General features: G+C 42.9%; 3 protein-coding genes and 1 long non-coding RNA gene across 5 annotated transcripts; 3 read left to right on the top strand and 1 right to left on the bottom strand.

Moving 5' to 3' along the window:
- Positions 1 to 26,449: 26,449 nt before the first annotated feature.
- CNGB3 (cyclic nucleotide gated channel subunit beta 3) lies at positions 26,450 to 90,962 on the top strand. The gene is made up of 18 exons (XM_088675676.1): positions 26,450 to 26,563; positions 32,865 to 32,961; positions 45,985 to 46,096; positions 61,086 to 61,237; positions 64,034 to 64,240; positions 65,331 to 65,539; positions 69,130 to 69,180; positions 70,368 to 70,454; positions 72,300 to 72,364; positions 72,994 to 73,116; positions 76,404 to 76,545; positions 80,204 to 80,363; positions 80,704 to 80,801; positions 81,975 to 82,058; positions 84,494 to 84,612; positions 86,338 to 86,484; positions 88,159 to 88,330; positions 90,561 to 90,962. Exons 1-18 carry the CDS (start codon positions 26,450 to 26,452, stop codon positions 90,960 to 90,962), a joined length of 2,541 nt encoding a protein of 846 aa, XP_088531802.1.
- Positions 90,963 to 93,126: 2,164 nt separating this feature from the next.
- CPNE3 (copine 3) lies at positions 93,127 to 120,848 on the bottom strand. 2 transcript variants are annotated; one of them, XM_060277718.2, is made up of 17 exons: positions 120,530 to 120,822; positions 120,299 to 120,387; positions 114,836 to 114,975; positions 114,481 to 114,660; positions 113,124 to 113,198; positions 112,385 to 112,456; positions 110,477 to 110,560; positions 110,124 to 110,213; positions 106,991 to 107,089; positions 104,414 to 104,500; positions 103,902 to 103,961; positions 102,769 to 102,902; positions 101,996 to 102,050; positions 101,846 to 101,897; positions 98,903 to 99,036; positions 97,982 to 98,218; positions 93,127 to 95,883 (listed from the first exon to the last, which is right to left on the bottom strand). In XM_060277718.2, exons 3-17 carry the CDS (start codon positions 114,965 to 114,967, stop codon positions 95,761 to 95,763), a joined length of 1,614 nt encoding a protein of 537 aa, XP_060133701.1. In that variant the 5' UTR covers positions 114,968 to 114,975; positions 120,299 to 120,387; positions 120,530 to 120,822; the 3' UTR covers positions 93,127 to 95,760. The 2 variants fall into 2 exon arrangements, with proteins under 2 accessions (XP_060133701.1, XP_034980440.1); XM_035124549.3 differs by lacking the exon at positions 120,299 to 120,387 and having other exon boundaries at positions 120,530 to 120,848.
- LOC148684871 (uncharacterized) lies at positions 115,353 to 117,112 on the top strand. The gene is made up of 2 exons (XR_015951536.1): positions 115,353 to 115,485; positions 116,669 to 117,112. It is a non-coding gene; the product is annotated as an uncharacterized LOC148684871 (long non-coding RNA).
- RMDN1 (regulator of microtubule dynamics 1) lies at positions 120,688 to 140,505 on the top strand. Its single transcript, XM_060277719.2, has 10 exons — positions 120,688 to 121,076; positions 122,353 to 122,470; positions 124,837 to 124,924; positions 127,012 to 127,171; positions 128,965 to 129,054; positions 133,345 to 133,400; positions 135,835 to 135,922; positions 136,494 to 136,524; positions 137,094 to 137,227; positions 139,213 to 140,505. Exons 1-10 carry the CDS (start codon positions 120,945 to 120,947, stop codon positions 139,249 to 139,251), a joined length of 936 nt encoding a protein of 311 aa, XP_060133702.1. The 5' UTR covers positions 120,688 to 120,944; the 3' UTR covers positions 139,252 to 140,505.
- The last annotated feature ends 3,674 nt before the right edge of the window (positions 140,506 to 144,179 follow it).

Here is a 144,179-nt window from a genome sequence, read left to right as displayed (position 1 = left end):
CTTCACTTTCCTGCCTCTCCCACTCCCCCGCCCCGGGAACCTCCCCCTGCCACCAGAAGACCCCAGAGTGAGGAAAAGAGAAGGGCAGTCCTTTGTATCTAGCCTCTCCCCCCTCCCCTACACCCTAAAGTCCCCCCTGCCACCAGAGACTCCAGGGTGAATGAGACAAACAGGGGCCAGAGGCTTTTCTACTAATCCAACAATTCCTATTTACTCTAATCCAATTTATACCTTATATTCTATTTCAAAACACAAAACACAAAATATTTTCTCCGTCAGCCTATAACTCTTCCAAATATCTCCATATTTTCCAAAATTTAATTTCAATTACACAATAGAATTCATCCCCTTCTGTTTCATCTAACCAGAGAAGCTGTATAAGTGACCAATCCCACCCCTAAAGTATTCATGCGTACACATTTGCCTGACCCCCTTTTCAAAGGCAACGAATGAGCACAGCGTAGAGGTTGCAAGCCGTCCACATTGTAATGCTAGATAACATAAGTAAAGAAAAGGCAGCTTAGATGTCAATACTTCTCACCATGCAAATAGGAAACACCCATTACCACAAAGAATTATGGGCATAACTGAAGACTAGGCAAATCCTACCACTTTGCTTGTTGTTGTAAAGTTGCTGAACAATGCATTTTATTGAATTATTCTTCATGTAAATTTGGGAGTCTTTCCTCTTATCTGTTCTTCTTTTCTTCTTTTTAACAAGGCGGCAGTAGCGGCATTCCTGCCAGCACAAAGCAAAATCACTGCTGAGTACGGTTCATTTTAATACTATCTTAGAAAGTCATGTTCTGTAGAAATACAGCATCGACTCAATCCCCATGCCTACAGGACCTGCGTGTCTTTGGTTTCTTATCTGGTAATTCGCTTACATTACTGGGAAAATATAAATGATTTGTCTTCACTGTCTCTCTGAAACTCCTTTATTTCTTCTCTCGAAGACTCTGCCCTTTAATTAGTGTATCACCATAGTTCATTTCGGTAGGTTTAGTTCCGGTATGAAATCAGGAGGCTGGTCTTCTAAGCACTTTGTCACAGCAGGAGTCTTCAGGTTTTAACAGCACACATATTGTAAAATTACAGGGTGTTAAAGAAAACACTCTAAAATGCTTGGTAGAGAGGAGAGAGGAGGCCATTTTATGTCAACAATCACTACTGCCTTTCACACAAACCATTTGTGAAGAATTACCAGCACACAGGGACTTTGAGGGAATCAATTTATCATGTGGCAACTGTGAGGTGAGGAAACATGTCTTCTCTAAGTACCTCCATGAGGTGACCATTCAAGTTCTTGAAAAATGTTTATATATGCCATAGCTTGTGGCATTACCATATTTCAGGGGTCGCCAATGTGGTGCCCACCTGACACTGTTGGACTCTGGGTGCTGCTGGACTCCAGTTCCCATCATCATTTACCATTGACCATGCTGGCTGGGGATGATGGGAGTTAGAGTCCAACAACATCTGGAGAACACCTGGCTGGGGAAAACTGGGCTATAGAATCTGAGAAAATGGGAGGGAACGAGAGAAACTGAAGTGCTTCATATCCCTGGCTAAGGTATTAATGAATGAATTGATGTAATAAAAAGTGTTAAGAAATATTGGAAAGTCTACCTATAAAACTAATCCAAGTTTCTGCATTACAGTGGTACCTCGGTTTTATGAACACAATTGGTTCCAGAAGTCTGTTCATAAACTGAAGCGTTCATAAACTGAAGCGAACTTTCCCATTGAAAGTAATGGAAAGTGGATTAATCTGTTCCAGACGGTCTGTGGTGTACTTAAACTGAAGCGTTCATAAACTGAAGCGAACTTTCCCATTGAAAGTAATGGAAAGTGGATTAATCCGTTCCAGACGGGTCCGCGGAGTACTCAACCTGAAGCGTACTTAACCCAAAGCATGGGTGCAATTGGTTCCGGAAGTCTGTTCATAAACTGAAGTGTTCATAAACTTGAAGCGAACTTTCCCATTGAAAGTAATGGAAAGTGAATTAATCCATTCCAGATGGGTTCGCGGCGTTCGTAAACCGAAAATTCGTAAACCGAGGTGTTCATAAACCGAGGTTCCACTGTATTAGTATGCTTAGAAAATACTGTATTTGTAGTCAGTCATAAAAGTTTGCAAGTGATTAATTGTGACACTAACGTATTTTACACATCCTTTTTAAAAAGAACACTGTAGTTGATAATATTGCTGCCCTTCCACTATCCTGCCTTCTACCTCTTCCATCTTGAACCATTCTAATCAAACTTGGGTATGTTCATAAATCTGCACAAAAATCAGTTGGCAAGCTGGCTGTTTTGTTCTTTCAAGTAGAGAACTCCCCACACACATCAGAAATCTGGGAGAGCAGTAAAACTGGCCTAACCTACTAGCCAGATGACAGCATAAAGAATAAATAGCAAAAAGTCTGATTCCAGTTCTGCCCCTCAAGTTTTCTTCTGAGTCCAATAGTTACACCTCCTCCTCCCAAAACAGAATCCTTTCAGAAGCCCAAACCTGAAAGAATTCTGAAGGGAATAGTTTTAGAAGAACATGGCACCCAGTTTCTCTACCCATTCCTTTGAGGGGGGGGTGAACATTCAAAGAGAGAGAGAGAGAGGCAGGGGAGAGCAGTTTGTTGCTATAAGCATAAAGATCACAATTTCTCTTCTCTACTTTCATTTTCCTGAATACAGTACATTTTTTCAAAGCTTTTGAGAACATTTGGAGGTGTGCACTGAGGAACATTAAAACGTAACAACTCTTTTTCTCTAAAATCCCACCCGGAAGATCCTTTCTCTGATAGCACCTAGCATCTGCCACACTTCCTCACACTGAGGGGTTTGAGTTAATTAGTAATGCCACTTAAGAAATGAGCAGATTCTCTGCTCTGCCTTAAAGTTCACATTAATTTTTCCTCTCAGAATGTATGCTCTGTGGAATTATGAACTGTACAGTCATTGGTGGGAATTTAAACTGCCTTAGATTTCCATCCGTCCAAGCTGTTTATATCCTGTGGATATTACCCTTTCCTCATTAAAACAAAAACTTTAATTAAGGATGAGGAAGAACTGGTGTTTAGATACCAACTGAGGATCATGCCTCACTACTGAAAGGTAAGGTAGAAAGAAATGGAAGTGGGTCATAAGAAACAGGAAGGCTTGCTTTCACAAAAGGTCAGTTCAGGTGCAATATTTCCGGACCAGGGATGAGCATCAGATTTGAGTCTGCCCTACCCCCCCCCCCCCGCTGCCATTAATATCTCCAGCCACACCAAGATTGCAAAAGTGCATATATTTGGGGAAATTGTGGGTAAAAAGGAATATATTAGTGAAAATAACATACAAAAGACATTATATTAGGGGAAAGTGCTTGCAAAATTGTGTAAATTGGTCAAAACTGGATGATTTTTTTAAAGGAAAGATTTGCACTAAATTGCTGAAGATTTTTTGTGAGGAATTGTGTTTTTAAAAAACAAAGCCCTTTGCGAATTTCTGCAGAAATACAGGGAACTAGATTTAAGATTGGAAAAATAAGAACTGGAGAAAATCAATACAGTATAGGCAGATCCTTCCATCTCTACCAAGAATGAAGCTTAAGGATAATTCTGTTGGTGTTCCTGTTACCCTTTAAATAGCAATATGGATTTCAGCAACTAATTTTGGCTAGTGGCAGGTTTCTCTGAGCTCGCTCCTAGTTTCTGCTCTTCTGCTATCTTTTATGGAACAGCACCAACCCTACAGGCAGACATTGATAAGGGCAGCCCTCCTATCCTGGCCAGGCTTAGCCAAGTTGGCTCAGTCAATGGTTCACTACTGGAGACATCGGGTTCACTATAAGGCATAGGAGGAGCCTTGGGTAGACTTATGTTGATTGGTTTGCCTCTCCTGTTTATGACATTTTACCGAAGGAGAGGTGGACAATGAAAAAGGATGGGAAAGCAAAAGCAGTTAGATGGTGAGTTTTGATAAAATGCATGACTAGTAGAAAAGTTAAATTTATTGCTTGGGTTTCTCCCTGGCCACTGTGTTTTTTTATGTTATCAAATGAAGACAGCTGCAAACAGTGATGCATGGAGATGGCTGTGAATGAATGAAGAAAAGCTTTCCCAAGCTTTATTTTAAGGGGAAAATGGAAATGTTTCCTAGGAAGATAGATGTGCAATGTATTCTCATCACCTAATGGCTTATGACTTGAGAGCATGTCAACTTCCATGACTCCCCCATTTATAAAGTGGGTGCCCGGCCTCTGAATGCACTCTGTACCCCCAAACGGGTCAAAGACAGGCAGGGCATTTGGGGGAGGGGGTAGTTTGGCCACACCAAGTCCCACGTCTTCCACACCAGGCATTGGACCTCTTGTCCCTTTCCCTCCATCTTCAAAAACTTGTTCAAGTTGTTGTTTTTACTTTGTATACAAGGCAGCTGGTGATACTCCAAAGACCCATCTGTGGCGATTAGTAAGGGTTAAATTTTGTGGCAGTTAGAACCAAAAGGGGCGGGCTCAGCCACGGTATAAAAACCCCTCCCTGTGGGCAGTAGGGGGAAGTGTTTTAGAGTTATTGGAGAGGAGAGTTGGTGGCGGATAGTCAGAGCTAAGTGTCAGGAGTGAGAGCTGGGTCTGGGAGTCTGAGGTGTAGCATTGGTGGTAGTTAGCAGACAGGATAACCAGTTATTTTGAGACTTGTTGTTATTATTAATTAGTTGATTTTAGAGGTATTAGGCCAGTAACATCTAGCGGTAATAGGCCGGTATAGGTCATCTATTATAAGTTTATTGAACACCGTTTAATATCAGAAACCACAAGCATTTGTACACAATAAAGCAACTTGTTTATTCTCATTATTCTCATCTGTAGTAAATAAAACACGCAGGTACGGTGGTACCTCGGTTTATGAACACAATTGGTTCCGGAAGTCTGTTCATAAACTGAAGCGTTCATAAACTGAAGCAAACTTTCCCATTGAAAGTAATGGAAAGTGAATTAATCCATTCCAGATGGGTCTGCAGTGTTCGTAAACCGAAAATTCGTAAACCGAGGTGTTCATAAACCGAGGTTCCACTGTACCAGTTAGCAGTCTGGTGGGTTGCAGCTGGGGTACCATTTGTCATTGGTGCAGTACTCATAGACCGTGAAACATCCGGGGGTGCTGCACAGGTCTGCAGGGACCGTGATACCATCTTCCACCTAAAATTGGCACGTGCAAATGTTACGCAAATTTGTGTCACCAGCAGGTTCTTTGGGGCTGCTCATGCTCCTATGCTGCTGTGCTAATATTGGCAGCTGACACAGGTGAGCACCAGAGACAGAAGCTGCTTCCCAGAAGTCTGGGATCTAAAAGCCTGGATGTAAATGCATGTTCTCTGAGGATAGAGAGGGACTTGTGAGTGTGTGTGTGTAGAAACTGGCCTGTTGCACAAAGGTAAAATGTACATTCACTGCCCTAGCTCTGCCTCGTATTGGCATGTGGTCTCTGGAAAGGTGCCCAGAAAAGGATGCAGCTGTCAAACTAACACCTCCCTAACTGTCTTATAGGATGGTTACAGGTAGGTAGCCGTGTTGGTCTGGATCGAAGTAAAATAAAAAAATTCCTTCAGTAGCACCTTAAAGACCAACTAAGTTTTTATTTTGGTATGAGCTTTCGTGTGCATGCACACTTCTTCAGATACAGTGAAATGGAAGTTTCCAGGCACTTATGTAGAGAAGGGGTGGGGAGGGGTGGTGATGGGGAGGGGGGATCACTCAGAAGGGTGGTGGAAATGGGTGATTGACTGACTGATAGCTGTTGATGACCGCAAACGACTGCAAATGGTTTTGCATGAAAAAGCAAGGGTTGAGATGGCTGAAGATCGCTTATCATGTATAATGAGATAAGAACCCGATATCTCTGTTCAAACCAGGTCCCTCCATGGTTTTGAGCTTGGTGATAAGTTGCAATTCAGCAACTTCTCTTTCCAGTCTATTTCTGAAATTCTTTTGTAGTAAGACAGCTACTTTGAGATCTTGTATAGAATGTCCTGGGAGATTGAAGTGTTCTCCTACTGGTTTTTCTGTCTTCTGGTTCCTGATGTCAGATTTATGTCCATTTATCCTTTGGCGTAGGGTTTGGCCTGTTTGTCCAATATAGAGAGCTGAAGGGCACTGTTGGCATTTGATGGCATACACAATGTTAGAGGATGAGCAATTAAATAGTCCTGAGATGGTATGTTGGATGTTGTTGGGGCCAGTAATGGTGTTGTCTGGGTGTATGTGGCAGCAAAGTTGGCATCTGGGTTTATTGCAGGCTCTGGTACCAGTGTCCATGTTAAGTCTGGTGGTTGTATTATTGTGGGTGAGGAGTTGTTTAAGATTGGGTGGCTGTCTGTAGGCAATGAAAGGTCTTCCTCCCAGAGCTTGAGAAAGGGAGCGGTCATTGTCCAGGAGAGGCTGTAGATCTCTGATGATGCGTTGTACTGTTTTAGCTTGGGAGCTGTATGTGATGACTAGTGGTGTTCTGTTATTTTCTTTTTTGGGTCTGTCTTGCAGCAGGTTCTCTCTAGGTATCTGTCTGGCTCTGTTGATCTGTTGTTTAACTTCATCAGGTGGATATTTTAGTTCTAAAAAGGTTTGCTGTAGATCTCTTAGGTGAGATTCTCTGTCTGTAGAGTTGGAACAGATGCGGTTGTAACGTAAGGCCTGGCTGTATACGATGGATTGTTTGGTATGTTTGGGATGGTAGCTAGAAGCATGTAGATATGTTTGTCGGTCAGTTGGTTTTCTGTATAAGGTGGTGTCTATACGTCCATCCTGTATTTTTATAGTAGTGTCCAAAAAATGTATTTCTTGCATAGATTGGTTCATTGTTAGGTTGATGGTGGGGTGAAAGTCATTGAATGTCTGGTGGAAGGTTTCCAGGGTCTGTTGTCCATGTGTCCAGATAATAAAAATATCGTCAATGTATCGCAGGTACAGGAGAGGTTTGAGTGGGTAGGAGTTAAGGAAACGTTGTTCTAAATCTGCCATGAAGATGTTGGCATACTGTGGGGCCATGCGGGTGCCCATGGCTGTGCCGCTGATCTGGAGGAACAGGTCATCACCAAATTTGAAGTGGTTGTGGGTAAGGACAAAGTGGCAGAGTTTGGTAGCAAAGTCCGCTGTGGTTTTATCTGAAATGGTGTTCCTTATGGCTTGTAAACCATCATTGTGTGGGATGTTGGTATATAGAGATTCCACATCCATAGTGGCTAGTATAGTATTGTTAGGAAGATTGTTCAAATATTGTATTTTCCTCAGAAAATCTGTGGTGTCACGTACGTAGCTGGGAGCACTGATAGCATATGGTTTCAGAACAGAGTCCATATAGCCGGAAACACCCACTGTAATGGTGCCAATACCTGAGATGATGGGGCGTCCTGGGTTTCCTGGTTTGTGTATTTTGGGTAGAAGATAGAAAGTTCCTGGCCGAGGTTCCGCTGGTGTGTTTGTGAGGATCTGTTCTTGGATGTGTAGGGGTAGCTCCTTAATAATCTTGTTCAGTTCTTTTTTGTATGCTTGTGTGGGGTCTGAGTCCAATTTCATGTACTGCCTTTTACATGAAATTGGACTCAGACCCCACACAAGCATACAAAAAAGAACTGAACAAGATTATTAAGGAGCTACCCCTACACATCCAAGAACAGATCCTCACAAACACACCAGCGGAACCTCGGCCAGGAACTTTCTATCTTCTACCCAAAATACACAAACCAGGAAACCCAGGACGCCCCATCATCTCAGGTATTGGCACCATTACAGTGGGTGTTTCCGGCTATATGGACTCTGTTCTGAAACCATATGCTATCAGTGCTCCCAGCTACGTACGTGACACCACAGATTTTCTGAGGAAAATACAATATTTGAACAATCTTCCTAACAATACTATACTAGCCACTATGGATGTGGAATCTCTATATACCAACATCCCACACAATGATGGTTTACAAGCCATAAGGAACACCATTTCAGATAAAACCACAGCGGACTTTGCTACCAAACTCTGCCACTTTGTCCTTACCCACAACCACTTCAAATTTGGTGATGACCTGTTCCTCCAGATCAGCGGCACAGCCATGGGCACCCGCATGGCCCCACAGTATGCCAACATCTTCATGGCAGATTTAGAACAACGTTTCCTTAACTCCTACCCACTCAAACCTCTCCTGTACCTGCGATACATTGACGATATTTTTATTATCTGGACACATGGACAACAGACCCTGGAAACCTTCCACCAGACATTCAATGACTTTCACCCCACCATCAACCTAACAATGAACCAATCTATGCAAGAAATACATTTTTTGGACACTACTATAAAAATACAGGATGGACGTATAGACACCACCTTATACAGAAAACCAACTGACCGACAAACATATCTACATGCTTCTAGCTACCATCCCAAACATACCAAACAATCCATCGTATACAGCCAGGCCTTACGTTACAACCGCATCTGTTCCAACTCTACAGACAGAGAATCTCACCTAAGAGATCTACAGCAAACCTTTTTAGAACTAAAATATCCACCTGATGAAGTTAAACAACAGATCAACAGAGCCAGACAGATACCTAGAGAGAACCTGCTGCAAGACAGACCCAAAAAAGAAAATAACAGAACACCACTAGTCATCACATACAGCTCCCAAGCTAAAACAGTACAACGCATCATCAGAGATCTACAGCCTCTCCTGGACAATGACCGCTCCCTTTCTCAAGCTCTGGGAGGAAGACCTTTCATTGCCTACAGACAGCCACCCAATCTTAAACAACTCCTCACCCACAATAATACAACCACCAGACTTAACATGGACACTGGTACCAGAGCCTGCAATAAACCCAGATGCCAACTTTGCTGCCACATACACCCAGACAACACCATTACTGGCCCCAACAACATCCAACATACCATCTCAGGACTATTTAATTGCTCATCCTCTAACATTGTGTATGCCATCAAATGCCAACAGTGCCCTTCAGCTCTCTATATTGGACAAACAGGCCAAACCCTACGCCAAAGGATAAATGGACATAAATCTGACATCAGGAACCAGAAGACAGAAAAACCAGTAGGAGAACACTTCAATCTCCCAGGACATTCTATACAAGATCTCAAAGTAGCTGTCTTACTACAAAAGAATTTCAGAAATAGACTGGAAAGAGAAGTTGCTGAATTGCAACTTATCACCAAGCTCAAAACCATGGAGGGACCTGGTTTGAACAGAGATATCGGGTTCTTATCTCATTATACATGATAAGCGATCTTCAGCCATCTCAACCCTTGCTTTTTCATGCAAAACCATTTGCAGTCGTTTGCGGTCATCAACAGCTATCAGTCAGTCAATCACCCATTTCCACCACCCTTCTGAGTGATCCCCCCTCCCCATCACCACCCCTCCCCACCCCTTCTCTACATAAGTGCCTGGAAACTTCCATTTCACTGTATCTGAAGAAGTGTGCATGCACACGAAAGCTCATACCAAAATAAAAACTTAGTTGGTCTTTAAGGTGCTACTGAAGGAATTTTTTTATTTGTCTTATAGGATATCTACTTCATGTCATCATCCATCTATTCAGTGCTTTTTCTCCTTAAAAAAATAAAATAAAAAATATTTATGGGTACTCTCATTTTCCTACTCATGTTGAAATACTGCCCCTCAATGAGGCCAAATGTAGATTCACAAAATGTTTAGGGGTATGCATACCCCTGCGTCCCCCCAGAAAAAAGCACTGCATCTATTCAAACACTGACATATTTGGAGAGAAAGCTCTCCTGAATTATTTTGGGAAGAGGCCCAGATTTGTGTCTTCTCCCCTCCTTATTTATTTCTTTACTTTGTTTATATCTCATCTTTCTCCCAGTGCAGGACCCCAAGGCAGCTCAAAGCATGAATTAAAAGGGATACACCTAAAATCGATACACACACACACACACATCCAAATAAATATCCCTATCAAAGACACTGTTGAGAACACTAAAAACCACTTAAAAGCCCAGCAACAAAAAGAGAAAGAGGAAATGATCGACACCCTCAGACAGTGCAGGGTAGTTGGTAGTAGCTAGTTAGTAGCCAAAGATCTGCCTGAACAACAACAACAAAATGTATTTGCCTGCCAGTGAAAGGGCAGAAGGGGCAGTTTAGCCTCCCATGGTAGGGAGTTCCACAATCTGGGAGCAGCCACCAAGAAGGTCCTCTCTCATGCCCTCACCAAGCATGTCTGGGAGGATGGTGGGACCTGCTAGATCCACACCACATTTTGTTACTTCTCACGGCCACTCCAAGCCATTCTCCAATACCCTGTCTAGACATTTCACAAGTTGCCTAGCAACTGTAGGACACACTCCCAAAGGCTGCCTTTCTGTGCAGATGCTTGTTTGTTCTTATTTCACTGCATAACTCACGCTAAATGATTCCTGCAGGAAATGCTTAGGACTGACTCGTTGCTTCCTGGAGAATGTACATTCCTCGTTCGTAGCACTGGTGCAATGATGGACCTGCTTAGGTCAGAAGGGTTTCCTTTCTGACAGATAGATGACCACCTAGTACTGCTTTTTTATGTATATGTGATTTCATATCATCTTATTTTGTCTTGAGTTTTTAATTTTTGTAATTGGTGTCTTTGTCTTGATACTGGTCATTGACCGTAATAAAATGACTTGACTCACTGGTGCAATGGGAAAGGAAATTACTGCAAATCCCATTTTGTTCCTTCCCAAGTACTCAGAGCCCTCCGACCACTTTTGCTGAAGTAATATGTTGTGCATTATAACAGAAAGGGAAAAAGGAAGAGAAGAGGAGTGATGGTACCCAGGAAAGGCTGAAGTAGGAGGTGTAGCAGCAGCAACAGCTTCTCCTACTATATTCTGAAGCAAGGGTAAGGGAATGGTGACCCTTCAAATTTTGTTGCATCCCAACTCCCATCAGCCCCTGCCACCACAGCCAGTGGTCAGGGATGATGGGAGTTGTAGTCCAACAAAACCCAGAGGGCTGCAGGTTCCCCACCCTTGTTCTTCAGGCAACCTGGCAACTAATGCACCAAACAGCTCTTTTTCTTCACCAGCAATGGCAGCATTGCTTCAACTGAAGAACTGGAATACTAGCGACATAAATGGAATATATGCTATACTTTCAACTATAATTCCTATGGGAAGACATTAGCAACTTAACAACCAGTTCGAGGTACATTGTGGTGTTATATTGTTTACCCCAACTCAACCAGGTCAGTGTGAGGATGGGAGCTGGAAAATGGGATATATGTATAATAAATGAATAATTTTTTACCAACACATAGTATTTAAACTTTTCCAAGTGTTCTGCTACAGCCTATTTTCAAATAAATTAGCATATACTTTCAGTGCTTCAGATCTTAAAAGTTGATTTTAATTGCTTTCAGATCAAATCTCTGTAACTTTAGCAATCCGAAGAGAAGTGAAGGTGCTACAAGAGGGGGTGGGAACAATTTACAAATATAATGAGAAAAAAACCTTAGATTTACCTGTGACTGTAATTATGAACCTGTTCTGCAAAATAAGGACACTTCTTGAAGTAATTTGTTTTCTTTGCTTGATTACATACTCTTCTTATGCATGCTCTATTCCCTGGGCTTAAATCTGGGTTTAAATTTTACTTACTTGAGAATTCCCAGAGTGAATGAGGACTCTGTAGTCCTCTAGATGTTGCTGGACTACAACTAGAGATGGAGGGAAAAATTCAATTCAGTTTGTGTTAAAATCCCAGATTGTCAAATCTACACTTTCAGAAATATGCAAACTGAAACACCTATCCTTCAAAATTCACATTCATCTGAATTTTGCAATATAGTTCTTGAAACGTTTACAAAAATCTGTATATTGGGGAAAGTATGCATAAAAGGGAAGAATATTCGTGAAAATAACATATAAAATTGCTGTATATTAAGGGGGAATGCTGGCAATAAATGTGTACATGTCCACTGAATTTTCATTTTTTTCTAAATCACAAATTGCTGCAAAATGAGAACTGCATTTAAGATTGGAAAAATGAAAAACCAAGAGAACCACAATTGATAGATGCTCCCCTCCCTAACTACAATGCCCATCATCCACAATTATTCACTGTGCTTGCTGTGGCTGCTGGGAGTTGGAGTCCAGAAACATCTGGAGGCCACCTTTTCCCCATTGCTGCCTTAACACATGTACACAATCCATTTACTCTGCATCCAGTGAACTCCCGTTGCTGGTTTGGAAAGTCCATAAGTTTCCTGTATCTATCCTGTTGCTTCTTTGACCTGAATTAAGAGAAAGAATGACCTAGCTGCATTTAAAGCTGGGAATATGTCGACTGCAAGGAGGGGAAAGCATCACCATAGCAGCAATTCCCTGCAGTATTCCTCTCAGTGGAAGAAACAGGTGCTTGGAATGCAGAAAATTGAGATGCAGTGGAGAGAAGGCCAGGTAACACATAGAGATGCTTGATCTTTGCAAATCCCTTTTTGATTTTATTAATGTGTGGATTGTAGCTTCCCTATCCAACATATTTCACATTTCTTCAAAATTTGTGATGGAATTCTTAGAAACTGAAACATATGAAAACACATATCTATGCTTGCAATCCTATACACACTTACCTGAGAGTAAACTCTATTGAAAACAGTGAGACTTGGGAAGGGGAAATGAAAGCTTGCAAGCAAACATGGAACTCTTCATTGCCTCTGGGAATCCTGGGATTGAGTGTTTTAATTCTTTCTGGACTGTGCTGGGCAAGTTTGTTTCCAAACCCTCCCCATTTCAAAATTCTGCACCTATCATCTTTACTGCTTATTTAAAAACACGCCCCATTCCCTGCCTTACAATTTGGTCTGCAAGGCAAATCTAGCAGAAAGCAGGAAACCAACCGCAGTTCGTATTTCAGCCCTGTCCGTATGAAGATTATCTTGTGGAGTAATCCTACCCTAAAGGTTAATGAGCGTGCACTGCAGAGGAATAAATGGTTGGGGAAAAGGACAAAATAAGCCCTCAGCTAATTAACTTAAGAGGAAAAAATGTATATGATTTTGCACTGGAGGCACCTGGCAACAATATCAGGTCTTGGAAGCAATTTATGGGCTGGAGGCATATTGTGTTTCAGGAAGCCCTCCAATTGTTTATGAATTGCACGAATTCTCCAAAGTCTATAGACCTCCTGCTTATCTGTACTCACACCTTGCCACTCAATTGAAAATTTAATATTCCCATATTATCAGGCTGACACTCTACTGAAAATGTTTGTTACATATAACTAAGTTTCTCAGAATATTTTTTTATTGTTTTGCCTTCCATTTAGGAAAATTTCCATTACAAAAAACGTAAGGAGCAGCCCAATTTCCATAGTTTAAAGGTGAGATTTTACAATAACAGCACCCTCCAAGGTTTCTTTTTACAAGTAACCTATTAACATGTTTAACACTGTCTCTGTACTTCAGGGAGAGAGGGAGGGGTTGAGAATAATGTTGTTGTTCAAAGTTCTGTTATATCTGAAAATAAATAAACTATGTAAAAAACATGGTTAATCAATATCATGGAGTTTGTTCAATTCTCATGCAACACAATGTCATGTCCTTCCAATTCTGTTATTTCCTCCCTATCTAATTTGATCCAATCCCGGATCCATATTAGGGATGCAGCTTCATAATACAATTTTAAGTCTGGAAGTGAGAATCTGCCTCTTTCCTTCACATCTGTTAATATCTTATTTTTTATCCTTGGCTTTTTCCCATTCCAGACAAATCTTGAAATCTCTCTTTGCCATTCTTTGAAGCATGTATTCCCTGTTATTACTGGAATGGTTTGGAAGAGAAATAACATCCTTGGAAGTAAATTCATTTTTATAGTTGCAGTTCTTCCCAATAAAGAGAGATTCATCGTATTCCATATTTCCAAATTTCTTTTAAATTCATACCATTTTTTTCATAATTATCTTTTAAAATGTTTATATTTTTTGCTGTTATCCATACACTCAAATACTTTACTTTTTATGTACTTCTATCCCTGTCATTTCTATTATTTCTTTCCTTTCAGATTCTTTAAGATTTTTTAGTAACAATTTACTTTTACTTTTATTTAATTTAAATCCTGCCACTCGACCAAACTCTTGTATTATATCCATTACTTTTGGAAGAGAATTTTTTTGGCTCTTCCACGGTTATTACCAAATCATCTGCAAATGCTTTCAGTTTGTTTTCATTTTTCTTTACTTTTATTCCTGACACTTCTCTATCTTCTCTTACCCTTCTAGTCAAAACTTCCAGTACCAGAATGAACAACAGCGGTGACAATGGGCATCCTTGTCTTGTTCCTTTTTTAATATTACATTTATCTGTTATCACCCGATTTACAATTATTTTTGCATTCTGTTCTGAGTAGACAGCTTGTATCCCCCTATTAAAATTTGGTCCAAATCCCATTTCTTCCATCACTTTACTCATGAAACTCCAAGAAACATTGTCAAATGCTTTTTCTGCATCTATAAACATCAATGCTGCTTTTTTCTCATTTCTCACATCCTGGTATTCTATGATATTCAATACATTTCTAATATTGTCTTTAATTTGTCCACCTGGAAGGAATCCAGATTGGTCACAATGAATAAAATCTTTTAATATTTTCTTCAATCTGTTTGCCAAAACAAATGCAAACAATTTGTAATCGTTATTTAATAATGATAGGTAAAGGTAAAGGCGCCCCTGACCATCAGGTCCAGTCATGTCTGGCTCTGAGGTTGTGGCGCTCATCTCGCTCTATAGGCCGAGGGAGCCGGCGTTTGTCCACAGACAGCTTCCAGGTCATGTGGCCAGCATGACAAAGCTGCTTCTGGCGAACCAGAGCAGCACACGGAAATGCCGTTTACCTTCCTGCCGGAGCGGTCCCTATTTATCTACTTGCACTTTGATGTGCTTTCGAACTGCTATGTGGGCAGGAGCTGGGACCAAGCAACGGGAGCTCACCCCGTTGCAGGGATTCGAACCGCCAACCTTCTGATCAGCAAGCCCTGGACTCTGTGATATAGACCTATAATTTTTTTACCAATGTTACATCTGAATCTTGTTTTGGTATCAAAGTTATATAGGCCTCTTTCCATGTTTCTGGGATCTCCCCTGTTTTTAGGGCCTCATTCATAATATTTTTCAAAGGGTTCACAAGCTAAAGATTTTCTTAAATCTGAGCAACAGAACTTTGCATCGCAAAACCGTATTTCAGGCGTTATTTAACTTGTCAACAAAGGAAATTAGGTATATCATATAAAGAGTGTTGATTAAAGTTGGTGATTGTGACTAGTTCATTCTCTTCCAAGCCAAAGAAAAAAAGTTAAAGGTGGAGAATAATTTAAAGCTCTTGCAGACAAATCAGTAGTATGTTTACTCATTGATGTTGGCGTGTTTAGGATTGCAGCCTTGATTTTCATTTGCTCCAGCATATAACTCCTAACGCACCACTTGAGGAGAAAGACTGGAAAGGAATCCTCTGCAACCACACTGAGCTGCAGATGTGTCAGACCCTGCTAGACTCAAGCACTGACAGTAATCGCTGGTGCAGAGACATCTATTGTGTGCAAAACTAGCTAAGCTTGACCTGTCTGTGTCAAGCTGACATCTGATAAGTTGATGTGACCAGGGAGTGGTGGCACTCACTAAAACAGCACAGTGCAGGAGAAGGAAATGTATGGTTCTGTGGGTTAACTGGCACAAATGGTCAGAGCTAGTATAGGTACTGTTATTTACAGCCAGCGAAAACTGATGTGGTAGGTACCATAAGCCACAAGAGTGAAGGAGGCAATTCAGCATGCCTTGTTTCTGTGAAAATCTGATGAATGCAAGCCATGACAAGAAAGAGTTCACAGGCTTCCTCTGCTTTCTGTAAGAGGAGAAAACCTGGGCAAGGGATGGTATTTCATGCAGGAGGCCTGAACCACTTGTGATCAGTCATGCCAATTTCAGCCCTTAGGAAGCTGCCTTACACGAGGGCACAGGATTTGGCTATCTAACCTGGTTGTATCTACTCAACCTGGTGTCCCCCAGATGATGTATGCAGTGGAGAGATCCAGTTCACTGCATCTAATTTTGCCTGCTTTTGTTGACATTAGAATGAACCTCTGGAGAAAACTCCTCAGGAGAATATTTGATGAAAAAAAGGCCTGCATTTCTGAAAACAAATGGGCCAATTTTACTAGTTGTGTTACTATATCACAATGAAAGATCATCTAGAATATGTTTAACGTGCTGCATGCTTACAAGAACCATCGTTCTGCATTAAGTATAGGGACTTTCACAGTGACAGCCATCCACAGAAATAAACTGAAAAATTAAAAGTAGCTGGGATTCAGCATCAGTATGTTCACAACCCCACACCCTTCCAAATCCAAATGTACATGCAACAGATCAGATTCATATAGTTGTGTGTTACAAAGTACAGCTAAATGTTTACCCCCCCAAAAAAAAATATATAAAAGAAAATAGCTTATCTCCAGCTTTTTACAACCTTGGAACAACCACTGTGCTGGAGAGTATGCATGCACATCTTTTCTCTTCTATGATAAAACTTGATTTTGTTCATGAACTGCTTGATCAGGAATTTAGTAATGTTCCTGATTAACGAGTTTATGGGACAAAAAGCAAGTTTTTTAATATCACAAGCAGCAAAGGCAATTATGTAGCACTCAGCGCTGCTGCCAAGTCTAGCCTGCACCAGAAGGCAAAGGCATCTTTCCAGCTTTTGCAACCCTAGCTGAGATTTTATACACTAAATAAACCTTTCCCTCTACATTGATAAAATTCGCTTTGTTTCAGAAACAGCTTGAAGCCTGGAAGATTGTGGAGAGAAAAAATTGTTCTGGAAGTAAATCATTTTTTAATCTATGACGAATAGAAATTATTCAGTTATCCCTTCCCTGTACAGATAGGGCAATGTGATATTTTGAATCAATTACTGTACAAATATATACTGCTATTATATTATTGTATTCCAGGTATTATTGTATTATTGTATTCTCTTCATGAGAAGAGAAGACTCCCTGGAAAAGACCCTGATGTTGGGAAAGATGGAGGGCACTAGGAGAAGGGGACGACAGAGGACGAGATGGTTGGGTAGTGTTCTCGAAGCTACCAAGATGAGTTTGACCAAACTGCGGGGGGCAGTGCAAGACAGGAGTGCCTGGCGTGCTCTGGTCCATGGGGTCACGAAGAGTCGGACACGACTAAACGACTAAACAACAACAACATTCCAGGCCCTCTTCCCTGGTCAAAAGAATGCTCAGGATAGCTTGTACTGGGTCAGTTTCCTGAAGAAGGGTGGGAGAGAGGGCTACACAAAGCACAGCACCTTTGCAACAATCTGTGTATTAAAATATACAGCTGAATAGGTATGTAAGTAGGGTTATATATCAACATCAAGCCGAGTTCTCATTTGCCACCCAGCCTCCCAGCACAGAGAGCCCAAACTGGCTTCCCAAACCTCTCAACAACCACTGATTTCAGAGATAATAAACCTTTAGACGTCCTCCCCCTTTTGTATATAGAAGTGAATTCCGAAAGATTGTCGAAACAAAATAAAGTGAATTCCAAAAGATTGTCGAAACCAAATAAAATTCCTTCCAGTAGCACCTTAAAGACCAATTAAGTTTGTCATAGGTATGAGCTTTCGTGTGCATGCACACTTCTTCAGATACACTGAAACAGATGTTGCATGCACACGAAAGCTCATACCAATGACAAACTTAATTGGTCTCTAAGGTGCTACTGGAAGGAATTCTTTTGTTTTGTTTTGACTACGGCAGACCAACACGGCTACCTACCTGTATCCAAAAGATTGTGTTTATCATGTATATATCTCATCAGTGGCTGACATTGGATGCCAGTGTCAGAGTCAGTGAAGGAAGGCAGCTGCTGCCATCACAACTGTGCTGCTACTACAGCATGTGACTTCCCCTCCGTGCTAGTGAGATTACCAGCTTTTTAATTATACAGGCACCCCTTGATTTGTGCAGGGGTTGCATTCCGGGTCATCGCGCACTTCCATGAAATCGTGCGCAATTGAAACAGCTTGCCAAAGCCTCCAAACACCCCACCCCACCCTCTGCCCCATCCTTTTACTCGTGCCTTTATGATGTATCCAGATCACTTCCAGTTACAGCGCCATATGCACGTGTGCAATTGGACACATATGGGTCACACCTAAAACAGGGGGTTGCCTGTACGTACCAGAAAGTAACATGATGCACTTGTAGCTGTCCCTGGGAAAACACCATAGCTCAACAGCAGAGTACATGCTATGCATTCAAAGGTTCCAGCATCCAGCCAATTGGAAGGATTCCATGTGCATGGTTGGAAGGACCCTGACCTGAGACCTTTGAGAGCCACAGCCAGTCAGGGTCATAGCTGTCAACCCTCCCATTTTGCGGGGAAACTCCCTTATTCCAAGCCATGGCTGTCAACTTTCCCTTTTTTTGCTGGAAATTCCCTTATTCCAGCACCGTTTCCCACTGCTATCCTGGATTGTGTGGCAATGTCCCTCCTTCCCATGTAATAAAGACTCATGATGCAGTGATTAAGATTTAATTGGGTGGTTAAGGCCACAACTTTATTAATTATGCATGTTGAGCGGAATTGGCTTAGGCGTTGGAACCTAACAGATTATATCCGACTCCAACCCGTGTGTTGGAGTCCGTGAGAAGTTAACCACCAGAAAGGAGCCCCGTGATGTAGATCTACTAGAATTCCTCCTGTGGCCACCGAAGGGGCGTGCCCTACGGCCCAAGCAACTCCAGGCTCAGGACCAAGCCTCGTCCCCGGAATCCTTTAACGGAATTACTTCTCCAAATTTGGGCAGTTGATGACGTAACCTGCCCCTCCTCCATCTAATTGTTATGCAAATTTCCAACGCCTAACCGCCTAACCTAAGTTGTGACGACATGCTACGAGGTAGGCGAAAAACCCATAATGGCTAGCCCAGTATGGGAAAAGTCCTACCAGGCCCCTGACTAACCAGGCAACCAACTCACGTCCATGGCAGCATCCCTTTACCTCTTATTAAGGGGTGAGCGGGTGGGTGAATTGTTCGCTCCGGCGAACAGGGAAGAAAGGGGCTGCTTTCCCGCCTGCGGAGCGCTTTAAAGTTGGTGGCCCCGCCCTGACCGTCCTCATTGGCCGGCCGGGGGTGACGCAGGCGGGAACCTACCATCGTGTAGGGGCTGAGCTCGCAGCCCCTACGCAATGGTACAGTCGGGCAGCCCACAACCCCACCTCCGTCGCAGGCGCGGAAGTGGCTTTGTTAGATATACCGTAGACTGTCCCCGGGACAGGTGAGACTGCTGATCCCTTATTTTCAAATCCGAAAGTTGACAGCTATGGTCGGGGTGCTGAGCTAGAGGGAGCAAAAAATATGACTCGATTTCTTCAGACAGTTCCCTCTGACTCCAGTATCGCACTTGAACTTTGTACCCCATCACAACCTCTTTGCTTTCTCTCGCAGAACTCAATGGGTCCCATTCTTCCGCCTTTAATGCTATAACCCTTAAAGCACTTTTATGCATCCACTTTCCTATGGAACACATGAGCACATAACTGCACGCAAGATTACAACTTTACAACAGCATTGACTACATCAGTTCCAGGTGTTTTTTGAAGCCGTTTTCTGCTGCCCATATGAGAGTGGTTTCATTCTTACCCAATGCTGCTGGAACGGTTAACAACATAAATCAATGCCACTAGGAAGTGTTCAGATTAATGACATGTAAAGGCTGCAGCTGAAATTCGGCCTCTTTACAAATCCCTGCAGAAGGATAGGTTTGTTTTCAAGCATCCATCTCTTAAGTGCACAGCATAGAGCTAGCTAAACCGCTTTTGAGTGGATTTGGATGAAGTTCATAGTAAGGTCCCATTTCTAAGAGTTTTATAAATGACAGGTAGAGGCTGTAATTGTGCTACAGACATGAGAATTATAGGTTATTGAGTATGGTGCAGCATGATTATCAGCAACCTTTTTTGTTCATTGGCCTCCAGAACGATCCAACAATGGATGAACATTTATTAGACCTCTAAAGTTCCAAATAGAAGCCAGATGTTAACATGTATTTTATTTTTATTTGGATTACAGTTATCCTAGGCACTATAACCAAAACACTGGCCAGTAATAGCTCCTCACAGTGGCCAATGTGTGCAAAGTTTATATACTGTGATCAGAACTGTTCTGAAAAGCAACACATCCTGCAAATCTAGAACATTCAGTGTTTAATCAGCTTCCTAAAGGTCTAGATTCCCCCCTTCCCTATTTCTTTCTTTTCCATCTCCAGCCAGCCATGTGGCACAAAGTATCTGAAGAGAGAAGCCAGTTTGTTCTTAAAATCAAAAGTGTAGTGATTACACTTCTACAAAGCCATATACTCAATCAGGTATAGAAATTCAGCATACTAAAATCACATACTAAAATGTGATAGGGAACACACACACACACACAGGTAAAGGACCCTTGGACGGTTAAGTCCAGTCAAAGGCGACTTTGGGGTTGCGGCGCTCATCTCGCTTTCAGGCTGAGGGAGCCAGCGTTTGTCCACAGACAGCTTTCTGGATCATGTGGCCAGCATGACTAAACTGCTTCTGGCACAACGGAACACCATGACAGAAACCAGAGTGCACAGAAACACAATTTATCTTCCCGCCGCAGCAGTACCTATTTATCTACTTGCACTGGTGTGTTTTCAAACTGCTAGGTTAGCAGGAGCTGGGACAGAGCAACGGGAGCTCACTCTGTTGCAGGGATTCGAACCGCCGACCTTCTGATTGGCAAGCCCAAGAGGCTCAGTGGTTTAGACCACAGCGCCCCTCGCACCCCTTGGTAACACATATCGTAGCTTTCTAATCCTCATAGTGCTGTGCTAATGATATTCAACTTACGATATTTTGTGGTGTTGGGGCAGTGGTTCAAACTTTTCTATCAGTCTGTGCCACCCTTTTTGTTTCCTGAGCCAATGGAAAATCCACACAACCCAACTGGCATGTTGTGATTGTGGATTATTTAAATCTAGTATGTCCATTATGTATCTCTTGCATGCTGATGAGTGTGCGACTGCTTCAGCACATACTCCCAACTTGCAGTTCAAAACAAATTCATTACATCACTTGGATGTACATCCAAAGGAATTTAGCATTTTTTGGATCCCTGGGGAACTTAACAAACCTGCTTCACCTTGAACTGGGTATGGAGTATGCAGCTGAATGGGGCACATCTGTGGGAAGCTTGAAGAAGTATCAGCCACCTTGGGCCTGCCCATAAAAAGCAAGTCTAGAGAGAGAGACTAGAGTGATGCCTGCTGTTTCCAGGATCTCTTCTCATTGTGAGATCTTTGTGGGTGAACTGAGAGTTTGTTTGGACCCTGGGTGAGAACCCTGAGGCTGAAAGGGAGGGAGTGTCAGTGTCCTGAACCACTGGCCTACCTGGTGGCAAGTCAGTATGTCAAGTCCCCAGTCCATGGTCAGTCCACATGTCCAAAGTCCAAACTGAAGCACAGTCCCACAGAGATCCTGGAGCATCCAAGCTGAAGGCCACCAACATGGGCAGTTGAGCAGACACAGCACCTCAGGTGTGCTTCCCTTTTATACTTTGCCTGCTGGTTGCAGCATCTGGCCTTGACGAGGCAGGTGACCCTCACCTGCTCCAAGCCTACTCCAGCTGAGGAATCACACACTCCCTCCCAGAGTTAGCAAGCCTCAGCTGACCAGCTAGTGAGCTGGGCTGCGAGCCCTTGCCTGCCTCAGACTCCTAGAGCAGGCAGAGGCAAAATCAGCCCTCCCGATGTTTTGGGACTACAACTCCCATCATCCCTGACCACTGTTCCTGTTGGCTAGGGATGGTGGGAGTTGTAGTCCCAAAACATCTGGAGGGCTGAGTTTGCCTGTGCCTGTCCTAGAGCACCTGCCTGCTGCTCCTTATGCCTCAGAGCCTTCCATGTTTGTGGAGACGGTTCCTCTGGCTCTGGTGATGGTGATGGTGCTGCTCCAGTTTCTGTGCACTGACTCTGCAGTAATCCCTTGTCATCCTCTGTCACCCTGTGAATACTTCCTACACCGACCTCTCCTTCCCCATTCTCAGCTTGCCCCGGTGTGTCCCAGCCCTGGCTACACCCCTCACCAGAACCCGCTTCCTCCTCTCTCCTGTCCTGCCAGCTCATGACAGTCAGAAGGAAAATGAACGGGTACCGATTTTGATATATTAGTAACTTTGTATTTATGTAACATTTTCCTATGTAACTCTGTACTTTTGTCATATTTTAAGTTTTCTGTTGTTGCTTAAGTTTTTTTGTACACCGCTTAGAGAAATTTTACATATATTAAGTTGTACTGAAATTAAATAATCAAATCAATAACTTGGGGCTCAGTGTAGAGCAGAAAGCCCCAACATCTGCAGCTAGGGCTGTGAGAGACCCCTGCCTGAAATCCTGGAAAATTGCTGCTTGTCTTCCATCCAACTTGAAACCTTGCTTGTGCTGCTTAGCCTGGCTATTGTGCTAGTAGTTTTGTTACTGCACCACCAGGGACAGCTGGCAATACTGAGATAGATGGACTGATGATCTGACTTGGTACAGTCAAACCTTGGTTGTCGAACATAATCCGTTCCAAAAGCCCGTGCAGCTTCCAAAATGTTCAACAACCAAGATGCAGCTTCCAATTGGCTGCAAGAGCTTCCTGCACTCGAGCGGAAGCCACTTTGGATGTTCAGCTTCCGAAAAAACGTTTGAAAACTGGAGCATTTGCTTACGGGTTTTCGGAGTTCAGGAGCCAAAACGTTCCAAAACAGAGCCATAGGGGAACCGAGCTTTTACTGTATAAGGCACCTTTCTGTTCATAATGATCTGATAAATAGTTGTTCATTCATGAACCAAGTGCATGATTAAGCAGTCGGAATTCAGAGCAGTGCAAATTTTAAAGGATGGCTGTGCTCCAGTTTCAGTAGGCTTGCCTTTAAATGTGAACTGAACATTGTTGTGTTTTGTTTTGTTTTGTTTTTGTGCCTTTTTTGTTGTATTGTGAAAAACTCTAATAAAACTTATTATAAAAAAAAAGAATATCCCATCCCCATCCCTACTGACTTCAGCACTTGAAACGAGACACTGCGGGCCCACTCTGGGAGGCAAAGGGTAGGCTGCATGGGATGCAAAGTGCTGTCCTTCAACATCTCCCAGCTGTTCTCCAACTCCCCATATCTGCCGCCTGAGGTGGCTTAGCCTAATGCTATCACTTGCTGCATCTGTGGAAATGGTCTTAATAAGGGACAGAAAGATGGGGAATGGATAAGAAGAACTCTTCAGCCCCACTTCTCCACATTCCCTTTCATCACCGAGGCTGTTGCTCATAGTTGTGAATGGTCCATGCAGACCAGCTTCTCTGTTTGGGGACTGAGGGTGTGAGGTGAATCTGGTGGGAAGGGGCGGGGATTCCGTCACTCGCCTCCTCCTGTGCCTGTCAGACTTGAAGAGCTTTTAGCTAGTAGTAAATATTGGTCAGAGCCAGCATCGCTAAGAAGCTAATTAGATACAGACCATCCGCCTTTCTTCCTGCAACATTAATCTTCTTACTTAACAGCAGGTCATGATGTTCAATTAACTGAAGTGCTTTTAGTGTGTTCACTAGATGAGAAATATAACTAAATAGCTATTGTACATAAAAGACAACCAAATAGTGAGGCAGGTTAATCACCTCTACAAAGAGATTGGCTGGAAAGTATGAGCGAAGAGGTGAGGGAGTAAGAAGTTCCATTTGTACGAGTCTATCAGGTTCATCATGACCTGATTACTGTTTATGAAATGGTAACTTAGAGGGTTTTTCAAAACATTTATTTCATTAGTCATAGCCTAAACCAATATAACATTCATTAGTCACAGATGTCAGCAGTTATTAACAAGTTCCCGAAGGCATTTCCCCGTTAATATCTATTACGTTTATTTTTCATGCATTTTAATTTTACATTATGCATTCTACATTTTTTAAAAAAAACAAGCACAAAGTATTATAATGGAAGAAAGCTGGAACTTTAGTGGCAACAGAGAGGTGTTTCCTAATAACTTCATTTGAGCCCACTGAAACTCCGCACAGAGAGTGCCTCTTTTGCAACACAGTTGAATTCTGTTATGTTGCAGAGGTAAAGGCAAAGGGACCCCTGACCATTAGGTCCAATAATGTGAGATGGGGTTGCGGCACTCATCTCGCATTATTGGCCAAGGGAGCTGGTGTACAGCTTCCAGGTCATGTGGCCAGCATGACAAAGCCGCTTCTGGCGAACCAGAGCAGCACACGGAAACACCGTTTACCTCCCTGCTGTAGCGGTACCTATTTATCTACAGTACTTGCACTTTGACGTGCTTTTGAACTGCTATGTTGGCAGGAGCTGGGACCGAGCAATGGGAGCTCACCCCGTCGTGGGGATTCGAACTGCTGATCATCTGATCGGCAAGCCCTAGGCTCTGTGGTTTAACCCACAGCGCCACCAGCGTCCCAGTTGTTGCAGAGGTAATATTACATAAAAATCAAGCCAATGTGTTGCATGGTAAAGTGATTACATGAGTTCTTCATAAAAAGAATGCATTACATTTATATTATATGTAGTTTCCATATTAAAAAACAAGATATGATGAATTTTGCAACATAATTAGATCTTCGGTATGAGCTCTATGTAAGAACTCCCTGCCGTGTTTCAGCAAGAGAACAGAAATTTAAACAAATGCACAATCTGTTTTCATTGCATATAATTCTTCTTCTTTATTGTTGGAAAATCTAAAATTATCCTGTGATCCTATGAAATGAGAATTCAGAAAGAAGAACATTGCAGATCAGATTATATATTTAATCTAATGAAAATGCTGTTTACTACTATGGATCGCAGTGTTCCATATGCTAAGACCAATGTGAAATGGCTGTGCAGCTCACTGAGGGAATTCTCTGCTCTTTTGAAGGAAGCAAGAAGGAACAGTAATCAATACTGAAAACAAGAAAAAGGAAAGGAAAGAAATATATCCTGCTAAACAAGGAATCCATGTTCCTGAAAAGGTATTTATCTAAAAGACTCTTTCACTTATCCAGTTATTTCTTTTCCAGCCATAGCAGCTCTAATATATAGAGAGAGGAAATCTTAGGAAGAATTGTCGTAATACTGAATCAGTCCTGTCTGTCTAACCCACCACAGCTTTCTCTGACCAGGAAAGAGAGGTCTCTCTGCCGCATGGCTAGTGTTTGGGGGAAGCACTGAGGAGTCACCTCCCTGACACTGCAGCCCACCTGGGTGACACGGGGGTGGGGCAGGGCATTGACAGCGTCAGGGCTATGTGGGTGCACATGAAGCAAAACACTGGAGTTGGTCCACTAGTGCATCTGTGCAGCCTCAACCTTGCTTCTGCTCTACCCTGCACCAGTGCTATTCAGGTAAGGGCTTCTCCGCACTTCCACTTGTCAAATATAATCATATAACTGTAGAGTTGGAAGGGACCCTGAGGATCATCAGGTCCAACTCCCCACAATGCAGGAAGTTGCTGCACCCTTGGGGTTATCAGCAACATGCTCTGCAAACTCTTGACATGCCTCTCTGCTAAAGCCAGGCTTGCATGCCAAAAGGCTTAATGGCGATGAGCCGTCTCAGTTGGGGCATTAATGGAGGGATTATTGTCTGTGCCAGGAAAGCATGGGTCCTAGCAGTTTTCCCTTTGCCCCACTCCTTTCCCAGGGAAAACCCGCTTTGCAGTGCTAAATCAGAGCAAACATCAGTTGGGAGCAAACCCGAATTGCTGTTTGCTCTGATTGAGTGCCAAAGAGCAGTTTTCCATGGGGGGGGGGAGCAGAAATCTAGATTATTAGTAGGTTATCTCTTATGGCTCACCATGTTCACATTGAAGTATTTTACTTCCCCCTCTTTAATCTGAAATACTGAAGCCATAAATCTGCAGTGGGAATGTTATTTTCCCCCTTGTTTTGAGATTAATATATCAGGATTGCAATAAGGAAGAATTAAATCTTGAGTACCCAGCTGAGAGCCAGCTTATTGGTCAATCGACCTTTCCATTTCCCATGTAACCTCTTAAGGTCCTCTTAAGACTGAGACTTTGCCTGAAATGGAAATTTGCAGTAGTTATACCCCAGCCAGTAGACACAAGAAATAATTGGCCGTTCTATTCATTTGCTGATATTTGAAATCTGACTTCTCAAAGCACATTTAAAGCATAAAATTACCAGTAATTTCATGCTGCAATCTAGAAAGGAAGAAATGGCAAGGAAACCAGTCACAAGAACAGCCTGTCTTTGCAAGAGGTTACTATGTATTAAGCAGAGCTAAGCCCTGATTAAACCTCTAATTGGCTTGAATAGTAATGGCAAAGCAAGCCAACTGCCTTTAGCTCTTAGCTGTAGGAGACCAGAGGTTTCAGAACTACTTTGTGGGCAAAAATGTTTAGTTCACTGAAAGCAAAATTCACCAAAGTGCTTCCAGGTCCAGCAGAGAAAAACATGCAAGATGTTCCAGACCCTCCGAAACCATCGCCTCAGCCACCACCTCAACAGGTAGGCCTTCATAACTGATCCTATTTACTGAAATGATCTCTGTGTCTAAATATTATTGACTTGACCGAATGCAGGAACAGCAACCTTTTTTTAAAAAAAAATGCTTATTTATACTAAAACATGGGTGCTTCTGCTCAGTGATAGCCAAAGTTTGATGTGATTTTTAGTTTCTGTTTTCTTCTTCTTCCATATGACATTTTTCAGAGCAATTTCAAAGCCACAAAAGGCCCCATAGTGGCCTTCAGCCCAAATATTGCAAGCAGCTGCAATCCTTATTTAGAAGTAAAGATACAAGTAAAGATGGAGGTGGTATGATGACCCAACCAGGGTCATGCCAGTTATAATGGGGGATGAGGGGAATTTAAAGCACAGCACGAGTGAGGAAGAGGAAGATGTTAGAATCTTCCAACCTCAACCCACATTTTTCTCCCCAGCCATTTCTCTTCCTTAACGGTTTACTTCCTGTCAGAGAACCCAATGAACCGAGGGAATGCTGGAGAGAAGCAATAGAGAAGCGCACTGTGAAGATCTGTCACAAATTGCTTGGGTACAGCAGCTTTTGCTGTGATTTTCCTTTTGAAGGAGCCTCAATTCAGAACACAGGCCATATTTTCCTGGCTGCGCTACAGTCCCTTCCATTATTTGCAGGGAGGCAGAAGCAGCCCTGAGAGAAGTTTCCCCAACCCCATTGGACTAGGATTTGGAAGGACCCCAGGGCATCTTGAGAAAGGGCCAGCTTCAGAGCTCTTGGACCTGTCACTCCCAAAAACACTGGTGCCTTGGAGAAGAGGCTATTGAGACACACCAATTGGGAAGCACCAATTGTACTTCAAGGGCAGATTTGGGAGTTGGGACTGCCTGATCCTTTATCTGCTATAGAAACTCAATAAACCGTTGAGTGGTTGCTCTTGGCTTGTTTGGTCAACATTTGGAGCTGGATTGAACTTATTCCTCCCTGGAGATCCTGGATGCCCACATTTTTAACGTGCCCCTTCCTCAGGAAGGTTCAGCACCCCCATTTCACAGGGAATAGGAAGCAAGCCATTTCTGGCCCTTATGGCTGCCGCCACGATTGTGTCAGATGTTCCCAATTTATTGATAAGGCAACTAAGTACAACTTGTAGACACACAGAAACATATGGGTAAAGTGTGTGTGTGTGTGTGACACATAAGGATGTTGTGTCTCATTTGTCTGTAAGACTCACAAAGTTCAATTGAGCTGACTCTTACTGTATTTTATCTGAGCTTAATGGAGATCGTATGGGCAACTTCCATTTTGTCTTTTCTGTAAACTGACATAATTTGCCTCTATTCTCACCAAGTCAAAACTTTATGCCCTTAAAAGGTGTATAAAGAAGCGTATTCAGCCTGGTGAGACTTCTCTCAAAATATTATGGCTGTCACTGTAACCGTAGCACCTGGCAAAATCCCTCCTGCTTTGCATGCAGCTATTAGAATGCTTCCAAATATTACTATAGTGCTGCTTAAAAGAAAAGGTTCTACCTGGGTGGGTTTCAAGGGATTACAATAACTTCTGGACCCACTTTCTGCATGAGTCAGCCATGTTGCTAGGCAACTACTGAAACCAGCACAACATCACCTTGCTTGCTGTCAGTCCCTGCATGGGTCTCTACCTCTCGTGACCCAAGTGGGATGCTAAATCCAGATATTACCATAACCACGTGGTGCTGAAAGAATGGAGGATATTACTGGCAGCACCACACTGGTGTGATTCGGTCAGAGGTACAAAAGGCTTCACTAGGCCTGATCCTGGCAGCAGAATTTGATGCATCTCTATGTTTACATTTTAAAAGTTTATGTGGAGGCCTTCTTTCTGATTGTTTTTAAATTAATATTTAAATTAACATTTAAATTTAATTAATTAATTAATATTGGACTAGTATAAAAGGATCATTCTTGCTCATGTTAGTTAAGACACACTTATAAATCACTTAATGTTCTTTAAATAATAACTTATGACAGTAAGTAATTGTTTGGGCTTGCTGTAAATCTGCATAAACACACAACTTTACAGATCAAACCAGCAATAAAGTAGTTTGATTAACCATATCACCAGGCTGTGGCTAAGTAAAACATTAAAAAAAATCCACATACAAATTATTTTCAGTTAGCTCTGAGCCATTCATCTTAATTGCTTCTTTGTGAACAAAGGGAACTCTCCTTCTGTTGGATGAAGTGATTTAATTAAGACTGTGATCCTGAGCGCACTTTATGAGTAGGGTAATTTCCACAGAAAACAACGGTACTTACTTCCAAACAAATGTGCTTAGGAGCAGAATGTAAATATATGTGAAAGCCTGTGACTAATGAAGGGACCTTGGTTACCTCTTACAAATAAGACGTACCCAGTAAGCTTACATGAGGACTGAAATGCATGATGGGGCATGTACATTTTTTTTTATTTATTTTATAAGCCACCCTATAAATGAAATTCTCTGGGCAGCTTACAAGAATTTAAACAAACAAAATGACAATTATAAAAAAAAACCCACAGTACAATCCACACAACACCATTATAAAAATCACAAATTGCTTAAAGACAGAGGAGAGAGGAAAAGAAGCTTTGCAGCAACAAATAAATTTAAAATGGAAGATGTATGAATAAAGTCCACTGAGTTAAAATGATATAAAATCATAACTTCATTGGGAGGCTCAGATAAACCCCCCCCCCCCCAAAAAACCCACCTGTACTTTCCTAGTACCAGAAATATATTAAAGAAGGGGAGCTTTTTGGGGAGGGTACTCCACAGCTGAGGCGCTACTACACTATACATTTAAAACAATATCATACCACTTTAAACAAGCTTGGCTTCCCCCCCAAGAAATCTGGTAACCACAGATTCTTAAGGGTGCAATTCCTAGAGTGGCCTCATGGGTGGGCCAGCCCTGTGTAGACATATTTTAGGGTGTATGATATGCCCTTGTGGATTTGAATAGCTTAACTACTGTATAAACAATCATTCTGCCCTTATTGAACATTACACGTGAATAAGTGTACAGCTCAGCTATTGTGTTCACAGGTTACACAGACTGTACACTTGTTGAATGTAACATGTGAACACTCCTTGCGTGAGGCGGTGTGAGCCAGTGTGTCTGTTGGCTGGCGGTTGGACTGATCTTGAAGGATTCCTGATTTTGGAGAGGCTTATTAAGCATGCTCAGCATGACCCCACACCTTCGACATGGTTAAGACTTTTATAATGTATGAAGGAAGATAAAGACACTGTAAAAATTACGTTGGAAATCAAAGAAATGGGGCCCAGTGCTCTCTTTCCACTTGCTGCTCAAACATGGGCCTCATCTAGCCATCTGAGGTACACAAAGAGACATATTGTTTGAGGTTTGACAGATGCACTATAGCTGATTATCCAAACTCTAGGCCCACAGGATTATAATGTAATAAATAGCTGTACATCTGTTTTGCACCTGAAATAGGAGATACGGTATAATCAAGACCTCAGGGTAAGCTAGACCTAGTTTGTGTGGGAAGGTTTAGCTAGCAGGATAATTTTGTGATTTTATTCATACGCCTCGGTGTGTCCTAGTTTTAGCTCTCCCTTCATCTTCCCTCCACCTCAAAACATTTCACACTATACTTGTAGCTGCAGCCTTCCAAATTGCAACTGTCATTTATCTAGAATGAGTAGAACTGATGATATTCAGGTAATTTTCGGCTATTTAATTTGTCCTTATTTTTCAGAGTCAGCCTTACTTTTGCTTTCCGAGTTGCCCTTTCTTGGGGTTGCAAGCTTCTTCTTCTTCCTTCTTTCTTTTTACTGGTGTTGCTCATGTGTCTTTCACGTTAGGCAAGCATACAAACCCTTGTCATCTGTTATTTATAAGGCTTTTAGCCCTGAGCCTATCATTGAGTTTTCTTTCTGCAACAGCTGTGTGTTGGATGTGGTTGTCTGCAGAGAAATTCATACAAACAAGCATTGTGTGGAAGTTTCTCATGCTTAAGGTGTGCTCTGTTTGCCCTTAAAAAAGTGTCTTTGTTACCATCCTTTGTGTAAAGAGCACATCTTACACATGTTTGAATTTCTTTGCAGACAAGCACACCCAATACACAGTTGTGGCAAGAAGACCTCATGGCAAAGCCAGGACTAAAAAGGTGGTCATTTTCTGCTGTCATTGTGGATAAGCCCAGTGCATTTTTGGTAACAATACTCCCTGGAGTACTGCCGCCTTTTGTTTTGCTGCCATCAGTAGCCATCTTGTGCTTGCACCTAGCGGTACTTTTATCAAGGCAAGAGTTTGTTTTTATGGGGTGTGTGGCACTGTGATCTAAACCACTGAGCCTCTTGTTCTTGCCAATCAGAAGGTTGGCGGTTCGAATCCTCGCAACAGGGTGAGCTCCTGTTGCTCTGTCCCAGCTCCTGCCCACCTAGCAGTTCGAAAGCATGTCAGTTGCGGTGGGAAGGTAAACAGCGTTTCTGTGCGCTCTGGTTTCCATCACAGTTTTCCGTTGTGCCAGAAGCGGTTCAGTCATGCTGGCCACATGACCTGGAAAGCTGTCTGTGGACAAACGCCGGCTCCCTTGGTTCTGAAAGCAAGATGAGCGCCGCAACCCCAAAGTCGCCTTTGACTGGACTTAACCGTCCAAGGGTCCTTTACCTTTATCTTATACCTCTATGGGGAAAGCACTGAAGTTGCTCTTCATGCAAGTATTCATTTTTGAACTGTGCGGATGTATTTAAATGTATTTATTTATCTGGAAAAATGTAATACATAATAATGGTTACAGGAAGGAACCAGCTGAAGCTTTTCTGACAGCTGAGAAAAATGTCACCATTCCACCTGTGGTTTAAAACCCTACTCAGGAACGATCCAAAATCATGGGTGTGGCGGCAGAGTCCAGTAGGCTCTTCCTCTTCAACCCAATGCATGGATGGAATCAAGGCTGGTGGGGATGCAATGGTGGGAGTGAGGCCAGCAGGTATGTCCTCAGTCACTCGCCCCACATTTTGTCAACTGCATGGTTTTAAATGTCTTAATAGACTTCAGGGGTGTATGGGATGTTAGGGGAGGGGTAGTACACTGGTGGGGGACAGGTGGTGCTCCTTCTGGGGGTGTTTGTCCACCTTTGGTCCCCACCTTGCACTCAGCTCTCACCTGTGGCTCCTAGAAGCCGTCAGCTTTTGATAGTGGCCACACCACAGGCAAGGGCTTCAACTGACCAGGCATTAAACCTGGTGAGGGTAACCAATGGGTCTCAAACCCTTGGTCAGTTAGGGACTTCCCCTGCATGAGAAGACTGGTTCTGGCAGATTAAGCAGATGAGGCCAGTAGTGAGTTCAATGGTCAAGAATCACAGAGTGCTTATCCAGCTGTTTGACTTTACCCCCAGAGGCATTATACTCCCTTGTCTCTAGAGACAGGTGGATGCCAGCAATAGGAGTCAAGCCCCGTCTATCGCTTTCAAATTTCAAAGTTGTGGATTGAGATAGCAGTCTCTGATAATGTTGCACTCTGGGGTCCTTTCTTGAGTTCCATATTTCACTTAGCCATTACTCTCTGGGAAGATAGAGGCTACATTTTTCGCAGGTCAGAACTTTTGTCCCTCCAGCCCCAGATTATCTATTCCTCTGACTGGCAGTGGCTCTCCAGGGTATTAGGCAGAAGCCTTTCACATCACCTGCTACCTGGTCCTTTTAACTGGACATGCTACAGATTAAATTTAAGACCTTCTGCAGAAAAAGAGTGTGCTCTGCTGCTGAGCACCGTCTCCTTCCCTAGAGCTGGCTTCTATGAATATTCACATTTGATTCCTAAATCTGCCTTCCAGGCCTTGGGAGTTCCCCTTCCACCCAGGTTAAGCCACAGTAGATGGACCTTTGATCTGTTCCAAGAAGGCTTTTCTTAGGTTCTTAGTGACTGGCTCCAACACATCTGGGAGTAAGAAGATGGGCTTTCAGGTCCTAAGGTGTGATCTCCTGGCACACTTGAACACTGATGTATCACTTTCCAGAAATTAAGGTCTGCAAATGGTGCAAGCGATAATTTTCTTTTTCATTTCCTGGAAAACTTGCAAAGCCATTTAAGTGAGTCACCTTCATTTGGACCAGAACAGGTTCCCACTACAATCGGAAATTCTGAGTATGCTTCAGCAGTGTAGCCTTGAATAAACAACAAAGAAGTATTTAACAACTTATAAGCAGCATCTTTACATACTTTCTAGTAACTGAGGGTACAGCAAAAGTATGTATCTATGTACCTAAATGCAAGAAACATGTTGCAGACTGTAGACACACTTTAAGTATTTCTTCTGCTCTCCCTAAAGGAGGAAGATAAGAAAGAAAAAGAAGAAAGTAAAAACACGAATGATGCTCTGAAAAAAAATACAGAAAACACTGCAGAGCCAGACCCTAAACAACAAGGTCAGTAATATCTAATCCATCTATCTAAGACAAACCTTATAATATATTGAGCAATAGCAAGGTGTCATTCATTACCTTTTTACATTCATAAGCATTTGGAAGTCGCCCTGCAAAAACTATTTGGCTAACATTAAATGCAATTCTGTCATTGTTCTGGCCTCATCCACACAAACACCAGATGAGGCTGTAAACCAGTGTCTGGGTTGTTCCACTTCAGCTCTTATTCAGCTTCTAAAAATATAATGCTTTTGGTGAGCAGAACACAAACTTTATCTTCTTTCCTTGTTTACTGCCTTTATTCAATGTGTGGCATGAAAATCTTCCTGGGTGCATTGCTACTGCCTGCTCCAGCATACTTTTTGCTCAAAGTGTTGAGCACCAAGGACGATGCCAAAAATGCTTTATTTAGAACAAATCCAAACCATCATTAGGCTTGAGAAAAGCCCACCAGAAATCTACCTGCAAGACCTGGACTGGAAGTACTCCAGACCCTGAACTGGTACACATGTAAAACATGGACTGGACTGCCCAGCATTACTTTGAGCACTATGGCCGCCTGTCACCATTTCCAGGGGTAGACTGTGGTCTTTCAAATTTCAGTGGTACCCTGTGTGAGACCAAAATTTGTTTTCCCCCACACCTCTCCCCTTCCATTCTGCTCAGCTCACTACATCACAGCTGCAACAACCAGTGGCACCCCGAAGCCTGGGCGCCCAGTGTGTCAGAACTGGTTGTGGTACCCTAAATCTACCTCTGCTGTTTTTGATGGATTCCCCCACCACGTAAATTTTGTCCTGGCCATCAATATGGTTCAGGGTCCTAGAGTGAACCACTGACACAGTTGCTCCCTTTCCTGCAATGGAGTTCATGAAAAGGCCAGGCATTGGAGGAAAGCAGAAAAATCAGGAGAAGGTGGGGTCAAGTCAGGTATGGCTGCCAACTTTTGTTACTAGCTTGTGCCTTTAAGCAGCTTTACATGCAGATTATTGTCTGTGCTGATGCTTGTCTCCATACCTTGAAAACCCTGCTGGATCAGACCAATGGTCCATCTAGTCCTGCATCCTCTTCTCATGGTGGCCAAACAGATACCTATGAGATGCCTGAAAGCAGAACCTGAGCACAACAGCACTCTGCACACCTGCAATTCCAAGCAACTTCTAACAGTGGAAGCAGAACACAGCCATCATGACTAGCAGGAGGATGTCATCTCAGGTATTGGCACCATTACAGTGGGTGTTTCCGGCTATATGGACTCTGTTCTGAAACCATATGCTATCAGTGCTCCCAGCTACGTACGTGACACCACAGATTTTCTGAGGAAAATACAATATTTGAACAATCTTCCTAACAATACTATACTAGCCACTATGGATGTGGAATCTCTATATACCAACATCCCACACAATGATGGTTTACAAGCCATAAGGAACACCATTTCAGATAAAACCACAGCGGACTTTGCTACCAAACTCTGCCACTTTGTCCTTACCCACAACCACTTCAAATTTGGTGATGACCTGTTCCTCCAGATCAGCGGCACAGCCATGGGCACCCGCATGGCCCCACAGTATGCCAACATCTTCATGGCAGATTTAGAACAACGTTTCCTTAACTCCTACCCACTCAAACCTCTCCTGTACCTGCGATACATTGACGATATTTTTATTATCTGGACACATGGACAACAGACCCTGGAAACCTTCCACCAGACATTCAATGACTTTCACCCCACCATCAACCTAACAATGAACCAATCTATGCAAGAAATACATTTTTTGGACACTACTATAAAAATACAGGATGGACATATAGACACCACCTTATACAGAAAACCAACTGACCGACAAACATATCTACATGCTTCTAGCTACCATCCCAAACATACCAAACAATCCATCGTATACAGCCAGGCCTTATGTTACAACCGCATCTGTTCCAACTCTACAGACAGAGAATCTCACCTAAGAGATCTACAGCAAACCTTTTTAGAACTAAAATATCCACCTGATGAAGTTAAACAACAGATCAACAGAGCCAGACAGATACCTAGAGAGAACCTGCTGCAAGACAGACCCAAAAAAGAAAATAACAGAACACCACTAGTCATCACATACAGCTCCCAAGCTAAAACAGTACAACGCATCATCAGAGATCTACAGCCTCTCCTGGACAATGACAGCTCCCTTTCTCAAGCTCTGGGAGGAAGACCTTTCATTGCCTACAGACAGCCACCCAATCTTAAACAACTCCTCACCCACAATAATACAACCACCAGACTTAACATGGACACTGGTACCAGAGCCTGCAATAAACCCAGATGCCAACTTTGCTGCCACATACACCCAGACAACACCATTACTGGCCCCAACAACATCCAACATACCATCTCAGGACTATTTAATTGCTCATCTTCTAACATTGTGTATGCCATCAAATGCCAACAGTGCCCTTCAGCTCTCTATATTGGACAAACAGGCCAAACCCTACGCCAAAGGATAAATGGACATAAATCTGACATCAGGAACCAGAAGACAGAAAAACCAGTAGGAGAACACTTCAATCTCCCAGGACATTCTATACAAGATCTCAAAGTAGCTGTCTTACTACAAAAGAATTTCAGAAATAGACTGGAAAGAGAAGTTGCTGAATTGCAACTTATCACCAAGCTCAAAACCATGGAGGGACCTGGTTTGAACAGAGATATCGGATTCTTATCTCATTATACATGATAAGCGATCTTCAGCCATCTCAACCCTTGCTTTTTCATGCAAAACCATTTGCAGTCGTTTGCGGTCATCAACAGCTATCAGTCAGTCAATCACCCATTTCCACCACCCTTCTGAGTGATCCCCCCTCCCCCTCCCCACCCCTCCCCACCCCTTCTCTACATAAGTGCCTGGAAACTTCCATTTCACTGTATCTGAAGAAGTGTGCATGCACACGAAAGCTCATACCAAAATAAAAACTTAGTTGGTCTTTAAGGTGCTACTGAAGGAATTTTTTTTATTTTATCATGACTAGCAGTCATTGATAGATTAACCTTTTGGTTCCTGTGTAGAGCATTGCTTTAAAGGTTATAGGAACAGACTGGGCTTTTTATTATTATTCTAGTTTGTTGGCAGCCTAAGAATAGGTGGTTAACCCAAGGGAAGGATCAGAGAGTAACCAGCCATCAAGCAGAATCATTAACCATTGGATGAGAGGAAGTCCAAATTTACAGCGGGTGGTGCTGTGGTCTAAACCACTGAGCCCTAGGGCTTGCCAATCGGAAGGTCGGCGGTTCGACTCCCCGCAACGGGGTGAGCTCCCGTTGCTCTGTCCCAGCTCCTGCCAACCTAGCAGTTCGAAAGCACATCAAAGTGCAAGCAGATAAATAGGTACCCCTCTGGCGGGAAGGTAAACGGTGTTTTCCGTGCACTGCTCTGGTTTCAGTGTTCCGTTGCGCCAGAAGCGGCTTAGTCATGCTGGCCACATGACCTGGAAAAACTGTCTGCAGACAAACGTTGGCTCCCTCGGCTCAGAGTTGTTCGGGACTGGACTTAAGTGTCAGGAGTCCTTTACCTTTACCTTTAGGCTCATCAAACCCCCATAACTTTGGAGTCTCGTTGAGACAGGCAGCTACCAGATCTACTGGTAGACTTCTGAGTGATCTGCAGGATATCAGCAAGGAATTTTGACTCCCACTTGTTTAACAATAGCAAAATGGCAGTCCCCTGCCACCCTAGATTATGCTGCTGAAATGAAGGAAGTTTGGGGGTAACCAAAAGTGAATTTTTGTGTGGAAGGACTGTGAGCTCCATTCAGTACTAGTATTCAAAACAAATTCTCTAATACTAAGTATGAGCTTTCAGCACAAGGCTCCAGCTGATGAATTTTGGTGTTCTAGTAATAGCAATAGTAGTAGCAGTAGATTCTAAAAGTTTGAAGTCCGCCCAGCGATGGCTTACAAAAATGCCTAATTACTGGGCCAATTTCAGGGGCCCAAGGCACCGCCTCATCCCATTTAACTGCCTGCTAAGGACACTTTATAATTACACCCATTAAATTTCAGTTCACTCTTGACCTTAGCAATTCTTTAGTGGCAGAAGTTTCGTTCCCTCTGGGGTCCTATGAAACCAATAGTGCAGCAGTGCACTCCAATATAGGTTTTCAAAAAAAAAAAATTGCAGTAGACCCACAGCTGAATTCCAATAGATCTTAATATTACTGAATGGTATTTATTTAAATGTTGGCCTCATTACACAGAGTGCACATGAGCTTTGGGAAGCAGCAGCACTCCAAACAAACACTCCTTTTTATTACACACAGGCCAGCCTTGAAGCTATTATATGATTTTATGTTTGCTGTCTACCTGCAGTCAAAAGTGTCCAGGACTGGAATTCCCAGCAGTACCATGACTTAAAAGAAACTCTGCATGGTTGCTCATTGCTTTAGTGACATGTGACACTAGACACATTGTATTAGTCCCTTTTCCCCCAGGAAACTTTCATAAAACTATTTGAGCCATTCATTTTGCTACAGTTTTCTTGTAAACAAAATGCTTGTATAAGCCATCAATTATTCCTTGTATGAGTAATCAATTATGAGACAAAATATGGAATTAACTAACTGTGGCAATGGATGATCAATTGCATAATGTATCCTGGATGCTGTGTCCCTCTTCAGAAGCACTGCATAACATCTTGCCAATAAAATGATACATATCCAAAAGCAATCTTTTGCTTTTTTGAAAGCTGATTTAATTTTTGTAGGTGTCTTTTATAAAAAGGAGGAGGAAATAGTTATGAAATATGTTCTTATGCAATGCATATTTTCTCAGATATGTTTTCTTATCACTTTACAATCAGTGGGGGTGCATAGGCAATTTGATACACAGAGCACAATTTTGTACACAAAAGGGACTAATGAGCAATCTCATTTTTTCCATTAAATACATGACTTGAATACTTGAAACAAATGAAATTAAATCATCAGTGTCTTACGGGATTCAGTCTGGTACTGAAAAGAAGTAGTAGTAGTATAAATAAAATTTGTTGAGGAACCCAGTTCATAATTAAATTTACTCACAAAATAAGCCTGCCTAAAATGTAAGTAACTAACTTTGTTTTTGACTTTCTACTGGGTTCTATTCCAAGTGTATATGCTATGGCTAAATATGGGTTTGGGTGGGACTGAGAAGAAATTGTTTAGCAGGTGTAAGCTGGCATGGTCCTAGACCAGGAATACTCACATGGAGAGTCATCCTACAACAGCAGCCCCAAGAAGGAGACAGAGCCACTCCCTAGTCCTTCCTATGTGGATCTGCTGGCACCTACATCTCATCTGCTGAACCCCCTGAAGATACCTCTGCCACCACATTCCAGTAACTGGACCACCAACACCTTGGGGAATCAAGAAGGACCTTTTTCTCCAAGGCAGTCCCAACAGCTCAAAACACCACTGCTTGGAAAGAGTGCAGGAGCAGACACTGGCCCATTGACCCACCAGATGAAGTGCTGTGTGGGTGAAGCCACTAACTTGACCACCTAGACCAGACCATGAAGTTCTGCCAGTTGCTCAAACATACTGATGAAATAATTTTCTGCCTCAACTGGAGGGATGCTGTGATCCCAGACAAATTCCTTGGCCCCTGTCCAAGGTCCTGACCTCTCCCTGCTTTGCCTTACCTGCTGTTATGGGAACCCAGGGCTGCTGATTTGCACCCTATTGGGTCATCATCCCCCCTTAGTGGTGAACGTAAGCATGGGTCAAGACAGTAGCCATGAAGTAAATATACTTGTATGTGTTCTAGGTTGGAAGTGGGTAACACAGAAGAGCTAATACAGTGGTGCCTCGCTTAACGAATGCCCTGCTTAACGAAATTTCCGCTTAACGAAAGGATTTTTCGAGCAGAGGTTGTCTCGCTTGACAAATGCGTTTTACGAAAAATTCGTCTAGCGAATAGCGGTTTCCCATAGGAATGCATTGAAATTCAATTAATGTGTTCCTATGGGCAAAAAAAAAAAATTCAAGGCATTCCTATGGGATTCGCTAGACGAATTTTTCGCCATAAGAAAAGACCCGTGGAACGAATTAATTTCGTCTAGCGAGGCACCACTGTACGTTTAGCAGAAGATTATAATTTTATAAAGTCTGAGACACACAGCAGTAAATGTTTTATAGAGTGTGCAATCGTACTGGTGCAGTCAGTTGAAAACTCTTCTTGATTCCAGCATTTATTTCAGTCCAGGACAGCTGTCAGGAAAGAAGACAGTTGAGAAATTTGGGGAACAAACAGTCAAGAGAATAGAAATCTGGCGCTTAGCACTTGTCTGTACTGATTATTTAGATGCACTTAGCCTGTGTTTCTACCAATTACGTAATTACTTGTCAGAGAGTTATGAGCCTCATGGCAGGAACCGAGCCTACTCAGCTCAACAGAAAATAGAAAGTCAGAGTTAAGCAGAAAGCAAACGATCAAGAATTGGGATATCCAGAATAAGAGAATTGCTGGCAACAAACCCTATGTGGTAGAGTTCCAATATTTTAAACACACCAATCTGCATGTGTTCTAAAAATGCGGCAGAGATCTATGAGAAGCATATGCTGCCACTACCCACTACTACCGCCTCCCCTGTTCTCCCCTGGTTTGTGATTCAAGGCATATTGGGAAATGCTTATAGGAACAGATGGGAATCTAAAGGCAAGTGCAAATTATTACCTGGCTGCTGGCACCTACTTCAGGAACACCTGGTCCAGTCCTGTATTGCTGTAGTTTTCTCCTTGTATTCTCCTGCATGTAGGTCTTTAAAGTGTTTGTCAGGGTCAAATTCACCAGTTCGCTTTTATTTACACTGGTGATTTGCGCAATTGAGTTATTAATTATTATTAAAAGGCAGGACCCTCCTCCAAACAGCTTACAAAAGAAAATATATATGTGGTTGTACTTGCTTTTCAGACGCACTGTGTGCTATATTTGGCACCCCAAACAAATACCTCAAAATTGGCTCACAATTTTTTGTAGCAATTCACAGTTGACCGGGTCCAGCTGTACATACCTATATACATAAATTGGATCCAGCTTATATACATCTGTATTGGATCCAGACTGTGAATAGTCAATATGGACCGCTATCAGGCAACCATTTTTGTTCCACCACCATAACCATGAACACACCAAGCAAGCATAAAAGCCGTCAGTGCGGATTGGGTGGTTAAGGGAGACTAGAGAGCCCAGACCACAGTCTGCACAGAGGCCTATAGCTGCAAGTATGTACCAAAATGTCATAGAACTATAGAATTGTAGAGTTGGAAGGTACACCAGGGGTCATCTGTTCCAACCCCCTGCAATGTTAGGGTTGCCATATTTTAAAGAGCAAAAAGGAGGACACATATGCCGACTTCTACTTTTAACTATGGGTCTCTATGATGACTCTACCCATGAAAAAAAGAGGACGTGTCCTGGAAAAAGATGACATATGGCAACCCTATGTGCACAGGGTCACTTAGAGACCTGTAAGCATCTAGAACAAGACAAAGCCTGCAACATATTCCTGGAAGCAAATAAAAAAAATCCACTGTGAAATCTGCTTTGCAGGGTACCAAGAGCATGGGAAAAGTCAACATAATTGACATTGCTACCATGTGGTTGTAAAATTCAAAGATACTTTGACTGCGGCAGAGTGGTTTCCACCCAGCTTTGTGTGTGTTTGTGTGTGTGTGTGAGAGAGAGAGAGACAGAGAGAGAGACAGAGAGAGAGACAGAGAGAGTGAGACAGAGAGAGAGACAGAGAGACAGAGAGAGAGAGAGAAGACTGAAGCAAAGAAGTCTCAAAAAATATGGAAGTTGAAGGATTTTAGAGATGGCAGATAGTCTAATGAATGCTCAGCAGAGCGAGTATTTCAGCGTTACAGCTCAGAGAGCAATGTCAGTCAATGAAAAGAGTCCTTTGAGTATCAACTTTAATTCCTCACCACCTTGTCCTGGACACTCATCACTTACTCCCCATTCTTTCAACCAGCCACTATGCAGACTTCTAGTCTCAGAGAAACATATACATTGTCATTAAATATTAGTCAGAGCTTGGCTTGATTTGATAAACTTGCTTCCTGATAAATCTTCTTTAGCTTCGAAAGGCTAAAATGTGGGAAGCTAATCCTCATTTCTAATTGTTGACATGGAAATTCTGTTCTATATGTATATGTGATTTCCCCTGCTGTCCATAAATCTTCTTTGGTCTTTCTAACCCATGAAAGGGAATATTAGATTACAATCCAAACAGCAGCAGATGGAAGGAGAAAAGGATGGATCCTGCATCCTCTCCTGCTTTCAGCACCTATGAGAGCAATACAGCTGCATTTGTATTCTATCATCCTCCACAAACAGCCAGAGACTGAAGGAAAGCAGAAAGCGTAGAAGACACCATTCTCATAGTAATAGGTAGCTCCTTGTCTCCTCCTTCTCCCATAAGAGCAATGACTGTGAAGTCAGACTTAATAAACCAGAAATGAGGAACATAATATTTACAGTCACATGCTTCTCCAAGCACAGGCTCACAGTCTTTTCTTCTAACTTCCAAACAACTGTATTTTCCTCTCTTTCCAGAGGTCAGCCTTCTGTATCTCAGTTAGGCCATGCCTTACAGCTCCTATGACAGATTTCCACTTTTACCTTCTCCTGCACCTTTGCTCTCTTTCAAGCAGAGAAGAAGTACTCCAACACTCTATTCAACTTAGCAGTGTTCACAGTGGATTCTAAAACATAGTCATCTTGCTTCACACAAAATGGAGTCTCTCCTTTGCTAGCTACATCTCTGGTGACCAATGTTAGCCAATCATATGAGAACTACTAGAGCACTCTATAATTCAGTTACCAACCAATCAACTTTAAAGACAAAGCAGTGCATAGAAGCACTTACAATTTCAGTGAATTAAATTACTATATTTAACAAGCAGCAACTAGAAATATAATGTGATTTTTAATGGATGACAGATTTCCTCCTCCCTCGGGCCCTCCAAGTGCCCCTGTTTTTCAGGGACATCTCTAATTTAGAGAAGACGTCCCGGTTTCTGATTTGATCCTGAAATGTCCCACTTTTCCTTAGGATGTCCCTTTTTTCATTGGAGAAATGTTGGAGGGTATGGAGTTATCCGACCACTGAGCCGCCCTGTATAGGGAAGTTTTAAAAAATGTTTAATGTTTTATATATGTTGGAAGCTGCCCAGAGTGGCTGGGGCAACCCCGTAGGATATGTGGGGTATAAATAGTAATTATGGAATGGGACGTCCTTATTTTCATCAGAGAAATGTTGGAGGGTATGCTCCCTGCTTCAAATAACACTAGGTGCATACTTAATATATTGATACTTTGCACTGAATACACTTAGCTGATTCTCTTTATTGTTTCCATAATACTCAAGAATCTTCTAAAGACAATTCAATCTGATTTAATCACCATTTTCTCCATTTGCTGTGAAAGAACACAATAAAATATTCCTTAATACATTTCATCAGCATTAATGTCAGCAATTAACATTAGAACTGATTGGTAAAATGTAGAGGTTTGGTAGTTTCAGATTGCTTGAATTCCTAAACAGAAGTATGTGTAATGTTGAGATATAGGAACAAATTTATACCTTCTAGATTTATTTATTTTTTAAATTATTGCTACAATTATATCCTGTCTTTTTTCCAAGGGACCCAGAGGAACATTTTTTGCTTCACAACCCACCTATGAAGTAGGCTAGGCTGTGACAGAATAGACTTGGCAAAGAGGAGCTTCATACCTGGACCATTTTCCACGTTGAAATCTGGCACTCTACTCACTGTACCACACCCCCTTCATAGGAGCCCACAGGAATTATTCTAAGAACTTTGCCACAAACAAAGCATATTGTACCCAAACTGGCCCACACATAGTGACATTGACTAGCATCCAAGTGCCTCTAAAGCTATAATCCTCCACCCACTTTTCCAGAAATGATTAAGAACGTAATGGGACTTCCTTCCAAGCAAAGGGTGCATTAGATTATGTGGTTCTGACAGTTTCATTGAGTTTGAGGAGGGGTTTCTCAGGCTGCATTGCGAATAATTGTGGGAAGTGCTGAGAAGCCTTTCATATGCTCCTTTAGATATCATTCAATCGTTGGAATTCAAGGTTGTAAACCAATATTGACTTGTTACTTATGGACTATGTTTTCCCCCCAAGAGTTTTTTTTGTTTCAAACAACTGTTTTGACTTGGCAAGCAAACTCTTTAGGTGTGAATAATAGTAATTGTCATCAAGGCTTTTTGACTGACAGTGACAAACTCTTGGCACTTCTTAAGAATATGCCAATGTGAGGGATTCCCCCCGTTTCCCACCCCTCACTGCTTTAACAACAGAGGTCCTCCCTGTGCTTCTATACAAACGGGAGTAAACCTCCAGTGTCCAAATTGGACTTGTCTCCAGGGTACCTCAGGGCTCTGCGTTCGAAACCTATTGCCACCAGTGGGGTCTCCCTCCCATGGATCCCTACTGCTACAATTTGCCTCTCCCTTAGCCAACTACTGTATGTGGCTCCCTTGGCTTCACTAACCAGCCCTTTGTATGACAGGAGAAAAAGCAAACAGTTTCCTCTTCCACAGGAAAGCTTTGTTCTCGCCTCTTAGTCACACCTCTGAAGGTACTGAGACACTGCCCGAGTCCACAAACGTTTAGGCCAGTGATGGCGAACCTATGACACACGAGCCCTCACTGCTGGCACGCGCCCCATCGGCCCATTCGTGCTGTTGTTGTCCCCCCCCCATTTGTTCTCCCACTCCTCCTACAGCTTGTCTCCGCTAGAGCTTGTCTCCGCTGTTAAAACCCGAATCTCTTTTTGTTGTTGTTGTTGTTGTTGTTGTTGTTGTTGTTGTTGTTGTTGTTGTTGCTGCTGCTGCTGGTAGCCAGAGATTGGTTTTTTAGCCCTTTCTGTGCTGGTTTTTTTGGCGCTTTGGCAGACTATGTCGGTGCTGCGTGTTAGTTCCAGAGAAGGTATTATTCGTCATTTATTTCTGTCCTCTTTCCCCCCCCCCAAAAAAAGTGCCGCAGCTTTGGGGCATCCCCCCAAAAAAGCAAAGCAACTTTTGCACCCCCCCAAAAAAACCTCCAAAACTTTGATCAGCAGCTCCCCCAAAAAAGCTCAACAACTCTGGGCACTTTGTGATAAATAAGGGGTTTTTGGTTTGGTTAAATAATTAGTTTTTGGTTTATTAAATACAGTTATATATTGCAATTATACATTTTTGTTATTTAAACTATAAATATCGCGAAATTGTGGGTTTTTTCTCGAAGTGACACACCACCCGAGTTATGCTCGGTTTTTTGGTGTATTTTGACACACCAAGCTCAAAAGGTTGCCCATCACTGGTTTAGGCACATTTAACTTTATTATTTAACTTGAAAACATGGATTTCTCTGGTTCTTAAAAGTGCATATCTTCTTTTCATATGATACAGACTTGTTAATACATCTCCTGCATCTTGATAATAACGGTTATAACCTTTCTTCCCATCCACCCGAACCTAACCTCCTGCTCCCTCTCTAACCCTCCACTCCCCCAACTGCCAACCCCCAACTGCCTTTCAACGGTTGTTCCCCCTCCATTCAGATTGCCGTCTAGCCCCGCCTCCCAGGGAACACCTGCCTATCATGGGAGTGATACGTTAACCCATGATGAACCGGAATCATCATCAGGCACTATTCCGCCACATTCCGCTTTAGGCAAAGTATCACAATGGTATCACAATGACAATGGTACCTAAATATTTTTAAAAATTAAAGTTAAAATACCAATGAAAATTAATTATAGAAATTAATCATCTCAATATAGCTAAATGTCATCTTAAAAGACACTTTCTCAGTGACTCATTTACACACACCCTCAAATTTGCATTTCATACCTATATTAACAACTGTTTTGTTTAAGGCTGCTCTACATGCTTTTTGTGGAAACACAAATCCAAGAAAAGCAATGAAATGCAACAGCAATTATTAGTGTGACAATAATCATTTCTTATAAACATCACTCTGTCAGTATGACTAAGTCATGATATACCTGTGGGTGATATTCTCAATTTCACCATCTCCTATGAACATTCATTTGGAAAGCGGGGGGACCTCTCCAGGCTCTTTGAGCCCACAATTTCCAATCTTATCTCTCCAATCTTTTAAACCAAAAGTATTTGAAAATTCAAAAGTTCCAGAACTAGCCCAACACCAGGTTTCTGGGAGAAATGTCATTTCATTTTCAAAAAAAGAAAAGAAAAGTGAATAATAAATACACCAGAATGAGTTCAACTTTTTAAATAAAAATAAGAGTTGGTGCAGTTGAAGGGCCACATCCTATTGGTTTTCCAGTTATGCCTGTAATTAAAGTAGCTAGAATGTTTAATTAGGACCAAATATAGCCAGGTTCAAATTCCTAGTCAGTCATCAGCTTCACCACACATTTAAGGTACATGACTTCTCCCAAAGAATCCTTGGAACTGAAGCTTATCCCCCCAGAGCTGCCATTCCCAGCACCCTTAACAGATTGTGATCAGGTGGCCTGCTCAATCTGAAGTCCAGATGGGCAATTTTTAGGCCCCTGCTCACTATATTGCTTGCTCTCCACCTTCTGGTCACTCATTATCTTTAAACCTGGCTTGGGATTTGATTGTTTCCAACAGAGGGTTCCTTCCAAGAGAGCACTGCCCTTTACAGTCAAACCTCCATTTACGTAACCCTCTGGTTTTGTAAACTTTGGGATGCATGCATGGCAAACCTGGAAGTACTTTACCAGGTTTCGCCCCGCGCTCATGCACAGAAGTGGTCCTCAGGTTGCGGAAACCTCGGGATCCGACCGGAACTCCGGAACGGATCCCGTCTGCAACCAGAGGTACCACTGTATTAGCATTCTAGCCTAGCCTAATAAATGCTAGGATATAAGCTCTAAACCTATACACTCACTGTGCTTTCACAATGAGCAAATTGCAGGCACTTCATACATCTATAAATTGTATTTATCAACCATCTGGTTTTAGATGCAGCAGGGCCTCCAGAAAAAGAACCCGAGCTCCCTCCAGCTGACAAACCTGCTGAGGCAACACAACAGGAAGAGGCACAGCTGGTCAAGGAGAAAGAAGAGACAGCCACGTGAGTAACAATCCTAAGAAACTGGTAGTTGCCATTCATAATAAATCACTGGCGCTAACAATATGCAAAGATGTGAGGATCAGGCCATGCAGCTCCACAAACAAGGATTCGCTAGAACTGATTCCCAGAAGAAATGACAGCATGTGCTAAACATTCTGAGGATAATGGATATATTTTAAGCCTATACTTATTTTTGTGCGGGCGTGCCATTAAAAAAAAGGAAGTACCATAAGATCACTGTTGGTTTAGTCATTTGAGAAAGAGGCTGTCCATGAACTATGTGATTAATTCTTGCAGAAATGAGGGTCTTGCTGCTTTTGCTCCTCTTGTTTCCCAGTGAATGCATTGCCGGAGCCATTCTGCTTTGCAAAAACTAGGGGGACTGGTTGGGTCCTTTGCAAGGCCAGCACTACCATTAGGTCTTTGTCTTGCCATGTGATCAACCTGTGCCACACGGTGGGCATTCTACATTGAGAAGTTTATAATATATCTGTACAGTCACAGTAACAGAGACAAAATATACAACCCACTACTACCGTAGTTTTTCACCAGATTCATTGGTTCATCTTGGGCAGTGCAATGAAGATGTCATAAGCAGTAAGCACAGTCCTTTCCAACCACAGCAGGGATGGGAAACCAGTGGCCCTCCAGATGTTTTGGGACAACAATTCCCTTCATCCCTGCCCATTGGTCATGGTGAGAATGATGGGAGTTAGTCCAACAACATCCAATGAGCCACAGGTTCCCCATCCCTGGTCTACAGCAGATTTCTTTGTCCAATAAAAGTGCCTTTCTGTGATATTTATTCTGTGAAAACAGAATGATGGAATAGATGAATGTTTAGTCTGATCTAGCAGGATTCTCCCTTATTCTCTTACAATGGTGTCCACCTGAGAGGAGCTCTGGAGCCCGAAGTGAGTACTGTGTCCAATTCTGGGGACCACAATTTAAGAAGGATGTTGAGCAGCTGGAATGTGTGCAGAGGAGGGTGACCAAGATGATCAAGGGTCTGGAAACAGTCTTACAATGAGTGCTTGAAGGAGCTGGGTATGTTTAGCCTGGAAAAGAGGAGACATGATAGCCACCTTCAAATATCTTAAAGGCTGTCACATGGAAGAAGGAGTATGCCTGTTTTCTCCTGCTCTGGAGGGTAGGACTCAAACCAGTGGCTTCAAGTTATGAGAAAGGAGATTCCGACTAAACGTGTGTGTTTTTTTGGGGGGGGGGCTTTCTGACAGTAAGAGCTGTTCGGCCGTGGGACAGACTCCCATGAGAGGTGGAAGACTCTCTTTGATTGAAGGTTGTTGTTTTTAACAGAGCTTGGATGGCCATCTGTCATGTCTGCTTTAGCTGAGATGCCTGCATTGTAGGGGGTTGGACTAGATGACCCTTGGGTCCCTTCCAACTCTATGATTCTATGAGTTCTGGCTGGGGGGGAAAGCCCTGGTTGTACTCTATGCCAGTTATATGTACCTAGGCTTAGTTATAAAAGATGGGTTTGGACCAGGGAGTTGCTACATTTATATCCCACCTCTTTGCCTGGCATGATAGCAGGCCTCCAAGGTGGCTGTCAGCAAGCAAGTATACACAATGTGGTGGTTGTTTTTTAAGTCACTGTCAAATGAATGGAAGTTTGAGAGCGGATGGGTGATTTGAAAAGTCTGCTCTCCAGGCCTCAGATGCTGTTGTTGCTTCTGCTCCTGCTGCCACAAATCCAATAGCTACCCAAATGTGTTTTGGTTCCCTGCTCACCATTCATAATGCATCACTTTCCAGAAGGTCCATTATGGAGAGATTTGCTCTTTTTTCGTTTTCTAGTGTATCACCTCTGGATGGAGAAGCCAATTTGTTATCCTGTCAAATGACTCACTTAGCTTCTGACAGACAGGGTGCTCACCCCAGAATATTCCTCACAGTCCATTAGCAAGAGAAATTACCCATTTTGGGGGGCTTTCCATCTCAGTACTTTCTCATGTTTAAATATACAAAATACATTGTGATTGATATTAGCAATGGTAGAGAGGCATAGCCCCCGTTTGTCTGGCCACATCTAACTGTCATGTCTAAAAGCAGTGGGCATATATGAATGGCTGATGATGCCGAATAACTGAATGATGATCGAGCAGCAGAAATCCTTTAATGCCAGCTTGCTAATGATTTGAATCAGGATTCACTTTGAGTCTCGCCTGTCTATCAGTATGTTGTTCCTCATCTCTGCTTCTTCCTTTAATAACAGTGCAATGGCTATTCCGATTAGTAGCTTTGCAGGACAGTAATAATTTTGTCTTTGGCATCCTGCGTGTGATGAGATGAGGGTGTCATATATGGAATCTCTTCAGAGTAGGAACAGTAAGATCAGCATATCTATATATACAGGAATGCGAATCCTTAATAACAGGGGATCAAGAAAAATATAACCATCTCTATTGTAACGGTTTTCAAGATTGCTCTGAGGTTACAGCCCTATATTGGGCATGTTCACTGACAAATGTTTAAGCTTTTGGGAAATAAATAAATAAGTGAAATGCACGTAAACATGGTGTAGAATTCCATCATTGGTGGGGGAGGAAACCCCTGTCATTTTGCTTGTTTCCTTGCTTAATTCAGGAAAACAAACCCTTCACTTATTAATAATTTAATTTGATGATTCATTCACTTTTCCTGATATGAATTCATACTAGCACATAAGGAATAGAAAAATACAAGCAAGCAAACATCGATAGATTCCAATGTTGAGCTACAAAACTCAGAGCTGACATTCTCATTTAACGACAATTGGTGTAGACTTATTGATTGTGGCCATCTGTGCAATGGGTCTTCTGCTACTTTATCTGTATGTTGTAAATATCTGAAGTGAAACGGCAAGAGAACTCAGATTTACAACTCAGAGTGCTGTTTTCTCTTTAATGCATGCAGAAAGTAGACCACAGAAGTGTTGTGGAGCAGAAATGCGGTTGGTTCTTTATTGTAAATAAATAATATTGTAAACCCAAATCCCCTTGTTGGGAAAATAAAGATGTTTGCAGACATCTATATTTATTTGGAATGTCCCCTTTATAATATCTTTATACTTTATTATTGTTATTGTATTTATATCCTGTTCTTCCTCAAAGAAGTTCAGGATGGCACACAGAGTCCCCCAGAACCCATTTTACCCTTCCAATAACCCTGTGAGGCAGTGTAGGCTGAAAGAGGCTGTGTCTTGAGGTCACCCAGAAAATGTATGGATGCATAGAAGAAACTCAGAATTGATCAGCTAGGTAGGAACATGGAAACACGGGAAGCTGCATTGCATCGAGACAGACTATTGGCCCATTTAGCCCACTGCTGTCTACACTGACCATAGCTGCCAAGTCTCTCGTTTTTCACGGGAAACCCCCGTATTTTAAACCATTTCCCGCTAGCAGCCCGGATTGGGAAAAATCCCGTAAATCCCCCGGATTTCCTACCTGTGGGAGGCTCCATTTTGGGCCCTGGCGCCACCCGATTTCCGGTGCCCAGACATGGGTAGCGCGGCACCGGAAGTCGCTTCTATGCATGTCCGGACATGCGTAGAAGCGACTGCCGGTGCCGCACCACTGCTGATCCCGCATTTTTCAGCGGGAGACTTGGCAGCTATGACACTGACTGACAGCAGCTCTCAAGGTTTCAGACAGGGGTTATTCCTATCCCTACCTTGGAGATGTCAGGTGTTGAACCTGGGACCGTTTGCATGTAAAGCAGAGTCCTCACTACTGAGCGAAAAACCCGCCCCGCCCCCGCAATGAAGCACATAAATAGCCTATTAAAATAAGTTCCTTGTCTTTGCTACACATGTAGATTTTGTACAGTGAATATAGAAAAAAGTCAGACAGAGACCTGTCGCTGTCCTCGAATCATTGTCCTCCTGTATTTCCCCTGTGTTTCTTCTGTCTTTTCTCAGGCTGCAGAAAGTCTGACCTTTTCCCTCTCTTTTTTTAAGAAGAACAGAGAATTGCTACAATCTCTGCCTGTATTGACAGCCATGCTGCTGCTCTTCCATCTTTCTAAAATGTCAGGATTTCGTGGGCAGCTCGGCACACTTTTTTCAACAAACTTAAAATGCCAGCCTCCCCGCTCCTCTCCCCTGCCCTCGCACACAAACACACTGAATCCAGATTTACCTACTGCAGGAAAAATCCCTTTAAGTCAGAGCAATGAAAACCTGTTGGCAGCAACCCATTTGCGCTATCTGGATGACTTGCTTAACCCCTATCTGGGAGCACCCTTTACAGGCAATTCCACTTGCAGGAGAAGCAATGATATATATCCCTAGGAGCTGCCTGTGTGTATATACGTGTGAGAAGTGTGGACCATGGATCACACAGGCAACCAGCAGGCCATAATACATAGCCTGCTGGTGGGCAGCACGCAGCTCACACCTTTCAAGGGTCCCCATTTTCCAGAAGCCGTCCCAGTTTCTGATTTGGTCCCAGAATGCCCTGCTTTTCCTTAAAAAGGTAAAGGGACCCCTGACCATTAGGTCCAGTCGTGACCGACTCTGGGGTTGCGCGCTCATCTCGCATTATTGGCCGAGGGAGCCGGCGTATAGCTTCCAGGTCATGTGGCCAGCATGACAAAGCCGCTTCTGGCAAACCAGAGCAGCACATGGAAACGCCGTTTACCTTCCCGCTATAGTGGTTCCTATTTATCTACTTGCATTTTGATGTGCTTTCGAACTGCTAGGTTGGCAGGAGCTGGGACCAAGCAACGGGAGCTCACCCTGTCACAGGGATTCGAACCGCCGACCTTCTAATCAGCAAGCCCTAGGCTCAGTGGTTTAGTCCACAGCGCCACCTGGGCTTTTCCTTAGGATGTCCCTATTTCCATTGGAGATATGTTGGAGATTATGTTAGGATGCCCCTGTATTCATTGGAGGGTATGGAGTTATGCGACCCCCGAGCCAAGGAGATAAGTAACTATACAACCTTTAGAAGACATCGGAAGGTCGCCCTGTATAGGGACTTTTTTAAAGTTTAATGTTTTATCGTGCTTTTATATATGTTGGAAGCTGCCCAAAGTGGCTGGGGCAACCCAGTCAGATGAGTGGGGCATAAATATTATTATTAGTATTAGTATTATATAGGACGTCCCTAGTTTCATTGGAGACCATGGCAAGTTGGTGGTCTAACTACTTTAGCGAACAACCAACGCTGAAGGCAAATACATCATAGATAAGGAACAATGGCAGTTATTTTGGGATAGGAGCCATTAGTCCAGGCATCCCCAAACTTTGGCCCTCCAGATGTTTTGGGCTACAATTCCCATCTTCCCCGACCACTGGTCCTGTTAGCTAGGGATCATGGGAGTTGTAGGCCAAAACATCTGGAGGGCCGCAGTTTGGGGATGCCTGCATTAGTCCTTTGCTGTCCACTATCGAAATATGCTGAAATCAGAGTAGGAGGAGGAGATAGTTTTTGAATCTGTTTCAAAGTATACAAAGCATGGGAGAGGAAGAAAGTCGCCACATCAGTGAGGTAATTTAAAAATCCATCTGCGGGATTAGCTAGAGTGATGGCATAGCCAGCTATTACCTCAGCAAGGAAGGGGTTGAACAGCCTACACAAGCTGACCATATGTCCTGACTTATTCAATCACAGAGGAATTATATAGCATAAATGGAACAGGCATAAAAACTTTACATGCCTCATTACTTCTCTTTTTCAGCTGTGTGCTGTCTCTTATTAACACAGCCTTTGGCCCGAGAGCTTTCAAATTCCACAATTGGTGGACATTTTTTATTTTTTTGGTAATGTTCATTTCTTCATGGAAAAAAATAGTATTTGTCTTTACGGAGTTACACCCTTAACGAGATAGAGGATTTCAGATTCTTCACCCCACACAGATTTTCTGTATATCTGAGCCAAAATTAGTATCACCCATGCAAGCCAAATTTCCAAGTGAAGAGGTAAGAGAATTTGGGGGCAGTCTTGAAAATGTTAAACCTTCAGTATTCCACAATTTTTCATATTACAGGAATCAGGGTTTTTGGATGCTTTTTTATTTCCTTTTTTCCAAAACAACAACAACAACATTTTAGGTCATCATATTTTTTAAATACATAGGGCATAGATAAAATTATAATAACAACCAACTCTTTTCAGCCCATAACCCTACAATTTGGTTTAAGATTTTTTGTCTGGAAGCTGCCGTTATCTCTCTTTGAATTATTAGGACCTTCCAAGCATGTGAAGCAATAAACTGCCTCTACTAATTATTCCTGAAAGGCTCATTAAAGGTGTTTCAGACTGAACAAGGTTAATCATCCATTAATAGAAAAAAAAACCATGTGACATAGCTCCTCTGGATTTCTGTTAAATAAAAGTTTAATTGATTGGGTATATGTTCTTCACACTTTCTCATACCTTGTTCATGTCACAAAACTAGTAATTAAAATAAAATATTATTCAGAGTTTAATTGGATACCTGAGTTGCAGAAGTGTATGCATTGCATAGCCATGGAGTTGCTTTCATTCCTTAGCTCTATAATGAAGATTAAAAGATTCTCAACCTGTTGTGACAGCCTAACTAAGACAACCAGGAAGAAAATCTCCATGACAAACCTTTTGGTGCAGCAGAAGAAATATCTGGCTGAATACATGCATTCAGCGGACTTGAACTATGGCTAAAAGCTGGCAGAGTCCATTCAATAGTCTTGTGGCACCTTAAAGACTATCACACTAAATTTATTTGTGGCATATGCTTTCATAGTCACACACTTTGTCTGGTGTGTGAAGCAATTGATCACCTAAATTAATAATAATAATAATAATAATAATAATAATAATAATAATGATAATAATAATAATTTATTTATAGCCCGTCCATCTGGCTGGGTCTCCCCAGCCACTTTGGGCGGCTCCCAACAGAATATTAAAAAACACGATAAAACATCAAACATTTAAAACTTCCCTAAACAGGGCTGCCTTCAGGTCTCTTCTAAAAGTCAGATAGTTGTTTATTTCCTTGACATCTGATGGGAGGGTGTTCCCACAGGGCGGGCGCCACCACCGAGAAGGCCCTCTGCCTGGTTCCCTGTAACCTCACTTCTCGCAATGAGGGAACCGCCAGAAGACCCTTGGAGCTGGACCTCAGCGTCTGGGCAGAACGATGGGGGTGAATAGTAGGTAGGTATAAATTCCAAAAGACAAGCAGACAGATGGGTTCTTCCCCCTGCCCTCCAAAAAGCAGGTCAAAGAGCTAAACAATGGAACTGATAGCAGCTGTTCTGCATTTCTGTGCAATTACTACATAATCATACTCATACATCATTCACTCCACTCAGGCACGCAAGAAGCGCCAGAGTTGAAGAACACATCCTAGTCAGGCAAAAACCATACCGTCCGACTTTTTCAGACCCATGCTCCCGAGAAAGTCATAGGACCCACACCTTGCTCTCACTCCCCAAAGAGCACTTTTTCAAGGGGCAAGAGCACAGCGTGAGAGCATGCAAGATCACAGCACCCAAAATGGCCTCCGTGATCTCACATGAAAAAACGGGGTGTCCTGTTTTCCCAGGGCACTTGGCAGGTATGCAAAAACATGTAAGGGTGATGCAGAGCTGGTGCGGGGTGTGGCTTTGGAAAAGTCCTGAAGCCCTGCTAGAGAGGCTTGGGGGTGTCACATTAAGGCCCCCATGCCTGATCAACTGTGTCTTGGCCACCCATGTCCAGTACTGTATTATTACTTCTTATGTGCTATGTAGTAAATAGCAATATTGGCTTAAGGACAGTTTTGATCAAGAAAGCAGTGTGGAAGGAAGAAAGGGTTTGCTTCTCTGTAGATATTAATGGTATATGCATCTGATGAAAGGGGATGTGATGCTGCTACACCCCTTATACCACAATCAGTTTGTTCAGATTTAAAAAGCACTGCCAGACTCTGTTGTTTGGGGCAACTGACCGAGTCTCAGGAATGTATGAGTCTCAGGAATGTATACCTGATACTATATTTGGATAGTGCTCGTATCCTGCCTGTACTTTTTCCCACAAGGCACCAGGTGTCTCAAACCTGGAACTCTAGCAGTGGAACCCAGTCATCTTGTTCTACTTGTTCAGCTTGCTAGTGGAAGGACCGTCTAACCTCATCTCTGCTGCTCTGTGGCATCACCACCACAGAGGAATGAGAGGTGGCTGTGCTACTGTTAGCATAGCAGGGATCAGCTGACACAAGGTGCTGATAGGCTTCCACCTGGTTCTATGAAACTGCTGTCTTTGCTCATCCAACCACCTGCCCTGTCTCTAACCTCTTTGAGTTAATGGACAATCTGTGATCAGAGCTTGAAGGATGTGGCTCACCAGCAACTTCATAAACCTTCTGGGTTTCCCACCACCTGTTTGCCAAAAAGAGGGGAGCAAGACAACCATAATACATGGCTGAAGTGCTGAATTCATCTTGGTGGTCACAAGTTGTACAGACCTGTATTAGGAGACTCCTATTGATTTAGACAATGGCTTGGAAATAATGTGAAGATCTAAATGGTGATGTATAGTCTGCTTTAGCATGCCTGCAATCTACTTATGCTCAAGAGTATCTATGATGTTGTTTAGGCTCATAATCGGAGCTACTAAACCAGCAATTAATTATGCTATTAATCACTGTGCTTGCATTAATTATAGCTCAGAGGAATTGCCTGGTAAAATGAAAGTCACATCCATCTAAATTCAGCCTACCTGCTGGAGCATGAAACAAGTTTCAAGATACCATATTAATTTTGTGATGCTTCAAAAAGGGAGGGAGAGAGAAAGGAAAAATGAACATGCTACCACCACTTTGTGGGCCTGTATTCAAACAAACTATAGGGATGTTCACATACATGCTCTAAGTGTGGATGGGGGAAGCGGCAGAGGAAGAGGAGTGTGGGGGGAGCGCACCACCCCCGGCAGCACGATCCCAGTGGGGTGTGTGTCATCGCGGCTGCCCCCCGCCTGCGCAGGGTGCCACGCCCCCAGGCCGCATGCCACGGCACTTTGGGAGGTGTGCCACACCCCCGGAATGTGCGCCAGCCCCGCCCCCTTGGGGCTGGGGCTTGCATGTGTCCCCTGTTCATCACCCACACTTTGAGCATTCAGACAAACTCCTGAACACACCTTTTGTCTCACTACCATCTGGATCCATCCTAGTGCAAATACTTCCGGCCTTATTCCACAAGCATACAGAGAGTACTCACATTGGTTCTATGATGTAGCTCAAGGTGGCATTCCTAGTGTCCCCAGATAGTATTACATGCAGGCATTGCTCACAGCCATATTTGATACAGTTTCTATACCCTCTGTTTCCATTTAGCACTGTGTTCTGGAACCCATTAATTTGTTCTCCAAAGTACTCCCCACTTCCTACTTTGAAAAGTTTGTTCACACTCTGGTTCAACCTGCAAACTCAGACTGCTCAGAGTTGAAGTCTTGTAGCAGAAACCCGGATTCGCCACTTTTTTCTCAAGATATATAATTAAAAGAAACTTCTAATACTTCTGCTTTTGGGTTGTCTACTTTAATGGATAGGGACACGGGTGGCACTGTGGGTTAAACCACAGAGCCTAGGGCTTGCCGATCAGAAGGTCGGAGGTTTGAATCCCCATGACGGGGTGAGCTCCCGATGCTTGGTCCCTGCTCCAGCCAACCTAGCAGTTTGAAAGCACATCAAAGTGCAAGTAGATAAATAGGTGCCGCTACAGCGGGAAGGTAAACTGCATTTCTGTGTGCTGCTCTGGTTCACCAGAAGTGGCTTTGTCATGCTGGCCACATGACCTGGAAGCTGTACGCCGGCTCCCTTGACCAATAATGCGAGATGAGCGCCGCAACCCCAGAGTCGGTCACATCTGGACCTAATGGTCAGGGGTCCCTTTACCTTTTCTTCAGTGGATATAGTAAGACATGGTGCCTGACAAGTGTAGGAAAGATGTACAATGCTCAACCTCCTTTATAATCACTAGCAAGGACTTCACCAAAGACCGCCGTAATCAAGCAGAGATATAAGGGATCAGGATGTGCTTTAGCTGTCCTGGACCTAAGTCATCAAAAGCCTTGTAAATTAATACAAGAACATTGAAACTGGCCCAGCAGTGTAAACATGCATTTCTGAGTTTTGTTCACAAGCTGCTCCCCACACAAGGTGCACATCATTTTGCCTAGTGCCAGAAGATGCTAACACGTGCATCTTATTAGGAGATGACAAAAGAAGGGAGGGATAGGCAATGGAAAGACACAGAAGTGCGAGAGTAGAGGTCAGTAACCCAATAAACATGGGATGATGTAACTATACACATGTATAGAATAACATTACCATCATCCTTCCCCGGCCTGGCCGAGACTGAGAAACCTTTTCTGCCAAATAGTGACAGAGTTTATGTTATGAACTGCACGCCCGAGCTAAAACTGGTTGAGCCCAGAAATCTCACATTTCTTTTGGAAGGATTATGGATTAGAGAAAAAATATTACACAAATGTACGTTATTGCGATACACTCATCCTGATCCATGACTCATTAAGGAGGCCCTTTGGCATTCAATATTGGATAGCCTCAATTTATTACAAATCAACAATCAAAACGGAAAATATGATGTTTGTTTACACTTGAACAACAGCCAGAAAATCCATCATGATATACTGCCTTAATGAGAATACGATTCCTTCACTTTGAGAAAAGGAAGGGGGAAGTGGACACACCATTTTAGACTCGCAGTTCTCAAAATGTGAGTCAGGAGGGACTGTTCTTACTAAGCCTGCTGACCCCCAATTGTGTTTTCGGAGCCCATTAGTGTGATTCAAGGGACCTGCTACTGTGCCCCAAGAGAGTAATTATACTGTGCCCCAAGAGAGTAATTATTTAAATAAATGAAGGTGCTTAGAAACGTACGAATTCATAACAAAAAATATATTTTCCAAATGCCATATTGCAAGGAAATAAAATCATATTTTGAAATAAAATCAGCATTGCCAGCTCTTGAAATAAAAAATTCTGGTACATGGCTGGGGTCAGATATTTGGTCTCCAGAGCAAGTCTAGGAGGGAGTGGATCCAAAGGGGAGAGCTTACCATTTTAGGTGTTACTTCTCCTAAAATGTACAGAATACTAGGGAAATGCTGAAGGGAAGAAATAGTTTAGCGGCAGGGATGGCTTTTCTCCTTGTTTTCTCAGCAGCAGGCCTGAAAGCAAACAAACAGGACCATCCCAGCTGGCATTCCTAAAGGAAGTCCTATTGGATGTCAATAGGGCTCATATCCAACTAAAAATGGCAATGTTCGGGCTGCCAACTTCAGTGCCTTTGGATCAGAATAGAAATGTGTGCAAAAGGTTAATGTTTCCCATTTAAACTTTGTTAATTAAGTCATTAGTCTTATATAATTGTTTCATTAAACCATATAATTAATAACTGCATCTTTTAGGAGCAGGAGCTTCAGGCAAGTCGCATGACTCGGCCATCGGTAACACCAGGCTAGGAAGTACACAGAGACTCAGCTTATCCACGGCACAAAGGGCAGAGAAGCCAGCTTGTTGTCCTGCTATTTCAATATAAAAGAAAGACAAGGAAAATAATGAGGAAAGAAAACAGTAATTAAACTCTTTTCTGTCAAGCTCATTAGTTAAGGGGTAGATTAAGAGGAAACTCATCAATAATTCCCCGATCACATTGTACAGGAACCAGTAAAAGAGACAAAAGCTATAACGATGCTTTTAAGTAATATTGCAAGGACCTTTGATGGGAAGAACTTGTTTGTGAGTAAGCATTACGGAAGAAACCTGGCACAGGGAAGGGCATTGCTACAGTACAATATTGCACTTTTTTATTCAGCTTCCCACTGACTACTGAAAAACCTAACAGAACAATCCCAACTACAGCCAGCCAGCAGAAGTTACCCCTGTTCCCAACTCTGATCAGAAGGAATTTGACTTATATACCAGCCTTTTTGGCATCTGGGTTCTGCTGGGTCATGTGAAGCTGAAAGGGGTTTGTAATACCTGTAGATCTCTCCTTACCTTGACCCAGCTACTCCCCAGAATGCCCCTTTTTTGGATTGAACACCCACTTAGACAGGGAAGGGCAAGTGTAACCATACATGGAAGCCCAAGATCCATCAAATCCAAGCTCTCTCATCCAGGCAGGTCTTGGGTTTGGATTATGTGGTTAGTGTGGAAGGAGCTCAAGATCTATTCTGCATCTTCTGAAGATGTAGGTGAGAGAGAGGAAGGTTGAATGTTTTCCCCTTCTGGAAATTTGTGGGCGGGAAGATGTGCATTCTGTAGGCGTTATGGGCAGCACTCCCTCCCCCCCCCCCCGCTTAAAACATGTTTAGGGGTACTCTCATTTTGACTCAAGAAAATCACCATTTTATAGTTCAAATTGGGAAAAACAAATACAGTAAATTGACAAAAGTACAAAGATTCACAAATTGTTTAGGGGTATGTATACCCCTGCGTCCTCCCAGAAAAAAAGCACTGGTTATGGGCATCTTTCCCCTTCAGACAAGACCCATAAAAGCAAGTAGAGAAATGGCCAGGTAAACAATTATCTGCATAAGCTTTGGGAAGGACAATCTGGTAGAGAAGATTAAGCCTTGTGCCCTTCCATAGCTTTCATGTAATAATGAACACAGTCACCTTTAGTTCAACATTTATGGTAGGGAAGTATATATTTTCCTAAGAATTTCAAACGCCAGAATAGCATTTATTCCCCAGCTGATCTCTCAAACTCTTTTACTCCTTTTTGAGTTTGGTTCTGTGGACCCTAGAGATTTTCTATTCTAAATATTTAGTTACTCATCCAAACTAACGCCAATCTATCATGTGTTTATGAATCCACCCATTTTCACATTACGTGTATTTTCTGTCTTCTCTTAAAACTACATTAACATGCTTTACAAATATTTAAATTAAACACAGGCTGCCTTTCACAGCTGAGTCTCAGCCCTGTTTTGCAGTTGCCCCAGTGGAATTCCTTTCACATCATTAGAGAATGGGGGTTAGGAAGAGGTGCAGCTTCAGTGCAAGCTGAGCACAAACTCATATATCCAGTCAATCTGAATATTCCATATAACTCTGAAGTCAGTTTCACAGAGAAAGGATTGGGTTTTTTGGTGTTTTCTTTTACAGAAGGGTTGTGTTTCTCCTCATCCAAGACACACCCCTAACAATCATGGTAGTGCCAGAACTGGACTATCAAACCAGCACCTCTCAGTTATGGGAAAAGTTAAGCTTATGTGTTTATTTGTGAAAGAGGGGTGTGTGTGTGTGTGTGTGTGCGTGCATGCGTGCGTGTGCGTGTGTGCAAGCACACACATTTCCTCCTCTCCAACCTGTCTCTTTTACACATCAGGCCAATTGTTGTGGACACAGAAGGGTCAAAGTGAATTGTGTGGTAGGGTGGGAGGCAAACATTTTCATCATATGCGAAATAAATACAGTAGAATAAATATCTGAAATAAATACAGTAGAGAGGTACTGATTCTCTAACTGCAAAGACCACCAGGGTTCTTCTAACTCTGCCCTGGGAGACCTGCTCCCACCCCACCTCCCACTCTAAATGTCAGCTCTCCACTCACCATAGTATTGTTTCCTGAGTCCTAAGACTGTTCTACAAGTTGTTGGCTACCTTTGCAGATTAAAGTTGTGCATTACGCCAATCTTAATTCCGTGCTGCACATTCCTGGATCCAAATTCATCCCTTTACCTTGCCTCCTCTCAGTTGCTCCAGGTACTTGCTTCCATTTCCATCTCACTTAACACTCGTTCATACAATCCACTGTACACAGGTACAAGCCGTCTCTACACAGGTAAAAATAGCTGTGTGAAATAGATTACACATGTAGTTTTATACAGTTTATTTATTGTGCACACAGGTACACAAGACGGTGTGCTTGTTTGTTTGGCTTTAAAAAAATTAATCAAAATTAACATTTAACGCTCAACATGAAACACTACCAGCCCTTCCACTGACACATGAAGAAGGGGTGAAAAGAATAAATAAGCAGGAGGGGGAAATGGGGCAGCTGGACAGGGGTGGGAAGAGTTATCTGTACATTAAAAGCATATGTAGATGTCATGAATAGTTCCATATAAAGTCATATTTGGCAGAGACAATGCTCAAATAGGAACAATTGTTCATATATGTCATAAACAGTCCACCAAACAGCTGCGAAATCCTCAGTGTTCTGTGTTTCAACTTAATAATTTCAAGTGGTGGGCGAGCTTTTCCAGAATAGCAATGTAGACACTTGTACACTTGTTGAATGTTTAGTTACAGAGTCAGGAAGGGAGATTAAATATACTCGGAGTCGAGAGTGAATTTCATGCTCTTTATTCAGCTCGTAGTCATCAAGGAGAAGAAGAGAAGAATGGCCCTTTTCCCAAAACCATCAGCTTATATACATTATTTACACAATGTGCCTTGTGTGATTGGCTACTTCAGGGCTACACCTGTGGGCCAATCAGTTTGTGGATTGACTTCTGCCAGCAGCCTGATTGGCTGCTCCTGCAGGCCAATCAGGTTGCGGATTCACTTCCACCTGGAGTTGGATTGGGTGGCTCCTGCGGACCAATCAGACTGCTGATTCTGGATCCTATTGTTCTATGATTCAGCTCAGTACATAACAAGAGAAAAGCAGTGAAAGTTTAGGAGCGGGGCTGTCTGATCATAGCTGCAATGGGCTCCTTTTACTATTAAAAGCAAGGCATGCACAGAAACACACAATCTGTGCCTTATATGTGAACAGGGTGAGCATGCAAATGATATCCCCCACCATCACATCAAATGTGGCCCCAAAGTTGCAAAGACTGGAATTTTCCAGCATCTGGTAGGCCACAATATATGGATGTTGTGCATGCCAGACCCACCGGACCACTGGTGGGTCAAGACAATGGCTCCACTACTCAAGGCTGAGTTGGGGAGAAGTTCATCTGTCTTATTATTACTTGCCTTCAACTCTTTTTACTTTTCAAAGCACTGTTCTTCTTCTCTCTCTTCCCACATAAACAGGACAGAGAATAAGCGACCAGGAACCCCCATAAATGAATATGCTCAAACTCAGCTGCAAGAAATCATCAAGCAGATGCGAGAAAGGACAGCCACATATAAAGAAAAACTGAGTGACCCAGTTATCTCCTCTCCTGAGCCCAGTCCAACAGCAAGTAAGTTCTTTTGTATAGTTGTAAACTTTCAGAACGTATTTTGTATAGTCAACCATCTACCTATATCTGTATTTGATTGTATTTGGTTCCTTTGCTATGGCTTGTGGCTGATGCAAATAAAGATTTTATCCTGGGGTCCCCAAACTAAGGCCCCGGGGCCGGATACGGCCCAATCACCTTCTAAATCCGGCCCACGGACTGTCTGGGAATCAGCATGTTTTTACATGAGTAGAATGTGTCCTTTTATTTAAAATGCATCTCTGGGTTATTTGTGGGGCATAGGAATTCGTTCATATTTTTTTCCAAAATATAGTCCGGCCCCCCACAAGGTCTGAGGGACAGTGGACCGGCCCCCTGCTGAAAAGGTTTGCTGACCCCTGTAATTATCTCTCTAAGTTCGTGGAAACAAACTGCAGCCTTGCCAACACTTCCACTTGTCCTTTGCCTAGAAGGCACAGGTCTGAGTGGTTTTTTCCTTTGCCCCATCACTTTCCCCTGGAAAACCTAGTCTTTAGTGCTAAAGTGGAACAAACAGCAATCTGCAGAAAATTCAATTCCCATTTGTTCCGATTCAGTGTTAAAGATTGTGTTTCCCCATGGGAAAGCAGTGGGGCAAAAGGAAAGGTGGATAAGCCCTGTACCACACCTACATGTGCTTGAATTATTCTTGAATGTAATAAACTGGCACTGTCATTCAAATCACGACACTGGTTTATGCTTCCTAAGCTGTATGGGTCAGCCCTAGACCAGGAAACCAAACATTAAGTACAGAAACCCATGTTTTGAAAACTAACCAGTGCTTGACACTTGCTCTGTTTTTGCAACTCCAGGAAGAAATCAAAAACTGGAGATTGCTGAGTGAGTAAATTACACAACATTTGGGGGCTTAAACATTATCTTCCAATTTTATTTTTAAGAGATACTGACATTGGCTGTAATACAGTAAGCCACAGCAGGATATGAATCTCACCTGAAATCAATTAACCACTGTATTTAACAACTGTCAGAAGAAATCTGTATTTCTTACTAAGCACAATAGACAGAAGGAAGTGTATAGTTGGCACATTCTGCAGTTCATTGAGACTGCTGTCTGCTCTTAAGCTGAATGCAATAAACTGGACAAATGCAGTGGGGTGACTGAGATAACAGAAGCTTATCCATTTCCTTATGCTTGCCAAGAAAAGTAGAAATCAGAGAGATGAAATATCAATATTTCAGCTTTTTGTTCCTGCAACAGTACTCTTACACACTTTTTCCTTCCCTAGATTTGGCAGTAGCAGACCGTGTGGTGGGGCAGCAGCATTTGCCTAATCTCCAGTCAGTAGAGGGGGAAGCAGCAGCAAGGTTAGCGCAGTGCAAATGCGCCAGCAGATGCACTAGATGGTACCTTTGGTGCACTTGCATTGTGTGAACCTCCCCGTTGTCATCCCCCCCCCTCTACCTCCTAGTAAGCAGCAGCCGTGCATCATGCTGCCTCACTTGATTTCTGTCTCTCTTCCTTTCAGGGACACCTACAGCAGAAATTAAGATACCTTGTGTTTATTAAGTTAATAGAGCAGGAGGGAGTCTACCTTGCTGGCCTGGCCCCACCCCCAATATGAACCAACTCCATCCCTTGGACCTCTGCACATTTGACAAAGGTCTTAAGGGGGAGCCTAGACATCTACAATTCACATGATGAGTTTAATGCCCAATTCATTTGATGCTTTTCCTGGGCAGGGTGGCAGTTCGGGGGCGAGGGGAGCTGGCTTATTTTCATCAACATGTTTTGAATCAGCACACAATAGCCAATCATGTGATTAGGTCTGGCATACTCTTCACACCCCGGTTAACAATCAGATGCCAAACGTTTTGTAACTTTTTATATCCAGAGCTGGTCTTACCTTAAATGAACACAAAGCCGTTGATTTGAAGAATGAATTCCAGACGGAACCCTACTTTCTAGCCTCATGTCTTATTCAAACTGGCAACCCTGTACAGAATGCAGTGCTATTTTTTTCTAGGAAAAGAGGTGCCAGAACTCACCATGAACGCTTCCCTTGTTCTCTTATAATGGCAATGGCGCCCACCTGAGAGGTGCCGGAACTGAGTTCTGCTGAGTTCTGGCTGAAAAGAAGCGATGGCTGAATGTATGGTTATCATGCATCTTGCTGAAAGGAAATGATTAAAAAATACATTTAAATGCATTTCATCTTTCACACCTAGGGCTCATATCATCATGGTGTAGGGAGATGTACAGGGAAAGTTTAACACTAATAACTATATTAGTTTTAATCCTCACCCCGCCAAACACATTCCAGAGGCAGAGTGGATTTTGTAGACAGTTGTTCACAGAGTGCATTTTCCTAGTGCAGACCCTCAAAGTGTCCCTGTTTCCCAGGGATGTCCCTGATTTAGAGAAGCTATCCCAGTTTCTGACTTGATCCCAGAATGTCCCACTTTTCCTTAGGAAGTCCCTATTTTCATTGGAGAGATATTGGAGGGTATGGATTTATCCGCCCACCCCCGAGCTATCTGAAGGGAAGTTCTGTTCTGTATAGGGAAGGTTTTTTTCCCTTCATGTTTAATGTTTTATTACGTTTTTTATGTATGTTGGAAGGTGCCCAGAGTGACTGGGGAAACCTAGTAAGATGTGTGGGGTATAAATAGTAGAAATATCAATATGGAATGGGACCTCCCTATTTTCATCGGAGAAATGTTGGAGGGTATTCTAGTATATAACTCTCTGTAGCTTCAGATATCTTTGTGCATTTGAGAAACTTGTGTGCAATGCTGCCTCTTTGGAAACTTCTCTAGCACCCAAAAAGACAGTGCCACCCCCTCCACCAAAAGAGGAGAAAAAGGAGGAGAAAAAAGAGGAGAAAAAGGAAGAGGAGAAGAAGCCAGAAGAAGCAAAACCAGAGGAGCATTACTGTGATATGCTGTGCTGCAAATTCAAGAGGCCGCCCATGAAAGAATACTTGAGGAAAATGAAGCTACCAGAAAGTATAGATGCATACACAGGTAAGCTGAATGCCTTCTTACAGGAAAGAGGTGCTGGCAGCTGTAAATACGATAAAATTACTGGTAAAGGTACCCCTGACCGTTAGGTCTAGTCACGGACGACTCCGAGGTTGCGGCGCTCATCTCACTCTATAGGCCAAGGGAGCTGGCGTTTGTCTGCAGACAGCTTCTGGGTCATGTGGCCAGGATAACTAAGCTGCTTCTGGCGAACCGGAGCAGTGCATGGAAACGCCATTTACCTTCCCGCCGGAGCAATACCTATTTATCTACTTGCACTTTGATGTGCTTTAGAACTGCTAGGTTGGCAGGAGCAGGGACCGAGTAACGGGAGCTCACCCCATCACGGGGTTTTGAACCGCCGACCTTCAGATCGGCAAGCCCAAGGCTCTGTGGTGTAGACCACAGCGCCACCCGCGTCCTAAAATTACTGGTAGCTCATACTAATTATAAAGGCCTCTGTTGACATAAGTTAGGGTTGCCATATTTCAAGAAGTAAAAAATCCTGACACGAAAGTTGTTGAGCTTTTTTGAGGGGGAATCACCCAAAAGCATGGGCAAAGAGTGACACTGAAACACTCACTTCCTCGTTCTGTTGGCAAAAACCTGGACATTTTTCCAATTTTTCAAAATTCACCCCAGCCCGGAAGCAGATTTCTCCACTTCAATCCTGTGCATGTCAGGCAAATTCCAGATGTATGGCAACCCTGCAGAAATATTACTGTTCTGTTACACAGACAAGTAGGCGGGTTGGCACTAGTCATTTATTGTTTTCACTGGTGAAATTAAGAATCTGCCTTGCCAATTCAATCCAAAAGCCCAGCCCAGTTCATCTCAATTTTTTCAGCCTTGGACTTACCTTTAGCTAACCTGAAACTTGTGACCCACTACTAATTTGAGGACCTTCTACAAGAAACTGGCCTGCTCAGTCAATGTTTGGTACACAGCTTAGCTTACGTGTTGGCGTAATATGTGGTTGGGTTTTTGAGTTGTAATTAAACTTGATATATCATTGGGCATTTTATTTATATATTGAAGGCGATGTATTCTCATGCTGAGAAGAGGATGAGTAATTTTCAGGGTTTTTTTCTAGACCGTCGCTATATAGGATGGCTGTTTTTGGTTACCGTTGCTTATAACTGGAACTGCTGGTTCATCCCACTGCGATTAGTATTCCCGTTTCAGACACCAAACAACATGATATACTGGATTGTAATAGACATCTTATGTGATATCTGCTACGTCTGTGATCTGCTGATATTTCAACCCCGAGTACAATTCGTGAGAGGTGGAGATATAATAGTAAGTAAAGGTGGGCAGGGAGGTAACACACAGAAGAATCACACAATAAGTAGACCCCGTAGTGTAGCAGGTAATGTTGGATTTTGACCAGAGGGCCCCATGTTCAAATCCCCACTCAGCCATGAGCATGGGCCTCTCTAGTCTAAATTCATGTGACTATTCCTATAATACCTGACCATACAGTGGTACCTCAGGTTAAGTACTTAATTGGTTCCGGAAGTCCGTACTTAACCTGAAGTGTACTCAACCTGAAGCGAACTTTCCCATTGAAAGTAATGGAAAGTGGATTAATCCGTTCCAGACTATGGAAAACACCCCCTAAAACAGCAATTTAACACAAATTTTACTGTCTAACGAGGCCATTGATCCATAAAATGAAGGCAATAATCAATGTACTGTACTATAAAATAAATAAGAAGCATTGTAGATGAAAAAAACTAACATTTACAGTTGTACCTCGGGTTAAGTACTTAATTGGTTCCGGGGTGCCATTCGCACCCCAAAAAGTACTTAACCCGAGCGGCGATAGTGCTTGAGCGCAAATTGCCGATGGAATGCTTCTGCGCATGTGCGAAGCGTGCAGAACACTTTTGCGCATGCGCACGCAGCGGAACCTGGAAGAAAACACTTCTGGGTTCGCGGAGTATTTAACCTGAAAGTACTCAACCTGAAGTGTACTTAACCCGAGGTATGACTGTATGTCATACTGGATGTGACAGGTGAGTTAGCAACAATGTCTGGAGGCCCATGAGTTCCTCCATCTGTGCAGTAGAACACATGAGTCTTTAATAGTATGCATTTTTTTTAAAAAAGATATATATGTTGCAGCAGATGATTTTCAAATCTATGTGATATAGAGTTTGAGAACTACTTTTAAAAATGCAATTTTTCCTGCTTTCTTGATGCATCTTTCTTTTCCAGTTTTTACTATGGAAAAGTAGTTCAGCTAGCTGAACAGGGAGATATCTAGTTACCATAAAAGACTGTATGATAATAATTAAGGAAAATAGAGGGATTAACTTTTATCCATTTTTTATGCAGAGGAATTATTTTCCTTTGATTTGATTTATTACATTTCTACGCCACTTTTCATTCAACTGAATCACCAAGCGGCTTGCAAACAATAAATAACATAATAGAACATCACAAATATGACATAAATCATATTGAATAATTAACAAAACACAATCAATAAAACACTATTAACAAAGCAACTAGAAAAATAAGCTAAACAGCACAATTTCAACAAAAGGCATATTATAGGTTCCACAAAGTACTACAGCATTCGTAATCTATAAACCAATATTTTAAAAAACAAACTAAGCACTGAAGAATTCATACACACACTCTCCCCACCCCCCTTGACTCATACATAACCTTCCACTATGTCCAATTCATTAAACAGCACATAAACATAATGCCTGTGGCTTCTACAAATGGAAGGTGGAGCAAGCCAGGTGGAAAAAACCATTGCCTGGTGGCCAGCGCAAAGCCTTTGTCATCACTAATAAGGATGAGATAAGAATAATGCTCAGGTGTACAGTTCTGATTAAACACAATGGGAAAGGCTGTAGCTTAGAGGTAGAGCTCCTGCTTTGCATGCAGAAGGTCCCAGTTTCAATCCCTGATCAACATCCCATACCCTTTTAAAATGTGGCTCTTTTGGGGGGGGGTGTATTATTGGGTTATTGCTTTTATTTTAATTTTATATACTGTGATATTTTTATGTGAACCGCCTGAGACCTAGGGTGGTATATAAATTAAATAAATAATTCATCATCATCTCAAGGTAGGGCTGGGAAGAAAGCCTGTCTGAAACCTAGGAGTGCTGCTGCCAATCAATGTAGACCATAGTGGGTTAGATAAACCAATAGTGTGACACAATGTAGGGCAATTTCCTAAGGAACAAGGCCCACCTACACACAGACAGTAATTTAAAAATAAACATCTAATCATTCTTAATATATGCACTGTTGACAGTTCTAATGCTAATGAGAGCACATTCATCCAGCTTCGTGTGTGTGTGTATTTTACAGCCTATGAACCCATATCCCTAATCTGACTGCTCTGAGATTTTTATTCTAACAATACCTCCCTCTATCCTTCCTCTATATCTCTAATTATTTTCAAAAATGATATTTAAAGAAAGACTGGAGATTTCCCCGATGCAGAATCATGAAATCTTAATCACCCCTAAATATTCCACAAAGGGTGTCTACCTACCTAGAATCATAGAATCATAGAGTTGGAAGAGACCAGAAGGGTCATCCAGTCCAACCCCCCGCCAAGCAGGAAACACCATCAAAGCTTTCTTGACATATGGCATTCTTGACCTACCTGCACAGGCTTCTTCTCAGTCTTGTTTCCTAATGCATATTGTTTATTTGAAAGAAATAACTACATGTTTGCTTAGATTTCCAGATTTTCTAATCCATTTGCTCAGTCCCAAACAAAGTTGCAAAAAAGGAAACTGTGCCTTGGAAAGAGGTTATCTCCCTACAAACATACAAATCCCGATCCAACTTAATATCCCAGGGTTTGGTGTCAATGCACATGACCCCCTTGCTCAAGCTCAGCAAAACAAGATTGTGTCAGAGATTGCTTGAGACCCCAATATAGGCTGCCTTGAGTTCCAGAGGATATACATTAAATTTTAAAAGTTAGCTGTAACTAAATCCAAATCCAATTGAATGAGTCGGCTGTGCCTAAGTGAAGTCTCATTCCTTTCAGTAAAGCTTAGGCTTTACAACTCACATTAGCTGGATAGCCAAGGATAAGGTTTTGGATGTATGCATGAAAACTTGCCTAAAACAAAGGCTTGTAATTTGAGACCTCAGTCCACAAGTGCTCAGGCCCGGCCTAGCCATAGAGGCTAGTGGCGCGGAGAACCACGGCGCTGGAAGGCGCTGGGAGGGCGCCAAGAGAGCGCAGGGTTCCGGCGATCTGGCCAGAATGCGCTCCAATAGCTGAGAGGCTGCGCCTCCTTCTCGTTTCCCCAGCGCTGGGTTCCGCTCAGTCGAGCTTCACCACCAGCGCTCGCACAGCACCCAAGCAGCTCTTGCTGGTCCCGTGGTGCGCACGCTGGTGGCAAAGCTAGACTGAGCGGAACCCAGCGCTGGGGAAACGAGAAGGAGGTGCAGCGCGGAGTCCTCGGAGGTGGCCTCCCGCTGCTGCCGTGGTCCGCTTGGCACTCCCGGGCCCTTGGAGAGGCTCTGGAGGGGGGCGCTGGATGGGCTTAAGACGGCCCTGCAAGTGCTAATGGACTTAAGCTAATCATGTCTAACTTATAGGGTTCCCAGACTCAATAGAGGACAGGCATTCTGTGCCTTTAATTGCCCTGCTCTCTTTTGAGTCTGGAAACCTTAAAGAGAAACCAGCAGACCCTTTGTTTAATTTCCAAGCAAAGGGTCTGCTGGTTTCTCTTTAAGGTTTCCAGACTCAAAAGAGAGCAGGGCAATTAAAGGCACAGAAGTCCTGCCCTCTATTGAGTCTGGCAACCCTACTAACTTAGTCAGATGACATCCTGAAATGGTTCTTTGTTTTTATACTGAGCTTTACCTAACTGCACGTTTTTCTGTTTCTAATTATAGTCAGATAAAGTAGAAATGAAGAAATACTACCGGAGCACATTAAAATTTCGGGTAAGTAAATAAGGCACGCTTGCTAAGGGAATAAAGCAGTTATTCTAACTACAGTATATATCCGCTTGGACATGGCTATCCTACAGCTTCCCTCTCCCCACCAAGGTAGTCTTCAAGGTGGAAATCAGGCAGAAAATCAGTAGCGATGTACATTTCAGATGTTGAAATTGAAATTGATACCTGATCAAAAACTTATGGTCCCATCCCATTAGATAATGGGTCCCATTGCAATCTATGGTCCCATTCCAAAGGGTGGTGAACCTTTGGCCCTTCGGACATTGCTGAACTGAAACACTCACCAGCCCCAATGAGCATGACCAATAGCCAGGGCTGGTGGGAACTGTAGCCCCAGGCCCCTCACCCTTGCATTAAAGAAATGAGAGGTTTGCCTTAGGCCTTTTCTTTGATGGAGCATCAACGATTCAGCTCCTGATTCTCCTATTGCAGCCACCCTTGGAAACCCATCTTTGCCTACTTTCTGATGGGCCTGTTGGCGATGTATCGTATTTGAGCAGCACTTGAAGTCCTTTCTACATTACTGCATTCATTACATCATCTTGTGAATGAAAACTATAATGTGGAAAGAAGCCTCGAGAGATTTGGCATTGAGAAGGAATCCTCTCTTAGCTCAGATGAGCCATGCCCATCTTGAAATCTGGAATAGATATTTGAAACTCACAATATTTCAAGGCAAAATTTGTCTGCTAAGGACCAAGGAAATGTGAGGTGGACAAGAACACAATATGGTCTGCTGCTACACTTGCCCTGAAATGGAATATACTGACTTTTGCTTGATCTTTGTCAATATTTTAATACCACTTATTCGGTTTTTGATTACATATGCAGTTCTGAGCTTTCCTTGAAATCTCCCAAAGATGGACATTTCACTTTAGCACCTTGTTCAATCTCTTGCCAACAACCTAGATGATGAATCCAGTCAGTAACTAGGGATCCATTGGCTAAATCCAGCCTTACAATACCATCATCTGGGCTCAGTTCATTTATATACTGCATGCATTTTCTGGAGTGCTCAAAGTGGTTCAGAGAAAAGAAGAAGGTAACAACAATTTTCTGCATATAGAAAATGTGTTCCATGTACTAGAAAGGTAGAACCTGATCATTCCATTACAGTTTTTAACTACATGAGAATTAATTTAACATTGTAACTGAACTTTTTTCTTCAACAGCTTGATTTGTTTTCCGTAATACCGTTTGACGTCTTGTACGTTGTATTTGGATTTCATGCAATATTTAGAGCAAACAAGGTGCTGAAGGTAAGAGGAGATTATCTACTGTTACCCCCAGTCCAGGGACATGAAATCCTACTTGTAAATACATACTGTTGCTCATTCGCAGTGGTCAGGGGAGATTTCCGAACATACACGGCACAGGATGGTATCAAACGTCTTCCAGCTGCACAACACAAATTGGTTATTTTGAAGTTCATTGGGTCATCCCAATTCTAAATAAGTGGTTTTTGAGCTGAAAAACATGTTGTTCCGAATGTCAGCCAGGTTCCCAGAAGGCATTATATGAACAAACACTGATAACAAAACTTGCCTTTCCATATTAATATACCACCAAATGAGTAATTTAAGATATTTTCATTCTAACATAGCAAGAAAGATTCGTGTGAGGAGCTGACGTGGATGCCCACCCACTCAATCCATCTATAAACACTGCAAAATGGATTGTTGTACAGTACTGTTAGTCTGTATGAAGCTAATGATGGATCCATCCCTCCTTCAGATCGTTCAGTCTCTTGCTTGGGAAACAAAGACGGGGAACACAACTCTCTCTGATATAGTTTAGACTATTGATTGTTAGTCTGTGTACTGTTGTTTTACTATTTTCTATAGCTTTCATTGTATGAGCCACTCTCGAAGGGCAACATAGAAAGCCACCATCATCGTTATCTGATGAAGGCAACATACACACAGTCACACCTGATGATTTCAGTTTTTTAGCTATAGCAGCCCACCCCAACTCCGTGTTCCCCTGATATTTTGGACTACAACTCCCATCAGCCCTGACCCAAGGTGACTAATGGTCAGGAATGATGGGTGTTGTAGTCCAAAATATCTGGAAGGCACCAGGTTGCGGAAGGCAGAGCTACAGGAACTGTGGGCTCACAGCATCTGTTTGCACACATAGTTCTTCATACAATTCCAGCTTCTCTATCCAATTACTCCATGAATTAATCACATTTGTGTCCTGCCTTTCTTCGAAGGAGCTCAAGGCAGGAACATATATGTCCCATCTCCCCACCACCACCACCACCAGATATTTTCTCCTTGCATCAACCCAGCACTATTGATTAGGCTGGGAGACAGTGAGCAGCTCAAGGTCACCCACTGAGCTTCACAGCTAATGGGCTTTGAACCTGGATTTCCTCTGCCCTAGTCTGAGCATAACTGGATGGAGTTAGTAGTTCACACATTGAGGATGCAATCCTTGTGTGGGAGTAAGTCACACTGAGAAGAGTAGGACTTACTTCTGAGCAAGCATGCATAAGATTGCCTTGTACATCTGTAAAATTGTTACAAAATGTTGTTTTTAAAAAAGCCCAACCTTTGAGTATGTGAAAAACTTGGATGAAGGGCAATTACTGTTTCCTTCCGATGGGTACCATTTCTAGAAACACATCTTTCTCTTTTTTTCTGGCTCCCGTGTCAGTTTATCTAAATTGACTTCAAATTAATGATCTAAACAAGCCCGCTTCATTTGTAAAATCTAGAAAGGTAATTATCCAGACTGCCACCTCTCTTTCAAAAAGCCAGCCATATAGAAGAAAGGAAATAATAAATGGGGAGCACCAAAAGAATGTACTCTATCTATGAGAAAGAAACTTCGGTTGACTAGGTAAAATATCACTGTCATCATAATTCATCAAGACCACTGATCTGCTAAATGGAAAAGTATCCTCCATAGCCAAGCTCCTGGAAAAAGTGATATTTAAAATGTCAAGTTGTTTCTAGTTTTTGCTAGTTTAGCAGTATGATCATTTTTAAACCAAAATTTTAAGATTGCCAGAAATGGGCAGTTTTATGTTGCAAAATCCATGTGAGATTATATAATTACCATATACAGTTGCGTTTCCTCTCTTGATTTGCATTCAGCATATGACGTTCTTTGAATTCAATGACCGACTGGAGGCGATCATGGAAAGAGCATACATTTACAGGTATGTGCTAGATATGCTCCGGTATCACGTTGTAGAGTGTCGACATATTTCAGCATTTTCAGTCTCTCCTATTGGATGGCACAGCTTTTTTTACAGCCTCAGATTCCGTCTGTAAAATGGGGACATAAAATGGGGATATTCCACAGGCATAACTTGTCAGGGTCCTGTGAGGGTGCTGGAGCCAGGCCTGTGTTGTTAACTGCTTAGAGGAAGGCTAGGATCTAAATGAACAGAAAATGTTAACGTCCAAGGCACAGGTTCCTGGTGTGATGCAACAGTGCCTGCATTTGTGAGCAACAGCTAGCAAACATTGTTTCATGAACACAGTTGTACCTTTCTATAAATATTACTAGCTGATTGAATAAGCAAGCCACAGGGTCCTATGGGAAGCATACTTTACTAGTGCCCCTGTACCTGTTATTAATGCCCGTGATTCATTTGGCAATTGCAGAAGGGGAAGAGAGTTGAGCACCACCTGATTTTTCCACTCTGTCAATTCTGGCCATAGTTGTAAGTCACAGCAGGTGTTAGTAATGCTATTGATCAAAACCCAGGTCTCCAAAAGGAAAACAGGCACAGGAATGTGTGTCCCGTAGGAATGACATCAACTGTTGTTTATGTTTTTACAGGGTCGTTCGAACTACTGGGTACCTGCTGTTTATCTTGCATGTTAATGCATGCCTGTATTACTGGGGTTCAGCCTACGAAGGACTTGGCAGCACTAAATGGGTATACGATGGCAAAGGAAACATGTAAGTTCCTTTGCATTGCGTGGCGTTTCCCCAGCCCGCCCACCTTCCCATCTTGCTTGCAAGCAAAACCTTCAGAACTTGCTTGCACTGCTAACTTTTTAGTAGCATTGCTGCTGATTAGAAGTAATGAACAATGCTAATTATATGGAAGGCAGGTGTAGTGAGTGATTAGTTTACCGTTTTGGGTTTTTATGGGTTTATGAGTCAGCTCTAATCACTAACTTAATTAAACATTTAGAAAGCACAAGGGTCGTAAATTAAACTTACCGATTAGGTGTGAGCAGAAGAAGCATTACATACGTAAGAAAACAGCTACTTGGAAAGTTCAGTGGAGTACAATTAAAACACATGCTATGCAAACCTTCCGATTGCAACCGAACATTTTGCTCCTTTAAGAGGCTTCACGGGGTCATGTTCTGTCATTTCCTCAAAGGATACATGTAAACATGTTGGAAAGAGAGAAACTCTCCAGTGGGAGATGACACTGCGCAGTGCAGCTGGGGAAGAGGTGCCAAGTCAATAGCTATCAATTCAACAAAAGAAAAATATGGAACGAAGTAGGGGAGGCAACAGCAGGCAGTATATATAAGACATGCAATGCATGCAGAAATGTAGTGAGTGCAGCTTTTGCAGACATGATGGCAATGCAGTTAATGTAGGAGGAAAATATGAATCCAGGTGATCCTGGTGTGGGGTGTAAATGGCAAAAGAATTGGCTGGGTACCTAGATTTAAAACGTGGGGCTCTCTGGCATGTTAGGTACTGGCGGGGCTCTTTAGAGTTTGTGGTGGAGGAAGGGGCGAGGAGAGTGACCCAGGAGAGGGGGTCAGTGATTTATGGAGTTTGGTGCTACCTGCAAGGCAGGAGCCAGGGCAAGAGGAGGATGGGGACTCTATCATGTTCAAAGTAGCTGAGCGTTAAAATAATCTGATACAGAACACCTTTCCCCCTCAGACATGTCTGGTTACGCTTTGTGTTAGATTAACTGAAAGTCATCACTCCTGTTAGCACGGGATGCCAACCATGGAGAGTCTGTATCACTCATTTAAATTTTCCAATGAAACAGGAGGCTCACTATTTGCAGCTATAGGGTTCCTCATTGATCCTCTTGCCTGCCACTTGCTTTAAAAGGTAGACCACCTGATATGTTGTTCAAGTGTCTTGCACAGCAAGCAAGGAGTGGTGGCCAAAGGGACCAGGGAGACAAACAGGAGAATCTATGGCTCTTGAATATTCCACACAATTGAGCTTTAAAGGTATAGCATCAGTCCCTGGGTTACAACTGGCCAAGTCTTCCACCAAGGGCTGAAATGCTTTGTTGTTTATACTGGAAAATTACACCAGTGTGTTATTGCTAGGGACTGGATGATTAAATATCCTTACCAACCATATTAGCACTCAGCAATCCATTCTAAGTATGATTGTAAATGTGCAAGAACTCACACATATATCCTAGCCCTTTGGTGTGCTGTCAGTAGTCTTCTACTGGCCTGTAAATTGCAAATCGCGAATCATATTTGTCTGACTGTAACTTAGTGGTTATAATAACAAAGATTGATTGGTTATACTGGAGGGTTTGCTTGCCCTGAAGCAGCCTGTCCAGGTGCCTAGTATAGCAATGGGTGACTCCATCAATTTTGGTTTATATCAGTTTCTCATTGTTGCAGCTCTCTGCATATCAGTTATCCACATTTCCACATCAGTTTGTGATTTAAAAACAAAGCAAAAACAAGGTGCACATGAAAATTCACCAGCATTTTAGCACCAATTTCTCCTAATACAGACATTTTTATGTGTAATTTTCCTACTATTGACATTTTTGCAAAGCAATTTCCCCTAACAAAATGCATTTTCGAATGTTATTTTCACTAATATATGCATTTGTATGTACATTTTACCCTAGTATATGCATTTTTGTATACATTACCTTTTTGGAGTAACTGCACTGAAAAAAATTGAAGAAGTGTAGCTTTTGACAGATGGCTGTGCTTTGGTTCTTGTATTGTTTTGGAATGGGTGAAGTAGGTAGGTTTGCATTTAAATGTGAACTGAATAAAAATTTTCTCCCATCCCTACTAGTAGACAACAGCCTTGTGGTTGTCACCCTAGCAACAATGCATTGAAACACCTGGTGTTGCCAGATTGAAGTGTTACGGAGCAGAAAGACCAAACACCACACATTTTCTGACTGTTAAAATGAGAGCCACGTAGCCAATCTGCTGCTGTCTCGAGAATGAACTTTTTAGAACGAGAATTATTTCCTTTGGAATTCAATAGAGTGATCAATAATCTCCCCTGATGTGTTCAGGAACAGCTTTATATGTCTGACACATTTCAAGTGAGAAAATCTGAAGATATGACCGCCAGAGGGTCCAACATACTTTCCATTATTATTGAGTCATGAAACGACAGGCAATGTGCTCACTCTGCTTGTACAGAAATAACCTTCCATGGTCTGATTTTGAGAGACACTATAATTGGGGAGGTGGGGTGGTAAACCAAGAAGCACTGATTTTACATGGCTCACTGTTTGCCCCCATTTCAAAAAATCTCTACAACACAACACAACAATGAAGCCAACACAACTGTGAAGACTGTGTCTCTACAGACACCATCAGTACTTAATAATGACACACACACACAGGCTTCTTCAACCTCGGCCCTCCAGATGTTTTGAGACCACAATTCTTACCATCCCTGACCACTGGTCCTGCTAGCTAGGGATCATGGGAGTTGAAGGCCAAAAACATATGGAGGGCCGAGGTTGAGGAAGCTCGTGTGTGTGTGTGTGTGTGTGTGTATACCTACCTACTTAGCTAGCTTGTGGGGAACCTGTGACCCTCAAGAACAGGCATCCCCAAACTGCGGCCCTCCAGATGTTTTGGCCTACATCTCCCATGATCCCTAGCTAAGAGGACCAGTGGTCAGGGATGATGGGAATTGTAGTCCAAAACATCTGGAGGGCCGAAGTTTGGGGGTGCCTGCTCTAGAAGTTGTTGAACTACAACTCCCATCATCCCTTACCATTGTCCATGCTAGCTGGAATGAATAGGAGTTGGGATCCAGCAACATCTGGAAGACCACAGGATTCCCATCCTTGTTCTACATAAAACCATGAAGCAATACATTTTTTTTTAGTTCATTAATTATCAGGACCAGTTGCAGTGAGGAGGTGGAGGGAGGACATATTTCCTGATTCTGAAATTCAGAATAATACAGAATAGTATTTCTGCATTGGAAACCTATGTAGAAAAATAATGATATCAAAAATTGTATTCTATCTACAGGTATCTAAGGTGTTACTATTGGGCAGTTCGCACTTTAATCACTATCGGTGGGCTTCCAGAACCAGTAACCATGTTTGAAATCATCTTTCAACTTCTGAATTTCTTCTCAGGGGTCTTCGTATTTTCCAGCTTGATTGGTCAGGTAAGCAAAGGCATTAGTGGTTAAACTGACCCTTGAGTTTAAGAGGTTTCCAACAATCTGTGTAATTAACATTTATTCTTCACATCAAAATATGAGTTTTTACTAGAGAGAGACAGGTACAAAGTTGTCTAGTATCTGAAGAAGTGCGCATGCATACGAAAGCTCATACCAATGACAAACTTAGTTGGTCTCTAAGGTGCTACTGGAAGGAATTTTTAGATATTCACCTGTATAGATCTCCCCCTCAGTGAAGTCTGTTGAAAAGATAGACTTCTAGAACCACAAATGGCAAAATTCTATGGTATGCTCTGAATGTTGATGTTCAAATATAATAACATAAGATACTTACAGAAGCAGTATTTATATGCCCTTGTTTTTCTGGGTGAATCACTCAGGGCTCCTTGGGAATTGTATATGAGGCTCCCATATATAAAGCCCACTAGAAATTGCTCTTCATGGTCTCAAGCAGAGGTCCCTCCCAGCCCTTGTACCCAGCAGCTGGTATGGCACACTGGCATGTGTGTTGGACTAGGACCTAGCTCAGCCATGAAACTCACTGACTGGCCTTGGGCTAGTCATGTCAAACCGACCTCACAGTTGTTGTGAGGATAAAATGTGGAGGAAGAGAACCATGTACACACTCCCTGGCATGGGAAGATATTGCATCACTGGCTCCTCTGCATAACCTGGAGCTTCTGACATTACTGAAGCAAAGGTGGAAAGTATGTACACCAGAAGCTCCCAGATCATCTCAGAACACGCCATCCAACATGCCCTTTTGGCTTGGACTCTTTATAAAGACTTGAGGAATGAGGTTATCACCCCTCTTTTATTGTCCATTCTGGATTGCCCAGCCACTGCCACAGTGTCCTTTCTCTTGGCAGATCAAGATGAGCAGGAGACAGCAAAGGTTGCAAGGTTTTTAGCTGGGGCAATTAGAATAAGATCCACTATTTGACTATTGATTCAAAACCTAAAATGTATTTTATACAATTGACTTTTTATTATTTTTTGTATATCGTATTGCTGTTTTATTGCTATGGCCAATGGCTGACACAAATAAAGATTCATTCATTCACCATCCAACACACATTCTATGGTGGTTTTCCATATAGATATACCAGGGAGAAAATCCTGTTTAACTTCCAGAAAACTCACTGATGCTCTGTAATGTGACCAAAACATTTAGGAAGGGTTGACACCATTCTTCTCATAGTAATATCTGATATGAGTTTCATGATGCCAAAAGAAAGAAAATGTATTGTTGAAGATGGTTTTAATGCTGTTATTGACTTAGATGACCCATAACAAATTTGTGAAACTCTTGATTTCCTCATTGTCCTCACCTTTACTGCTTATTATCTTGTTGGGGGCCAAAATTGTCTTGGCCTTTTTGAATCATGTTATTTTAAAATCAACATTTTAGAAAAATCACTCCAACCCAGCTCCCAATCTCTTTATTGGGGAAAAGGGAAGTAAATATTATCCTGGAGTAATAAAAAAAACAGTCAGGTCTGGTTTGTCCTCTACAAAGGCTAATTTGTTGTTTATCCAATGGGTCTTTCTACAAATTAGCTTAGTTGCTGAGTTGATTGCTATCGAGAGTCAGGAAACAGCTTGTCAGCATTTCAATCAGTGCACAAACTCCATTTGCAGTGCAATCCTATATATGTCTACTCTGAAGTAAATCCTATAGAATTCAGGTAAGTGGAAATGGGATTACAGTTTTAGACTCTGTCAATATGACTGCCAATTTCACTCTGTGCTTGGCAGCTAGTCTTATGTTTCACGACAGACGGCAAGCACAAAGGTATGATTCTGGAAGGTCTTGTTTATTTGGAGAGCTTACTAATTGGTCTTGTGTAATCAGGCAAATAAAATTTCAGGCCAATCCTCCTGTGCTTCTTTATAGTAGTATCATTCCAGAATAAAGTCAATGATTCTTAGGTGTCCAGGGGCTGACAGGAGAATGCAGGTCACCCACAGGTCAGGAAAAAGACATGAGACATGAAATGCAGTTAGCTTTTATTCACAAAAGTGAAAACACATCTGGGCTAGTATCCCCTAGTTGAAGACATTGCTGGCCCTCCCTTCCCTCTCTGGTCTGGCCCTTCCTTCCCTCTCTGGTCCCCTTAGTCTTGATTCCTCCCAAACATCTGTAGACCACAGCAACAGGGAGAGTTTCCTCTCTGGGCCTGTCTGGCCTGTTGCTCAGCAGTGTGAAGGACTTTTTGTGTTCTGAGTGTCAGTGGAGGAGGAGAGCCAGTAGGAATAGGACTATCAAGATGCTGAGTAGCAGAAGCAGCTTCTGCCTCTTCTCTGTCAGAGTCTGCGCTCACACTGAGATTCCCGACACCCGGTCCTGTCCTGGAATGGCTTCCTTCTTCTGCCCCCCCCCCTGTTCACTCAAACCTCCCACTTATAGCACCTCCCTGCTCATCCCTTCCGCAGACTGAACCTGTGTCCCCCCCACACACTGTTCTGGGTCTAAGTCTTCTTCCTCTGTGTTGTCCCTGAGCATAGCTGCCAAGTCTCCCGTATTCCCCAGGAAACCCCCGTTTTTCCAGCCGTTTCCCGCTGGCAGCCCGGATTTTTCTAAAAAAAAAACGTAAATCCCCCGGATTCTTACCGGCCCAGGGAGGCTCCTTCTGCGCATGTCTGGAGTCTCTGGACATGCGCAGAAGCGATTTCTGGCACTGCGGCCATTTTGGAAATGGGCAGAGCATGCGTAGAAGCGACTTCCAGTGCTGCTCTGCCCAGTTCCAAAACGGCCGCAGCACGACTTCCAGCGCTGCGGCCATTTTGGAAATGGGCAGAGCATGCGTAGAAGCAACTCCCGGTGCTGCTCTGCCCAGTTCCAAAATGGCCGCAGCGCGACTTCCGGTGCCGTGCTGCTGCCGATCCCAGATTTTTCAATCTGGGAGTTGGCACCTATGTCCCTGAGGGGCTCTTGGGCTGGTGGCACGCGCCACTCTTTCTCATCCAGTCCTTGACATCAGGGTGCTTCTAGTCTGTTATACTTTTTCTCATAAAAATATTTGGTTTGGATGTTGGCATATGCCCTTTTCACATCAGAGCGGACACTCAGAAGCCACCACAGAGGAAGACTGCAAAAAAATTAGTAACGACTAAATAGTGGTCTTGGGCAACAAATCAAACACTTCTTTACAAAACTGGGCTGAACAATTACATAGTATAGTATAAGTATATAAGGTTGTGCATCCTTCCTGACCACTATCACTATCACCCACTCTGTGGAATGCCCTCCCACCAGATGTCAAAGAGAAAAAACAACTACCAGACTTTTAGAGGACATCTGAAGGCAGCCCTGTTTAGGGAAGCTTTAAATGTTTAATAAATTATTGTATTTTAATACTTCTGTTGGAAGCCACCCAGAGTGGCTGGGGAAACCCAGCCAGATGGGTGGGGTATAAATAATATATTATTATTATTATTATTATTATTATTATTATTATTATTATTATTATTATTAACAAATCAGCTCATAACATACTGGAAGGTCAATAACATTAAGAGCCAACCTCAGCCAGTGAATCAAAACAAAACAATATAAATGCAGGAGATGTCATCTAAAAGTGACTAAAACGTCAACAGACTGTTATAATAGCCTTCTAACGATGCTGGTTGATATTTGCAGATGCGAGATGTCATTGGCGCAGCGACAGCAGGGCAGAACTACTACCGTGCCTGTATGGATAATACCGTATCTTACATGAACGTCAACACAATTCCAAGAATTGTTCAGAATCGTGTTCGAACTTGGTATGAGTATACGTGGGATTCGCAAGGAATGCTGGGTAAAATTCAGAATAATTCAAAAGAAACTTGCAGCCCACCCTCCCCACTTTCCTTTGGAATATCAATATAATTTAGTTTCTTTGAACTGGGAATCAGCAGTGGTTATTAGCTACTTGATTTCATTGAATCAACCCATCAAATAATTTTGTGCTTTATAAAAATATATTCTTTTAATGAATCCATATACTCAATTGAAACTGATCAGAAAGGCTGCCTAAACTTCGACAACACTTTTGCAAGCTTTTATCAAGTATTCCTGACAGCCCTTCCCTGCTAATCATTTTAGTTTTGTAGTTGTTTTTGCCTCCCCCTCACCTGTTCAGTAATCCTGCCTTGCAGATGAATCTGAATTACTGGAGCAGATGCCAGGGAAGATGCAGCTAGCCATTGCAATCGATGTGAACTTTGCCATTGTCAGTAAAGTTGACTTGTTCAAAGTAAGTGGCTTTCCATGTAATCTAACATCAGGATTGGAAAGATGTTTGCTTGCTTGCAGTAATCCAGATTGCAAAACAAACAAGCAAAACTATTCCAGTACTGTAAATTAAGTGCAATAGATAAAAGCAAAGTTACACAGTTGCTTTAATGCCAATGGTCCCCAACTAGGACCAAGTATGGTGGCCCTGTGAAGGCAGAAGCGCACGGGAGGGAGGTCCATGCAGTTACTAGTGGCTAATAGTGGGTGGGACTGAACCAGCCACCAGGAGCCACACAGGTTCATAAGCTTTGACAGAGCCATGAAGGATGCTTATACAAGTTGCTGCCTTAAAGGAGACAATTACCCAATGCTTCCAATTCAGGGTCTTTGCTGCATCCTAGCCATCCTAGTCTTTGTTCCCAACAGTGGCACAGCCAGACTGCTGTTGCTGTGTGATTACTGGGGTTGAATTTACAGTCACTTACAGATTCACAAGGATGGCTTCAGATTCTATACCTAAATGGCTGGAGCGAGTGTCATTGTATTGTATTGTATTGCACAGTGGTACCTCTACTTACGAATGACTTGACTTACGAATGTTTCTACTTATGAATGGAGCTCTGTCTGCCATCTTGGATGCTGTTTAGATAGGATTTTTTCTACTTAACGAATTTTTAGATTGGGTTGCTACGACTTACAATTTTTTCTCCCAACGCATTCCTATGGGATTCAACTTACAATTTTTTTCGACTTACGAATGTGCGTTCGGAACGCATTAAATTCGTAAGTAGAGGTACCACTGTATTGTATTGCATTGCATTATTATATTTTTATTTATACCCTGTCTTTCCCCCTGATGGGATTCAAGGCAGCTTACAGATAAAAACAAGAATCACTAAAAATGTAGAAAAAAAAGCAATAATTAAAAAACATTTATCACATGGAGCCACAATCCCCAAACAAGAATTCTCTGTTGGAACAGAACTAAATCATTAAATGGGTGAGCATAGGCATGCTGCCTGCAACCTAGCTAATCTTAGAATGAACTTCTACGATCCACAAATAAAGATTAGATTTAATCTTCTTTTTCTTCTTTTGTATTTTGACCTTCTGCCAGTTCTGCGTAACATTACCTGTATGCATTTCACATACAATATGATTCTGATTATTCCCCCCCCCCTTTTTTAAACAGGGATGTGATAACCAAATGATCTGTGACATGCTGCTGAGACTGAAATCCATTGTGTATTTACCTGGTGACTTTGTCTGCAAAAAGGTGATCTTGACAATTTATATTACAAATGCAAGAATAATGAGAGCATTAGAAAAAGGAGTTCAGCTATGGGTCAAGAATAAAATTTGAACAAAATTAATCTTGGGTGAATTACATTGCATGAAAACTAATTAGAGTGAAATTTGCAATAATAAGAATGTACTCTCAAATTTCAAACTTGGCCCAGACAATATGGATTTTATTACTTATATATATGTGGGGGGGTTGTTTCTTTTTTAAAAAATAGAGTAAGAGCAACTGGAATTTAAATATGAGTTATCTATTGGCATACATTATTAGACTTCATTATTTAACTGAAATGTTGCAGACACAAAACTAGATAAAAGTGTAAAGAGAGATGCCTGAGACTGAACTGTAAAATTCCGTGATTTGCCATCTGAAAAAAGAATCTGAGACACATACATGTTCTGCACTTTGCCAGTAACGATCAGTCTCGATATAGCCATGCTTGCTGTAATGACTAGACGATAAAGTACAGCAGTTTTCTAAGTGTGGGCCAAACTAATGCTATGTCTTCTGGGGAGAAGCCAGAAATCAGGATTAGGACTTCAGCATAAGCCTAAAACTTCATTTTAACCTTTTCCTCCTGCACGAAGGTGGTGATGAAAATTCCACTGCCCTGCCACATCTGGAAGATGTTGTCTGGCATTTAAATGAAGCTTGGTACCTACAGGAGCTTCCATCCTGGAGCAAATAGTAACTTTTGCAAGAGTAACTTTTTTTCAAGATCACAGCATGGTGGGAAAGGGTTAACGCCCCCCCTCCCCAAATACTGCAGTCTCAGTCTTGATTGCCTCCCTGCTCACTCTCTCACACACATACCGTAGCTACTATTTAAAGGAAATAAATCAAGCATGTTAAATTCTTACATGCATTTAATGTCACATCTACTTTGGCCCTGAAGTTGACAAGCGATTTAAATCTTTACCTATGTATGACTGAAGTTTTGTTCAAATCCAGATCTATTATTTTAAAAAAATAATGCTCGAAAACACTGGACCGCACTGACTATATAAATGATGGATACACCCCAGTTTTGTGCTACCCTTTCTTTTATAGTATACTAGATTACATTGATTGGAGTACATATATCATAAGCGCAGACATTTCAGTCCTGTTTGTCCAGGTATAATTGGCTTCATTTGGATGCTAATCAGCTCACAAATGAGCTGGTAAATATGCAAGAAACAGCAGATGCTTTGGTTGGTTGATTATTCTTGATTTTCTCTTTGAAATTATGCAAATGATCATTAGGAAAAATAATTAAAATGCTGATTTGCTTTGGAATGTGCAGTGTTTCATTTGTTTGGGCTCCTGTTGCTATGCTTGTCTCGGAGAATGGGAAAGGCAAGGTGAGATAGAGAGATACTTTGAACTAGAGCCACATCTAGGGATAGATTTTTCAACTCTGTGAAGGTTAAAATCATTCCCTATCCATGGACCAGCCCAAGGGATTTTGCTACCTGAATCAAAGGACGAGGAGGAATTTCCCCCTCAGTTCCTTGTACAGAAGCTAGACGATATGTCAGTCATGAGGGAAACAGACACACGTCACTAGGGCAGGCCTTCCACAAAGAGGGAACACCACTGAGAAGGCCCTGTCACAGGTCAGAGCCAACACAGGCAGCCCCCTGTGGCAGCACTGGGCCGCCACCAAGGCTCCACCGGCCAATTACAGGGTCTTTTAGGCACCATTCATTCTTTTAGGCACTTAGCGCTTTGTATGATAGTACTAAACTTAATTGGCAGCCAGTGCAGTGCTTTCAGAACTCCTGGTCTCATTGGGTTGCCCCACTTACCAGCCTAGCAGCTGCCTTCTACACTAGCTGTAACCTCCAAGCCGTCTTCTAGGTCATTTCCCCCCATTGTAGGAGGCCACCAGAGCATGGGCAACCGAGGCCAGGCTACCCTGGTCCAGAAATACCCATAGCTGGTGAATCAGCCTAAGCTGGGCATAAGCACGCCTAGCCACCAAAGCTACATGAGACTCTGGTGACACATAGGAGCCCAAACAGCAAACTTTTTCCTTCATGAGGAGTGCAAGCCTACCTAGAATAGTATCTCTCTCTCAGCCTAACTCATCTTGGCAAAGTCACTCGGAGGATAAAAATGGAGCAACCCCCATCTTGGCCACCCTGACCTCCTTGGAGGATGGAGGAGATATCTAATTATTCATCATTACTGTACCTACAATAGGAAAACCTTTCAAAACAGGGCATAGTGATTTTACCGCAGAGTTTAAGAAGCTGCTTCATTACTCCAGTGTTACAAAGTGGAGATTCAGTTTGTGGCAAGTTCACCAGCTGCGGAAATGGGCCGTTACTCTTTAAAGAATTATTCCTTCTGCAATTGCGTGTCATTATCATCACTGAGCTACCATTGACTGAGAATATTTCCTTCTGCGTGTTTGTACCTAGGGAGAAATTGGTAGAGAAATGTACATCATCAAACAAGGAGAGGTTCAAGTGCTTGGAGGTCCTGATGGCACCAAGGTCCTGGTCACCTTGAGAGCAGGAGCTGTATTTGGAGAGATCAGGTAATGTTTGTTTATTAAATTTGCATATCACCTTTCACCTGTAGATCTCGGGCGGTTCACCACATAAAAATACAAGATAAAAACAAAATAATAATTAAAAACAAGTACAAAAAAAGAAAACACCACAAACCAATAAACTCCCCTCCTCCCAGCACATTTGAAAGGCCTGGTTGAAGAGGAATGTTTTTGCCTTTGCTGTTCCATAGGGTTGACCAAATATATATCACCATAATAAATTATCCTAATAATGTCTCTTCTGTTAAACTACTCTGTAGAGCCCATGTGGTCTAGTAGTCAGTGTTGGACCAAGACCCCAGAGACCAGGATTCAAATCCCCACTCAGTCCTGAACCTCGCTGGGTCACCTCAAGCCAGTCACTCGCTCTCAGCCCAACCTACCTCACAGGGTTGTAGTGAGGATAAAATGGGGAGGAAGAGAAACCATGTGTGTCACCGTGAGCAACTTGGAGAAAAGGTGGGGTGTGAATGCAATAAGTAAATAAAATAATGACATACCCATGTGTCATCACAAATTGTTATTAGACAGAAGCAGCACCAATGTGTGTTTGAGAAAGTGTCTCCCATGGTAAGCAATAAGGTTGTCTCTCTAATTTGGGGTTATGTCATGCCACCTCCATGGTGGTCATTTTGCGACGGACACCACCACCACTCTCTCAAAATTCAAAATACTTATGCCCACTGGTCCAAAAAGGTTGGCTGAGAGACTGAACCCTCTGGAGAAGTTTAGATCAGGTGTCTGTGAGCTGCCTCTCTGCAGATTTAGCAGGAGCAGTTAGCCTTTTGTTAAATTACAATTGGCACATTTTCACTGCCACGAGGGGTGCTGTAAGCAGTGGATAAATTTAAACCTGGCCCGCTGCTGTTTTCCAAAAGCAGTTTAGAGCTGTCTGCAGAAGATTAACAATAGCAGGATGGCAGCTGAAACGGCACTAGCCTCCACTTTTATCGCATGCAGTGGCATTGATTTCAGCCGCCTGAAAACTATGCTAAATATTGTACTTATATATGGAGATAAGCCCTATACAGGTGTTCTGCTTCTTCTTCTTTTTTCCGTTTAAAATTCTGCTTCTGTGTTTGTCTGCTTCTCTAGCTGCAGCCATTCCTGGACAGGGATAGCCTGCCCACTGTAGTCTATGCATCAGTAAACTCCAAGCTAGGCTACTGCAATGTGCTCTATTTGGGGCTGCCCTTGGGCTTCGCTTGGAAGCTCCAGGTACGTTCAGATTGCAATGGCCAGACTGCAGGTGGGGGTATCTGGCTGAGAGCATGTGACAGCATTGTTGAAACATCACTGGCTGCCCAGTTAAAGGTTCTTGTATGAATCTGCAAAGCCCTGAACAATGTAGGTCCAAGGGTACCTTAGGGACCACCAAAATCTTTCCAATCCTAGCTCAATCACAGAGATCATCTCCAGGAGCTAGCGAGGCAAGGCTCATTTGACATAAGCACAAAACAGAGCCTTTTGTGTGAGCAGCAGTGTCTGGTGGAATGCTCTGTCAATACTCAGCAGGAACCTTCTGTTTCAACATTTAAATGCCTGCTGAAAACTTTTCTATGCCATTAGCATTACGCAGGCAATTAAGAAAATACTTTCCATAAGTTAGTTGATGGTCTCTGATGATATGTATAAAATGGTAAGCTGCTTTGATGTTTTAAATGATATGGTGTTAAATGTTTTTTATAAATGTTCTCTCTGTCCTTTCAGCCTATTAGCTGCAAGCGGGGGAAATCGGCGGACTGCAAATGTGGTGGCCCATGGATTTGCCAACCTCTTCATTCTTGACAAGAAGACCCTCAATGAAATCTTGGTGCACTACCCCGATTCTGAAAAGCTCCTGAGGAAGAAGGGAAAGTGAGTCTTCCCACAAATCTGTAGACCATTTGCTTTAAAATGCAGAACTGGAATCTCTTTTCCTCTCTTTGTGTGGAAGAGTATTTGCTTCATAGACATATTCTTGCTGGACATGGCTGCAAATGTTGGAGGAAGGATTACTTGGGACTAATAATGCCAGAAGATCAGGGACATTGCAAGTTATTTAAAAGACCCAGCAGACAGGCCCACGACACAAATTTCCACAAACATATGTAGCGCTTATGGACAAATTAAAGGCGGCAGGTGTTTAGGGTGTCACCAATAATGTACTCTGCACCATGTGCAGCAAGAAAAAACACACCAAATATTTTAAAAATAAAGGAAGGGGTGAATGGCAGGAGATCCAACACAAATGGCCAGGGATCTCCTGGGTCATCTTTTAACAATGCGCCTGCAGAAGCTACAGACCCAAACAAGTGAAAGCCAATATTGTGTGCCAATAGTACAGTTATCTATTATGATTTTTTATTTAATTCCATGTAATTCCATTACTTAGATGACCATATTTCTGATGTACGTATAAAGGAATGTGTTCTTTTAAAATGCAGCTTTACAGTAAAGAGAGATTACACTACTGTTGTAAGATTTTTCTGCTATTGACCTCTTGAGAATACATTAAGTGTTTATCTTTCAAAAGTTAACGTAACTCCTTTGAGTTCTAGCCTTCAGTAAGAAATGCAGACATATTATCAAAAGAACATTTGTCCATGCAGTTTCATTGGAGATCATGGGTAGCCAGCCAGTGACTACTCATCGTAATGGTTGTATACAACCACCAAGTTTAAAAGTTGTATGCTTTGAGTACCAGCTCATGAGGAGCAACAAGAAGAGACAACTGTTGCCTTCATGCACTTGCTTGTTGGCTACCTAAAAACATTTGGTTCACTACTATGATAAATGGGATGCTAGATTAAATAGAGTCTAACTCTAACCCTAAAAACCCTGATCCAGCAGGGATTTTAATGTTCATATGCCTACTGGTGGCTAGGACACTCACTCTTATCTATTTTTTGCCCTTGCCCAGAAGGCAATTACAGATCAGACCTAATCTGGAGTCTGCATTAATTTTTTTCATGTATCTTGCCGATACAAAATAAATCAGTTCAGCTTTTCCATATTATTTCCAGAATGGACTAATCCGTTTCTGCGAGGAATCGCTGGATTTCCTGGAATTTTTAAGCAGCCGATAGTATGCAGATTGGCGTGAGATGGCTGTTGCTTAGAACTGAAACTTAAAAGAAAGTCCCCCTGGGTGCATGGGTCTGTGCTTTTATACGTTGCAGCTCGATTGCCTTGGGTGGGAAGGCAAATCGGTACACAAACAAGGCAGAATTATTTAATCCCTAAAGAAACATGGGAGGAGGTGGATGGGAGGAGCGAATGGTATTCAAAGCCCTGAGCGCTTTGAAGGAAACAAAAGAAATACAAATAATGGAACTGGAAATTGGAGGTCAGGCGTCGCACAAGGCCCTCGTCTCCAATAAAACTGATGGACGAACTGTGTGTATTTTGCTGCCCGACTGGGAATCCAGGATCAGGAATATTAACAGGGATTGCAAAACTACTAAAAAGAGAGGTGGCTGTTTAAATACTATTTCACATGCTCTCTCTCTCTCTTTCTCCCCCTTCCCTCTCACTTTTCCTATGATCCAGAGTGCTCATAAAGAAGGCAGGCAAGCCTGTCGGGGCGCCAACAGCACCTGCCAAAGGCTTGTCCCTGTTAGCACAGAAAGTAGAACCACCCAAGATGTTCCAAGCGCTGCTGGGTGGAAAAGGTGGCGGCATGGCGGCTGTTATCAAGCTGAAGAGACAGATGGAGGAACAGGTACTCACAAATGCCGCAAGTGCAATGGGGAGCCTGGATTGTGGAAGAGATAAGCAGGGAGAATACCTACTCAGGGTGGGGTGGAGGTCAGGTTAGAGGAACTACCGGGAGCAAGGAATCTAGTCCTCATTAAACATCCAAGCACAAGGAGATGGCAGGCATTACCATGCCATCGCACTCGGAAATGTCTGAGAAGGCGCATATCCTCCCACCAGATTTATAAGTAGTGGGAAATTTGCTGAGCAGAGTCTTCAAAAGGGGATGCAAGTTTTATAAATCCATCCTGATGAAGGTAACAATGACGGTGTGTTTCAGTTCATCCCCATTAATGTAGCTATTTTCTTTCTGAAGCAGATAGCAGTGATCAGCACAGATGGAGAGATCCCCTTTCCTTCCGCCATATTCTCAAGGATCTTCCCAATTAGCTGAATTTAAATAAATAAATAAATAAATTCATAAGATTATTCGCAGTATGAAGAAAGTGAATTAGAGACAAACTGCTTCTTCCTCGTAATACTGGCATTTGGAACAGCACAATGAAGTTTATTGTCAGTAGATCCGGGGCGGACGGAAGAAAGCTGTACTTTATACATTAGTTGCGTGACAGGGCCCTGGGCCCCGTAGTTCCCTTATATAATAAACACACACGGACACAGATATTTTAGGTTAATGGGCTAAAATAGGTCACAACTTTATTGTGATTACAGATGTGAGCGGTTTGGTTTAGGCCAGGCATCCCCAAACTTTGGCCTACAATTCCCATCATCCCTGACCACTGGTCCTGTAAGCTAGGGATCATGGGAGTTGTAGGCCAAAACATCTGGAGGGCCGCAGTTTCGGCATGCCTGGTTTAGGCATTGGGTGAAACCAGAGTATATCCCGACTCCTGCCCGTCTGTAGGGAGTCACACTAAGGGTAAATCACCAGTGGGGGAGCTCTATGACATACGTCAAATCAGGGGGCCCCCAGTGCCCCTGAAGTGTCGTGGCATGGTCCTGGCCCACGACCAGGCTTTGGACAGGATCCAAACCCCCCGGATCCTTTTAACAGGATACCCTTATCGAGGAGGGGCTGGCGGAGGCAACAACCTCCCCTCCCATCACAAAGGCTAAGCCAGAGTGACCTGTTGGCACTGACATAAACAGGGAAATAAAGGGTGGGGAGCAAAGGAGAAGCGCTTGGTGCCGGCTTTCATTTCTAGCTTCATAAACCATGAAACGTGGATTGATTGTCTGAGCTGAGCCTGTCCAACAGGACTTCAACCAGAGTTTGTTTAATTTAATCATTTATAACCCAAGTTTAAGATACGGTAGTTCTTCCTAAGATAGCTTGTAACAAAACAATAATAAAATGCACGACCACAAGCACTAACCATTAAAAATAACATCAGTTAAAATATAGACATGTAAGCCTAATATCACTCACACAAAAAAGCCTAAGACAACACCTTTGCATTCTCATAGTGAGCCAAGGCCCATGGCTATTTTTTGCTGGGCAAGTTACCATTTGGCGACCTTTCTCCTCCAACTGCACTCAAAAATATTTTTCAGGATATGATCATGCCTGCTTTTTTCACATGGGAGGCATTTTTTTTTTGAAGAAATTTACCTCCGGAGAGTTTTGAGCTTGCTTATTTAGTATTTAAAATATTTAAATTTACAGTATTTCAAATATCTATATAGTATCGAAAGATCTCTCAAGGCAGTAACAGTAAAAAAATAAAAGTTTAAAAAATAAAAGTCCACTGAAAAAAACAAAACTACAAATTCCAGCTGAACATCTTCCTAATGCCTAGGTGAAAGTGCAAGGTTCTAAGCTGGTGTCTAAATGAAAAAAGGGCAGGCACATGTTGAATTCCAGAAGGGAGGGAGCTCAACAGTTGAGGTGCCATCAAAAAGAAGGCCCTGCCTTGCATCGCTGCATCATGACTGATGCAGAATCAATAATCTCAGTAGAACTGAGCTTCAAAGCTTCAAAGACAATGTCAAGCCACTCTGAAATGAATGTGGGTATCCCTTTAGCTGTGCTTGATGGATTGTACTCACCTACTAGGCAGAGAGGTCTTAGGTGTGATCTTAATTTCCTGTCAAGCATCCTTCTTTAACAACATTTAATTGTTTTTTGTTACAGGAGGAAAAAGAAAGGGAAGAACAAGAAAGGAAAGAGAAAGAAGAACGAGAAAAGGCGGCAAAGGAAAAGAGAAGTTAATATTTAACTGTTTTTGTTTCAGGAGGAAAAAGAAAGGGAAGAACAAGAAAGGAAAGGAAAGGAGGAACAAGCAAAGAAAGAAAAGGAAGAACAAGCAAGGAAAGAAAAGGAGGAAAAAGCAAGGAAAGAAATGGAACGAAAGGCAGAAAGAGACAAAGAAGAAAAAGCCAAGCTTGAAACCAAACCTACAGAAATAAACCCAACACAGTCTCCAGAGGCCAAAGAGCCACAGATGCAAGTGGAACAGTCTGCCCATAAGGAAGAACCAGCTCCCAGCAGCCAGCCAACACCACCGCCTCCTCCTAAACCAAGTTTGCTCAGAGGAACCACTAACCAGTCCCTTATCATTACCATGACTCCTTCCAGCACCCCAGGAGAAGGAGATATTCTTACTGTTGAAGTCAAAGTGAGGGATCAAGCATAACTGGTGGATCCTCTTGCTGTGCATTGTACCCAGTTCTGTGCCGAGTGGGTGCCTAATTCAATTTTACAGAACTAAATCTGCTTATTTTTAGATACGTGTTTCTATTGAAATTTGTCAGTTCCCCCACCCTCTAAGTTTACATCTATACAGGTTCCTCACACCTATCTCAGTAAAAAAAAAATATAGGGCCTCTCCCTTCTGCACCTCAGCTGGAGAAAATGGCCTTTTGGAAGGCCTTTCTTCATTGGGACTGCCATCTTGGGCCAAATTATCCCCCCTCTGCCCCTGGCTGAGACAAGTTTGATGAGCAACAGGTTTGCTTGACAGTAGAGGAAAAAGCTCTCTCTGGCTGGTTCGCTGCTATTGAAATTGTCTCCTACATCCTAAGAAGCAGCTCTGCTTTGTGGAGTATTACATAGCCCTTGGAGAGCAACAAGATGGGTATGAGAGCTCATAATAGGTTCTCCTCAGTAGAGTTCTTTCCTTATGGCCCTCCATCCTGTTTCACTATTTCATTTAGAGCAGCAAGCCTCCAGAGTAACAGCCCCATTTCTTCCTCTCCTCGGCTAATAAACCACTGTTGGCAGAAAGGTCAGCTCCTACCTAACTGAGCTGTTTTAAACCCAATCTGCTGCTTTATGAGCCTTTTTCTGTTCTAATGTCATCAGATTAGGGAAAGGAGCCCAGCAAGAGGACAAGAGCCCAGTTAACCCTTGCGCTTCACATTTGTACCAGAGTATTAAAACATCTGTGGCAGATCAAAAATTCAGAAAAGGTTGCTGCAGAGATATTAGCATATTAGCAAATTTTGATTTCTCTCCCCTTATCATTAGGACCCTGTGGTTCTGTTCTCCAGAGAGAAGTAACCCATGCCTTTGGGGGGTAATTATTTCTGGAACTAGGCTAAGAAGTAAAGAACATTTTTAAGACAACCGTGCTTGCAGCTACTCCAAATGAAATTTGTGTATAAAGAAAGTAAAACATGGTTGAGGAACAGTCATAGAGTGGGCTTTAGCCAGACAAAAAAATCTGGGTACCCACTCCATGTTCATCCTGATTTACATTAAAGTAGATGTCTTCTATTTGTTCTGACTGAAGCTGGCTCTCCAGGACCAAAGTTTTTTCCCCCATAGCATTTTTACCCTGCACTTAGCACAAGAAAGTTGTGACTTGGAGTGATGCGGTGGCTTGGGCGCACGCAGGCTCTGCGCTGCCCCAAACGGTCTGCCTGCCAACTCCCCCTCAGCTGTAGGGCGCTGAGGGGAGGATGCAGGCAGACTCCTTGGAGGCCCCATGGAGCGTCCTGCCCTGCCCCTGGGTGCAGGGCACATGCGCCACCCCAGGCGCCCAATCAGCTTGCTCCGCTGCTGACAGCCCCACCCCCTATTGGGCTTCTATGTCAACCTCTCTTCTTTCATTCTGAAGAAACCAAAGTTAGCATAAAGATCCCCAAATCTTTGTCAAGAGAAAAAAAGAAATTGTCAGTTTACTGGCAGACCACAAGTTTGAAAATTACTTATCTACAGGAACACAGGACTGTTCATTATGAAATGCTATGGCTAAACTTCATAGTTGTCTGCTTGTTTCCCTCCCTTCATTCCAGTTTTCTCTACCACCAATTTGTACTTTGTTATGTCACGAACATTTGTAATGTATATGATTAAAAATCCCTCAAAGGCTTGGATTCCAAGCTGCTGCTCCTTCAAGAATGGTAGATTTCTAACCAGTTCCCCCCTTCTGCCCCAACAGCCTCTTGCATCATATTCTGCCCCATTGCAAGGGTCCCCCAACACCCAGGAGCAGATTTTCAAGGGGTGGCAGGAGGCTTCAGAGAAAGGGAATGAGAGAAGGCTCTTGTTCTGTTTCAGAAGGAAAGTTAGAATACAGTCATACCTCGGTTTGAGTACTTTCAGTTTAAGTACTCCGCGGACCCGTCTGGAACGGATTAATCCACTTTCCATTACTTTCAATGGGAAAGTTCGCTTCAGTTTATGAACAGACTTCCGGAACCAATTGTGTTCATAAACCGAGGTACCACTGTACATACTAGCTAATTTCTTAAAAGTACAAAGCAGGGACATTGTTTCTATTTTCTGTGAAAGCCACAATAATCAGCAAATGCACATTCAGAGCTTTAAAAAATGACAAAAGACATTAGAACTGCTGAGGGGCATAGATGGAGTTTAATATACTATGTTATATGGCATTAAGATAACGTTACACCTGAAGCTAACTTCAAATACAAGAACCTGTATTACACACGGAATAGTGTTGTGCATAGAAATACCATACACCGTAAGATACTTTCTTCATAAAGCTATATTTTGCTTTGAAAATATACAGGAAAAAAGTAGGTTCCTTTTGTTACAAAAGCAGCTAATGATCAACTTCCACCACAAGGTGGTGCCAATGCGTAACTCATGCTGAAGAGACAAATGGAGGAGATAAAAATAAACTGTGACATTAAGGAACTATTGTTAATATTTCTGGGGTTGCTGCTTTTGGAATTTTTTTAAATATATATGCTGAGTTCTGGCCCACCCCATTTATTGATTAAAAGATGAACAATTCAGTAGGTCCAGAAGTCCATTATAAACGTGGCAGATTCAAGCCACACTGTAGCTATTAAAGATAGGCTGTTATGAGATGAGAAATACACAGTACAGAACAGACACTGAATGAACTGGAATGCATGTGGGAAATGGCACCCATATAAGATGCTGTTTTCTCATTCACTTTGAAATTAGATGTGTGAACCATTGATGAAAGTAGACAGGGATGTTTTTCCAGACTTTGCTGCAGCTATGTGGACATTTGATTCACATAGAGAAAGAAGAATAACTGTATTTCAATTCTGTGATCCTCAAAACTTCTGAACTTTAAAAATGGCACTACAAGGTTGGCTATAATCCACTAAATAATAATTTCAAAACAACCCTGAATCCAGTTTTGCTTTGCTATCCAGTACATGACAAACCATGATGTACAGTATATAAAAACTTGCAAAAGGCGACATAACAAAAAGTAAAAGTTATCAATGGTCTGAGAAAAAGAGATAGTTCAATGTAGTCTATCCTCTATAGGAATAAAACATTCAATCAGAGCAACAGCTGATAATTCCAACTACACCACTACTTTTGATTATCCACAGAGTAGATACATTTGATTGAACATACCAGTAATAAACATCAGCCTGGCACCTTTGAGTTTTAATATGATCACAAGGCAAAACATGGAGACTGAAGGCTTATGGTTGCAGCCTCAGAGGAATAATATGCATCTAGACCCTGAGCAATCATTTACAGGATGTGGATCTGACCCACATTTTTTCTTACTACACAATTCACAATCATTTTCAGACACCTCAGTCCAATCCATTTCACACTAGCACAGGGGTCAGCAAGGTTTATCTTGCCTGGGCCGGATTGGTCCCATGGAGATCCCTCTGTGGGTAAGATCGTGCCTGTGCCTGTGATTTTCGGTGTCTCTGTCTGCACAGACGCGATCTTTGGCACAGCGGAAGCAAGTTCTTGTGCCGTGCTGCACTGGTTTAGCGCAGTGTGCAAGTGGGCAACTCAGTTCGGGGGAGGCTCAGGGGCTGGTCAAACGACCTCCGCGGACGCTTCCGGCCTTAGGTTGCTGACCCCTGTTCTAGCAGTTAGTAAAAAAGTAAGTGATCCCCCAAAGGCAATAGTGGGCCCTGAAGACGGAACAGAATAATCTAATTAATTCTTGTGCAAAAGGGAAAAACAGCAACACAAATTCAATCATTTTGGGCCAACTGTGATCTAGCACAAGTGAGAGGCATTCTAGAACTAGCTAAACCAAGACAGCGTAAAAAATTAAAGTGAAAAAAGAATACAGGTTCAGTAGCATATACACCTCTCTCTGTAGACAACTATAAAATTGAGAAAATTACTTTATCAAGGAAGAGTCCTTCCTCACTGGCACATACTGGGCTTCCTAGTCCACAACAAGTCACATGCTATTACTTTCTAGTCAGATTCTCTAAAAGTCAACTAGCTTCGTAATATGATATACAGTCAATGAAATCCTTGTTAAATTTATATCCTCTGTGTTGCATAGATATCTAACTGATGGCAACATTGCATAAACATGAGATGCTTGATTAGAAAAACAACCAACATGATTTACATCTGAAAGTCTTACTATAGCTCATTTCAAGGTACCACTCTATACTCACTTTTCACCATTTCATAATGATACAAATGTTCATAAATGGCCAAGAAAGACAACATACTAGTCATTTGGGGGGGGGGTGAAGACAGAATTTTTACACTCTGCCGTGGTCTTGATGCTTCTCTGCAAATGGTTGAACATTTTATATTAAGCTTATGCAAGCTTTGAGCAGCCAAGGCTCTCTTAAAGGAGGAAGTCAAGATGGGTACAACACACTGCTTTCAAAGGCGCACTAAAGCCCTGTACCTAACCGCAGCTGGAGGTGCACTGTGTTTTGTCCTGGGCACTATAAGCAGCCAAAGGGGTGATGGCATTGCAAAAAAGCAAACTGGCGTGTTCTTCCTGAAGATGTACATAGTTTGAGAGTTTTGTTAAGTCTAAATAAAGTTTTCAGTCTCACTTGCAATTGATTGTTAAAGCAAAATGGCATCTTTGGAGAGCCAAAACAAAAAAAGAAAGAAAGGAGTATCTTAAACAGTTTATACATTTTATGTGCTGTATCAAAAGGTCCTGTTATCCACCCTGGCCTGTTGGCACTGCAGAGGAAGGTGGTGAAGACATTCCCCATATAAGGAACTGGATACTCAGGGTCACCTGCTCAGCTCCCATCTTGCTTTGCTGCAGGGTTGTTTGGAGGCTGGAGCTTGAATGTGCTGAAGTAGTTCACCACTTGCTGAGGCACCTCTGCCAGGACACTCTGAGCAAGCGCTTCTTTGGGAGCCTTATTCAAAGGAGAAACAGAGTGAATGTCGGAAGTCAAGCAAAGAAAGCACACAATCTAGTCCCTGCTGATTTGGGAAGATCAACTTAAAGCCATTTCCTTGAACACACACCACACAATGTCAGCTGAAAGTTTACTTTCCAGCGACATGCTGGATTTAATTATTTCATTAACATTTACTATGAAACCCCTAAGCCACTTGACTAGCTCGTACCTATAAAAACTGGCTGGCTTAATGTAATTTTCATAATCTACAAGATGGTTATCAGATCAACTTGAGATAAGAATATCCAGAGAGAATAACCGTTATGTAATGCCCATGGGGTCACGAAGAGTCGGACACGACTAAACGACTAAACAACAACAACAACAATGCCCATAAAAACTGCCACTAGCCAGGACAGTTAACATGACATAAAAAATAAGCTGCTGAGGTTGGTTAATGACTGTAATTTCTTCCAGTCTATATAGCCCCAACTTTTCCCTGAAGCATTACTTAACCTGAACGTCTCCTCCAAGGACATCTCAAGTTCCAAGCATGAGATACTAGGAAAAACGGAGCCTGTTTATAGTAAGTGAATCCTGTTATATGCAGAGAGATAGAGGCAAACTATTAACTACCAAGTTAAAGTACAACCCACAGTGGCAGCACATTAGAATGTATGGCACCCCCCCTTCCTTGCCCTACGGCAGTTTGCCTAAACAAATAATGAAAAGTAAGGAACATTGATGCCCTAATTTCAGCTTTTCAGCAGGGAGTGGAAATGGAGCATAAAATGTGCAGAAAACCTATTATGAGATTTCACACACAAACAGGTCTTTAGAAAAGGGCTCTCTGGAAAGCAAAGGCATTTTTGCTTTCCAATTTTACTCTACAAATAAAATTGCTATAAGTGAAATGACATTTACACAATAGACTCAGTGTCTGAATAGGAAGAGGAAATGTATGCTTTTTATTTCACTCTGGGGTAACTGATGAGCTTTGCCTTCCATATCATTTGATTGTAATAGGAGCCTTTCTTACATTTAAAAAATGGAAAATACCCTTCCTTTTGGGACACAATATTCTTTTATCCATGAAATGCACTAGCCAAATGACTCAATTCTTCTGTAATAGGGTAGATTCTCAGCCACTGTTACTAACAGTATCATGTTTAGACCAAACAATCATTCACTGAGACCAGAATTACAATCCCTCATCCTGTTTTTGTTTTTCAATATTTTGCTCACAGGAGGGGCAACAGATACAGAAAGTCCCAAGTCTTTATGCAAAGCTTGCTAGGCTGCACAGCCAGTCCTGCAACAATCTGGTTCATATGCAGGCTACATACAGCAGTTGGGTGTCTCCTAAACATCTGAATCAAACCATCAGCTGAAGATCACAGCACAACCCAGGAGGCCCTCTGGCCTCAGGTTTCTTCACTTTCACACTGCCATAGGAAATGGTCATTGATAAATCTCTCAGTGCAGTCCCACCTAAGAAGGAACATGTAAAGCTGCCACCACACTGGTTCATGAAGCGTCTTTCCCCTCCTCATCCTCTTTCCCTCTCAACCAACTCACAGTCCAAGATGCTCAAGCAGAGCACTTTGTACTGGTTTATAAGTGGTAGACATTTTTTACCAGAGCACTGTCATAAAAAAACCCCTCTACTTCCCTGTTCCTCATTATATCTCATCATGCACAAAGCTTCAGACCCTACTTGTTTGTGTGTGTATATAAGATAATTCACATGTATTTAGATAATTTAGATCAGGCATCCCCAAACTGCGGCCCTCCAGATGTTTTGGCCTACAACTCCCATGATCCCTAGCTAACAGGACCAGTGGTCAGGGATGATAGGAATTGTAGTCCAAAACATCTGGAGGGCTGAAGTTTGGGGATGCCTGATTTAGATAATCCACATGTATTTACTAGCAGCAACTGGCTTTCTGGGAGATTTCCATAGCTCTTCTTGAACTGCAGTCACACGGATCTTTTGTTAACGTTGTAAACTAAAAATGCCAAAGCTATTGGATCTCACATCAGAACTCCAAGATTTTGGCTGAATCATTCTGCTATAACAAGCATTAAGGGTGTCATTAGAAACAGTACTTACATTCTGGAACTGTCGAAATGGCACAAATTGAACAATGTCTCTAATAGCAGCCTCTCCTGAAAGAGACCTCAGAGCCCCACTGTCACTGTCAAGGAATTCCATGGCACTGAAATCAGCTCCTCCGACACCAACAATTATAATGGACATGGGAAGCTTGGCTGCGTTCACAATGGCAGATCTGGTCTCATCAAGGTCTGTTATCACCCCATCAGTGATGATCAGGAGCACAAAATATTGCTGTTGAACAAATGGACATCTTGTTTAAACAGAGACCAAAAATAAACTCCTGAAATACAGTAGCAGGTGGCACTGATATAGAGGCACCCTTTTGTCAAAGGAAAAGGTTGGTGCAGAATGAGATTCATTCAGGGCTCAAAGTCTTCATCAGGGGAACAATTCTTACACAATCCCAGGCCAATTCTATGGGTGTATCAACTCTCAGGAGATAATTATCTGACCCCACCAACCAGTGCCTACAACTGAAGCTCTCTTAAAGTTGAAGCTTCAGTTCCACAACAAAACATTTAATTAAGTTTCCTCCATAGGGGTCCCCGCATGTTAAATGGCCAAGTTTTGTGCTTGTCACCCAGGAGTGCAAAAGTAGATCCTTGCTGCCAACACCACACTTGGCATCAGGCTTGGCAATATAGCCTCCCCTCCCTGCATGAAGGGTCTGGCCCCTTAGGGAATCCTCAGGGCTTGGACCCACTAGCTCCAAAGCCACTGGTGCACCACTCCCAAACACCCCTTTTCAGGGCTTGCTGCCCTCCCCACCTCCACATTAGTAGTGCTCCTCTCTCTGAGCAGGTAGGCAACTACATGGTATCTCCCCCACCATCAATGTCTGGGGAGCAGGGTTGGATTGCCCTCCAATAAATGATGAGTAAGAGCATGCCCATTTAGAAATTATGAAGGACTTACAGAAGCTGTTTTTTGCTGTGTAGCTGCAGCAGCAAACCTAGCCACGTGATTTATTATTGGAGAAAAGTTGGTGGGCCCATACAATCTTACTTGAGGAAGACAGGCCCGGTATGCATCCACAATGCCTTGGATTCCTGGGGAAGTGAAGTAAACATTCTTCACTACATTTCAATATTAGCATCTCTTCCACAGCTTTAATGACACTCTAGTGTACTGAAGCTTCAGTAAGCATATGTAGATACATAAATAAAAGGGTGTCCTTATGGAAGGATTTGTCAGATTCACAGCCCCATACTGCTGCTTATCTCAGGCATGTAAGGGTAATTGGCCTAGCTAGCAGAATAGCATATAAAACTTAAGATTCCAACAGTGCGATGATGGGGCAGGGGGTGGGGGATGCTGAGGTTTACAGGACAGTAATTAAGATTTTGGGGTCTCTGAGACTAAACTGACAGTACCTCTCTTAGAGGAGGTTCCTTTCAGATTAGCAAGTATGGCCTCAAACATAGCAGCACAGAGAGAATATCGTTACTATTAACTTCAAGTTCTTGCAGTGGGTAGTAAACACAGACTCTCATTTCAATTCTTTCTTCCAAAAGTACTAATTAGACAGAATGAAACTTGGGAAGAAATTGTAACCTACCCAGGCCTCTCATTTATGTGTTTACTGTTTATGCGCTGTGTAACTTTTTTGTTACCTGATTTTATTCTCTCTGCTGGGAATTTTTAGGCCACAAGTTGTTACTTGTGATATTGTCATTTTAGGATATTATACTTTAGCATTTAATGATTGTGTGCCCCTGAGAGTCTTATATAAATACTAGTGGTTTTCAGCCCGTTCAATAACGGGCGCTAGAATCCTGGGGTTCGGAGAAGCGCTTGCGCAGCGCGTCTCCGAACCCTGGGACCTGTCCTTGCTGTCGGTGGCAGGGGGACAGGAACGGAGGAGGAGAAAGCGCTGCTTTCTCCTCCTCCGTTCCTCTCCCGCAGCCGCCGACAGGAAGCAGACATCCCAGGGTTCAGAGAAGCGCTTGCGCAGCGCTTCTCCGAACCCTGGGACCTGTCCTTGCTGTCGATGGCAGGGGGACAGGAACGGAGGAGGAGAAAGCGCTGCTTTCTCCTGCTCCGTTCCTCTCCCGCAGCCGCCGACAGGAAGCAGACATCCCAGGGTTCAGAGAAGCGCTTGCGCAGCGCTTCTCCGAACCCTGGGACCTGTCCTTGCTGTCGACGGCAGGGGGACAGGAACGGAGGAGGAGAAAGCGCTGCTTTCTCCTCCTCCGTTTCTCTCCCGCAGCCGCCGACAGGAAGCAGACATCCCAGGGTTCGGAGAAGCGCTTGCGCAGCGCTTCTCCGAACCCTGGGACCTGTCCTTGCTGTCGGCGGCAGGGGGACAGGAACGGAGGAGGAGAAAGCGCTGCTTTCTCCTCCTCCGTTCCTCTCCCGCAGCCGCCGACAGGAAGCAGACATCCCAGGGTTCGGAGAAGCGCTTGCGCAGCGCTTCTCCGAACCCTGGGACCTGTCCTTGCTGTCGGCGGCAGGGGGACAGGAACGGAGGAGGAGAAAGCGCTGCTTTCTCCTCCTCCGTTTCTCTCCCGCAGCCGCCGACAGGAAGCAGACATCCCAGGGTTCGGAGAAGCGCTTGCGCAGCGCTTCTCCGAACCCTGGGACCTGTCCTTGCTGTCGGCGGCAGGGGACAGGAACGGAGGAGGAGAAAGCGCTGCTTTCTCCTCCTCCGTTCCTCTCCCGCAGCCGCCGACAGGAAGCAGACATCCCAGGGTTCGGAGAAGCGCTTGCGCAGCGCTTCTCCGAACCCTGGGACCTGTCCTTGCTGTCGGCGGCAGGGGGACAGGAACGGAGGAGGAGAAAGCGCTGCTTTCTCCTCCTCCGTTTCTCTCCCGCAGCCGCCGACAGGAAGCAGACATCCCAGGGTTCGGAGAAGCGCTTGCGCAGCGCTTCTCCGAACCCTGGGACCTGTCCTTGCTGTCGGCGGCAGGGGACAGGAACGGAGGAGGAGAAAGCGCTGCTTTCTCCTCCTCCGTTCCTCTCCCGCAGCCGCCGACAGGAAGCAGACATCCCAGGGTTCGGAGAAGCGCTTGCGCAGCGCTTCTCCGAACCCTGGGACCTGTCCTTGCTGTCGGCGGCAGGGGGACAGGAACGGAGGAGGAGAAAGCGCTGCTTTCTCCTCCTCCGTTCCTCTCCCGCAGCCGCCGACAGGAAGCAGACATCCCAGGGTTCGGAGAAGCGCTTGCGCAGCGCTTCTCCGAACCCTGGGACCTGTCCTTGCTGTCGGCGGCAGGGGACAGGAACGGAGGAGGAGAAAGCGCTGCTTTCTCCTCCTCCGTTCCTCTCCCGCAGCCGCCGACAGGAAGCAGACATCCCAGGGTTCGGAGAAGCGCTTGCGCAGCGCTTCTCCGAACCCTGGGACCTGTCCTTGCTGTCGGCGGCAGGGGGACAGGAACGGAGGAGGAGAAAGCGCTGCTTTCTCCTCCTCCGTTTCTCTCCCGCAGCCGCCGACAGGAAGGACGCGCGCACTCTCCCCCCCCGCCTCCTCCAACCGCCGCTCCTCACGGCCAGGGAGGGTTGTGAGGAGGCCTTCGCCGGCCTCCACCCTCGCTTTCCTGACGTGCCCTGCAGTGAGGCGGTGTCCGGCGGGAGCGGCGGTTGGAGGAGGCAGAGTGGGGGGAGAGTGCGCGCGCGCGCAGTCTCTGCTGTCCAATCCCTGTATCCCTGGGGCACATGCGCAGTGACCCAGGGACACACGGGACAGCTTGGACGCAGGGACATCTTGGACATTATTATATAGGATAGCAAATTTTAAAAAATAATGGTGCTAGTTCAAAAACCTACAAACTGAGCTATTGTCACCTTGCTATGACCCACAATAAACCTAGAAATGCCAGGACATTCTTTAACATTCGTTAACTTAAATTTTTTCAAACTTACCACTGCAGAATGGGTTTGATGAGTTAAAGCTTAATGGAAACTCATGTGACACCTGTGAATATATGGAAGATGTTCCAATTATTTTATAGGTCCATATCTAATCAGGCAGGTTTTGTTTGTTTGTTAGTTTACAAAATTGTTTCACCTTACCTGGTAAGAGGGAGGAATCTGAGCTCCAAACCCAAAAGCTGGGAACATCTTATCTCTATAAAAGCAATTAAGAGCAAACCATTATAAACAAGTCACTGTTCTACATTCTTTCACAAAATAAAAGCATCAATCTCTTGCTTGCACTGCTATTAAATGCTAATGCCACTTTCATGAACACAAGTTCACTGAGGGAAAATTTCCCATCCCCATCTCTTCCCAGCAGACCCCCTTTTTCCAGGAGGGATCCCCTGACCCTCTGGAAAGGCTTTCTAGGTGAGCTGAAAGATGAAACCAAATAAATCAGCCAGCTACACTGGTGATTTATAAAATGTGATGAAACAGTACCATCAACTATCTGCAAAATAAAACACAATCCATTCAGAGCAGGACCTGTAGTACAATCTTCATATGTTGTCAACATAATTAATCTAGTGCTATACTAATTCATTAGATGCTAGAACTGAACTGCTAAGTCTAGACAAAATTTGCACTTCCCTTCACCAGGAGAATATACTAATGAGACACATTCTGTTCTAACACATCTACATTGCTTAACAAAGTCAGGACAAAAAGAAAACAGAACTCCACCTTTCTGGATTAGACAAGTTGGGGAGAAAAATTAGCAGATTTTTTTTTTGGGGGGGGGAGGCGGTGTGTGTGTGTATGTGTGTGAGTATGGTCTCACAAGTTCTGAGTTACAGTATTCTAAATGTGTGTGCTTTAATTTTAATATACAAAAGCATATTGAGAACAAGACTAGCAGAGAAACTTACGTATCGTAGTCCTGAATGACCATCCCAACAGACCAAATGGCATTCAGGTATTCATTCACACCATTAGGGCTGATGTAATGTAGGGAATCTGGAGAGCGAGGATCTCCATTTGAGCCAGTAAAGTCAATGCCAACCTGTCAAAAGGTACAGACATCACTGATGTGAATATTACTTTCTGCTCAGAATTGTACTAGCACTGCTGTATTTTTAGGACCCGCCCAATTTTTCTGATCCTAAGTTGTTTAAAATTGTATTTAATGTTGTATTTTAAACTGTTGTAACCTGCCCTGGGACTTCAGGGTGAAGGGCAAAATAATATTCATAATCTTAACAACAACTCCTTGAAAAACTGGGTTGTGCAGGGAGAACCTAAGAGACATCAAGGCTGAGGAAGCATGCAATTTACTTAGTTTTAGTTTTGCTGTTGAACTAACAAAACAAGCATAGAATGGACCAAGCTGGGTGAAGCATGATTACTATGGCACAAATCTCGATTACTCAATTGACTGGGTAAGTCTTCCCTCCAGCCACTCTTCTAAACCTGAATTACTGGGAGCACCTTCCTAGGCTAATCTTTCTCACAAAGTTGTTGTGATGATAAAATAGGAAAGGGGGGATGAGAGCTGGACAGTGTTCCCAAAGCTACCAACATGAGTTTGACCAAACTGTGGGAGGCAGTGGAAGACAGGAGTGCCTGGTGTGCTCTGGTCCATGGAGTCACGAGGAATCGGACACAACTAAACAACAACAAGAGTTGCTCACTCCTGCTCTAGCTCCTGCGGGGATTTACAGCAACTCCTGATCCTAACCAATAGTTTTCACACAAATCAGGTATTCTTTTTTTACTTTTCTAAAGTACAGATCCTCCTTGACTGCAAGCCTCCTATCCCTCAACTTCCCTCCCCCATTAGGAGGGAAGCACCAACATATTCCACACCATGCACATTATATATGCTTCCTTACCCACAGTGCTTAGTAGCTTTCAGGCCAACGGTTCGAATCACAGCTAGTTCTGGTTAGGATCTTTATTATAATCCAGTCTTTGGTTCTGGTGTGACAACCCCACAAGATTATTCTCAAGTGAATTTGGTCCCCTTTCTTCACTTAAAAGAGCTGGGCTACAGCTTACTTACAGTAAAATTCAGCTGGCACCCTCCCATGATGTAGTCAAGGAAAGTACACTCCATTATAATCTGCAAAAAAATCATTAAAGTTCTCAGTGATGCACTCAGGAACATACACCTATTAGGATAAGGCAATTAATTTGTTTGGTTCAGCACTACAGAGCATTACAGAGAGTGTATACTCACACATACAGTGCACTCAGAGCTTGTATTTCTTGACTGAGTGAAGAGGGAGGGAATAGGTGGGCATATGATACTGGCCCAGTACTGAGCACACTAAAGGAAGTGGCTGTGTGCTTTTGTGTGAGCATGCTGATAAACACTTCTCAAGTGGTTTCATTTAAAAATATATATATACACAGCTCTTCCTCTAAATGATACCACAGTTGTTCACAATACAAAGCACAATGCAATAAAAGTATTTCACACACTGAAAATTCTTGTCTGCTGGGATGATACAATGTCAAATGTGATTATTACTGCTGTAAACTTAATTGAATTAGAAAACATTTGATGCTAACCTCACAATGTTTAACGCTCACAATCCCTGAATTTCTGTAGCTTTTCTTCTTTTGCCTCTTCTTCTCATTGATGCATTCAAATTCAGCCTACAAAACAGCAGCAGGGCAAAAATTGCACATATTAAGAGTGATATCCTAAGCATACTTAGTTCAAAGCTTACAGAACTTGAAGTAGGCTGGGACCCTTTAGCAATATTACATTATGTCACTTCTAGATTTGGTCTATTTGCAGCAAGGAATGGCTTAGTGTTACGAAAAAACAGCTTGTGAGCTCCCCACTTTCTCTCCAGCAGAGCTGCAAGGAAGTAAGCAGAAGCTTCTTGTCTACCAGTCAGAGTTTGTTGCTGTGTCAACCCATGTTTATTCTTAAGTATGCTTTAGGAAAGCAAGTCAACTTCAATACATAGTTGATCTATAGTTTGTTCAGGTTCAGACATTAATAACAATTATGTGGTTAGTTCAAAACAAACCAAAACTTGTGTTTCCTTCCCTAAAGCTGTGCTAAAAGAGAGGGGAAGGGAACTGTGCATGTATTACTAAATACCAAACCCAATAATTATGTCAGCAAGACAACACACCCTGGAAGAGTTGCTCATCAAAAGAAACAATGGTAACTGCAGCTCAGTATCACATTTGTTTCTTAAAAAAACATAAGCACAGAGCATATGTATTAGTAGTAGAAACCTTAGATAATTCTTCATTTTGTACAGGGCTATCTGCCAAATCCCCAAAGCACTTCATGTGCTTTCAGTAATAATGCAGAAGATAGCTTGACCTAGGATTATGCACCCTCTTAATCTCCCATATAGACTCCTGCAATGTGGATTTGCAGTTTCCCTTAAAAGTTGTTCAGAAGCTGCAACTGCTGCAGCCTGGTTGTTATCAGATACAACCATATAGGATCATGTCGCTATGATTCTGAAGGCACTACAATGAAACACTAAACCTGGAGCACAGAAATTTTATGGAACACCTTTCCCAATAGCTGCCACCCTAAACTTTAAGATCAACTGAAGAGAGTCCTTGTTCATGGTCCTGCCACCTTGTGTAGCAGGTAGGACTGTGAAACCTGATGGTACAGATTGGAGTTTGGAGTTGAGACCTAGTATTGTTGTTTTTTTCCATTCTGAAGGAAATCAGCCCTGAGTGCTCACTGGAAGGACAGATCGTGAAGCTGAGGCTCCAATACTTTGGCCACCTCATGAGAAGAGAAGACTCCCTGGAAAAGACCCTGATGTTGGGAAAGATTGAGGGCACTAGGAGAAGGGGACGACAGAGGACAAGATGGTTGGACAGTGTTCTCGAAGCTACGAACATGAGTTTGACCAAACTGCGGGAGGCAGTGCAAGACAGGAGTGCCTGGCGTGCTCTGGTTCCATGGGTCACAAAGAGTCGGACACGACTAAACGACTAAACAACAACAAGGTGTACCCAGCCACGCGTTGCTGTGGCTCAGTCAGGGCCCCCGTTTCCCAGGACAGGGGGAAGATGCGACCCTCCGCCCCGACCCCTCTCTGATTCCCCCTCAAATACCGTATCCAGAGTTTGGGGAGGCTATGTGTGGTTCCCGCGGCGGATCCCAGTTGGGGAGAATCATAGAGTTGGAAGAGACCACGAGGGCCATCCAGTCCAACCCCCTGCCAAGCAGGAGGGGAGAGGTGGCACAGTTGTGGAGACTGTGGGTGGTGGGAGGTGAGGAGAGGAGAGGCCTGCCCTTCCTCTCGCGGTGTTTGCGGTGATGGTGTGGGAGCTGCGGGGCCCGGGCTGTCTCTCGTGCCATTGGAGGAGGTGGTGGAGGTGGGTTGGGGGCCTGGAGTGGCTTTCGAGGCCCGGCCTGGCTGTCGAGGCGGAGTTGGCAGTGGTGGCGGTGGTGGAGGGGTCCGGACTGCCTTTCGTGCCGTCGGCAGAAGCGGCTTTGGAGCGTGGGATGGCTCTTGAGGCCCGGCCTGGCTCTCGAGGTGGCATGGGCGGCGGCAGGGCCCAGCCTGTCTGCCTCTCGTGCTGACAGAGGAGTCGGCAGAGGCAGCTTTGGGGTCTGGGCTGGTTTTCGGGGAGGTAGCAGAGGTGGCTTCGGGGTATGGCCTGGTTCTCAAGGCGCGGCCTGGCTGTGGAGGCGGCATCGGCGGTGGTGGAGGGGTCCGGCCTGGTGAGGTAGGAGTAGTAGTAGTAGTAGGGGGCGTGGCGAGGCAAGGTGGAGGAGGAGGAAGGGTGTGTGGAGTCTGTCCCTTTGATGTCCACTGGAGGACGCTATTATTTTTTCACAAAATGATATTTTTACCTGTGACAGGTGTCACAACTGTTTATGCAAACACTCACATATTGGACTGGAACGTTGTGTCCAAATTTGAACGCAATTGGTCAAGCGGTTTCGGAGAAAAGTCATCAGTCACAAATATGGACCTTTTACATATATTATTAAAGCTGTATGTTTTGCTGTAATCCGTCTAATACAGTACTCAGATCTGAAGGAAGGCCAGGCATTAAAACTCTGTAATAAATAAGGAAGGGCCTGTATAGAAGAGAAAGTGGCTTACCTAAGGATACCAGTGAGGTAGGGGAGAAAGTAAAAGAACTTACTGGTGAATGTCGTGATGCTTCCTTCAGTTTTGATAGTGTGGTCTGAAAGATCCCTATGAGATCATGGGACCCATCACTGTCATAATCATAGCACTCAACCTAAAAAGGAAGCATTCTTTGTTAACCCAGTATATTGTGGTTACAGCACTGACACCATGTAATTTAACAGAGCAAAAGAGAAGAAATCATGTGCTTCAGGCTTTTGCCACTTCTGAATATCAGTCCCAAGGTAATTAGGCAGGCAAGGCTAAAATGCAGCAACAGTGACCTACAGAGACATAACTGTAGTTTCACTGAAAATACGAAGCATGCATAATACTGTAATTGTTTTATGGCTCCAACTTCAAATGCCACTTATGTGTACAATGTGTATTTCACATTTATTTTAAACAATTCTAGTTACTTTTAATTATACCTCACACTGATGTTCCTTGGGCCTATTGCCACTCCTACTCAAGTATGGCAAGAGCATCGCCGTATTAGGTTTACACACATGCACATGCACTCTCCATCAGTGCAAACAGCATGCAAACACTACTATGACCAAGGAGAATTTGTGGAAACAGATTTTCATGTAATGACAGCACAGAGAATTAGTAAAGCTGAATTAAAGCGTAGGAATAAGACAAAAAACTTATCTTTTAGTATGAACTCTTAAGAACATTGCCAAATTTTGCATTACCATAGCTATATTTCATCTTATTAAGAAGTTGATGTTTAACCCAATATACTAACAGTTGATTCAGCCGTCTCAAACTTGCTCTTGTTTTTGTGAGATATTCACATTTCCCATCCAAAACAGAACTAATGAATGACTACATGCCTGCTCCTAGTAAGAGAAGCCTTCAATGACTCACTTCAACACACACACTTCAGGGGGGAAAGTAATGAGATATCAAAGCAAGTTGTTTGTGTATTATAACTGAATACACAAACAGCCATTTTAACACAGAGAAAGGCATTTATGATGGGTAGAGCTTGAAAAATGATTTTACTTACTACAATGAAATAGCCAGTTACATAAGACACTGTGTGCATAAAGTATTAAAGCATTGTTTAATCAGTCATTACAGTATAAAATGTTTTCCCTTATTCATTACAGCAAAGTAATTTCATTTTAAACTGCTTTCCAAAAGGTTGCAAGACTCTATTTCAACTTTTTCTATTTCCTCAGGAAGATGTAACATGGCAGGCCAGATTTTGATTACAATGTCACAGACCTGCATGCATATGAGGTTTTTCTGTATTCCGTTTGCACCAAAAAAGTTAAAACAGTTTATTAGAAAACTACATTTTAGCTCATGAAGGGGCAAAAATAAACCAGCAGGGATTGAAATTTACTTCGCTACAGAATTAGAATACAAAACATAATAATTACATATAGAAGCATACAGAAACAAACTAGCAGTTTTTATCATTATGACAATGATTGGAGGGGGGGGGGTTCCAAGAGGCCAGTGGGTTTTACAGATCACCCTCTCTATGCGCATAGAGACCAAAAGCGTAACTTTGCAAGGTGACGTGGAAAAGACTGATGGCAGCAGATAAGGTGAATTAAAAGGGGTTCTGTATGTGGCTTTGGATCCAAAGTCTTTCTATGTCCCTGATATGCACCCAGGATGGCAAGTGGAAGGCGGGGTGGAGGTGGGGTAGGGGGCAAAGTGCATCAGCTACACTCCAGACATGCACACCTTTTAGAAGACCAGCAGGGCTTGAGATCAGGTGACTCTACAGGATTGCTGTGGGGCTAGCTACTAAGTCATGATCAAATGAGCATTAATGAGCTGAAGAAAACACCCTTCATCAATTCAAGTTAAAGAGAGGAAAAGATTATCATAATAAAGGCAAACAAACAAGGACAAACTACAGCTTAAAGTATTATTAGGCGACTTTTGGGTTACAAGCACAGCCCTAACACTAGATTTCCTGACGCTATGAACGCTGGGTAAAACACAGCTTTAAGAATGCTTCTTAAAGAAGCGAAGAAGAGTTTGGATTTGATATCCCGCTTTATCACTGCCCGAAGGAGTCTCAAAGCGGCTAACATTCTCCTTTCCCTTCCTCCCCCACAACAAACGCTCTGTGAGGTGAGTGGGGCTGAGAGACTTCAGAGAAGTGTGACTAGCCCAAAGTCACCCAGCAGCTGCATGTGGAGGAGGGGAGACGTGAACCCGGTTCACCAGATTACGAGTCTACAGCTCTCAACCACTATACCACACTGGCTCTCCTGTGTGAGCTTGGTTAAACAATTACGTAGTTAAAGCTTAGTTAAAAGCTTAGTTACACAATTTACTTTACAGGCGCCACACCCATCCTATAGAATTCTGTAGTCCAGTAAGATATTTCTTCTTTATAGAGAAGCATGTTAACTGTATACAAAGTGTATAAAACTAAAAAAAGGAAGTCCCATTTAACAGCTCAAGTATATTCTCTCCACATCACGGTATTCAAACACCCAGTAGCTGCTATTTCTGCTACTGCCAACAAACCTCTACACTTTCAGAAAAGGATCGTATTGCTTATCCTATTCAACACCAACAGCTCACTTGTAGCCCATATAACCCACAAAACTGTAATTGCAAATACTGAGGGTGGAATTCAACATGGGGAATCATTCTATCAGCACAAGTATTTCTGCTTGCCTGACAGAATGGTTTTCCCTCTCCTCTCCCTGTATCCTGTTCTGGGTTTTTTTCCTGACCCTCCAGAGCAGATTTGGGAGAGGCCTGGGGGCACAGCAAGAGAAGAGAGGGTGGAAAAGGCTCTGTTGTTCTATCAGAAGTCATTGTGCTATCTTCCACTGGAGGGACTGGGTAGCTGAATCCGGCCCTGAATAGATTTTTAACAAATAGTTTTTGAGTCTGTTCACATGACATGCTAAGCCAAATGTTGACTTAGCAAGAATGCCCATAGCTGCTCTGCTCCTCTCCAAACTTTTTTTGCTGGGACTGAGCTAAGGCAAGGTTAGACTTGCCATGTTATCTGAACCAAGACTTGAGTTTAAGCAGTCTCCTCACTAACCATGGACTGTAGCCAAGAATATACAATGTTTGGGCTAAAGTGTGTCATGTGAACCAGGCCTCGCATTTAGTTTTTAAATACTCATTCTACCTCCTCATCCTTTATACATTACCTTGATCGTTTTATCCATATCTCCGTAACACAAAGAGTTGAGAGAGATTTTAAATGGCCTCCAGACGGGATTCAAGTTATTCTTAATAACCTAAATAAGTACAAAATAATAATGGTTAAAAATATTATTACGGTTGTGGTTTTTTGTATTAACCATCTTTTTATAACTTTGGCTGTTCAAACAACTATCCCTAATCCTATCCTTGGAGCCTCCCATATGTAGGATGCAAATTTCATTCTGAAAGTGCTATAGTTATAGAAACCAGTAGTACCTCACAAAAACAGAACTAAAGGTATTAAAATAGGCAATGAGTCAAATCAGCCCACTTTGTAAAAGAATGAGAACCACCTTACTTCTGTTCTGTGCACCATCACCCAGCTTCCGTCAGAAGTCTGCTTGTGGAACTCCAAATAAGGATCAGATTTTCCAAAGAAATCCTGCAATTAAAACACAGGCTATTGCTTCAAAATTGTCTTTAGAGTTGTTGTTGTTGTTGTTGTTGTTTTGCAAACATCAAGCTGCAGAGCAGAAAGTAGAAAACTAATTCCATTGGTTTTGTAGAGAGTGCACCTGCCCCTGGCGCTGCCTTCAACTGTCACCTAACAGAAACCATTCCATTAAGCTAACTGAATTGCTGCCATCCTGGCTGGTCATTATAAAAACAGTAACTTTAATAACTGATGCCTCAACTTGTTTTTTCTTCCTCCCTTTTTCCTTGTAAGTCAAGACTTTTGTAAAACTGAGCGCCTGGACTATTTTACTACTAACATTCATAAGCTGCTTTGGAGTTTTTTCAGCTAAATAATGGGGCAAAAGTCCATTAAATAAACTTCATACTACATTACTTCCTGTTCAAAACAGACACCACCTATATGCCAAGTACAAAAATGCAGTTCACTTCCTCCTCTTTTCCACCAGCGCTGCAAACATAGCTCATGCATGGTTGCATTCAGATTATCAATCCTTCCTTGGAAAATTCAGTGAATGCAAGTCTTTGCAACTCCAGTCAGAACAATGGTAGTGGTTAATATTTCTGGAGAAGTTCTCTCTCTCTCGTTCTCCCTCTCACAAAAATAGCCATAATCACCAGAAATGGCAACAAGGAGAGAAGCAAAAGCATTAAGTAATACAAGTCTGGAAATAGAAGTGTGGAAGAGCAAAATGAAGCCACATATAGCAAAGCTGTGTGTATGGTGTATCAACTACATTAACTGCACAAATATTTCAGTTACATTTTTTTCAGATGCCGGGTGCTGCAAACTATTTGTTCAATGTAAAATACTATGAAACACACAGTTTAGAAATTTGTGGTTTCATCTTGCTAGCATACTACCAAAGACAGAAAGTTCAGCAATCTATGACAAAGTGGACTAAATGCAAAGTTGTTTATTTAAATATCAATGGGAACCACATAAAATGCAAGTGCTTCGTCTCCAAATCTGAAGGTATATTTCAGTTTTTATGAAGTTCAAGCCAGATACCACAGCACAACAGCACAACCTGAACTCCTCTTTTGGTTGGTTCACATCACAGCTGAATCATGATGTAGCATGCTTGTGTGCTCTTTCTTCCCTTCCTCACACACTCTATTTTAATTCTGTTTGCATGGAAACCACAGTTTGCCCTGACTTGTGAACCAGCAGGTTACAGTTTGCACAAGCCAACTAAAATCAGGCCTACAAAGCCAGTCGCATCCAGCTTTACAATTCTGATTGTGAGTGCTCATGAAAAATATAGCTTGCCAGTTTAAGCTGCAGTGGTTTTCACAAAGGGGACTCATTAAAGCAGAGCACATAAGGGAACCACTGGGTTCATTTGTTCAACAGATTAAACTTTTTAAGTTATTCCGTGTCACTACAAAATTGCCCAAATCCAAAGGTCATCTTTTAATATTTCCATACATTTCTCAAGTGTTCCAGCATAAAACTAAAAAGTTCTTCATTAGCTGTGAATTAAAGAAACAAACACTGTGAGCTAAATTCTATGTTGGTCTGCTTACAAGTCAATCCCATGGGGCAACATCCAACATCCCTTTCCTCTCCCCTGTACCCCCCCCCATCTGCTCTCCAGGGTCATGAAACCATCCAGTGCAGGTTTGGGGGGGGGGTGCTCAGGGGTTGCAGGAAAAAGTAGAGAAACGGCAAATCCTGTTGCACAAACAAGTCAATTCCACTTCGTAGGAGGACAAAGTTGGATTTTACCCATTGCTAAATATGATTTAGCCCCAGATAAACGTGTATAGAATTGCAACCTTGAAGTACCTTGTTGTCCAATTTCCTTGCTTCAACTTCAAACATGACCACCCGATTATCCTTTACTTCTTCAGCAGTAATCTAAGTAAGCACACAAAGACAACATTCACCATGATAAGATACTGCATTCTAAAGTATGTCAGAGTTCTTTTATGGACAGTAGAATGAAACATATGACAAATGGAGTGTGTTTTGTGAGAAGTAAAATTTATATTTCTATTATATTTCTATTATTTTCAAAAGCAGTAAGAACATGTTCACAGCTCTAAAAAAAGAATACAGTTTTACAGCAATAAGAAGATGTTCCTTTCTCCCATTTTAGAACATTAAAGGGTTGGCCACAACAGACTCATAATGCCATGAACAACCTGCCTTGAAAAATTCCAGTCAGCTTTCAATTTCTCCAGGTGGCATGTGAAGCTGCTGTTTGAGATACAAAATCAAAAAGATGCAGAACTAGGCATGTAATTGGTTTGTAAATTAAAACTAGCCCCTGCCTTCCAGCAATGAAAATTAAAGTGAAAAATGTATAAATAATCCAGAAAAAACTAAAACAATTAAAACAGGTCTTAATCAATTCACTTATTTCCTAGAAAGTGCATAGGATCCCAACCTGCATCTCATTAATTTTCACAGAATTTCAGCACACTTAAATTTTGTTTTGACTAAATTCATGTTTTCCTGGGTCATCAAAATCTTCATCCACAGAGAAATACCAGAAGGAAAAAAACCAATTGTGTTTTCATACCGTTATTTTTCCTTTTCCTGCAGGTCTGCCATTTTTCAACAGTAGTGGCCGGGTGAGTGTTTTGCTAGAAACAATCTGTAAAAATACAGAAACATCCAGAAACTCAACAGATTAAGAATTTACCTTGTCTACACAATTCCATAAATGATGACCTATTCAAAGCTGTTAGCAGATGACTAGAAAAACAGTAACACAACAGGCCAGTTCAGATGCAATTATTTGAGTAATATGCTATGGTTTATTTAACTGAGAATTGGCATCGACCCATGCATTAATTTTTATTTTTACATATTTTTATAAACCACAAGTTCATATAAAATATCAAAAAGCATAGTATAAACTAAAAGTACAGTATTTCAATAAAAACACAAAACACATTATTAAGATCTGGTTGGTGAAGAGTCTCAGGGTTAAAAAGTCTGTCTCAATAATAAGAATAGAGGACATTTAAAAATAAGTAGGAATGGCTCATTTTGAACCTCTGTTGAGAAGGACTTCACGGGGCAGGGCTTGTCAAACTAAAGCAGGCATAGGCAAATTCGGCGCTCCAGATGTTTTGGGACTACAATTCTCATCATCCCTGACCACTGGTCTTTTTAGCTAGGGATCATGGGAGTTGTAGGCCAAAAACATCTGGAGGGCCTATGCCTGAGCTAAAGGTTTAGCCCCTGGTAAAGGCCAGCTGAATGTCTGGGAACCACCAAAGGTGCCCCTTCAACAGATCTCAGCAATCAAGGCAGAGCATAAGGAAACAGTTTGTTTTTAACCATTTTTTTACTGCTTTTGCACATATAATAATTTTATACATATGGACTCTTAAGCTACAAATTGCTCACACAGTCACTCCTCCCCTTTGTTACTTCTATCATGGTTTGTTTAAACCAGTTACCAGTTACATCGTAACTAGAAAATGGAGGATCTTGGTTAAGTAGCCAGAATCTGACTGGTTTCCCAATTTACCTGTAACAGGAAAGTGGTTTACACAAATCTGATTTTATGTTCAGGGAATCAGTTATCCATAGGAATGTGGCAACAAGGAATGATAAACCACAGAGATTATGGTAGTTCTTGTAACAATAGCATTTGACATAACATTAGATAAACTGCCTATAAAAGGAAGACAATTTACTATTTCAATTCTTATTGAAAAGCAGAACTTACAAAATGAGAACCTGCAACATGCTATTGTTCTGGCTTTGACCTTTTCCTGGTTTTGCTAGGTGAAGGAACTATACCAGAAGGAATGAGGTTTCAGGTCAAATGGCATTTCCCAGGACAGAACCAAATGAACTGTAAATGAAGCAACCAAGAAAACTCTCTGAAAGTGATAGATTATCCATGAGTTATTTACACCTACCTGCCCCAGTGTGCATTCAATTTCTCCTAAGAAGTCATCATCACTCAGATCAACAGTTGTATTGTCAATGTCAAAAATCCCAAATTTGAGTTTCTGCACCAGCTCAAAATAGTAATCAATTAGGAATCTCTTGGAAAACTTGGGGTCCAAACAGTTCTTGATTCTTTCTGTGCGATCAACCTGCATATAAGACATTGGGGTGTGTGTGTGTGTGAGTTCAGCACATGATGTTTCAAAGAAATAAAACTCACTTTTACATCCCATAATTTGATGTTTCTAAAGAACAAATTAAAACAAAGAGCTAGTAGCCAGAAAAGAAACTTTATTAGAAATATTTAATTAAGTATCAACATACCTCATACCACTGTTGTCCACTGGTGTGCTGAAGCAGCACACACAATGGGTCTGACTTGGAGCCGACATCTTTATCCAGGAGGTTGCTACAAGAGATGGTTAGCTCCACCTTTGTTACACATTGCGCTGCCATCTGCCTCACTGGATGGGAAGCAAGCAACAAGTTTACTTAACACTGGGGTCATTTTAACAGCTCACGGTCCAAATCCAACAGAGATTTAAGCACAGCCCACGGAAGCAGGATTGTGGCCCAACAGTATTCAATAAATCATGACTATGGGTATCTTGGGTAGACATGCACCTTCCAGAGCAGAAAAGAATAAGGTTTCTCTACTGGCAAGTCAATAGCAGAACTAAGCAGCAGCTTAATCATTCACAGATAAACTACCATGTACATAAAAAGCATTCATGTGCAAGATGGATTGCAGTCACGCTCACAAAGCAAAAATAATAACTAGGTAAGTGCACACATTTAACTTGCTCAATAGGTGTACCAATCAGCTGTACATGTACATATACACCTACCAACCAAGGATAAAACATCATGCATTTAGTGAAATGAGCTCGTTTACAAAAGTTGATGCCACAGCAGTGCAGTCTGCAGGTACTACTCAGAAGTAAGTCCCACTGACTTCAATGTGACATTTCCAGGTAAGTGTATATATACAATTGCATCAATATATTTAAGACACTTATCTTATACTGTAGACACATAAAGTTACCTAAACTCTGGTACTTCACAGCAACACTGTCGAAGAGTGATGTGATAAATCACACGTCTGGGTGTAGGCCAAAAGCCTCTTTTTTAAATAGTTTGTCATTCCAAGGATTCTCAGACTTTATAATGGGGCACACTAAACCATGCATTCAAGCTCTTTTAGACATAGTAGGACTGAACTGGGACCCAGGTGGCGCTGTGGGTTAAACCACTGAGCCTAGGGCTTGCTGATCAGAAGGTCGGCGGTTCGAATCCCTGTGACGGGGTGAGCTCCCGTTGCTTGGTCCCAGCTCCTGCCAACCTAGCAGTTCGAAAGCACGTCAAAATGCAAGTAGATAAATAGGAACCACTACAGCGAGAAGGTAAACGGCGTTTCCATGTGCTGCTCTGGTTTGCCAGAAGCGGCTTTGTCATGCTGGCCACATGGAAGCTATACGCCGGCTCCCTCGGCCAATAATGCGAGATGAGCGCGCAACCCCAGAGTCGGTCACGACTGGACCTAATGGTCAGGGGTCCTTTACCTTTAGGACTGAACTAAAGTTGAGACAAACATTTTTTGATTGCCAGGATAATGATATATTTTTTTTACAAAATTTAAACAGCCCTTCAGCTTGATGGATTTCAAGGCAATCCACAACAACCAGCACAATATTATAAAACATCACACATTGTTACTAACCATAAAACTGAGAGGCAACAATAACTATAAAAGCAAGGAAGGCAGTCAGAGCAATTTAAAATGCCTGGGTAAACAGATATGTATTGACTTGGTGCCAGTAACAACCATGGGCTCCAGCCCATGAAAGTTTATACCACAATAAAGTTATTTGTCCTTAAGGTGTTCAAGATTCTTTGATGTTTCCATTGACTTGCTAGCAAATGTCAATGTGCCCCTTACCTGTACAGGTTTAAAGTTGAGCATGTGCTTTCAGCAAAATAGGAAATAAATAGTACGGCTTATGCTAAATGTAAAAGAGGGGAGGGGTTGAAATCTTAGAAAATTGTATTTCATATCAAAGATGGCCTTTCATTCAAAATTTAATTTTTGCTCAGTGTTAAAAAAAGTTTTAAAGTAGGGACCTTGTTATCTCAGATCTCTTCTTTCCCCCTGTATAGTGAAACAAGAAAGAACACATGTACTGCTCCTGCTAAAGGCTCTGTAATATTTCATTTTAGTAAAGCTGCAATCTTGTGAGAAAAAAACCAACATCCTCGTTCATGGAACTTGGAAGACCTATGTGTTTAGATCTGCAAACCCACACAATTTATTTTCTAAAGTCAATAAGAAGTCTAGTAGACCTGAACAACTGAATCAGAACTTGGGACTCCAGTCCATTCCAGATGCTAATGGCACCCTTATTTACAATACGAACATAAACACAACCATGCTGAGTTGAACCAGAATTCCTTTGAAGCCAACTAGATGTCTCAAGAATGCTCAGAAACAGGACCTGGTGGATGCTAGGGTACAGTCATACAGTGTACTCCAAACAATACTATTATTACTTCTGCACAAGCAATTGTTTCTTAAATAAACAAATGCAGTAAACACACACACCATCACATTTGTCTAGAAAATGGAACTACAAGAGAATAGAGCTCACAATCCACTGTTTGAGGGCCAAGAAACTAGGCACTGAAAACAGAGCCTGTGCTATGGTTTGCTGTTATGTCTGAATTCACAGACAACTGTCAAACCCACAATGCTCCATCTCAGTGATGGAAACTATACCTCAAGAGGCCGAAGAACTATGGATAGCAGTTACTAAGCTAAGCACTGAGCAGAGCTAAGCACTGAGAAGATGCAAAACACAACCAGACAAGTGGGTCAAAACCATGGTTTATCAGATAAACGTATTATAACAAAAATTCAGCCTTTCCCTATCTAATATTTAGGAAAGCTAATATATCACTATAATATACAACAAAACCACCTCATGGAAAAAGATAAAAAACAGCAGCCATCTAAAACTCAAAGTTGTTAAGATAAAACATCAGTAATGTAGGACAGCAAAGTAATCAAACTGGCAAGCTAAACACCTACATGAACAGGACAATCTTTGCTGGAAACCCGTAATGAAAAAGCTAAACAGGTCTCCCTGAAAAGGAAGTTCCAGAGCCTGGGCACAGCCACTAAAGGCCTGGAAGCTCCAACTTTAGTGTAGTGCCTTAACAATGGTTAGCATTGTTGAGCATCCTGAGCAAGTTTGCAGATGACACCAAATTGGGATGGGTGGCTAATACCCCAGAGGACAGGATCACACTTCAAAATGACCTTAACAGATTGGACAACTGGGCCAAAGCAAACAAGATGAATTTTAACAAGGAGAAATGTAAAGTACTACACTTGGGCAAAAAAAAAATGAAAGGAACAAATACAGGATGGGTGACACCTGGCTTGAGAGCAGTACATGTGAAAAGGATCTAGGAGTCTTGGTAGACCACAAACTTGACATGAGTCAGCAGTGTGATGCAGTAGCTAAAAAAGCCAATGCAATTCTGGGCTGCATCAATAGGAGTATAGCATCTAGATCAAGGGAAGTAATAGTACCACTGTATTCTGCTCTGGTCAGACCTGGAGTACTGTGTCCAGTTCTGGGCACCACAGTTCAAGAAGGATACTGACAAGCTGGAACGTGTCCAGAAGAGGGCAACCAAAATGGTCAAAGGCCTGTAAACGATGCCTTATGAGGAATGGCTTAGGGAGCTGGGTATGTTTAGCCTGGAGAAGAGAAGGTTAAGGGGTGATATGATAGCCATGTTCAAATATATAAAAGGATGTCATATAGAGGAGGGAGAAAGGTTGTTTTCTGCTGCTCCAGAGAAGCGGACACGGAGCAATGGATTCAAACTACAGGAAAGAAGATTCCACCTAAACATTAGGAAGAACTTCCTGACAGTAAGAGCTGTTCGGCAGTGGAATTTGCTACCAAGGAGTGTGGTGGAGTCTCCTTCTTTGGAGGTCTTTAAGCAGAGGCTTGACAGGCATATGTCAAGAATGCTTTGATGGTGTTTCCTGCTCGGCAGGAGGTTGGACTGGATGGCCCTTGTGGTCTCTTCCAACTCTATGATTCTATGATTCTAGCACATAATACAATTTTGCATTAAATCTGAACACAGCCAGTGGTTACTTGGAAGATTTTGCCTTCTACAGTCTCTACTTGTGGACCTCCTAGAAGCTTTTGTCTGGGTCACAGGATGCTGATGCTTCTGTTTAATTCAGCAGACCTCTTACATTTTTCATCTATATGCTAGTTGTCACACAATAACTACACGCCCATCCATTTCAACTCAAGCATATGCTCAAGATGTGAATGATTTGCTATACTGATCCTCAGGCTTCCCTCGGAATATGCTCCCCAAATGTGTAGGGAATTACACATGATAATCCTATAAAGTAACTACTTTGTGTGGCAATTGTTTCTCATAGCAGAAATGTAGTGTTTCTCATAGCAGAAATGTAAAACATATTAAGGGAAGGAACATATTACCAAAGACTTGGGGAGTTATAGTTGTTGTTGTTATTATTATTATTATTATTATTAATCAAATGTAAATACCATCCTTCATCTGAATCTCTCAGGGTCATTCACAGGATCAAAATACAGGATATTTGGCCACAGCTTAATGTGTCTGACACTTATCTGTCCTTCACAATTTGCATATTTGATTCTAATTTTTTTAAAAAGTTTTTAATACTGTATTTTAAACATTGCCCACTCTAGGACCTAGAGGTGCAGGATGGGTAATAACTCATATTATTCTTTTTTAAATATACACGATACAGCAGGAAAGACTAGTGCAGAACCAGTATATTGCGCCACGCAAAGAGATTTTCTGTGACAATACCTAAAGAGACTTGGTGATCTCTGCAAAGAAAACATAAAACAGACCTCATAGCCTTCAGTTCACCACTGCCATCCTAGCATAGGAGCCACACCCAGTGCAGAACCTGCATTCATCGGTCAACATTTACCCAACAGGCTACACCTCAATTTGGACTTTCATTCTAGATACGGAGCTCAAAGCAGGTATACCATCTTCAAACAAACCCTCACACTTCAACCCAACTGTGTGTGTGTGTGTGTGTGTGTGTGTGTGTGAAAGCAAGTCAAGGATATTCCTCAGTCTTCTTAAGAAGAGACAAAGCCAGTGCTATATATATATATGTGTGTGTGTGTGTGTGTGTGTGTGTGTGTGTGTAGGTACTCACCATTAAGTTGTTACTGTGAGTGCCACACATTTAACATTTTTTTGGGGGGGGGGGGTTAAAAGGTGCCAGTACTGCATACCCTTGAGTAACCTCCAAGAAAATAAACACTGGTCAAAACAAACATCAACCTAGGGATCGCTGCTAATTTAAACTGGAAAATCGTCTCGGCTACAGTAACACGTGTGTGTGTGTGTAGTATCCCTGAGCAATGCGAACATAGATGAGATCCGACGTTCATTATATATTCTGGAAACTTTCCAGGCTTCACTGTTACCTGTTCGGTTTAAGAACTTGTGCTTCAGTTAACTTCGCCCGCCTCCCTCCCTCTCCTTTTGAGCCCGAGAAAAAGGGTGGGATGGGGAACAAACAGGCAGGCTCCAAATGCTAGAAAACATCTTAAATGAATGGCATGACCCCAAGTCCCGTCCCCCCTCGGTTCCCATTTCCACCATTCCTCTCCGAGGCGCCTCATCGGGCCGCAATTCCCACAAGCGACCCAGACAGGTTGCTCCCTCGCTCGCTCCTTTACACACCTCAGGCTTCCTCTTCCCAGGCGCTCCACAAACGTCCGAAAAGGTGCAGCAGCCCCGCCCTGAGCAGCGGCGCCTCTTCCCTGCAGGGCCTTGGAAGGACCGTAATAATAATAATAATAATAATAATAATAATAATAATAATAATAATAATAATAATAATTAATAATAGGACCGACGAAGCCCTGCCCAGATACGTGAATCTGGGGTGGTGGCTCCAACGGCCAGCCTCACCTCAGAACTTGTGTAACTCAAGGAGCTGCGGGCGAAGCGGGCCGTGCGCATGCGTCGACCACCTCAGAGGACCCAAGGGGGAAAAAAGTAAATAAAGCCAATCCTTCTAACCCCCGCCCCTCTCCCAGCACCACGAGAGTCACGTGAGAAGACCTCGTGACGTCGGCGCGGAGAGCGGAGGGTCCTCGTGCGCGGGAAATCCAAAACCGTAGACGAATCGCTGAAGGTCCGCCACGAGGGGCGGAACGGGGGGATGGGGCCAAGGAAACCTCAGTTTTCTGCCCAAACCCGGCTGCTCTAGGAGGCGGCCACGCGCTACTTCCGGCGTGTCGGGGGGCCGGGAAAGAGAGCGTTTCCGGCGCGGAGGGGCGGGTGGAAGTCGGAGGGGGGGGGAGTACGGGAAGAGGCTTCCGCTATGGCGTCTGCAGCGCGGCTTTTGCGCCGAGGAGGCTGCCCGGTGAGGACGCGGCTCCTCTGCGGGGCTCCGAAGGCGAGACTCGGCTGGCGGCGCCAAGTCGCTTCGGGGCGAAGAGGCGGGGGAAGCGAGGTGCGGTTGCGCTCCGACGTGCGCTCATCCTTAGCTTTCTCTCCCTGCTCCCCCCCCCCATGTCAGCTTTAAAGTGTGTTCTGGGACGGCGACCTTGCAAAAAAAACCAAACTTGTCGGTGGAAATCTCGGCTTTAGAGTGAAGACCCCCCTCCCCCGCGCCTTATTTCCTCCCTTTTTACTCCCCCCCCCAGGCTGTGACAACTAGAGTTGAGCTCTCCTCGGCTAGGGAAGTCTGGATGCTTTAGTTGAGATTCCTGCAAAGGGGGGGGGGGGTTGGATTAGCTTGACCCTCTGGGTCCCTTCCACAGCTACAATTCTCCGATTCCAGCGGCTGCGCAAGCTGAGTTTGGTTTCTTCCGGGTAAGAGCACTAGAGACGTGTGGAGTTCGTAATGTTCACTTTAATGGTGAAGAAGCTGAAGAACAGCACCTTAAAACAGTTCTTTTGAATATGAAAAGGAAACAGGCCGGTCGCAGCATGGCAGATTCCCCAGTTAAATCTGTTAAACCTATTGCACTTAGCTGATCACAGGTTTGCTTTAAACATACTCATATGTTGAGTTATCTTATCCATGCTGCTTTTAATTTTCCCTCCTTGCAATACTGTTGTGGATGTAGTTGGCTGAACTAGAGAGGGAGGGCTTGTTAGCCAACAGGTGGGCAGGTAAAGGAGCCTGTTGCCAGGTAGACAGAAAATTGGGAGAGGTATGAGAAAGGGCCAACAAGAGTGTCTTAGACACCCAAGTGGTTAAATTTTGGGAGCATCATCCCTCGTGTCTCTGTAACCAGGTAGGCTGTGATAGTGGGGACGCAACAAGTACGAGTAAACAAGGACACCAAGTTTGGACATCAAGTAGTAGCACAATACAAAATACAAAATTCAACTTCAAATAATGTTTCTGATTATGATTAATGCATGGTTAGATTCAGATGTACAAAAAAATCATAGTTTTTTTGTTATATCAAGATTAAGCCTAAACGTGTTCACACTTCCCTGGGAATGAGCACAGTGGTACTTCTGAGTAAGCATGCCTAAGATTACACTGCACATATATCCTTGGACTCACAGAAGTAGCTTCACAGCCATCTTTTAGTACTGTACTGGGTAATAAGCATAATTGAAAGCTTTGTAAAAAGAGAGTGCCTTCTGAACTTGCAGGACTTCATTTGTATGCATACAGCCCAGTCTAACTTGTGTTTACTCGAGTAGATGCAATGTTTCTTTTCAAGTTGCAACTAAATATGGTTAGGATTGTACGCTTTGTCTCTTGTTAGTTGGCTGAACAGTCCAGATTTTTCAGAAGAGGAGTTGCATTCTCAGCACTGTCCTACCTGGGTTACGAAGCATACATACTAATCTCTCACTCTAGTGTGGTTCATGCTGATGTCAAAGGTAAGCGGAGGAATTCAGAGGCCTGGATTTTACAAAACACTAAAGCAAGTCATTGCTAAATATGAAGATCTTCCTTCCCAAGTCCTGCATTTGCTATGCTACCCAGAGCTAAGACCTGTTTGGCTTAATGTTATGTCTGAGCCTGAGCTTCTGATTTGTGTCCCCTCCCCCACCAGATTGCAAGTGGTAAGCCAAGAACAAACCATGCCTACAGCTCATGGAGCAAGAAAAATGACACGGCTTCAAACATGATGCTATACCAGACCATGGCTTAGCTCTGGGTAGTGCAGCAGCAGCCTGACCTGCAGTGGAGTGAAGTACCATTTTTTACTGTGGGTATACACATCCTTGCATGCTCATGCTTAGCCATAGTTTGGCTTAGTGTTGCATGTGCATCGTGCTGTGCAGTTGTAAAACTAGTTACCAGAGGATCCTTTTCCTAAACTCCTGTCTTGTACAGTGGTACCTCAGGTCATAGCTGCCAAGTTCTCCCTTTTTTTAAGGGAAATTCCCTTATGCTGAATAGGCTTCCTTGCGAGAAAAGGGAAAACTTGGCAGCTATGCCTCAGGTTGCGGACCCGATCCGTTCCAGGGTGCCGTTCGCAACCCGAACGGCGCTTTCGCGCATCGCAATAGAGCACTTTTGCGCATGCGCGAAAGCGCATAGAACACTGCGCATGTGCGCGTGGCCCAACCCGGAAGTAAACACTTCCAAGTCCTCCGCATTCATATCACGGAAAAACGCAACCCGCAGCGGACGCAACATGAGGTATGACTCTTATTTGTTTTTTCGAAAGCTATAAGTGAAATATAATGAAGACTGATCAGTTGCTTTAGCAAAATGGAAATTAAGCTAGCAGGTATTTATGCCATTATGGTTGCAGTGTGCTTTCTAACCCTCTGAAAGCTCTCAAAAACTTAACAGTCCAAAGAAGTCAGGTAATTACAGACTTAAATGAAGTTAGCAAAAGGAGCTTTAGATAGCAAGATGATGATGATGATCTGTAAGCTCAGCCAGAAGGTCTTGTTTAGCAGAATTATCTCCATTGCTGCAGGCATTGCTTTTTTGTATATTTAGATAACAGGGTGTTCTGTAATAACAGTGATATAACTTGCAATGCTTTATTTTTTTAAAAAATGGAAAACCTATGAATATTATCCAGAGAGAGACCTGCAGAAGGCTGCTGGCAGCAATTGACTTTTCACCCCACCTCCTCCTCCTGGCAGCCCCTGAAAAAGCTTAGGGACCTCTTCTGAATGGGTTGGGCTATGTTGGGGGGCATTGAGGGGGAAGGGCAGAGGCACTTTCCATGAGGAGGGAAGAGGTAGGAAAGTCAACTTTTACCCGCCCCCTTTCTTCATGTTCTCCGGATCTAACTCAGTGTATATTGCATTTGTCTTTACATACAGTTTGTTCCATATTATTGTACATTTATGAATACAGTTTAATTCATTAAATACCTTGCTATTTAGACATCTGTCATACTTCTTCTCTGGTACACTTTGCTCACTCTTGATCTTTCATACACTCTCTATGATGATTATTTTGAATCCGTACTTTTACTGGATCTTTTCGGTATAATGGACATATTTGTCATGAAGTGTATTTGTATGTATTTGTTGTATTATTTTCATAAAAAGTGACAAACAAATGGACTAAATAATAACAATATCTCAGTTGCTTTTGTCCTTGCCAACTCCCCTGGCTTTTGTGCCAGCAAATAATGTTTAGCAGTATGCAGAAGTCCTATACTATTGTAAGCACCCTAAAATGACAATTTCAAAGAAGAAAAACTGGTGTTGCTCAGAAATAACCCCCCAACAGATAAAAACATCCACAGACACACCCAAAACAAACAAACAAAACTCTAGTAACACAAGTAGGCGTGCTTTGCGCACACATACTGATAAAAACCCACACAAATAATACAAAACAAGCAATACAAAAAACTAGGTAGCATTCCAAAAGAAAACCCATTCAAAAAAGAGATAGACAAGATGCCCTCTCACCTTTACAAAAACAAGTAAATAAAACAGGCAACTCCCTGTTGATATGCAAATCTTGTTCCTGTCAGTTTGTTACTGGAAATAAACCAATATTATTTGCATAACACATAGCTGCCAAGTTATCCCTTTTTTTAAGGGATTTTCCCTTATGCTGAATAGGCTTCCTCGCGAGAAAAGGGAAAACTTGGCAGCTATGATAACATAGTTAATGTGGCACTTAGTAATAGTTCTTCACTGTGCAAGAAATAGACATAGTGCTATTTAACTTTAGCTGAATTGTTCTCCTCTTAGAGCTATTTATATACGCAAGATAGAATAGCATATTCACACTTTTTTTCCCTTTTTTAACCAACCTTAAGTTAATGAAGTCCTAGATCAAGCAGACTACCTATATGGGAGTGGGGAAACCGAAAAGCTCTATCAGTTGCTGGAAGAATACAAAAACAGGTACGTTATTGTAGCAGACTCCCTCTGTACTCTGGTCGCAAGAAGGGTCAGAGCATAGAAGCAGGGCACCTGCCACTTGTTATGAGGACAGCCATCTCTGCGGGGCAGAACATGATGGGACAGGGGAGATAATTCCTAAAGGATATACTTGACTGGTCGAATTTAGGGCAGCCATCGATATCATTTTCTTTAAGAATCTAATCATACTCCAACATCCTGTTCTCACAATAGCTAGTCAGATGTGTATGGAAGCAGCACTTTCTCCATTTGTAATTCCTAACAACTGGTATTCAGAGGCATATTGCCTCTGGCAGTGGAAGTAGAAAACAGCAATCATGGCTAGTAGCCATTGATCACCTTGTCTTCTGTGAACGTGTCTTAATAATCTCATTAAGCCATCCAAAATGTTGACCATCACTGCATCTGGCGGGGAGAAATTCAATTCTCCCACTTCCCCTCTGTGACATGAAATTTCCACTCCCCAACACATGCAGTCTCATCTCCTATACAAAGACAAGAATACCAAGCCATTGTGATGTAAGACTTAACAGTCAGCATGTCAAAGGTATTCAAAATGCTGCACAAATTCTTAGTTATTCTTCCAACAACTCTTTAATAGAGGGCAAGAACATCCTCGTTGCAGATGGTATTTAGGACTGGGCTGAGAAAAGTAGTGCTGTCTCAACCATTCTTTTATCAATTAATGAGAAAATATATTGCATTAAAATTGCGAAAAAAGAGAAAATTTTAGAAAAAATAATATTGTGGGGTGCAAGGTTTTTGCTGTATTTATCTTACTTTCAATGTGGCCAAGGTAGTCCTTTCTTTCATTTCTCAAATCATCTTTCAGTTGTCTGCTCTCTGCAGTCTTCCTGGGTATCCACATTTCCTGGAAAAAACCCACACATCTTCATTTGAACTTTCCTGTAAACATAGAGGGGGTGCTTATTGTTGCCTTTTGTGCTTACTTTGAAGACTTTTCTTACTGTTAAAAGAATCTGTATGGGGTGTTTATTTTTTATTTAAGGTAGAATTTCACTTAAAGACAAAATCAGCAATTCACAGTGTTTTTATGTGTTTGGTAGCCAGCCTCCCTAATTTCCCATGCTTTGATTTTAGCTCAGGGCTTTTTCATATCAGGAAGTGTAGGCAGTTGTAGAGGTCGAAGATCAGTTGAGAAATGTTTCATGGGAGAGGAAAAACCCACTGAACACAACCTCGTAACAATAAGGTAAAAATTCCCCAGCAAAACTCTAAAGTGCTGTGAGAAAGAAGCAGAGAGATCAAAGCCTCTTTCGCAGCAGATGAAAGCATTTGAGGAATTATTGCAGTTCTTTTCAGGGAGAAATTTGCTATTACGGATGTGAGGGACAAGGGATACAGGGAAGTCCCTCCCATCTTAAGTTCCAGCCCATCCCCAAGCGCTGGAGAGAGTAGGGAGAGCTCTGCCTCTAGCGGAGAGTCAGGAAGTGGGGTCCGAGGCTCAGGCAAGGTTGCGGAGCCCATGCACCAGGTGGGACAGGAAGTGGGGGGCCCGGGGGGAAGGCCAATCCCCCCAACTCCCGAATTGCGACGCAAACGTAGGGGGAAGAGGTTGGGTCTCCCAAAGCTTCTGTGCTGGAAGAAAACGAGCCAATCGCCATTCGGAGGTTCTGACACCTCACCTTAAGGATGCATATTTACCGCTCTGAACACTGTAAATAATCAGCACTTAATAAAAGCCTAAAAAGACCATGCTGGAGTTGTTACTCTAGAGTAGCCATATCAGGCCCCCTGACAACGAAGCTGCTTGTTTTAATAGCTTTTAGAAATGCTCACCAAGTTGTGTCATAAATTACTTGTGTAAAGTTCATTCTTGTCCTTGGCCTCCAGTCTTTGCGTCAGAAAATAAAGAGAGGAAAAGGAAGGTGTTGCTATACAACTTGAAAAACTTTAATTTACAATTACCTACCACATATTCACACAGGAGGGGAAATAGCTTATGAGCCCACAGCATCCCTGATCTAACTATAGATATGTTTCTTCGCTGGTTATTAACTCTCGCCTGGTAATTATCAAAGCATCCTATTGTGTTTCCTTATAACTAGTGAGAATGCACAACTGTTGTGGCGCTTGGCACGAGCATCGCGGGACGTGGCTCAGCTTAGTCAAACTTCGGCAGAGAAAAAGAAGCAGCTGATCTATGAGGCCCTTGGTTACGCCACAAAAGCACTCGAGAAAGAGAAATCGTGTTTCAATGTGCACAAGGTAAGTGTGGCTCCACTCCATTTACTGGGCTGCAAGACTAAAGCGAGGGTGTAGATCCTGCAAAAGCAACCCCTGACCGGAGGTGGATCCACTCAGGATCAAATGCAATAGCTATTATAGCAGAGTCCAAGAAAACATAGATAAGAACTGGAAATAGGGCAGCTCTGGTGAGGCAGTTGTTTTTCTCACAAAGGCCTGGCAGAGACTGAGAGGGTTGTGTGTTTTTTCTTGTTGTTTTTGCTAAAACAGCCAATTTGATTGTTACTAGAGGATACATCTACAGCTACAGGATACATCTGGTGGCTCTTCCTCTTTAGTACCGTGTTTCTCATATTATAAGACACGTCTTATATTAATTTTTTCCTGAAAAAAACACAGCATGGCTTATTTTCAAGGGATGTCTTATTTTTTAATTAAGTACCGGTACCGGTATCTGTACAGACCACAGACCTGCTCCCACCGGGTCTTCGCGCGCGGCAGGCAAAGGCTGCAGCCGGGTCCTGGGGCTGCGCGCGCGGCAGGCAAAGGCTGCAGCCGGGTCCTGGGGCTGCGCGCGTGGCAGGCAGAGGCTGCAGCTGGGTCCTGGGGCTGCGCGCGCTACGCGCTGAGGCTGCAGCCGGGTCCCGGGTGTCCGCGCGCGGTGCGCAAAGGCTGTAGCCGGGTCTTGGGGCTGCGCGCTGAGGCTGCAGCCGGGTCCCGGGTGTCCGCGCGCAAAGGCTGCAGCCGGGTCCTGGGGCTGCGCGCTGAGGCTACAGCCAGGTCCCGGGTGTCCGTGCGCGGTGCGCAAAGGCTACAGCCGGGTTCTGGGGCTGCACGCTCTGCGCGCTGAGGCTGCAGCCAGGTCTCGGGGGTTAACGCGGCAGCAGCAACCCTTCTTTGCCACAGACCTTCTTCCACCACCCGGTACGGCTTATTTTCGAGGTATGCCTTATATTTTTCCACCTCAGGAAAATCCTGCCATGCCTTATTTTGTAGGGATGCCTTAAAATATGAGAAACACGGTAGACCCCTCTTTCTGAATGGTCCTCTGGTTCTTAAGTTTGTTTTCAGCCAGACGAGTGCTCCTTTGCCAGTTCAGTATCTCCCATAGGGTCTCTCTCTCTCTCTCTCTCTCTCTCTCTCTCTCTCTCTCTCTCTCTCTCTCTCTCTCTCTCTCTCTCTCTGTGTGTGTGTGTGTAAGTGGATCTAGAGCAGGCATCCCCAAACTCGGCCCTCCAGCTGTTGTTGGACTACATCTCCCATCATCCCTAGCTAACAGGACCAGTGGTCAGGGATGATGGGAATTGTAGTCCCAAAACAGCTGGAGGGCCGAGTTTGGGGGTGCCTGATCTAGAGTAATGTGGTGGGGTGAATTGGCTGCTTAACGGCTCTTCGGGTATATTGAGGTTTTCTCCAAGTTCCCAGTCCTCCCCAGATGAGATCCCTCCCAATTGTTCCTTGATAGTAAACTAGACAGAACAATTTAATAAGTATTTACTCCCAGCCATATAGTAATAGAAAGGGGATGGCTACAATTTCTGTAGATTTTTCAAAATAAATAAAATTATAAGTAATGGTAATGGGCCTATTTCAGTTAATTTGAACTTCGTTAGGATTAAATTTCTAGAAACCCAACAGCAGTAACAGTGGGAAAACTCATCCTCTTGAAAATAACTGTGACTGGTGATTTAAATCGTAGCAGAATTACTGAACTAAATATTTTCATATATTATTTTAAAAACAGATACAGAGTTTGTATTTCCTAACATGCAGAATAATAGCAGTTCAGTTATGTACCTCTCCTTTATATTTAGTGGTATGCAATCTGCCTCAGTGATGTGGGAGATTATGAAGGAATAAAGAAAAAAATTGCCAATGCTTTTGTTATCAAGGAACACTTCCAGGTATGTAAAATTAAATTTCCTGTCTTGTGTCTGTTTGCTCAGTGTTTTGCATATCACAGAAATGTTTCCGGACTTAAACACAGCACAAAGGAGAAATTGTTATTTGCTCTAACACAGGGAACTAGTTCGACACATTTTACAAAAGTGAATTTAAGGACCAGGCATACAAGCCATTTTAAACTTTCAGGTGGTCTCAGTATAAACAAAGACCTTTAAACTTAAGTAAATGTGCGAGAAAGAGACTGAGCATCTGGAATGCTCTTTTGAAAAGGATGTGAATGTGTTTGAGGCCATATATTCCTCAGGATTACTACAGCAAATGGACTTAAATTTAACCTTTAAACCATAATGTGAACAGTGCCCCTTTAACGAGCAGTGTTTGGTGGAGGAATAATAATAAGCCTAACTCAAAGCAGTCTTAATTTAATAATTGATCTACCGCAAAGGTGTAATAGGCTAAATATTATTGAACAAATTGTTGTTGTTTAGTCGTTTAGTTGTGTCCGACTCTTTGTGACCCCATGGACCATAGCACGCCAGGCACTCCTGTCTTCCACTGCCTCCCGCAGTTTGGTCAAACTCATGTTTGTAGCTTCAAGAACACTGTCCAACCATCTCGTCCTCTGTCGTCCCCTTCTCCTTGTGCCCTCCATCTTTCCCAACATCAGGGTCTTTTCCAGGGAGTCTTCTCTTTTCATGAAGTGGCCAAAGTATTGGAGCCTCAGCTTCAGGATCTGTCCTTCCAGGGAGCACTCAGGGCTGATTTCCTTCAGAATGGATAGGTTTGATCTTCTTGCAGTCCATGGGACTCTCAAGAGTCTCCTCCAGCACCATAATTCAAAAACGATTCTAAATTCTTCGGCAATCAGCCTTCTTTATGGTCCAGCTCTCACTTCCATACATCACTACTGGGAAAACCATAGCTTTAACTATACGGACCTTTGTTGGCAAGGTGATGTCTCTGCTTTTTAAGATGTTGTCTAGGTTTGTCATTGCTTTTATCCCAAGAAGCAGGCGTCTTTTAATTTCGTGACTGCTGTCACCATCTGCAGTGATCAAGGAGCCCAGGAAAGTAAAATCTCTCACTGCCTCCATTTCTTCCCCTTCTACCGTGTTTCCCCTTTTTTAAGACACCGTCTTATAACTTTTTTCCTCAAAAAAACCACAGGGTGTCTTATTTTCGGTGGGTGTCTTAAGTAAGATGCAAAGTGATACACAAAATAAGGAAAATATTTGGTGTGTTCAAGCAGTTTTGCATTTATTTCTATTCTGCTGCTGAGTCTAGTCTTCTTACAACACAAGGAGGCGGCTTGCCGGGTTGTCGCCCAGCAGCGCGCGCGGAGCGCCCCGAGCCTCTGGGAGCCAGAGGAGGCTTGCTGGATCGTCGTTTCCCTTGTGTTTCCTTGATTTCCTAATCCCTTCTTATCCCCGCCCTGTCCCACCCTAACCCTTCCCCACCCCCACTCCCACCCCCTCATCCTCCTAGTGCCGTACCTTCACTGCGTGTTCCCTGCTGGGGGGTGCGCGCCTTGGGGGGGGTAATTTTTTCGGTTGCATAGGCTTCGTCGAGCGGCTTTTTAGCTGCTTGAAGGGGGAGCAGTCCAGAACGCTCCGTTTGCTTGCGCTGGGAGCGAGAGCGCTTTAGTGGCCGGGCTAATTTTAAGCTTTTGCCATGTTTTCCGTGCTCTAGGCTAGCGCTCTGAACGGGAGCGCTCTAACCGCCGCCAGCTACCGGTATTTGGGCGGCAGGGTGCCATTTACGCGCGCCTCAGGCCACGTGTCCAGTTTTAGGGCTGGCTTGTGGCGCCTTTGGAGGGGTGCTGTTGTGTGCAGAGACTTCCACTCCCTCCCCCTCCTTTGTTGAGTCCATTGACAAGCGGCTTGAACCCGCTTGTCAGCGGTTCGCCAGGCTTTTCCTTGTCTGCGCTCTGACAGCCGCCAGTCAGCTGGGCTCGGGGAGGCTTTTGTGACAGCTGCAGGTCGCGCCTTTTTTGCCGAGGGAAGCGCGGAGCGGCTCCTGGCTCGGTGGCAGCGCTTCCTGTTTGGTAGTGTCTCTCAGTCCTCCGCCTTGCGGAAAGCCTCCTCCTCCTCCTCTTCCCCGCCCCAGTTGTCTCCTTTCCTCGCTCCCCGCCTTTTCTCTCTCTCACACACACACACAGAGGGAGAGACACCGTTCCGTGCGCACGGCTGCTCAGCCATTCTTTCGCGAGCGTGTCACAAACACTGCTCTCCTCCTCCCCCCACCCATCCTTTCTTGCGTGCGTGTGCATGCCTCCTCTGTGCTTCAGGTCAACAGCTCGGCGAGCGCGAGCACCGAAAGAGGGCCGAGCGCGCGGTGCTTGTGCCTCCTCCTGTTTCTCCCCCCCCCGCCCGTGTGTGAGGGAGAAATTAGCAGTTGAGGGCGAGGACGGATAGAGAGCTGCACGGCGCTTCAGCAGCAGCAACAGCAGCAACCAGTTCCAGGTGCCGAGCCGCGGCAGAAAGAGGAGGCGGCGCGCGGAGCGCCCTGAGTCTCCGGGACCCAGCGGTGTTCTATAGCTCTTTGAATCCTCCTCCTCCTGCTGTTGTGGCTTGGGGCGCTCCGTGCTGTGTTGCTGGGCACTTTGTCGGTCCCGCTGCTGGGGCGCTCGGCGGTCTCATTCTAAGTGGCGCTGCTGCAGCAGCAGCAGTAGCCAGTTCCGGGCACCAACCCAGCAGCCCTCCTTTTCCTGCCGCGGCCGGCATGCTGGGTTCCGCTGGCTCGGGGTATGGCTTATTTTCGGGGTATGGCTTAATTCCGCAAAAGTGTAAAAATCCTGCTACGTCTTATAAAATGACTACGTCTTAAAATAGGGGAAACACGGTATTTGCCAGGAGGTGATGGAACCAGTGGCCATGATCTTGGTTTTTTTGATGTTGAGCTTCAGACCATATTTTGCACTCTCCTCTTTCACCCTCATTAAAAGGTTCTTTAATTCCTCCTCACTTTCTGCCATCAAGGTTGTGTCATCTGCATACCTGAGGTTGTTGATATTTCTTCCGGCAATCTTAATTCCGGCTTGGGATTCATCTAGTCCAGCCTTTCGCATGATGAATTCTGCATATAAGTTAAATAAGCAGGGAGACAATATACAACCTTGTCGTACTCCTTTCCCAATTTTGAACCAGTCCGTTGTTCCATATCCAGTTCTAAGTGTAGCTTCTTGTCCCACATAGAGATGAGGTGATCAAGCACTCCCATTTTTTAAGAACTTGCCATAGTTTGCTGTGGTCAACACAGTCAAATGCTTTTGCATAGTCAATGAAGCAGAAGTAGATGTCTTTCTGGAACTCTCTAGCTTTCTCCATAATCCAGCGCATGTTTGCTATTTGGTCTTTGGTTCCTCTGCCCCTTCAAAATCCAGCTTGTGCTTCTGGGAGTTCTCGGTCCACATACTGCTGAAGCCTGCCTTGTAGAATTTTGAGTGTAACCTTGCTAGCGTGTGAAATGAGTGCAATTGTGCAGTAGCTGAAGCATTCTTTGGCGCTTCCCTTCTTTGGGATTGGGATGCAGACTGATCTTCTCCAATCCTCTGGCCATTGCTGAGTTTTCGAAACTTGCTGGCATATTGAGTGTAGCACCTTAAAAGCACCGTCGTTTAAAATTTTTAATAGTTCAGCTGGAATATCATTACTTCCACTGGCCTTGTTATTAGCAGTGCTTTTTAAGGCGCATTTGATTTCACTCTCCAAGATGTCTGGCCATCAACCACACGAAATGTTCCTTTCATATCTCCAATTTTCTTGAACAGATCTCTGGTTTTCCCCATTCTATTGTTTTCCTCTATTTCTTTGCATTGCTTGTTTAAGAAGGCCCTCTTGTCTCTCCTTGCTATTTTTTGAAAATCTTCATTCAGTTTCCTGTATCTTCCACTATCTCCCTCGCATTTTGCTTGCCTCCTCTCCCCCACTATTTGTAAGGCCTCGTTGGACAGCCATTTTGCTTTCTTGCATTTCCTTTTCCTTGGGATGGTTTTCGTTGCTGCTTCCTGTATAATATTACGAGCCTCCATCCATAGTTCTTCAGGCACTCTGTCCACCAAATCCAAATCCTTAAACCTGTTCCTATTGAACAAATAGGATACAGTATTTCATTTCACCAGAAACCTAAATGTAAAATGCAGTGTTTTCTTCAGGCAGGCAAAAGGTACAGGAATATCATCTAGGCATTGCTACAGGTTGGAAGGGTGATTGTGGGAGCAATAGAGGCTATGGGGTTAGTGTTTTAAAAAAATACCTGATAGGCTTTCATTTGTTGCCTTTCCTTGACAGAAAGCGATAGAACTGAATCCAAAGGATGCTACATCACTTCATCTTATGGGCATTTGGTAAGATTTTTAAGCAAAATCATACTTGTGCCACCGCTGTTAATGAAATACAAAATGTTTGGACATAAACTTTGCAAATTCCACCTGATTCTCTTGGCACTGGCTTATTAACAGCATTATAAAACACCCTCTTACCATTAAACAAGTTTGTATTAGCAACCGTGCCGATATAGACAAATTTGCAAGAAGGCATTGCAAAGCATTACAGTGGACACTCTGGTTGCGAAAGTGATCCATGTGGGAGGCACGTTTGCAACCCACAGCACAGTGTCTGCGCACACGCAGGTTGCGATTTGGCGCTTCTGCGCATGCACAAAGCGCAACTGCCAAAACCCGGAAGTAACCCGTTCCGGTACTTCCAGGTTCAGCGTAGTGTGCAACCCGAAAACACACAACCTGAATCGTCTGTAACCCAAGGTATGGCTGTATTACTATTCTAGATGGAAACAAAAGTCTTATTTCCACCCATCATTACCATTTGGGCCCCTGTGGAATTCTGTAGCTAGATAGTTTAGAATGAAAATAGAATGAAAATAGAAAACTTAATAGTGTATTCAAAATAATACACAGATAAATACTATGGGAAAATTACAGTAACAGCAACCAAAACATTTTTCAAAACGTTTTGGGCACCATTTCAAACACAGCTCAGTTTCCACTTTCAAAAGAGCAACATTCCCATTCTGGAGTGTCAGGAAACGTGCTGTGTTCTGCTTCTTTCGTGGATTGCTTTTTTTGGTCAGACTGCATACAAAACTCTTTTTTTTTTCCCTCACATTTTTTTGCCACACGCTGCCTAATCCTGTTGAGAGACCTAAATTGCTTTTAGCGATTTCCCATGTTTCTGGTCATCCTCTTAGGAGAATTACCTCCTTCCTGGTCTGCTTAATGGTTATAAGTGGCTCAATATTTCTGTTCATTAGCGTAAGAAATTGAAAACTCATTAGCATTCACTTCCCTGTTTGGCCCTCAACAAGCCCTGCAAATTGTTGCCCTGAAAGACATTAATATGGCCATGTGGCAATTTTGATCAAATCCTTGAAAGGGGGGCAAGATTGGGAGCTTTTGTCTTTATTCTTTTTTCTTCTGATGCTTGCTGAGAAGGCATGGATGTCCAGAAACATTTTGAAGCAGCCTGACCGAGAATTACAGGCACTCCCCCCCCCCCCAAACTTAGGTGCGTTCAGATCACTTGCGACCGCACATATGAGTGGGAGGGGGGTGAGAGACCTGAAGAGCCTCAACAAATTCCCTCTGTGCCTCCAACTTGTGAGGAGACCCTCCTTGTAGCCTGGAAAGGATGCCTGCACATGATGGAGATATCTGCCTGACTCTCCTGGACTTCTTTGCCTTTAATTGAAAAGTAGGCATACGAGTTGTTGTTTAATCTGGAGGTGTTTTCCTGCCCCGTTTTCCTGCTCTAAATATCCCCCTGAGCCAGTTGCTAGCCTTATGAGGGGGAGATGCCTGTGTTCTTTTTATTTTGGGGGTTTGAGAAATAATTTTTGCTTAGGTCAGGCTGATTACTGACACTGGACTTTGAAACTTCCCTTGTAGAAAATAGGTGGGGTAGCCTTTATTTGTTTGAGTTGGTTGCAGCTGCCCGCTACGTTCTTTCTGTTTTTGTGACACACTGTGCTACACTGAATTAATCTGTTTGGGATGCAACCTTGGAGGGTTAGCCTAGTAGAGTGTTTGGCCTCATGTGATTTCAGGTAGACAATAATATGGGCTTTGCGTTGAAGCCAGAGGTGATTGCTCAGACATGTAGAACTCCCACCGTTTTAAAAAATACTATTGTTTGTGTTCCCCTGTCATCTAAAAGTATAGTTTCGGTAATGTATAAATCCGATAGAAACTGAACATCTTGTGTGTGCTAAAGAGCAATGGATTGTTCTATGGAAAACTACCTTTAAAAACGGTGTTGTCTAAAATGAGGGGAACCTCATTAAAGCTTCCTCATAGATGGTATCTCACACCTTTAAGATTGTCCTGCATGACTAATAATGTCTTATTCAAGGGTCTTATTTTCATATGTGGCAGAGTTGTAGTCAAATTTTGAACTATTGGTCATTTGAACTCGTGGAATGATCTACTGAAGTGAACCAATACGGACATTTGAGATAATTTATAACTTTTATTCTTGTAGGAGGTTGAGTCAACCAATGTGTTGTGATGTTCTTTGTTGGTTGTATAGTTCTGTTGACCTAAAAGTGAATGAAAACAGAGAGAGAGAGAGAGAAAGAGAGAGAGAGAGAGAGAGAGAGAGAGAGAGAGAGAGAGAGAGAGAGAGAGAGAGATATTGTGTGTGTGTGTGTGTGTGTGTGTGTGTAATAATAATGTGGGCTTTGGAGATTAATATATACTCCTCTCCAAACATGCATACAGAATGTCAAAGTGTAAAGTACACAACATCCTTTTGCATTTCTTGCAGGTGTTATACGTTTGCTGACATGCCATGGTATCAGAGCAAAATAGCTGCAGCTTTATTTTCTACGCCACCCAGCTCCACCTATGAAGAGGTATGGTACCCCAACAGCCTATGAATGGGTTTTTCTTGGTTACTGTATTATAATTAAAGCACTGAACGAGGAAGGTGACACTCATCTTAAACTGTAAGGTTGTCGTGCAGTAAACATGAACATACTGATCTCAGTATCACAGAACCTGAGATTTTGAAAAATAAACGTAGCTATATTCATGACAGCTGTTTAACAAAACAAATTGGGTTTAAATCATGGGATAGGACATCTGCTGTCCTCCATGTGTTGTTGAACTACAGTTCTCTTAATCCCTGAGAGCTTGCTGACTCTGGGGCCAGTGGGAGCCAGAGTCCAGCATCATGTGGAGGCCACAGGTTCCCTACATCTGGTTAAAACTGCATTTTGTAAATAATTATGTTCTTCTAAAAATGTATAATGGGGGGCAGGACTTGAAGCGCACACCCATTTCACAGAATGGATTCGTAAACATAGCAATTACCTTGTACAGTGGGTTATTCCCTAAAATATTTTAGCCCACTGCTAGAGGGATTTTGATTATTTCAGGTTATTTTTCAGCCATACTCTTAACTTTAATACCAATATTTTGCAGGCCTTACGTTACTTCCAGAAGGCTGAAGATGGTAAGTTACGTAGCACTGTAGAGTACATGGTATCCTTTGTGCATGGACCGTTAAAATTAAAAACCAAAGTAGAACCTTGTCAGGAACAAGTGTGAAAGGCTTTACTATTCATAATGAACCTCAGAAATATTTGAGACATTAAACCAACCCTCCGGAACAGATTTGGGAGAAGTACCATTGATCAAGTTTAAATCCTTGTGCCCACAGGACAGTTGCTTAGTGCTGTATTGAATCCGAGTCAATTTTTAGTTTTGAAAGAAAGTAGAAATTGACTGTTTCTAGCTTAAAGCAGGAGGAAAGTTGTTTCCTTTCCCAGAATAATAGAATCATATAATTTTAGAGTCGGAAGGGACCCCGGGGATCATCTATTCCAACCACCTGCAAAATTTCTTAGCACATTTTGGTTAACTGATGCAGCTTATATGCAATAGCCAGCCAAGCAAAAACCTTATTGGCCATGTTAGTATTGCCTGAAGTGCATATGCAGAAATCACTGCGGTGTTCTCAAATATGTTGTTGACTAAAATATTATATATTATATTATATAAAAATCTTTCTGTTTTGTGCAGTTGAGCCAAATTTCTATAGTAAGAACTTACTCTTCTTGGGAAAGACATACATGAAGTTGAACAACAGGAAAATGGCCCTTTTGTGGTTAACAAAGGCCAAAGAACGGCTGTCACACACAGAGGAGGATAAGCAGGTAAGCATTGTGGCCATTGTCACTGTTGGCTAAAGAAACTCCTATTTTTGCAGAGTGAGTCACAGCATACTCTGAACCTACTCCCATTATGCTCAAAGGGCAGAATATTCAGAATGTGCTTAGAAATAAAGTGTTCCAAATGAAAAAGCTATATAAACATGTCATCAAATTGTTTGCCTTTGGTGTGCTAACAATTCATCAAAGTATATTAGGGGAGTATTAGCAGTGTTTTTAAACTGACCTAATGTTCGTATAAGGTAAAGGTAAAGGAACCCCTGACCATTAGGTCCAGTCGTGTCCGACTCTGGGGTTGCGCGCTCATCTCGCATTATTGGCCGAGGGAGCCGGCGTATAGCTTCCAGGTCATGTGGCCAGCATGACAAAGCCGCTTCTGGCAAACCAGAGCAGCACATGGAAACGCCGTTTACCTTCCCGCTGTAGCGGTTCCTATTTATCTACTTGCATTTTGACGTGCTTTCGAACTGCTAGGTTGGCAGGAGCTGGGACCAAGCAACGGGAGCTCACCCCATCACAGGGATTCAAACCGCCGACCTTCTGATCAGCAAGCCCTAGGCTCAGTGGTTTAACCACATCGCCACCTGGGTCCCAATGTTCGTATAGTTTTAAGTAAATTTTCAAGTGTTCCTGCCAAGAAGCTGAATTTAAAACTACGAGGATGAAATTTCTTTTTTCACGGGAGGGAGCTTGAATTGATTAGAAAGCCATAAATCTTACAGTTTAGTTATTATTCTCATCACAGTGGTATACTGTATAGTCATTCCTCCCCGGAGCTCAGGAGAGAACAGATTAAGATTTCTTCCAATTCTGTGAGGTTACACTAAGAAATGTTTACTGACCTAGGTTGCTCTGTTTCATAGAGAAGCGGAGATTTAAACCCAGGTCTTCATCAGCCAGTGCAGTCTACTTTACCTCAGTGGTTCCCTTACAAATTAAGGCAGGATCTTCTGTTCATAGAAATAAAGATGACAAATGGTTGCTCAGCTACTCTGGCTCTTCAATCCAGTGCCCTTGATGAGCAATAGTGATTGGAGGAAAGTGGGCAGATCTAATGTATTTTGCATAAGCTTACTAAGCTGAAATGGGTAGCACCCCAAAAAAGAAAAGAACAGCATTGCAGAGGGAACAGATTCACAGGCTAAGGGAAGGCAACTCTGTCATCTGGAGCTCTCACTAATCACTATTGTAGCTGTTAGTATTTTTGCACTCAATTTCCACATACACACAAAATGCAGATCTTCACTTGTAGGGCTTCAGCAAGATGTATTTGGCATTCATTTGCTCAATTATAAAAATATAGTTGCAGAATTCCAACTAATGTCAAACGTTAGGCTCTAGTCTAAAGGAAGGGATGGGGTTCCTTTTTTGAGCCAAGCATTACACCAGTGGAAAGCTGTCTGGGCAGTCAGATTTCACAATCGCACACAATCAAAGATATGTAAGAATTACTTGCCATGGAGAGAGGAGTATATATTTAATTCTTAGCAACTCCTCTTAGGTTTCACCTTCCATTTTCTCCAGAGACTTTGTGGGGGGAAATGTCTCCAGCAGGGTGGGGGTGGGGGAATTCTCCCACACCTTTTATCTGTGCAGAAGGTAGAAAGATCCCTGTTTTAAAAGAAGAATGCAATAATGCCTGTGCACAACTGAATGGCAAAGTGCCCCTTCAGAGCCTCCAGCTTCAAAATGCAACAGTACCCCATGAATTGCATGAGTACAGTTGGAAAATGCATTGACAACTATTGGCATATTTTCAATACCTCTCTGCTGAGACCTTTCCCCCTCTCTTTTGATGTCCTTACTGAGAAAGGCAATTCAATCACACACTTGCCCCACAACTCTCTTTTCCTGCTTTGCTGCTTCCCAGAGGGCAGATGAAATCCATCCCTAACCGAGACACTATTGTGGGCATGGCTGCGTCTTGGTGGGAAGACACTATTGAACTTTTCATCTCTTTTTCATTTCAGGTACATAAAGAAGCTGTGGAATTGCTAAATTCTCTGTGACAAGATCATTGAAATATTGTGTGTTGCTATGATCTACTTACTGGGCTGGGGCAACCCTGTCAGATGGGTGGGGTACAAATTATTATTATTATTTACTAATCAAACACATAAAACAGGCCTGGTGCTATGGAAATGGCCACATCTTTAACTGGAGGACATTCTATAATGTATTGACTATTGTGTGAAATATATATTGCAGGAGATGGAAGGGATATGTATAAAATATACTGTTCCAATCAAAAACAGTTATAAAATTTTCTTAGAAGAATTGTTTATACTTTGCTTCTAAATCCGTTTTTCACTTGCTGGAGCTGAACTCTCGGTAGCTAGTATCTTGGGAAAAGAACAGCCTAATTATCATTATCTTCTTCAGAGCCCCAACACCACCTTTAAAAATCCTAATATAAAGAATAATGTTGGGCCTGTCAATTTTTTAAGACCCATGGACATATTGTGGCTTTTGAGTAAGTACCATGGATCACTTCTATCACTCACTACCCTGGAAAGAGACAGAAAGCATGTTTTCGAAGGGATATGGGTATCAGATCCAGTAAAATTAATGTGAGCCTTTAATAGAACGTAAGGAGAAAGTGCATAAGAATGTCATGCTTCTACCTTCCTCCTGCTGCTCTTTCTACTTTTCAAATGGGAAAAAAGGAAACTACCCTCATCACTGAGGGTGTGAGATGGACAGAGGCTTCATGAGCGCTGGGGAAGACCTCAAGGGTGAAACTGTACCCATGGGTGCAACACTAGGAACTCCTGGAGTGATGTATGTTGAGAAATACATGCCCATGGCAATTTCTAAGGGTATTCTTTACCCTTGGGGAGCAAGTATACGCTCTTTGGGGTTAATTTTGATAGACTCCGTAACACTTGTTGAACCTTTTGGGGTTTGGCAGAATGAGCTACTGCTTCCTTGTTGTCAGAGAGGAGGTACCTTAATCAAGAGAATGAGGGAAGCAGGCAGAGATAACATCAGATCCCGCTCCAGTGGATTTCTCCCTTCCCCTTCACCAACTTCATTTTTTTATCAGTTATTTTAGTATTAAATTGTAAAACACCATGGGTGCCTTGGCAGGAAGGCATTGTATCAATGCAGTAAATAAACTGGTTCCCTAAAAGTGTGAACTGTGTTTTCCTACTGTGGCTTCTTATATAATAAAGACCTCTTTCAGAGCCTTTCAACAGGCTCTAAAGATGCAGCAAACACTTAAGGAACATTTGCCATTAAACACAATATGGAGCACCTTATTGTCCTGCCTCTTTTCAGTTTTGTGGGGTGTCTGTTTCTCTCCCTTGAAGACAGTTAGCTTTCTAGAGAACTCTGGTAGTGGGGTGGTGTAGAAATGTCACAGGTAAATCAAGCCAGCCTGTTGTACAGCTGATCCCTATTTACTAAATTGTCTGGTGGCTGACAGTTAAAAGCATCCAGATTAAATGCTGAAATCTGCCTGGGATATACAGATTCCTCTTGCAGACGTGAAAGCATGAAACTTCAGATGCCCAGAGCAAGGTACTGGCTGCAAACAGGGTCCAGTGAAACAGTAACATAGCTCCCTCCTTACTGTAACTTTTGGACCTTGAAAATCCTGCAACTGGCTAACCCAATGGTTGCAAGCAAACGGGGAGGATGTGACCGACGTTTGTAGCAATAGCAGCTGATTACTAAACTCCCCACCGCACCTGCCCAACAATTGGGAGAAACCCATGTGTCTTGTGGGAAACAACAAAGACTGGAGTACTGTAACTTCTTCCTTCACTGACAAGCGGGAAAGGCCCTTTACAGGGTGAAGCAAGTCATTGCCAGCAGCGGGCAGCTGGCTGACAAGACCTGCAGGTAGGGGCCTGTCTCTCTTCTCTTGCCCCACCCTGCTGCTCCATCACCCCTCCCTTCGTCGTCTTGCTGCTCATGTCTGTGTGGGGAGGAGGGTTACCAGTTACTGGCATAGCTGCCAAGTTTTCCCTTTTCTCGCGAGGAAGCCTATTCAGCATAATGGAAAATCCCTTAAAAAAAGGGATAACTTGGCAGCTATGGTTACTGGTGGTGGGCTGGTGCCAACACATTATCTATCCCAGGGCACTGTGGTCCCTTGTCAGGTCATGCCCCCCCCTTGCTGCTGGCTATGCTTTTAACCCAAATTTCCTTTCTACAATTGTATGATCTTCCATTGCCTGCAGTGTTAAGGTTATCGAAACACGTTCCTCTACAAAAACAGACACCTGAGATAGTGTAAACTGCTCACCCTTTCTGTAAACCTGTCAAGCCAGCTCTACCTATTTTAATTGTTGCAGGGAAACACTAAGGATTGCTACCATAGAAATCGGTGCTGTATGTGTAACAGGGAAACCTGGCCTGATCACAATTCCCCACCCCCACCCCCTAAATCTTCCCAAGTAGTGCTGTGCCTGAAGTAAGGAGCTACAACATCTCCCTGACCTGTGGCTTTACTCACTAAGGCTGACAAAATTTGGAATCAAGCCATCTAGAGGCCAGTTTCCCCTTCCCGGATGTATTTGAACAAGGAAGTAAAATAGTCTAACGTCTTGTGTGTTCAGTTCTGGGCACATTTTAAGAAGGATACAGTGGTACCTCGGGTTAAGAACTTAATTTGTTCTGGAGGTCTGTTCTTAACCTGAAACTGTTCTTAACCTGAGGTACCACTTCAGCTAATGCAGCGTTTCTCAACCACTGTTCCGCGGCACACTAGTGTGCCGCGAGACACTGGCTGGTGTGCCGCGACGTGCGGCGACGAGAAGGGCGATTTGCATTGTCACGTGCCTGGCGGCCGCCAATAAACTACACTGACCCGCCGGAAAGGAAGCCGGCCGGGTCACGACGCGGGGCGAGCGCAGCTCTCAACAGCCACCACCACGGGAGGGTGGTTTTAGACAAACTTAAAGAAGCTGGCTGGATGAGCTCAACCTGAAACTTGCTGAGCAAAGGATTGTGCTGGCAGATAAATCAGCGGCTTGTGAAGCCTTATTACAGGAGATTGCAACCAACACAGCAATTGGCAAGTATTTCTTACAGTCATAATTATATAGTCAATATAGGGCGGCATAGAGTTAATTTTTTTAACTTTTTTAATGGTGGTGTGCCTCGTGATTTTTTTCATGGAACAAGTGTGCCTTGGTCCAAAAAAGGTTGAGAAACACTGAGCTAATGGGGCCTCCTACTGCCGCCGCACAATTTCTGTTCTCATCCTGAAGCAAAGTTCTTAACCTGAGATACTATTTCTGGGTTAGCGGAGTTTGTAACCTCAAGCGTCTGCAGCCCGAGGTACCACTGTATAGACAAATAGGAACAAGTTTCAGCAAGGACAACAAGTATGGAGGAAAAGTCCTTTGAAGTTGAAGGGAATGTATAGCCTGGAGAGGGTGGTATAGCACATAATAGTACTCTTGAAATACCTGAAGCCATCTCATGTGGAAGATGGCAAAAACTTGTGCTCTACTAGCTAACCACAAGTGTAGAGCTAATAACAGGCATAGGCAAACTTGGCCTTCAGATGTTTTGGGACTACAACTCCCATCATCCCTAGCTAACAGGACCAGTGGTCAGGGATGATGGGAATTGTAGTCTCAAAACATCTGGAGGGCCGAGTTTGCCTAGGCTTGGCTAATAATCATTTAAGTTATAGCGGACTAGATTAGGAGAAACCTCTTGGAGGTACAAGCAGTTGGACAACGGAACAAAGGATCTCTACAAGTGGTGGGCTGTCACTCACTGGAGGTCTTCAAAGCAGAGGTTGGACGATTGGTAATGCAAAAAAAAATCTAAAGGAAAAATGGGCTTTAGGATATTAAAAACAAAAGTGAAGGGGTGAAACAGTCTAGAAAAAGAAAAAGAGCACTGAAAGGAGCCTAACTAGAACACAAAGCAAGTTGCCCAACATACACAAAAATCATGCAAACAGTAGCAAAAATCCCCCATATGCTGATAAAGAACATATCAAGAACCAAGACAAATGAATAACACAAAAGCACAAAGCTGAGCAGCATGAAGGCAGGAGTAGGGGCTGATTGGATGTGATCAAATCAGCTGCAATCCCACCTTTAAGCACTGGAGGGAGCTCGTGTCCTACACGATCTACCCCTAGGTTTCTGTTGTCAAATAGCAGGTTAGGCAAAATTATGTACAGACCTCCTCCAACGTTGATTCTCTCATTGCAACACATTAGAGAAGTCTGTTCACACATACATGACCCACTATGGGTACAGGAAAATGAAGTTCAGTCATCTTAAAACTGGCAAATCTAGATTGTTATCTGTCATCTGAGACTCGAGAAGAAAATTACTACTTTCCTATGCGTGAATCGTCACACTGATGGCTGTTGAAAGATTTTTCCTTAAAGCTTGAGGATAAGCATGCCTGCCCTGTTCTACTGAAATATGACTAATCAATGCTATTTACAGGTAGGTAGCCGTGTTAGTCTGAGTCGAAGCAAAATAAAAAAAATCCTTCAGCACCTTAAAGACCAACTAAGTTTTTATTTTGGTATGAGCTTTCATGTGCATGCACACTTCTTCAGATACACTTGAAACAGAAGGTGTTCTCTTTCAAGTGTATCTGAAGAAGTGTGCATGCACACGAAAGCTCATACCAAAATAAAAACTTAGTTGGTCTTTAAGGTGCTACTGAAGGAATTTTTTTAATCAATGCTATGTGAGTCGTATCTAAAGCAGGAGAGTTAAGATTAAATTGAAATTCCACTGCTTCAAACAGGAATTAGACCTCACTACATTTTTCTGAAACAAGCAAACAACTAATGCTATGACCCATCCTTATATGGGTTGTAGCTGGGCCTGTGTGAATGTGTTTCTTCAAATAAGGCAAATCAAAACGGACCAGCAGTTTAAGAAGTGTAAGCACTGAATCCTGAGATTAAGCAGCAGAGAGAGAGGAATGTGCAGTGCCGTACTCA

Source organism: Zootoca vivipara, chromosome 8 (genome assembly GCF_965207765.1).
Source record: "Zootoca vivipara chromosome 8, rZooViv2.hap1.1, whole genome shotgun sequence".
NCBI classification, from domain to species: Eukaryota; Metazoa; Chordata; class Lepidosauria; order Squamata; family Lacertidae; genus Zootoca; species Zootoca vivipara.
The sequence above is the reverse complement of the archived record's forward strand: the minus strand, read 5'-3'. Positions and strand labels throughout refer to the sequence as shown.

Excerpts from the sequence above, each read along its gene's own strand:
- CNGB3 (XM_088675676.1), top strand. The coding sequence starts at position 26,450 with ATGTTTAGTTCACTGAAAGCAAAATTCACCAAAGTGCTTCCAGGTCCA. Across the intron at positions 69,181-70,367 it reads GGAGCACATTAAAATTTCGG|CTTGATTTGTTTTCCGTAAT; the intron begins GTAAGTAAATAA and ends TTTCTTCAACAG. Across the intron at positions 80,802-81,974 it reads GTAAAGTTGACTTGTTCAAA|GGATGTGATAACCAAATGAT; the intron begins GTAAGTGGCTTT and ends TTTTTTAAACAG.
- CPNE3 (XM_035124549.3), bottom strand. The coding sequence starts at position 114,967 with ATGGCAGCGCAATGTGTAACAAAGGTGGAGCTAACCATCTCTTGTAGC. Across the intron at positions 114,661-114,835 it reads GTGGACAACAGTGGTATGAG|GTTGATCGCACAGAAAGAAT; the intron begins GTATGTTGATAC and ends TCTTATATGCAG. Across the intron at positions 103,962-104,413 it reads TGAGCGTTAAACATTGTGAG|ATTATAATGGAGTGTACTTT; the intron begins GTTAGCATCAAA and ends ATTTTTTTGCAG.
- RMDN1 (XM_060277719.2), top strand. The coding sequence starts at position 120,945 with ATGGCGTCTGCAGCGCGGCTTTTGCGCCGAGGAGGCTGCCCGGTGAGG. Across the intron at positions 122,471-124,836 it reads GGTTCATGCTGATGTCAAAG|TTAATGAAGTCCTAGATCAA; the intron begins GTAAGCGGAGGA and ends ACCAACCTTAAG. Across the intron at positions 124,925-127,011 it reads CTGGAAGAATACAAAAACAG|TGAGAATGCACAACTGTTGT; the intron begins GTACGTTATTGT and ends CCTTATAACTAG.